At 46.0% G+C, this 144,179-nt stretch overlaps 1 protein-coding gene across 2 annotated transcripts; it reads right to left on the reverse strand.

Annotated features, from left to right (window-relative positions):
* Positions 1 to 12,333: 12,333 nt before the first annotated feature.
* On the reverse strand, positions 12,334 to 94,651 carry LOC141129564 (vomeronasal type-2 receptor 116-like). 2 transcript variants are annotated; one of them, XM_073617661.1, is made up of 4 exons: positions 93,914 to 94,651; positions 57,264 to 57,485; positions 39,333 to 39,456; positions 12,334 to 14,056 (listed from the first exon to the last, which is right to left on the reverse strand). In XM_073617661.1, the coding sequence occupies exons 1-4, from the start codon at positions 94,649 to 94,651 to the stop codon at positions 13,167 to 13,169; spliced, it is 1,974 nt and encodes a 657-aa protein (XP_073473762.1). In that variant the 3' UTR covers positions 12,334 to 13,166. The 2 variants fall into 2 exon arrangements, 1 of the variants encoding a protein (XP_073473762.1); XR_012241843.1 differs by lacking the exons at positions 12,334 to 14,056; positions 57,264 to 57,485; positions 93,914 to 94,651 and adding an exon at positions 42,861 to 42,947 and having other exon boundaries at positions 39,346 to 39,456.
* Positions 94,652 to 144,179: the final 49,528 nt, after the last annotated feature.

The raw sequence follows: 144,179 nt of genomic DNA on the forward strand, positions 1-144,179 counted from the left end.
GGCTCAACAAAAAGCTTGTATGGCAGGTTATCAGGGATGTTGGCAGATTTGTGGTTGGGAAGTGGGGAGGCTGGTCATCAGGCATTTAGAGTTGGAAGTGGATACTTGGAGGAACATGCGGGGTGGCAAGGCACGTCTCCATGCTGTGGGAAATAATATGTGGGCCATGGGGTTGCAGGATGGCATCCAGAGAGAGTTTAGGGTTTGGAGAGGAACTCAAGGATAAGGTTTTCCCCTTGGGTGCTGTGGCGGGTGTTGGTCTTTGTGGGTGAAGGAAGAAACCTCAGATAAGGAGAGTTTGGGACCCATTGATGGTATGGGTCCTGATGGTGGTATTCCAGTTAACGGTGGTTTAGCTGGAATTTGGTTAACGGGTGCACTGCGGACAGTTGGTTGTCTCTGAGCCAGTATCTCAGCTAGAGGCCTATTATCATATATAAAAGGTACCGCAGTGCATTTACTAAACAGATGGTATGTGGAGTGCCTGCAAAGACCAATGAGAATATCAGATTTTTTTTTATGGTTATGTTAATTTAAATCTATTGGTTAATAAAAAGACTGCTATGGCCAAAATTTAATCCAACTTGGTGTGGTCTCTATTAATGGGTAATGGTTTTGGGGGTTGGAGTAGGGGGTTGGTCAGGCAGTATGGGAAGGAAAGTACATCTGTTATACAATGGTCATGTGACCCACAGGAGAAGTGCAACCAAACAAGCTCTCCCTGTACTTCTCCTTCAAGCTTTGTCTTTGATACGTCTGACCAGGAGATCTTAGAGCTTGCTCACAAACCTCCTTACATGGTCCTTATTAGTAAGACCCTCCAGTGAAAAGTGCATTTAACCCCTTGGTTGTGGTAATTCGGATGTTTAACTTCACACAAATCAACGTACCTGTGCATCTCTAATTTGACGCTAAATACTGTGGTTATTGCAGCAGCTAGCTGCCATAACCCTGGTATTTCCAGGAGTGACGTGCATTTCTCTGTCAGATAAAAGTGGTCTCAGTGGTGGATTCGCCGTGAGATCACTTTTATCAGTGATGGGAGAGGGTCCCTCACATGTGTAGTTTGAACATCTTTTTCATAGGCGGGCACTACCAACGTATGCATTTGCTTCTGCGCTCAAACTCGGAATGCTAGTTAGTCTCCGCCTCTACTGAGATGACCGGTAGTGGCAGAGACAAGCGTGTCCGGTCCCCTCACTGCCTGGATGCCGAGTGAGGGAAAAATGGCCACAGCTCGGCTCCATAGCATTGGAGGGCAGAAGCAACATCAGACGTCCTCTCCGCCCAATGCTCTTAAAGGGGAATTTTTTAAAATGACATTTAATTTTTAAGTAAGAGTGTGGTGCTGCGGTAATCCTCTCACTATGTGTAAAAAGATCTCACTGTGTGTGTTGTGACACAATAACCATTAGTGACTATAGAATACAAATAATAAATATAACATAACGTGATATAGTAGCCTCTAAACAAATTACTAATAGCAGTGTTGGCTGAAGATGATAGCCAGGCGCATATAATACAAGTGTATACAAAAGTGACTAGTGCTCATAAGAACATATAATAAGTGACAATATCACCCTTATGTAAAAAAATGGTAAAATCCAAAAATAGCATAGCAGTCTCTGACTGAACTTATATGCACCTAATACCACTAAACACGCAGCAAACGGGTGTATAAATAAACGTGAATAGTGCTCATACATACGTAATATATGTGACGGTTTGTATAAGACCGTGTACTATTAAAACCAATATAGTCCACTGTTGAACGTGCATAAAACAGTGATCCAACAAATAATAATCAGCATAAAGTCCAAAAAATAGTGTATAAAAGTGATCCGCTTGATGCCGCTATACGTGACTAAATATAGTAGTGATAGTTTTTCTTCATGCAGCATGGCACACAATGGTGGGCAGTGGCCCCTTACCTGGGGGTAATGGGGTACTCGCGTTTAGCCAATTTTAGGCATGGCAGCCTTTAGTTGGTAAGATCATGGAATCAACCAGCAGTGGGGGCGGTAGTGGTATAGTCCTATCCTGGCTTGTCTCCTCTATGGACGGATGTCTCTTCAAGTAGTGTTCCGGGGTCACCAAGATAGAAACCAAAAGGAAGATCCCACAATGGTGTAATATTGTTTGGCAAAGATTCGAATTTTATTAAAATACACAAATACTCACATTAAAAACAAAATTACTAGGGGGCGTGGCCTGCAACGGAGCTGAATGGCCACTTGATTCCAGAGCTCCGGTACTCCAGCGGACACAGCGGCTGAAAACGGCACAAATAAATTTCTCTTCCCCTGGCTGGCGATCCGATCCGGGCATACCAGGAGGGTATGATGGGCAAACGGAAAGGCACATCCAAGCCACAACGGCTGATGGAATATTTCACACAGCCGCAGCATGGAGGTAGGCAAAATGGCGCCGGCCATTCACCTGCATTGACACACAAAAACAAGCCCGCTCCACACACCACCACCTCATCCCCTAACCATAATGAGACCTACAGTAGCCAGCAATTCCTCCCTTCCTCCTCACCATCAGGGAGCCCAGCCAAAGCTAAATTAAAGCTGGATGGAGGTGGATGCAGCCCTGCAATGAGCCCTGTAACAGATTCAGGGGATGACACCAGGGAGCTCCCTGATTCCATTACTGCCTTCCCCACTATGAACCAACCTGTACTGGACACTGTTCTAAAAGGTATGTTGGTGTCTTTAAGAAGCATTCTACAAGCAGATATGATGAATTGTATACATAGATTTAGTGGGGAGCTAAATGCAGTAGAGGCCCGAGTAGAGCATGTTGAAAGCAAGATGGGGGATTATGCCTCCACCATAAATGATTTGGTAGATGCTAATGAAGAAAGAGAAGAGGAATCTGTTTGGATTAAAAACAAAATCGCAGATATTGAGGACAGGTCCAGACGGAATAACCTCAAGATTAGGGGGATCCCTGAATCAGTGCAAACATCAGAACTGCGGTCATATGCAATAGATTTATTTACTGCTCTTCTACCAGACCTCTCTGCAATAGACATTACTATTGATAGAATACACCGCCTACCAAAACCATCATATCTCCCGGATGCTGTCCCTAGGGATGTGATTCTGCGCCTACATTTCTTTCATGTTAAAGAACAGCTAATGCAAACAATGCGCAAACAGGAAAACATTCCTCCCCGCTTCCAACAACTGCAATTCTATGCTGACTTGTCTCAGCATACACTGCAAAAAAGACGGAATCTGAACACTATTACAAAAGTGCTCAGGAACCACAAAATACCCTATAGATGGGCTTACCCTACTAAAATCACAGTCACCAAACAGGATAAAATGTTCGTTGTGGATTCCCTGGATAAAGGTATTTCCTTACTAAAAGCATGGAAAATTCTTCCTGATTCCGGAGACGAAGGAAGTCCCATAACCAACCGACGATCATCTATCCCTGACTGGAAAACAGTAACGCAAAGGAACGCCAAGTCGCATAAATAACATCCCTTGAGATTCCGGAGTGAACTCCTGTCCATTTTGAAAATGCCGGAGTAGCCGTTAGGCTAGAACTCATACCCCAAGTTACTTGAGCAGCAATTAGCTGCACACGGGTGACTCCCATTAAATTCCATAAGAAGGAAATTTCCCTTATGGATTATTCTGAAGTTTATGGAAAGTTGCACTGTTGCTTTACTTGTTATGATATATGTGTTTGGTTATTCTTTTTTTGTTTTTTTTTCTGTCTATGGAGTATTACAGCTATCTATTAAGCATCCAGCTCATCGTAACAAAGTCTCTTCAACTCACTAAAACTCTCCAGTACAAAAGACGGCACGACACAGCTCGCACCAGGACCACAGTGAGTACTTGTCCCATGAGGGGGAAAACGCATATATTGCAACTTCCACAAAAGGGAGCTCTTATCTTCCTTAAATTTTGAGCACAGGTCACAAACACCATACCCAAAAAAACAAACCCATGGCTATCCAATTTATATCCATCAACGCTAAAGGGCTTAACCACCCGGCAAAGAGAAAATCCCTTTGGAAAGAAGCACTGACAAATAAATCTGATATATTATGCGCCCAAGAAACGCATTTCCGTGGTACGTCCGCCCCAGTATGTCAAAACAAGAACTTTCCACACATTTTTTTTGCTAATGCCGATTCGAAATCCAAAGGAGTAATGACTGCCATAAGAGACACTGTAGCGTTTGTATTACATACGAAGCATATTGATCCACAAGGGCGATACTTGGTGTTGGTATGTGATATCAACCAGGTAACTTACACTATAGTAAACGTATATGGCCCAAACAAACATTAGGTTTGTTTTTTTCACAAACTTATACACAAAATTAATACCATCAAAAAGGGGTTTTTGATACTATGTGGGGACTTCAATATAATCCCTGATCCATCTATAGATACAACGAGGAAGGCGAAACGGGCAATGGCATCTCTTCAAGATTTTATACATAAAGAGAACTTATACGATGTGTGACGGTGTCTCCATGCTAAAGAAAGAGATTTCACATTCTTCTCCGCCCCACACCATACATATACCAGAATCGATCTTTTTTTGGTAGACCAACATACCTTGACCAAGTCGGTTTCTTCGACCATCAACATTACGTGGTCAGATCACGCCTCTATTACCTTATCCATAAAAGACGCTTCTATAGTCAATACTACTCCAGTATGGAGAGCTAACTCTTTTCTCTTGCAACAACCAGAGTCCAAACAATTTATTGAAGACCATTTGCTAGAATTTTTTACTATTAATGAACCTTCTGTTCAGAACCACTTTACTCTGTGGAATGCTCACAAGGCATTTATTAGGGGGATATTCATAAAATTGGGGGCCAGGGCGAGGAGGCAGCGGCAAAAGAAGCTACAGATTATTACAGATGAAATTTATAGTTTAGAATCCAAAAATAAACAAGAATCTTCTCCCACATTATCCAAAAGACTAAACCAGTTGAGATATGATCTCAGACTCCTCTTACTAGAGGAATTTGAGAAAAACACAAAACGACTTAAAATGAATTATTATGCACATGGAAATAGGGCAGGAAAGTTGTTAGCGCAACAACTTAAGGGACATAGAAGTAAAACTAAAATTCCATATATCTTACACCCTATGAACAAAACCAAAATGCAACATCCACAAGATATAGCGGACGCCTTTAGCAATTATTATGGTGCCCTCTATAACCTTAAAGATGATGCAACCACATTCCAACCAACTACCGTGATGATAAATGATTTTTTAGAACAAATCACATTACCAACACTGTCTCAACAGGAAAAGGAGTATTTAAGTGCACCATTTACCATCGAAGAAATCCACAAAACTATTGATTCACTCCTCGCTAACAAATCCCCAGGCCCAGATGGTTTTATAGGGGAATACTATCAAGCATTTAAATCCCTATTATCTCCCCATCTAAACAAAGTTTTCAATGCTGCGGTTGCCTCCTCCTCCTTCCCACCAGAAATGCTAAATGCATTAATAGTGACTTTGCCCAAGCCAGGGAAAAACCCGGACACTCCAGCAAACTTTCGGCCTATATCATTATTAAATACTGATTTAAAAATGTAAGCCAAAATCATAGCTAACCGCCTAATAGACATTCTGCCCCACTTAATCCATTCGGATCAGACTGGGTTCACTAGAGGACGTCAGACCTCCGATGTTACCAGGAGGTTGACAAACATTATTCACACTGCTGTGATCCAGCGAAGGCCTTCTCTGATTCTAGCGTTGGACGCAGAGAAGGCCTTTGATAGAGTACATTGGGGATACTTAGAATTGGTTCTGGGGAGGTTTGGGTTCTCTGGATCCATCTTGAAGGCAATAATGACATTATATTCGAAACCCTCAGCCCGCATGTATACCTCTGGAGTACTCTCTAAGCCGTTCAATATAACTAACGGTACCTGCCAGTGTTGTCCTCTTTCCCCACTAATTTTCAATCTAATTCTTAAACACCAATCCATAACAGGCTTCCTAACCCATAAATCAGAACATGTCATTAGCTTATTCGCAGATGACATTATCTTAATGCTTACAAATCCGACAATTTCCCTGGCTTCGGTACACGACACATTACAAATGTTTACTAAAATTTCTTACTATAAGGTAAATGAGAACAAATCTTATATATTAGGTATTGGCATAGAGCCACAATTGAAAAAGGTACTCAGTTCACGGTTTCCATATACATGGTGCAGGGAGGGGGTGAATTATCTAGGAATCACTTTAACCGCATCTCCGGACGACCTTTTTAGGGCCAACTATATTCCCTTTCTCAGCTTCTTACCGTCGAGACTTCAAAATTTAGCTAAATCGGAACTTTTATGGTCAGGACGCCTCGCTGCTTTTAAAATGGTAGTTTTACCTCAATTAATATACCTGTTTAGATCACTTCCTATCCCGGTTCCCAATTCCTACTTTTCCAAACTCCAGTCTTTGCTTAACGGATTTCTATGGAAAGGGAAAAAAGCAAGATGGGCTTTTAAAAACTCAGTGATGTCCAGAAAAGTGGGGGGAGTGGGTAATATTGTGATTAAGGATTACTACCTCGCATCCATTCTAGTGCAACTAAGATCATGGTTCCCAGAATCACCCAATCCTAGGTGGCAGGAGTTAGAGGAGAACCAAATTCCCAACAAAAATCTTTACGAATATTTAATGATACATCCATTCAACTCTTCCCACACCCAGTCTTTAGCTCCTTCGATGAAAGCATCACTCCGAGCCTGGAATATACTAGTAGAAAAACAATCATTTACTTCCCATGTATCCTCACTACAGATTCCTATCACCAGTTTATCCGGGATTATACCAGACCTTCGCATAAATCACTGGGCAGAACAAGGTATAGTGAATTTAGAAGATCTTAGAATAGGTCACATGATGAAAACATTTAGAGCACTACAAATTGAATACAATCTAGAGCAGTCTGAATACTACAGATACATACAGGTTTGTCATTTTCTGAGAACTAACCCCCCTCTTTCAATACAACTCCCTTGGAGAATAATATTATATCTTACTAAACAAACCACCACTATCAAAGGAATCTCATTATTCTATAATACCTTAAACGACAAGCTGACATTTGTTAAACATCCCCATATCGAGGCTTGGGAACGAGAACTAAAAAAATGCTTCACCCCGGCACAATGGCAAAAGGCACTTCAGACTACATATGCTACCTCCAGGTGTATCAACTTATGGGAATTAACACAAAAGATACTAATGCGTTGGTATTTAACACCATATAGGATCTCTAAGTTTGACCGTAATACCTCCCCAATGTGTTGGAGGAATTGCAATAATATAGGTACCCTATACCATATACTTTGGGACTGTCCAAAAATACATATACTATGGGAAAAGGTATTTGACATACTCGCACAAATAACAAAACATCAGATTCAAGCAACTCCGGGTCTAGCTATTCTCTCTATAGACATAGACTTGCTCCCTAAAACCTATAGGAGGATAGTATCTCATGTTTTACTAAGCACTAGATTAACGATTACTAGACATTGGAAAGCTCAGGAAATCCCCATGATAACAGAAATAATTCTAACCACCAACACACATATTACGTATGAAAAAATGTTTGCATCATTCCAAGGTAAACTCCTTGTATCATGTAACCAATGGAAACCGTGGACTGACTGGTATAAATCAAGGAAAATATAAGAGCTGTTACTGATATATGTACACTTACAAGATGAGCTTTATGTTAATTTCTACAAGCTTAGATTGCTCCATTTATTATTTGGTACAAGTTAATTTTGTTGTTATTTAATTTTGTTTTTATTTTGTTTTCATTTTCATTTAGTGACACTAGACGCAGCACGACTTGCAGGTCGCCTCACCGAGGCGACCTGCACACGACTGCCGGGGCGACTTGCAAGACGACTTCTGTATAGAAGTCTATGCAAGTCGCCCCCAAAGTAGTACAGGAACCTTTCTTCTAAGTCGGAGCGACTTGCGTCGCTCCGATTAGAACGGTTCCATTGTACAGAACGGGAGGCGACTTGTCAGGTGGCTAGGTCGCCTGACAAGTCGCCCCCATGTGAACCGAGCCTTCATGCACATCACAACTGGTCCAAAACTGTAATAATCCATGTAAAATCTGTGCTGATTATCAATCCTTTTTCCAAGCTGGTTGAGCCCCCTCCTTCCAGGGCACAGCATGTACCCAATAGGGGTGTCGGAGGGAGGGGACTCTCTCCATTTATATATATTTATATATACTAATAATAATTACAGGATTTGAAAGTGTCATGAGATTTCTAAATATCTCTAGTATGTCTTACGGTACAAAGGCACATAAGTTTATGTGATGCTAAGTAACATAAGTATCTAGTTGCTACATTGGAAATGTTAGTAATATCCATTACTGTATAGTACTGTTTTTCTTTTCTCAGTACTTTGTTTGTACTTTCTTTTTCTGATAAAAATTAATAAAAAACTATTGCAAATTAAAAACAAAATTACTGGGCGGAGATCCAATGAGCGGCGAGCTCATAACAAATCAAACAAAGAGTGCCTGTCCCGTCCCTACGCGTGACGTCATGACCCACATGACTTCATCAGGGGATCCTCAAGGCTGATACACAGACCAGGAGCCCTCCCCATCTCTTTTTATGGTTATACCACGCCGCTGAGGGCAAAGTTTTTTTCCTGTGGATCCATCCATCTGTACCACAGTCCCTGATGTCCCATTCCAGCTCCCATCTTGGCTTTATGGTGGTCCGGAGCAGCAGGATTTAACAGCCTACTCAGACCCTCTCTAACGGGGGGTCATGGGTTTCTGGTAAGCGGCCAGGCACTCTATTTATGGTGGTGGACCCAAGCACTTATGTTTCCATATAACTGGACCTTCACTGGATTTTTACATCATACTCGGGTGTTCTTATATGGACTATTACTCACAACCTTCTAAAATATTGTTGCACAAAATATTGCAGCCTTTGTTGCTAGTATATTTTTTGCACATGCCCTTCTTTTTTGGATATATGATTATATGCATATTTGAATTTTGTTTAAGGTGATGTCTGACCATCTTTACATTTATATTCACTGTGTTTTGTCAAAAGCGCGAGTCACCAGTTTATTATTGTTCACATTGTGTGTTTGTGTCACATATAGGATTTCGCAGCTTGTTTTTTTTTATAATTTACTTACCTTTTTGATGCGCAGTTATTTTCACATTTCTTTTTGTTCACACTATACCGGGCTGCGGATCGCACAGGAGCGATGTGCGTCCCTGTTCCCCATTTCAGGTACGAATCAGGGACGATTCTATGCCTGAATTCGGCCCTGAAACGTAGCCAAAGACGCACAGCGTTTTTGTGCAGTGCGCTTCGCAGCCACCCCGGAGATATGTGAACCGGCTCCATAGAGAGGCAGTCACATTCTCCTGCTATGTGATATAGATGTGCGGAAACGCACATCTAATTCATATAGGTGTGAACCCGGGCTGAAGTCTTTTTGACCCTACATCTCATATTTAAGAAGTCCTGTCATGCTTTTTTTCTATTACAAGGGATGTTTATATTCCTTGTAGCAGGAATACAAGTGACCCATTTTTTTTTTTAAAAGGATAGTGGAAAAATAAAAAATAAAAAGTAAAATAAAATTACAAAAAATATATTTTTTTAAAGTGTCCCGAGTTTGCGCCCAGAAGCAAACACATACGTTAGTAGCGCCCGCCTATGAAAAAGATGTTCAAACTACACATGTGAGCATTAGAGCGAGAGCAATAATTCTAGCACTAGACCTCCTCTGTAACCCAAAACTGGTAACCTGTAAAAAAAATTAAATGTCACCTATGGAGATTTTTAAGTGCAAAAGTTTTTCGCCATTTCACAAGCGAACGCAATTTTGAAGCGTGACATGTTGGGTATCAATTTAGTCGCGATAACATTACCTTTCACAATATAGAAAATTGTGCTAACTTTACTGTTGTCTTATTTTAAACTCAAAAAAGTGTATTTTTTCCTAAAAAATTGCGCTTGGAAGATACAAATACAGTGTGACATAAAGTATTGCAACGACCGCCAATTTATTCACTAGGGTGTATGAAAAAAAAATCTATAATGTTTGGGATTCTAAGTAATTTTCTAGCAAAAAACAAACAAACAGATTTTATCTTGTAAACAACAAATCTTAAAACGAGGCTCGGGGCTGAAGTGGTTAATGACTTCTTCAGAATAAAACCTCTGATTGATCAATGAGCACCTGGAACCTGTTTCTTGCTTTAGAGATGTTCATATCAGGATCTGGCGAGGTGTGGGGTAGGAGTGTCTCTGCAGAATTGAATGGAAAAGCCAAACTCTCCCTTGTGGCAGAAGTTTTCATAGAATTTTATACAAGGAAAAATACTCCAACCCTGACTGTATGCAGTGACAGGAGATAGTGGGGTGTGCTGAAGGGTCCAATGATGCCAGCTGCCAGGGGATCTATTGTTGTTGGGGGGGATTTATTGTTGCTGCCCCCCAGAAACAATTGACCCGCTAGCCAAATAAGACCCCACCATCTTATATTGCTAGTAAGTCAATTGTTGCTGGGAGGTATCTACTGTTGAGGGAGGGGTCTATTGTTGCTGGCTGCTGGGGGATCTATTGTTGCTGGAGAGATTTTTTTGTTGAGGGATGGGTCTATTGTTGCTAGGGAGAGCTTATTTTGCTGGTGGTCAATTGTTGCTGGGAGCGATGTACTGTTGAGGAAGGGGTCTATTGTTGCTGGCTGCTGGAAGGTCTATTAATGCTGGCTGCTGGGAGATCAATTATTGCTGGGGGGGATTTATTGTTGGGGACAGGTCTTTTGTTGATGGGGGAGATTTTCTGTTGAGGGAGGGGTCTATTATTGATGGGGGGTCTTATGTTGCTGGAGGTAAAATGCTGCTGGGAGCGATCTACTGTTCTGGAGGGGTCCATTGTTGTGGCTGCTGGAAGGGCTATTAATGCTGGTAGCTGGGGTTTCAATTGTTGCTGGGGGGATTTATTATTGAGGTAGGAGTCTATTCCTGCTGGGGGGTCTTATGTTGCAGGTGGTCAAATGTTGCTGGGAGTGATCTACTGTTAAGGAGGGGTTCGTTGTTGCTGGCTGCTGGAAGGTCTATTAATGCTGGCTGCTGGGGGGTCTGTTGTTGTGAGGCGGTATTTTATTACAAGCAGTCTATTGTTGCTGGAGGGGATCTATTATCATTGGGGGTGTCTATATATTGTGGGGGATCTATTTTTGCTTGCGGGGCTATTGTTGCTGGCTGAGATCTATTTTACTGATTTTCTTATTATAATTACCAAATTCTGGTACAGATTACATAGCACCACAAAACAATACTTTGGTTCTGTTTGTTTTTTTTAAAGATGGTACTGGGAGGTGGGTAGGGGGTGGAGACAAGGGATGGTGCTTGGGGGTGGGTAGGGGGTGGAGACAAGGGATGGTGCTTAGAGGTGGGTAGGGGGTGGAGACAAGGGATGGTGCTTAGAGGTGGGTAGGGGGTGGAGACAAGGGATGGTGCTTGGAGGTGGGTAGGGGGTGGAGACAAGGGATGGTGCTTGGTGGTGGGTAAAGGTGGAGACAAGGGATGGTGCTTGGTGGTGGGTAAAGGTGGAGACAAGGGATGGTGCTTGGAGGTGGGTAGGGGGTGGAGACAAGGGATGGTGCTTGGTGGTGGGTAAAGGTGGAGACAAGGGATGGTGCTTGGTGGTGGGTAAAGGTGGAGACAAGGGATGGTGCTTGGAGGTGGGTAGGGGGTGGAGACAAGGGATGGTGCTTGGAGGTGGGTGGGGGGTGGAGACAAGGAATGGTGCTTAGAGGTGGGTAGGGGGTGGAGCCAAGGAATTGTGCTTGGTGGTGGGTAAAGGTGGAGACAAGGGATGGTGCTTGGAGGTGAGTAGGGGGCGGAGACATGGAATGGAGCTTAGAGGTAGGTTGGGGTGGAGACAAGGTATGGTGCTTGGAGGCGGGTAAGGGGTGAAGAAAACTGATGGTGCTTGGACGTGGAGACAAGGGATGGTACTTGGGGGTGGGTAGGGGGTGGAGACAAGGGATGGTGCTTGGAGATGGGTAGGGGTCAGAGACAAGGACTGACTTTGGAGACGGGAGTTCCTGCACATAATCTCTGAGAAAAAAAGCCCTGATTAGATCCTATAACATAAAAGTTCTTTAAAATTAAGTCAACCTATTACTTAAAATGTGAAATTACTGAGAACGTGCTCTCATCAACTTTAACTCGCATTAATAATCATTTTAGAATTCACCAATCAAATTATATTTATTAATATAGACAGATACATCTACATAGATATTTGATCCCACAACTAAAATGGCATCATTATTTATCTTTCTGGAAGGCGGTGGGTGACATCTTCTCTCTCTTGAAGAGCGATGGGTGATGGGTATCTCGGGTATCTGACACTTTAGGTTGTTTTGGATACTTTCTCCCCCTCTGGTGTCTGTGGTTCCTCCTCACTTAGTGACCACACTATTCTCTAATGATATAACGGCTGGTGGGAGGAACCACTACACTCCGCAGGAGACAAGGATTCCAACAAACCCAACATGTCTGATCCCAGCAGTGTGCAGAACAAAAATTAAATCCACCATCCACCTAAGGCCTCATGTAAACTGCTGCTGGTAAACGGACGTTCAGAGACAGTTGGCTGCTTTTTTCAGCTGCCCCTGAACTCATCCAATGTTATCTTATGTGTACATGTACACAGGTTTGTTTAATGTTGTTTGTAGGCAATTGCGTTTATATGCTTTTCTTTAAAGGCAAAAAAATGAGTTCAGATGCCGAAGTTTCTGACGTTTCAGATGCCAAACGCTGCTAAACGTGGTACCCGCATTTAGCCGCGTTTCGCTTATAGGCGTTTTTCATTTTTGGCTATTTTGAAAAAAAAAAAAAAAAGTTTTTTTTTCAAACGCATCTAAACACAAACACGGCATGTAAACGTGGCAAAACTGATGTTTTGAATGTGGGTTTTTATCTGTCAAGTTAAATCGTTCAGGAGAGGTTGTAAAAACGTCCCGTGTACATTAATAATGTTCATTCTCAATACATTAGCAAAATACTACAATTAACAATAATAGAGATAATGCTATAACTACTGGTAACCCAGCGTTGCTCCATACTTATTAGTGGATAAATGTTTTTGTATTCAGGTCAGGTCTGAACAGAATTATGTAACATTTTGGGAAAAATATACAAACAAGAAGTCCAGAATTTGAGGCTATTAAAGCAAAAACCTCCACAGCCACCATGTATTTTCCTCTGGTACTCAGATAGGCCGGGATCATGGCAATCCAGACACTGCAGAACACCAGCATGCTGAAGGTGATGTACTTGGCTTCATTAAAACTGTCCGGTAATGTCCTGGCTAAAAAAGCGATAATGAAACTCACAGCTGCCAGAAGCCCCATATATCCCAGGACAGAGTAGAAGCCAATAACTGAACCCTCATTACACTGAATGATGACCTTCCCCTGATAAGAGTGAGTGTCCCGATCCTGGAAGGGAGGAGAAATAGACAACCAAGTGACACAGATTAAGACTTGAACCAGTGATAAGACACAAATGATAAAAGTGGGTAGTTTGGCTCCCATCCATTTCCTCCAGGGACTCCCAGGTTTGGTGGCTTTAAAAGCAATACACACCATGATACTTTTGGCAAGTAGAGAAGAGACAGCAACTGAGAAGATGACACCAAAAGAGGTGACACGGAGCATGCAGGTCACATCTACTGGATGGCCGAGGAACAAGAAGACACAGAGGAAGCTCAGCATGATGGAGACCAGGAGAAGATAGCTCAGGTTCCGGTTATTAGCTTTAACAATGGGGGTGTCCTGGTAATGTATAAATATCCTCAATATTAAATCAGTCAGAAGACAACAGAGAATGGAGACAGCCGAAAATACTACAACAATGGTATCAGTGTAGGAGAGAAATTCCACCAATTTTGGAACACACCGATCCTTCTTCTCATTTGGCCACTCTTCATCAGGACATTTCATGCAGTTTTTACTGTCTGCAAGAAGAACAATACAAACACAATGAACATCGGGGTCAGAGTTTCAATTAGTACATTTTAGGACTTCACGAAATGAGATTGGCCGTCACTACATCAGGATTGATCGATTTTCACATATACAATATATCCCATAGTCTGTAGACTCTATAACTTTCACACAAATAATATACACTGATGTAGGGTATTTTCACCAAAGAAATGGAACAGAATACATTTTGGTCTAAATATATTAAGAAAGATTTTTTTTTAATTTTTTAACAGAAACATAGTTTCATAGTTAGGTTGCCACCCCTCTGTCCAAATATTCCACGTCCACAGCCACCCCTCTGTCCAAGCATACCACATCCACCACCACCCCTCTGTCCAAGTATACCATGTCCACAGCCACCCCTCTGTCCAAGTATACCATGTCCACAGCCACCCCTCTGTCCAAGTATACCACGTCCACTGCCACCCCTCTGTCCAAGTATACCATGTCCACAGCCTCCCCTCTGTCCAAGTATACCACGTCCACAGTCACCCCTCTGTCCAAGTATACCACATCCACAGCCTCCCCTCTGTCCAAGTATACCATGTCCACAGTCACCCCTCTGTCCAAGTATACCACGTCCACAGCCACCCCTCTGTCCAAGTATACCATGTCCACCGCCACCCCTCTGTCCAAGTATACCCCATCCACAGCCTCCCCTCTGTCCAAGTATACCATGTCCACCGCCACCCCTCTGTCCAAGTATACCCCATCCACAGGTTCCCCTCTGTCCAAGTATACCACGTCCACTGCCACCCCCTGTGCAAGTATACCACGTCCACAGCCTCCCCTCTGTCCAAGTATACCACATCAACAGCCACTCCTCTGTCCAAGTATACCACATCTACAGCCTCCCCTCTGTCCAAGTATTCCACAGCCACCCCTCTGTCCAAGTAAACCACATCCACTGCCACCCCTCTGTCCAAGTATACCACGTCCACTGCCACCTCTCTGTCCAAATATACCATGTCCACAGCCAGCCCTCTGTCCAAGTATACCACAGCCACCCCTCTGTCCAAGTATACCATGTGCACCGCCACCCCTCTGTCCAAGTATACCACGTCCACAGCCTCCCCTCTGTCCAAGTATACCACGTCCACAGCCACCCCTCTGTCCAAGTATACCACGTCCACAGCCAGCCCTCTGTCCAAGTATACCAAGTCCACAGCCACCCCTCTGTCAAAGTATACCACGTCTACAGCCACCCCTCTGTCCAAATATACCACGTTCACAGCCTCCCCTCTGTCCAAGTATATCATGTCTACTGCCACCCCTCTGTCCAAGTATATCACATCTACAGCCACCCCTCTGTCCAAGTATACCACGTCCACTGCCACACCTCTGTCCAATTATACAACATCCACAGCCACCCCTCTGTCCAAGTATACCAAGTCCACAGTCACTCCTCTGTCCAAGTATACCACATCAACAGCCACTCCTCTGTCCAAGTATACCACATCTACAGCCACCCCTCTGTCCAAGTATTCCACAGCCACCTCTCTGTCCAAGTATACCACATCCACTGCCACCCCTCTGTCCAAGTATACCACGTCCACTGCCACCTCTCTGTCCAAATATACCATGTCCAAAGCCAGCCCTCTGTCCAAGTATACCACAGCCACCCCTCTGTCCAAGTATACCATGTCCACCGCCACCCCTCTGTCCAAGTATACCACGTCCACAGCCTCCCCTCTGTCCAAGTATACCACGTCCACAGCCACCCCTCAGCCCAAGTATATCACGTCCACAGCCACCCCTCTGTCCAAGTATATAATGTCTACTGCCACTCCTCTGTCCAAGTATATCACATCTAGAGCCACCCCTCTGTCCAAGTATACCACGTCCACTGCCACTGATCCTGGAAGGGAGGAGAAATAGACAACCAAGTGACACAGATTAAGACTTGAACCACTGATAAGACACAAATGATAAAAGTGGGTAGTTTGGCTCCCATCCATTTCCTCCAGGGACTCCCAGGTTTGGTGGCTTTAAAAGCAATACACACCATGATACTTTTGGCAAGAAGAGAAGAGACGGCAACTGAGAAGATGACACCAAAAGAGAAGACACGGAGCATGCAGGTCACATCTACTGGATGGCCAAGGAACAAGAAGACACAGAGGAAGCTCAGCATGATGACCAGGAGAAGATAGCTCAGGTTCCGGTTATTAGCTTTAACAATGGGGGTGTCCTGGTTATGTATAAATATCCTCAATATTAAACCAGTCAGAAGACAAAAGAGAATGGAGACAGCCGAAAATACTACAACAATGGTATCAGTGTAGGAGAGAAATTCCACCAATTTTGGAACACACCGATCCTTCTTCTCATTTGACCATTCTTCATCAGGACATTTCATGCAGTTTTTACTGTCTGCAAGAAGAACAATACAAACACAATGACCATCGGGGTCAGAGTTTCAATTAGGACATTTTAGGGCCTCACGAAATGAGATTGGCCGTCACTACATCAGGATTGATCGATTTTCACATATACAATATATCCCATAGTCTGTAGACTCTATAACTTTCACACAAATAATATACACTGATGTAGGGTATTTTCACCAAAGAAATGGAACAGAATACATTTTGGCCTAAATATATTAAGAAATATTTTTTTTTTAATTTTTAACAGAAACATAGTTACATAGTTAGGTTGCCACCCCTCTGTCCAAATATTCTACGTCCACAGCCACCCCTCTGTCCAAGCATACCACATCCACCGCCACCCCTCTGTCCAAGTATACCATGTCCACAGCCACCCCTCTGTCCAAGTATACCGTGTCCACAGCTTCCCCTCTGTCCAAGTATACCACGTCCACTGCCACCCCTCTGTCCAAGTATACCACGTCCACTGCCACCCCTCTGTCTAAGTATACCACGTCCACCGCCACTCCTCTGTCCAAGTATACAACATCCACAGCCACTCCTCTGTCCAAGTATACCACGTCCACAGTCACCCCTCTGTCCAAGTATACCACGTCCACAGCCTCCCCTCTGTCCAAGTATACCACGTCCACAGTCACCCCTCTGTCCAAGTATACCATGTTCACCGCCACCCCTCTGTCCAAGTATACCACGTCCACAACCTCCCCTCTGTCCAAGTATACCACGTCCACTGCCACCCCTCTGTCCAAGTATACCACGTACACAGCCTCCCCTCTGTCCAAGTATACAACGTCCACTGCCTCCCCTCTGTCCAAGTATTGCACGTCCACCGCCACCCCTCTGTCCAAGTATACGACATCCACAGCCACCCCTCTGTCCAAGTATACCACGTCCACCGCCACCCCTCTGTCCAAGTATACCATGTCCACAGCCTCCCCTCTGTCCAAGTATAGCACGTCCACTGCCACCCCTCTGTCTAAGTATACCACGTCCAAAGCCACTCCTCTGTCCAAGTATACAACATCCACAGCCACTCCTCTGTCCAAGTATACCATGTCCACCGCCACCCCTCTGTCCAAGTATACCATGTCCACAGCCACCCCTCTGTCCAAGTATACCATGTCCACCGCCACCCCTCTGTACAAGTATACTCCATCCACAGCCTCCCCTCTGTCCAAGTATACCATGTCCACCGCCACCCCTCTGTCCAAGTATACTCTATCCACAGCTTCCCCTCTGTCCAAGTATACCACGTCCACTGCCACCCCCTGTCCAAGTATACCACGTCCACAGCCTCCCCTCTGTCCAAGTATACCACATCAACAGCCACTCCTCTGTCCAAGTATACCACATCTACAGCCACCCCTCTGTCCAAGTATTCAACAGCCACCCCTCTGTCCAAGTATACCACATCCACTGCCACCCCTCTGTCCAAGTATACCACGTCCACTGCCACCTCTCTGTCCAAATATACCATGTCCACAGCCAGCCCTCTGTCCAAGTATACCACAGCCACCCCTCTGTCCAAGTATACCACGTCCACAGCCTCCCCTCTGTCCAAGTATACCACGTCCACAGCCACCCCTCTGTCCAAGTATACCACGTCCACAGCCACCCCTCTGTCAAAGTATACCACGTCTACAGCCACCTCTCTGTCCAAGTATACCATGTTCACAGCCTCCCCTCTGTCCAAGTATATAATGTCTACTGCCACCTCTCTGTCCAAGTATATCACATCTACAGCCACCCCTCTGTCCAAGTATACCACGTCCACTGCCACACTTCTGTCCAAGTATACCACATCCACAGCCACCCCTCTGTCCAAGTATACCAAGTCCACAGCCACCCCTCTGTCCAAGTATACCACATCAACAGCCACTCCTCTGTCCAAGTATACCACATCTACAGCCACCCCTCTGTCCAAGTATACCATGTCCACAGCCAGCCCTCTGTCCAAGTATACCACGTCCACAGCCACCCCTCTGGCCAAGTATATAATGTCTACTGCCACGCCTCTGTCCAAGTATATCACATCTACAGCCACCCCTCTGTCCAAGTATACCACGTCCACTGCCACACCTCTGTCCAAGTATACCACATCCACAGCCACCCCTCTGTCCAAGTATACCAAGTCCACAGACACCTTTCTGTCCAAGTATACCACGTCTACAGCCACCCCTCTGTCCAAGTATTCCACAGCCACCCCTCTGTCCAAGTATACCACATCAACAGCCACTCCTCTGTCCAAATATACCACATCTACAGCCACCCCTCTGTCCAAGTATACCATGTCCACAGCCAGCCCTCTGTCCAAGTATACCACGTCCACAGCCACCCCTCTGGCCAAGTATACCACGTCCACAGCCACCCCTCTGTCCAAGTATATAATGTCTACTGCCACCCCTCTGTCCAAGTATATCACATCTACAGCCACCCTTCTGTCCAAGTATACCACGTCCACTGCCACCCCTCTGTCCAAGTATACCACATCCACAGCCACCCCTCTGTCCAAGTATACCAAGTCCACAGCCACCCCTCTGTCCAAGTATACCACGTCTACAGCCACCCCTCTGTCCAAGTATTCCACAGCCACCCCTCTGTCCAAGTATGCCACATCCACTGCTACCCCTCTGTCCAAGTATACCACGTCCACTGCCACCTCTCTGTCCAAATATACCATGTCCACAGCCAGCCCTCTGTCCAAGTATACCACAGCCACCCCTCTGTCCAAGTATACCATGTCCACCGCCACCCCTCTGTCCAAGTATACCACGTCCACAGCCTCCCCTCTGTCCAAGTATACCACGTCCACAGCCACCCCTCTGTCCAAGTATACCACGTCCACAGCCACCCTTCTGTCCAAGTATACCAAGTCCACAGCCACCCCTCTGTCAAAGTATACCACGTCTACAGCCACCCCTCTGTCCAAGTATACCACGTTCACAGCCTCCCCTCTGTCCAAGTATATAATGTCTACTGCCACCTCTCTGTCCAAGTATATCACATCTACAGCCACCCCTCTGTCCAAGTATACCACGTCCACTGCCACACCTCTGTCCAAGTATACCACATCCACAGCCACCCCTCTGTCCAAGTATACCACATCAACAGCCACTCCTCTGTCCAAGTATACCACATCTACAGCCACCCCTCTGTCCAAGTATACCATGTCCACAGCCAGCCCTCTGTCCAAGTATACCACGTCCACAGCCACCCCTCTGTCCAAGTATACCAAGTCCACAGCCACCTTTCTGTCCAAGTATACCACATCAACAGCCACTCCTCTGTCCAAGTATACCACATCTACAGCCACCCCTCTGTCCAAGTATTCCACAGCCACCCCTCTGTCCAAGTATACCACATCCACTGCCACCCCTCTGCCCAAGTATACCACATACACTGCTACCTCTCTGTCCAAATATATCATGTCCACAGCCAGCCCTCTGTCCAAGTATACCACAGCCACCCCTCTGTCCAAGTATACCATGTCCACCGCCACCCCTCTGTCCAAGTATACCACGTCCACAGCCACCCCTCTGTCCAAGTATACCAAGTCCACAGCCACCCCTCTGTCAAAGTATACCACGTCTACAGCCTCCCCTCTGTCCAAGTATACCACGTTCACAGCCTCCCCTCTGTCCAAGTATATCATGTCTACTGCCACCCCTCTGTCCAAGTATATCACATCTACAGCCACCCCTCTGTCCAAGTATACCACGTCCACTGCCACACCTCTGTCCAAGTATAACACATCCACAGCCACCCCTCTGTCCAAGTATACCAAGTCCACAGCCACCCCTCTGTCCAAGTATACCACGTCTACAGCCACCCCTCTGTCCAAGTATTCCACAGCCACCCCTCTGTCCAAGTATACCACATCCACTGCCACCCCTCTGTCCAAGTATACCACGTCCACTGCCACCTCTCTGTCCAAATATACCATGTCCACAGCCAGCCCTCTGTCCAAATATACCACAGCTACCCCTCTGTCCAAGTATACCATGTCCACCGCCACCCCTCTGTCCAAGTATACCACATTCACAGCCTCCCCTCTGTCCAAGTATACTACGTCCACAGCCACCCCTCTGTCCAAGTATACCACGTCCACAGCCACCCTTCTGTCCAAGTATACCAAGTCCACAGCCACCCCTCTGTCAAAGTATACCACGTCTACAGCCACCCCTCTGTCCAAATATACCACGTTCACAGCCTCCCCTCTGTCCAAGTATATAATGTCTACTGCCACCCCTCTGTCCAAGTATATCACATCTACAGCCACCCCTCTGTCCAAGTATACCACGTCCACTGCCACCCCTCTGTCCAAGTATACCACGTCTACAGCCACCCCTCTGTCCAAATATTCCACGTCTACAGCCACCCCCTGTCCAAGTATACCACGTCCCCTGCCACCCCTCTGTCCAAGTATACCACGTCTACAGCCACCCCTCTGTCCAAGTATACCACATCCACAGCCTCCCCTCTGTCTAAGTATACCACGTCCACAGCCTCCCCTCTGTCCAAGTGTACCATGTCCACAGCCACTCCTCTGTCCAAGTATACCACATCCACCCCTCTGTCCAAATATACCACGTCTACAGCCACCCCCTGTCCAAGTATACCACGTCCCCTGCCACCCCTCTGTCCAAGTATACCACGTCTGCAGCTACCCCTCTGTCCAAGTATACCACGTCCACAGCCTCCCCTCTGTCCAAGTGTACCACATCCACAGCCACTCCTCTGTCCAAGTATACCACATCCACCCCTCTGTCCAAGTATACCACGTCCACAGCCATCCCTCTGTCCAAGTATACCACGTCCACTGCCACCTCTCTATCCAAGGTTTACTTACCTCTTCATAAAAAGAAATCAGGTTTGTCTGTAAACTTCTGTCTTTCATTATCCCATGCTGTCTATGTGGTCTTTTATTAACCACTTCAGCCCCGGAAGGATTTACCCCCTTCCTGACCAGAGCACTTTTTGCCATTTGGCACTGCGTCACTTTAACTGTCAATTGCGCATTCATGCAATGCTGTACCCAAACAAAATTTGCGTCCTTTTCTTCCCACAAATAGAGCTTTCTTTTGATGTTATTTGATCACCTCTGCCTTTTTTTATTTTTTGCGCTATAAACGGAAAAAGACTGAAATTTTTGAAAAAAAATGATATTTTCTACTTTTTGTTATAAAAAAAATCCAATAAATTCAATTTTAGTCATACATTTAGGCCAAAATGTATTCGGCCACATGTCTTTGGTAAAAAAAATGTCAATAAGTGTATATTTATTGGTTTGCACAAAAGTTATAGCGTCTATAAACTAGGGTACATTTTCTGGAATTTACACAGCTTTTAGTTTATGACTGCCTATGTCATTTCTTGAGGTGCTAAAATGGCAGGGTAGTACAAAACCCCCCAAATGACCCCATTTTGGAAAGTAGACACCCCAAGGAAATTGCTGAGAGGCATGTTGAGCCAATTGAATATTTATTTTTTTTTGTCCCAAGTGATTGAATAATGACAAAAAAAAAATTACAAAAAGTTGTCACTAAATGATATATTGCTCACACAGGCCATAGGCATATGGGGAATTGCACCCCAAAATACATTTAGCTGCTTCTTCTGAGTATGGGGATACCACATGTGTGGGACTTTTTGGGAGCCTAGCCGCGTGCGGGGCCCCGAAAACCAATCACTGCCGTCAGGATTTCTAAGGGCGTAATTTTTTTATTTCACTCCTCACTACCTATCACAGTTTTGAAGGCCATAAAATGCCCAGATAGCACAAACCCCCCCCCAAATGACCCCATTTTGGAAAGTAGACACTCCAAGCTATTTGCTGAGAGGCATGTTGAGTCCATGGAATATTTTATTTTTTGACACAAGTTGCGGGAAAGTGACAATTTTTTTTTTTTGCACAAAGTTGTTACTAAATGATATATTGCTCACACAGGCCATGGGCATATGTGGAATTGCACCCCAAAATACATTTAGCTGCTTCTCCTGAGTATGGGGATACCACATTTGTGTGACTTTTTGGGAGCCTAGCCGCGTACGGGGCCCCGAAAACCAAGCACCGCCTTCAGGATTTCTAAGGGCGTAAATTTTTGATTTCACTCCTCACTACCTATCACAGTTTTGAAGGCCATAAAATGCCAAGATGGCACAAACCCCCCCCCCCAAATGACCCCATTTTGGAAAGTAGACACCCCAAGCTATTTGCTGAGAGGCATGTTGAGTCCATGGAATATTTTATATTTTAACACAAGTTGTGAGAAAGTGACATTTGTTTTTTTTTTTTTGCACAAAGTTGTCACTAAATGATATATTGTTCACACAGGCCATGGACATATGTGGAATTACACCCCAAAATACATTCTGCTGCTTCTCCTGAGTATGGGGATACCACATGTGTGGAACTTTTTGGGAGCCTAGGTTCATACGGGGCCCCAAAATCCAATCACCGCCTTCAGGATTTCTAAGGGTGTAAATTTTTGATTTCACTCCTCACTACCTATCACAGTTTTGAAGGCCATAAAATGCCAAGATAGCACAAAATCCCCCCAAATTACCCCATTTTGGAAAGTAGACACCCCAAACTATTTGCTGAGAGGCATGGTGAGTATTTTGCAGGTCTCATTTGTTTTTGAAAATAAAGAAAGACAAGAAAAATTTTTTTTTTTCTTTTTTCAATTTTCAAAAGTTTGTGACAAAAAGTGAGGTCTGCAAAATACTCACTATACCTCTTAGCAAATAGCTTGGGGTGTCTATTTTCCCAAATGGGGTCATTTGGGGGGGGGGGGGGGTTGTGCCATCTGGGCATTCCATGGCCTCCAAAACTGTGATAGGCAGTGAAGAGTGAAATCAAAAATTTACGCCCTTAGAAAGCCTGAAGGCGGGGCTTGGTTTTCGGGGTCCCGTACGCGGCTAGGCTCCCAAAAAGTCTCACACATGTGGTATCCCCGTACTCAGGAGAAGAAACAGAATGTATTTTGGGGTGTAATTTCACATATTCCCATGGCATGTTTGAGCAATATATCATTTAGTGACAACTTTGTGCAAAAAAAAAAAAAAAAAATTGTCTTTTTCCCAAAACTTGTATCACAATATAAAATATTCCATGGACTCGACATGCCTCTCAGCAAATAGCTTGGGGTGTCTACTTTCCAAAATGGGGTCATTTGGGGGGTTTTGAACTGTCCTGGCATTTTATGCACAATATTTAGAAGCTTATGTCACACATCACCCACTCTTCTAACCACTTGAAGACAAAGCCCTTTCTGACACTTTTTGTTTACATGAAAAAATTATTTTTTTTTGCAAGAAGATTATTTTGAACCCCCAAACATTATATATTTTTTAAAAAGCAAATGCCCTACAGATTAAAATGGTGGGTGTTTCATTTTTTTTTTTTTTCACGCGGTATTTGCGCAGCGATTTTTCAAACGCATTTTTTGGGAAAAAACACACTTTTTAATATTTTAATGCACTAAAACACACTATATTGCCCGAATGTTTGATGAAATAAAAAAGATGATCTTAGGCCGAGTACATGGATACCAAACATGACATGCTTTAAAATTGCGCACAAACGTGCAGTGGCGACAAACTAAATACATTTTTAAAAGCCTTTAAAAGCCTTTATAGGTTACCACTTTAGATTTACAGAGGAGGTCTACTGCTAAAATTACTGCCCTCGATCTGACCTTCGTGGTGATACCTCATAGGCATGGTGCAATTGTTTACATTTGACGCCAGACCGACGCTTGCATTTGACGCCAGACCGACGCTTGCATTCGCCTTTGCGCGAGAGCAGGGGGGGACAGGGGTGCTTTTTTTTTTTTTTTTTAGTATTATTTTTTTTAATCTTATTTTTAAACTGTTCCTTTCATTTTTATTTTTTTTTAATCATTTTTATTGTTATCTCAGGGAATGTAAATATCCCCTATGATAGCAATAGGTATTGGGGTCTATTAGACCCTAGATCTCTCCTCTGCCCTCAAAGCATCTGACCACACCAAGATCGGTGTGGTAAAATGCTTTCCCAATTTTCCAATGGCGCTGTTTACATCCGGCGAAATCTAAGTCATGAAATGCTCGTAGCTTCTGGTTTCTTAGGCCATAGAGATGTTTGGAGCCATTCTGGTCTCTGATCAGCTCTATGGTCAGCTGGCTGAATCACCGGCTGCATTCTTGGGGGCTTGTCTTGGGCAGTCTAGAGGCTACTTAGCCGCTAGGATTGCTTTTACATGAAAAGGATTGCTTTTACATGAAAGCCGACCGCTGGCTGAAAAGAATGATACCAAGATGATACCTAAACCTGCAGGCATCATTCTGGTATAACCATTCAAAGTCCAGCAACACACCAGTACGTTGCTGGTCCTTGTTGGGCATATATTGTAAACTTTTTTTTCATGCAGCCTGTGGGCTGAACGAAAAAAAGATATTGATCGGTGGGTATGCCCACCATTAGAATACCTCCCTTCATCCACCCACTTCTAATGATGGGCATACATGCACCGTTTATATATGCCGAAGCATGGGGGCATCCTCCCGCAAAAAGGCAGGAGCAAATCACTCCTCCACGCACTGCTGCCCCCACACTTTGGCATATATGCTGAAGTATGTAACTGTGGTGGTGAAATCACCTCCGACAGCGCTGGAGTCACGGCTTTATGTATCGTGGGAGCAAACGCTGTTGCTGTCAAGATAAATAAATTAGCTGAATGGCATACCTGAAAACAAAAAAATGGTTAAAACACAGTAAACTATAAAAAAATTACATACCTGAAAAGCAAACATGATAAAACATAACAATAAAACATTGCAGAATAGAATACAGTAAAAAAGAGCAGAACAATAGAGAGAAAATAGAGAGAGAGAGAGAACAATAAAACGACAACTATTTTTGTTTTTTTAATTTTATATTGTTTTGTGTATTTTTTTTTTTTTTTACTTTTTCTTTTTTTTTTTACATTTTTTTTTTATAACTGTAATGCCCCGTACACACGGTTGGACTTTGTTCGGACATTCCGACAACAAAATCCTAGGATTTTTTCTGACGGATGTTGGCTCAAACTTGTCTTGCATACACACGGTCACACAAAGTTGTCAGAAAATCCGATCGTTCTGAACGCGGTGACGTAAAACACGTACGTCGGGACTATAAATGGGGCAGTGGCCAATAGCTTTCATCTCTTTATTTATTCTAAACATGCGTGGCACTTTGTCCATCGGATTTGTGTACACACGATCACAATTTCCGACAACGGATTTTGTTGTTGGAAAATTTTATATCCTGCTCTCAAACTTTGTGTGTCGGAAAATCCGATGGAAAATGTGTGATGGAGCCCACACACGGTCGGAATTTCTGACAACAAGGTCCTATCACACATTTTCTGTCGGAAAATCCGACCGTGTGTACGGGGCATAAGTTTGAAAACTGTAACGGTTCCAGGTTTGGGTCTCTCAAAATGCGATGGCATCTTGGGAGACCCTGTGAAAGTGTGTCCTAGTCTGTGCAATGTTGTACCCTATGATAAAACTTAACTAGTGTATGGTAGTGCTCAAAACATTGACCAATGCAAAGACCAGGATTGCCAGGACAGGAGGGACAATAATAGCGGGTGTCACGCCTAAATCCGCGCTTTCTGCAGACACAACATTTTCTTTGGGGGGCTCGTTGGGTAGGGGTACTCTGGAGGACATAAGAAAAATGCCTCTCATGCAGCCGGCTTACTGCATCTGGTTGGGGAAGGTGAGGTGGAGCACCGTCTGGATACAGAAGGGCTCTGACGATCTCTTCCTGGAATTTAAGGAAGGATCCAGTCCGTCCTGAAGCTCTGTATAGCACATGAGCGTACAGCAAAGCCAATTGAAATAAGTATACAGACACTTTTTTGTACCAGCGTCTGGCCTTACGGGCAATTAGGTACGGCGCCAACAACTGGTCGTTGAGGTCCACCCCTCCCATATTTTGGTTATATTCGTGGACACAGAGGGGTTTCTCCACAACACCAGTCGCCGTAGTAATTTGGACCATCGTGTCTGCATGAAGGGAGGTAAGAACGAAAACATTCTTATTGTCCCTCCACTTCATAGCGAGCAAATTATTACACTTCAAGCAGGCTCTCTCCCCCAGCCCAAGACGGAAATCTACAAGCCGCTGGGGAAAGCCCCGGCGATTAGGTCGCATGGTGCCACATGCTCCAATCTGATGATCAAACAAGTGACTAAAAAGTGGCACACTCGTGTAATAATTGTCCACATATAAATGGTACCCCTTTCCGAATAAGGGTGACACCAAGTCCCACACTATCTTGCCAGCGCTTCCTATGTAGTCAGGGCAGTTTGTCAGCTCTACGTGACTATCTTTGCCCTCGTAAACCTTAAAACTACATGTATAGCCTGTGGCCCTGTCACAGAGCTTAAACATCTTGACCCCGTATCTGGCACGCTTGCTGGGAAGGTACTGTTTGAATGACAAGTGGCCAGAAAACTTAATCAGGGACTCATCAATGCAGACAACTTGATGGGGAGTAAACAAGTCTGCAAAACGTTGGTTGAAGTGCTATACGAGGGGCCGAAATTTGTAGAGCCGATCGTATTCAGGGTCTCCACGAGGACGACAGAGTTCATTGTCGTTGAAGTGCATGAACCGCAAAATCTGCTCGTATCGTGCCCTGGCCATGGAGGCAGAAAACACGGGTGCATGGTAAATTGGGTCAGTGGACCAATATGACCGTAACTCACTCTTTTTATTTATGCCCATGAGGAGGGAAAGACCCAGAAAGATCTTAAATTCGGAGACCGTAATTGGTCTCCAATCTCTGGCAAGGGAGGACTGGGGATTAGCGGCGATGTGTTGGCCAGCGTATAAATTGCTTTGGTCCACAATAGATCTATAGAGATCTTCGGTGAAAAACAGTGAATAAAAATCCAGTGGCATAAAATCAACTGTTTCCACCTAAATGCTGGGTTGGCCAGTGAATGGGGGAAGTACGGGTGCTGCAGAAGTGGTGGGTACCCAATTTGGATTGGCGAATGCAGCAGGAAGGGCACTATGGGCACGACGGGCCTGTGTTAGTCTTCTTGGTGGCAGCGGGACCCTACTAGTGCTTGCCACCTCACCAGCTTGAACTGCACTTATGGGACTCACCACGTCACCAAGTGTTACTGCAGTGCTGGATGTACGACCAGGGTGTACTAGGCCGTTGGTGCTTGCCAGTTCACCAGAAGAAATAGCGGCACTAGTACTGCTCTGCTCCATACGAGGGACCTGCAGTTCTTGCACTTCAAGGACAGAAGAAGAAGTTCGGGGTCTGGTACGCCTGACCTTGGCAGGGACCACAACTCCATCGTCAGAGCTATCTGTCATGGAGCCGCTGTCCTCTACAGGATCGTATTCTGAGCCTGAATCTGACAGATGAGTGACTTCCTCTTTATTATCTGTCATGCTCAGAAACGTGTAGGCCTCTTCACTAGTGTACCTTCGATTTGCCATTTTGGGCTCTAAATTTAGGGGTACACTAGTGAGACTCACAGGCAAAAAAGCTCCTGACTGTTAGCGACTGTATCAAAACGCTACCAAAAAACTGTTAGCGATCGCAGGGATCAGGCCTGACTCTGCGAACGCTGCAGTTATGTGTGCTTAGTGTTTTGTAAGTGACAGTTATCGATCGATACTGCACTTGGGTGGGCTGGGCTGGGCCGGGCCGAGGGGCAAAACGCAGGTGCTAGCAGGTATCTGGGCTGATCCTGCTAACACTGCGTTTTTGGGGGGGACCCTAAACTGCTGGGGAGTATAGATCTGATCTGATCAGATATCGATCCGTTCAGATACTATAGCACTAAGGGAGGTGTATGCTGCGTGCGTGGGTTTTAGTGGTACTGGCGCTAACCTGACGCTGCCTGGGGTGACGCAGACCTTATCTGACCCTAAAAACTTAACTTATATCACCGCCGGGCGATCAGGGGGTTAAACCTTTATAAGATAATAAACGGCGGGTGCCCTAAAACTATAATAAACTATAATAAACTATAATAAACTATAATAAACAAGCTAACCAGCGTCACTCGTAACAATTATATGGTGATCACTGGTGAAAGGGTGAACTAGGGGGCAATCAGGGGGTTAAAACCTTTATTAGGTAGTATATGGGGGTCCCTGTAGCTATAAAATACTGACGGCGAACCTAAATATTTACCTCCCTAACTAGCGTCACCTGTGTCACTAATACAGCGATCAGAAAAATGATCGCTTAGTGACACTGGCGATGGGGGGTGATCATGGGGTTAAAACTTTATTAAGGGGGGGTTAGGGGGTACCCCAGACCTAAAGGGGGCTAACCCTAACTGCCCTAACACTTATAACTGTCACAAACTGACACCAATGCAATAATCAGAAAAAAACTGCTTTTGGTGTCAGTGTGACAGGGGGTACAGGGGGGTGATCAGGGGGTACAGGGGGGTGATCAGGGGGTGATGGGGGGTGACAAGTGTGCCTGCGTGTTCTACTGTTAGTGTAGTGTTGGTGCAAACTTACTTGGATGTCTTCTCTCCTCGGCGCCGGAACGAAAAGACCGGCTCGAGGAGATGTGACATCACTTCCTCCACTTCTGTTTACATTACAGAAGCCGAGGAAGCCCGTCATTGGTCAGGAGCGATCGCGAGGGGGGAGCCATGAATGATTGTCCTCCCCCTCACCTTTGATCACCCCTGACCTTAATCCGACCGCCGCAGGCACCGGGGGGGTCCGATCGGACCCCCCACCCGCGGGCAGGCAAGGACGTACCTGTAAGTCCTTTTGCCTGCCCGTGCCATTCTGCTGACGTACATCGCCGTGCGGCGGTCGGCAACTGGTTAAATGCTCCAGTATCTTCTCAACTATAGAAGTTACACTAACAGGTCTATAGTTACTTGGTAAATATAGGCACCACATTCGCTCTGCGCCAATCCAGTGGTACCATTCCCATCATTAATGAGTCCCTAAACATTAGATACAAAGGTTTTGAAATGACAGAGCTCAATTCTTTTAGGATCTGTGGGTGGATGCCATCAGGTCCAGGTGCTTTATCCACCTTTATTCCGTCTAAATATCTCCGGACCAGATCACTTTTGAGCCATTGTGGATCATTTGGGGCTGTGTCACTACCACCCCCATTATGGACATGAACTCCCCCATACTCCTTTGTATACACAGAGCTGAAGAAAGTATTTAATAAATTAGCCTTCTCTTTGTCCCCAGTCACCCACTCTAGATTATTTTGTAAAGGGCCTACACAAACAAAGAGAAATGTGTCTGAGTAATTGTCATTCAAAGTGTGAGAGCGCTGAAAGCTGAAAATTGGCCTGGACAGGAAGGGGGTGAAGTGTCCGTTATTGAAGGGGTTAAACACATCAGAAACAGACATTACAGCACACAGAAACAATGACAATAATCTAGAAGATATCTGTGTCGTCTTATTAATGACATGAGCTCCAGCACTTATATATACACTATATTACCAAAAGTATTGGGACGCCTGCCTTTATACACACATGACCTTTAAAGGTTTCCCAGTCTTAGTCCGTAGGGTTCAATATTGAGTTGGCCCTCCCTTTGCAGCTTCAACTCTTTTGGGAAGGCTGTCCATAAGGTTTAGAAGGGTATATATGGGAATGTTTGACCATTCTTCCAGAAGTGCATTTGTGAGGTCAGGCACTGATGTTGGATGAGAAGTCCTGGTTCACAGTCTCTGCTCTAATTCATCCCAAAAGTGTTCTATGGGGTTGAGGTCAGGACTCTGTGCAGGACAGTCAAGTTCCTCCACCCCAAACTCTCTCATCCATGTCTTTATGGACCTTGTTTGTGCTCTGGTGCGCAGTCATGTTGGAATAGGAAGGGGCCGTCCCCAAACTCTTCCCACAAAGTTGGGAGCATAAAATTGTCCAAAATGTCTTGGTATGCTGACGTCTTAAGAGTTCCCTTCTAAGAAACCAAGCCCAACCCCTGAAAAACAACCCCACACCATAACCCCCTCCACCAAATGATTTGGACCAGTGCACAAAGCAAGATGGACCTGATCATGGACCCCACCCCCCCATCGTTCCAGCACACCATACCCCCCTCTGGTCATCGGCTTACTTACCCCGTGCAGGTCAGGCTCTCCACCATGTTTGAATCCATCCGCAACGGCTTCCCCACACCATCTCTTCCATGCCCCCCTCCATCTTCTCCTCCTGGCCATCGGGTCTTTGGAATATTAATTCACTAATGTCTCACAACTGGGTGGGCTCGGGGTGCAGTGCACCCTTTTGTGCAGCCAATTAGAGCCTCAGGCTCTAATCATGTGCTTCTTAAAAAAAAAAAAAAAAAAAACATTGAAATTTATGCGATCAAGCGCCCTGCATGTAAATTAGGGGGCGCACGCATGGACAGGGGGGAGCGGTGCCTGTGTGCCCCCTATGGACGGGCTGCTACTGTACAATCTGCGTATTGGAAAGTCAAAAGAAAGTGAAATCAGTGATAGTTGAAAGTTATTTATATGTGAAATAATAGATTTTGATGCTGTCAGAAAAAAATGAGGAGAAGTTGAGGGATCAACACGTATCTTTCTGTACTTATTTTTTTTAATGTGATTCGCACAAAGTGTTGAAAGACTAAAATGGTAAATAAAATAAAAACGTTTTGTACATGTGGATAATATCAGATTTCCTGGTTCCCCACTGCTAGGATGCTGAGCACTAAATGTAATACCCCCCGGGGGGGGAACTGAAGTAGTAAACTGCCGCACTTTCTACTTAGATATGTGGAATAAAGTGCTAAAGTGCTTTATATTATTATTACATCAATAAACCTGTCCATAAATCCATATACTATATATACAATAACAAAAACTCATCACTATCCAAAAATCTGTCCAAATAATTCATCAATGTGGAGTCAAAGAAAAGGCACTTCGTCAATGTGAAATCAAACAAGAAAAATGATATACAGTATCTCACAAAACTAAGTACACCCCTCACATTTGTGTAAATCTTTTCTTCTATCTTTTCATGTGACAACACTGAAGAAATGACACTTGTCTACAATGTAAAGTAGTGAGTGTACAGCTTGTATAACAGTGTAAATTTGCTGTCCCCTCAAAATAACTCAACACACAGCCATTAATGTCTAAACCGCTGGCAACAAAAGTGAGTACACCCCTAAGTGAAAATGTCCAAATTGGGCCCAATTAGCCATTTTCCCTCCCCGGTGTCATGTGACTCGTTAGTGTTACAAGGTCTCAGGTATGAATGGGGAGCAGGTGTGTTAAATTTGGTGTTATCGCTCTCACTCTCTCATACTGGTCACTGGAAGTACAACATGGCACCTCATGGCAAAGAACTCTCTGAGGATCTGAAAAAAGAATTGTTGCTCTACATAAAGATGGCCTAGGCTATAAGAAGATTGCCAAGACCCTGAAACTGAGCTGCAGCACGGTGTCAAAGACCATACAGAGGTTTAACAGGACAGGTTCCACCCAGAACAGGCCTCGCCATGGTCCACCAAAGAAGTTGAGTGCACGTGCTCAGCATCATATCCAGAGGTTGTCTTTGGGAAATAGACATATGAGTGCTGCCAGCATTGCTGCAGAGGTTGTAGGGGTGGGGGGTCAGCCTGTCAGTGCTCAGACTATACGCCACACACTGCATCAAATTAGTCTGCATGACTGTTGTCCCAGAAGGAAGCCTCTTCTAAAGATGATGCACAAGAAAGCCTGCAAAAGGTTTGCTGAAGACAAGCAGACTAAGGACATAGATTACTGGAACCATGTCCTGTGGTCTGATGAGACCAAGATAAACTTATTTGGTTCAGATGGTGACAAGCGTATGTGGCGGCAACAAGGTGAGGAGTACAAAGACAAGTGTGTCTTGTCTACAGTCAAGCATGGTGGTGGGAGTGTCTTGGTCTGGGGCTGCATGAGTGCTGCCGGCACTGGGGAGCTACAGATCATTGAGGGAACCATGAATGCCAACATGTACTGTGACCTACTGAAGCAGAGCATGATCCCCTCCCTTCAGAGACTGGGCCGCAGGGCAGTATTCCAACATAACGACCCCAAACACACCTCCAAGATGACCACTGCCTTGCTAAAGAATGTGAGGGTAAAGGTGATGGACTGGCCAAGCATGTCTCCAGACCTAAACCCTATTGATCATCTGTGGGACATCCTCAAATGTAAGGTGGAGGAGCACGAGGTCTCTAACATCCACCAGCTCTGTGATGTCACCATGGAGGAGTGGAAGAGGACTCCAGTGGAAACCTGTGAAGTTCTGGTGACCTCCATGCCCAAGAGGGTTAAGGCAGTGCTGGAAAATAATGGTGGCCACACAAAATATTGACATTTTGGGACCAATTTGGACATTTTCACTTAGGGGTGTACTGACTTTTGTTGCCAGTGGTTTAGACATTAATGGCTGTGTGTTGAGTTATTTTGAGGGGACAGCAAATTTACACTGTTATACAAGCTGTACACTCACTACTTTACATTGTAGCAAAGTGTCATTTCTTCAGTGTTGTCACATGAAAAGATAGAAGAAATATTTACAAAAATGTGAGGGGTGTGCTCACTTTTGTGAGATACCGTATGTGCAGTCCATGCTTTTAAAAATAAAGCATGGTGTCAGTGAAAAAGTGCATAAAAGTTCATCAGCATAAGGTGTATGTGAGGTTCCCCCAATATTAAGCTATAAAATGCTCCATGCAAATCACTGCGACACCCAGCGTGCAGATTCCCACCAGAGGGCGCACTCACCTGCCGGGGTGGACCTCCTGGGCTTATGCTGAGGTGGGTCAACAAGGCTTTGGAATAGATGTATGTTCACCCAATGTTTTTTTTTTTTGCTATTTTTTGTTATTCTCATTTTAATTTTTATTTAATTTTTTTTTCAGTTTTATTATATTCCTTTTCATTTTTATTTTATTTTTACGTTTGTTTTTCATATTTATTTTTATTTTCAATTTCATTTAAAGTGGATGTAAACTAGACATGTGCAGAATGAAAAAATGTGTTTTGTTTAATTTCTCTTCGTTTAGTTAAATTTGTTTAATTCATTTTCGGAATTCGTTTTCAAATCGATTCGAAAAAATTTCAAATTCGATAAGTTTTCGAATTCAAAAAGTTTTCAAATAGTTTTCTAATTTCCAAAAAGAAAAGAATATACAATAAAGGAATAGAATATTCTATTCCTTTAATTTCTATTTTATTCTCTTTGGAAATTGGAAAACGATTTGAATTTAGGTCTGTTTAGGCAGGGTTGCTCTTAAATTTACCTATCCTGGGGACATCTGGCTGCTAGGCTGTCTGAGGGACTTTCCAAAAGCAAGAGAGCAGCGTAGGGTTGGGACTGCGGCTTGCAATTCAACCAGAAGTGGCGGTTCTGCCATCCAAGGAACCTGTCGTTGTCGGAGGTAGAGGGTAAGCTGTTGCCACTAAGGGTCCATCCACCTTATTACCGGAGACCACAGTGAGTAGGTAAAGCAAGTACGAGAGCAATATTCTCACCAACCGGGGACGGTGAAGAATTGGGAAACTTCGGCAAGGTGTTAAGCCAGGGACCCAGCCAGCGGAGGTGACGCTTGGAGAGCAGTCTTGTGTGCCAAGTCAGGGACCAAGCAGGCCAGTTGGGTGACGCTTGAGGAGTGTCTGTGAGTGCCAAGCTAGGGACCCAGCAGGGACGTGGGGGTGACGATTGAGGAAGATACTGAGTGAGAAGGTTGGAAGAGCTCAGGAGATCCAGTGGCAGTGGATCAGCAAGTCTAGTGAAAGAGACTGGGAGCTCAGTTGAGTGAAGATCTACAAGAGGAGATTGTAGAGGAATTAAAGAAGCTTGTTACAACTTGTGTTAGAAACTGATACAAGACCGTTGCCATAGGAGACAGCGATCCTACACATGCAGTTGTGGTGTCTGGCTGGGTGCCTTTCACTGCATGGCTGTCTACCTATAGAAGACTCAGAGTCTGCCAATTAACATTGCAACCACTTAAGGATGTCCTGGCCCTTGGGTGGTTTAAAGTGGCATCAAAATGGACAGAGGGGTAGACAAGGAGCAGCAGAATGGACAGGGGGCAGCAAAATGAACAAGGGGGCAGCAGAATAAACAGGGGGCCAGCCAAATGGACAAAGGAGCAGTGGGAGGGACAGGGGGCAGCAGAATGTACAAGGGGCAGAGGGGTGGACAGGGAGGTAGCAGGATGGAAAAGGGGGCAGCAGAATGGACAAGGGGGCAGAGGGGTAGACAGGGAGGCAGCAGGATGGACAGGAGGGCAGCAGAATGGACAAGGGGACAAAAGGGTGGATAGGTAGGCAGCTGGATGGACAGGGGAAGCAGAATGGACAAGGGGCAGAGGGGTGGACATGGAGGCAGCAGGAGGGACAGTGAGGCATCAGAATGGACAAGGTGGCAGAGGGGTGGACAGGGGCAGCAGAATAGAAAAGGGGGCAGAGGGGTGGACATGGAAGCAGGGGAATGGACAAGGGGCAGAGGTATGGACAGGTAGGCAGCGGAAGGGACAGGAGGCAGCAGAAAAGACAAGGGGCAGAGGAGTGGACGAGGCAGCAGAATGGACAAGGGGCAGAGGGATGGACAGGAAGGCAGAGGGAGGGACAGGGGGCACAGAATGGACAAAGGGGCAGTGGGAGGGACAGGGGGCACAGAATGGACAAAGGGGCAGAGGGGTGGACAGGAAGGCAGACTGAGGGACAGGGGGCACCAGAATGGACAAAGGGGCAGAGGGGTGGACACTGAGGCAACGGAATGGACAGAGGGCATCGGGGTGCACAGGGGGACATCGGGATGGACAGGAGGCAGCGGGATTGACATGGGGTAGCGGGCTGGACAGGGGGGCAGCAAGGTAGACTTGAGGGGGCAGTGGGGTGAACTGGGGGGTGGGCAGCGGGATGGACAGAGGGCAGTAGTCAGGTGGACAGTGGGGTGTGCAGTGAGGTAACAGTGGTGGACTGCATACAGTCATGTCCATAAATATTGGGACATTGACACAATTCTAATCTTTTTGGCTCTATACACCAGCACAATGGATTTGAAATGAAACTAACAAGATGTGCTTTAACTGCAGACGTTCAGCTTTAATTTGAGGGTATTTACATCCAAATCAGGTGAACAGTGTAGGAATTACAACAGTTTGTATATGTGCCTCCCACTTTTTAAGGGACCAAAAGTAATGGGACAGATTAACAATTATCCATCAAACTTTCACTTTTTAATACTTGGTTGCAAATCCTTTGCAGTCAATTACAGCCTGAAGTCTGGACCGCATAGACATCACCAGACGCTGGGTTTCATCCCTGGTGATGCTCTGCCAGGCCTCTACTGCAACTGTCTTCAGTTCCTGCTTGTTCTTGGGGCATTTTCCCTTCAGCTTTGTCTTCAGCAAGTGAAATGCATGCTCAATCGGATTCAGGTCAGGTGATTGACTTGGCCATTGCATAACATTCCACTTCTTTCCCTTAAAAAATTATTTTGTTGCTTTCGCAGTATGCTTCGGGTCATTGTCCATCTGCACTGTGAAGCTCCGTCCAATGAGTTCTGAAGCATTTTGCTGAATATGTGCGATAATATTGCCTGAAACACTTCAGAATTCATCCTGCTGCTTTTGTCAGCAATCACATCATCAATAAATACAAGAGAACCAGTTCCATTGGCAGCCATACATGCCCACACCATGACACTACCACCACCATGCTTCACTGATGAGGTGGTATGCTTTGGATCATGAGCAGTTCCTTTCCTTCTCCATACTCTTCTCTTCCCATCACTCTGGTACAAGTTGATCTTGGTCTCATCTGTCCATAGGATGTTGTTCCAGAACTGTGAAGGCTTTTTTAGATGTTGTTTGGCAAACTCTAATCTGGCCTTCCTGTTTTTTTAGGCTCACTGACGGTTTACATCTTGTGGTGGACCCTCTGTATTCACTCTGGTGAAGTCTTCTCTTGATTGTTGACTTTGACACACATACACCTACCTCCTGGAGAGTGTTCTTGATCTGGCCAACTGTTGTGAAGGGTGTTTTCTTCACCAGGGAAAGAATTCTTCGGTCATCCACCACAGTTGTTTTCCGTGGTCTTCCGGGTCTTTTGGTGTTGCTGAGCTCACCGGTGCATTCTTTATTTTAAGAATGTTCCAAACAGTTGATTTGGCCACACCTAATGTTTTTGCTATCTCTCTGATGGGTTTGTTTTGTTTTTTCAGCCTAATGATGGCTTGCTTCACTGACAGTGACAGCTCTTTGGATCTCATATCGAGAGTTGACAGCAACAGATTCCAAATGCAAATAGCACACTTGAAATGAACTCTGGACCTTTTATCTGCTCCTTGTAAATGGGATAATGAGGGAATAACACACACCTGGCCATGGAACAGCTGAGCAGCCAATTGTCCCATTACTTTTGGTCCCTTAAAAAGTAGGAGGCACATATAGAAACTGTTGTAATTCCTACACCGTTCACCTGATTTGGATGTAAATACCCTCAAATTAAAGCTGAAAGTCTGCAGTTAAAGCACATCTTGTTCGTTTCATTTCAAATCCATTGTGGTAGTGTATAGAGCCAAAAAGATTAGAATTGTGTCAATGTCCCAATATTTATGGACCTGACAGTAAGTGTCTCCTGCTGTCCTGTTCTGTAGGCTGTGAGGAGCTCCCATGTGTAACAAGCAGTGAGTGATCGGCTGCACCCGATGTTCCTTCTACTGGGCTCCTGTGAAGCTGGACAATCCTGTCACCAAGGAGACACACAGACAGGGAGAAGAGGGGTCCTTTAGCTGCTGGTGGTCTGTCCTGAGGGGTGCCTGCTGTTTTGTGGCCCTTAAAGCCTTGATGTGTGTAGCGCACTACTCCCTTGGGAGCTGCTGTGTGTTCAGGCCTTTCTGTTAACTGCTTCCGTTCTTCCACCCCTGCACAAATTCACAACCGGTAAACAGCCCAATAACTTTTAGAAAGAACTTTTATTCACTTACTTGTAGTATGTTACATGTTGGTTATGGAAATATGAGCTGCCTCTTACTTCTTCTTTCCTGATAATAGTCAATGTCCTTTCCTATGGTGAACTTACCAATGTCCCTCTGAAAGACACTGTGGGTTTGGATATTCAAAAGCTCCAGGCCACCACTGCCCTAATCTCTGACTTCTGTAATCTTCCTGGTGTCAGTTCAGGAAAGTACCGGATGAATAAGCACTGCTGGGTTGCACTCCCTTGCTCTCTCCCATCGGCGGTCCATGATTGCCACAGAAGGTCGATCCCAGTTTAGTACGTCCTCTTTGCAGCTACTTCCCAGTCCACGCGATCGGATACCTCCCAGGCTGAGATGCCCAGTCCACTCTCCAGATAACATAGTTGCTGTACTTGTTGTGGGCTATCCAGCACTGAGGTCTCTGAACCCTCAGGCCTTCAAGTCCCCTCCTGCTATCCAGCGCTGGGGTCTCTGAACCCTCAGGCCTTCAAGCCTGCGGCTCCTCTCCTCACATCATGGCTACTCCTCTCTCCCTCTCCGCATGGCACGTTCCACTCCCCAGAGGGGAGAACTCCCAAGTTGCACCAGCCACTACATGCTGTCTTCTTCTCCTCCCAGACTCCCAGACTTCCCCCGGAGCATGTGACCTCAGTTTAAGTAATGTAACCGCCCCTGCCCAACCAAATTAATGACTGGACCAAGACGGCCTCCACAAACTGCCCATCACTCTGACCTCAAATCCAGCCCTCCTTCTAGAACATGATCCCTGAAGGATAGGGGGACTCACTTGAACTAGAGTGCAGGTGATCACACCCCCCTCTATTCTGTCACTCCTCCACACCCAAAAAAACAACAAAACCTGAAATGTAAGGTCTTGGCCAAATTTACCTAACATCTACCTGTCTAAACCCTATTTAGCACCCACCTAAATGGGGTGGGTGCTACATGTGTAAACTCGGAATGTCAGTGAGGGGGACAGAAACCAGCAGAAGTAAATAGAGAAGAGTGTGTGGTCACTGGAATGGGGACAGAGATGAGGAGAAGACACATGGGTGACACTGGGGACACCTCACTGGCAAGTATGCTGTCTGAATAATGTCATTAATCCCGGAGAGGTGGCAACCCTACCGGCATGTCCTATTCTTATTACAAACAATGTTTACATTCCTTCTAATAGGAATAAATGTGATCAAAAAATAATTAAAGGCAAAGTGTCAAAATATAAAAATAAAATAAATAATAAAAAAATAAATTTAAAGTGCCCCCATCCCTGCCTGCCTCGCACGCAGAAGCAAACGCGTACGTAAGTGGCACCCGCATATGTAAACGTCATTCAACCACACATGTGGGTTATCACCTCAAACATTAGAGTGAGAGCAATAATTCTAACACTAGATCTCCTCTGTAACTCTAAATGGGTAATCTGTAAAAAAAAAATTAAAACTTCGCCTATGGAGATTTTTAGGTACCGAAGTTTGCGCCATTCCATGATTGTGCGTAATATCAAAGTGTAGCATGTTGGGTATCTATTTACTAGTCGTAACATCATCTTTTACAATATACAAAAAAATTGGGCTAACTTTACTGTTTTTTTTTTTGTTTTTTAATTCATGAGACCTAAAAGCATTTGAAAAACTGCTGCGCAAATACAGTGTGACACAAAAAGTTGCAATGACCACCATTATATTCCCTAAGGTCTCTACTAAAAAAAATACATAAAATGTTTGGGAGTTTTAAGTAATTTTCTAGGAAAAAAAAAAATGATGATTTTTACATGTAGGAGAGGAGTGCCGGAATCGGTCTATAAAAGGATAAAACATGGAGGTGACAGAGATGTACAGGACTTCATAAAGACAAATACAAACCTTACCAGAAATGTTGGAGATCTCTCCTTCTGGACATGAGACACACTCATAGCAACATTTATGAATTGAAGATCCAAACTTTTTTCTGGTGCCGGGAATACAGGGATCCGAACATCGAGATACTGTGACCTGAAAATCAGATATTATTATTATTATTATTATATATTAAAGATCCATCATATTTCATGAGGCTTTTCAAAAGTGTTACAAATGAGGTTTGACTTTTCCTTCACCATGGGTTCAAGTTGAATTCTTCAGGTTTGATATCCAATCAGGCGGGGGGTCAGCAATAGGGTTGCCACTTTTTCTTCAAGCCAAGCGGCGCACAACAAAAACATTTTTTTTAGCATACCCTATAGGATTTAACAGACCTGGGACACATTTGGGAGCTCCAAAGAGAATAGTAATGTGGCGTGCATAGTGCCTCCTCACCCTCCTATCAGGCCCAGTTCTAAACCACATTCCTATTTGAATATTATGTCCGGGTTTCAGGCGGACTAAAACCCGGACACATGATTCAAAACCTGAACTGTCCGGGTGAATCCTGGACAGTTGGCAACCCTAGTCAGCAACCTGTTGATCACAGACAGGTGACTGGAGGTCTGGGCTTGCTTATCCGCCATTCCAGAACATACAGATACAATACAGAGGGACTCCTTGTAAAGTTGGATGTGTAGTAGGGAGGAAGAGCCGCATAATCCGATGTCTCCTCTGTAGTACCGGTTCCTGTCCCATACGGAGTGATACCAACTGCACTCCACCTCTAATCCCGGCTAGTGGTCTCCAGAGTGGTGCCAGCAGCAGGAGGAAGAGATCTTCAGGTCAATGTGAAGCAATACACCGAGCACATTAGTATAGGGCTGCTGTCACAGTGGTGTGCTACAGCTTACCCACACCGTGGGTGCAGTGCAGTGTATCTGCAGCTTTCCTGCAGGTTTGCTGCACTTATCCATAGACTTCTATTGTATCCCGCGGGTTCGCTGCACTTAGCCATAGACTTCTATTATATCCTGTGGGTTTGCTGCACTTTCTGAATGCAGGAGATTTGATACGCTTTCAGAAAGTGCCCCACACCTACAGGATATAATAGAAGTCTATGGCAAAGTGCAGCTAACCCAGGAAAGTTGCAGATGCACTGCGCTGTACCTGTGGTTCAGGTAAACTGCAGCACATCAGTGTGAAAGCAGCCTTATAGGGGGCTCAGAACAGTAAGGGTTCATTTACATTTGTAGTTTGGGGGGTGGTGAAACCTTATAGTTAAGATGTGTTTTTTCCACCCCAACCACGCCCCCTTTAGCTGCAGTAGGGTTTTATCACCCCCCTAACTTTACGTGTCAATGAACCCTAATGCTGTGTACACACGACCGGACTTTCGACGGACTGAATCACTTCAGACTTTTTGACGGACTTTCGACGGAATTCCGATGGACTTCCGTCTAATCGGACTTGCCTACACACGATCACACCAAAGTCCAATGGATTCATACGTGATGACGTACACCGGACTAAAATAGGGAAGTTCATAGCCAATAGCCAGTAGCCAATAGCTGCCCTAGCATCGACTTTCGTCCTTCGGATTAGCATACAGACGAAAGGATTTTTCGACCGGACTCGAGTCCATTGGAAAGATTTGAAACATGTTCCAAATCTAAAGTCCGTCTGATTTTCAACAGAAAAAGTCAGCTGAAGGTCCGATGAAGCCCACACATGGTCGGATTGTCCACTCCACTCCTAAACCAGCTATACGACTTAAACTATAGAGCCTTCCAAAAACAACTTCACCAAATACTCCACCAACTGCGAGTTTCTGGACTATCCAGATCAAGGTGATCATTTTGGCCAAACTCATATACCTATTTTGTACAGTAGTATTGCCAGTTTCCCAAGCTTTTTTTTACTCCATACAAGGAGAGATCACTAAATTCATATGGCATAAAAAGCCACCTAGATGCGCTCACTACATATTAGTAAGACACCATAACCAGGGCGGGGTAGGGATTCCCTACATCCGTACCTACTACTATGCCTCTATCTTGGACCAATTATACTACTGGTGGTACCCATCCTCCAACAAAACTTGGTCAACTATGGAATCCCCACATCCCACAACTTACAATCTGCTGGACACCCTTCTCCTCACCACTGCGGGTTCCCAGTTACCTACAACACCCTCCTCCCCATCATCTAGAGCATCATTACTGGCTTGGAAGAAATACACACAGAACACACCACCCAACCAACCCTCACATGCCCACCCCATCCCTCTTTGATCACTAGCAGGTTATTTCTTAGGATCCAGGACTGGCACATGTATGGAATTAACTCCCTACTAGATCTCAAGTCTCAACAGCCCTTAAATACCTTCAATGGCCTCCAAAACTAATTTCATCTCCCAGACTCTGAAGCATATACGCATGTAAGGATCAGCCACTTCCTTAAAGCTTCTAAACTCCCCCATGTAGTCTCAATCCCCGAAACACTATACAGACTCTACTCCCAGCCCACATACCCAAAACATGGAATATCCACAATTTATACAGCTTTAAATGACCAGAGACCCTACTGCCAACTTAATACCTTATCAAAATGGGAAGCAGAATTTAATCTCAGTACAACCCCTACCATGTAGCAGAAGGCCTTCAAATACACATTTGCAGCATCCCATTGCTTCAATCATTGGGAAACCTATCAAAAAACCCTCACAGGTGGTACCTAACACCAGAACTCTCCCCCTACTTGCTGGAGGACCTGTGTGAATATTAGGTACTATTGCACATCTTCTTTAGTTTTGCAGATCCCATAGCTCCTTCTGGAGACAAATCTTTTCCTTAATTTCCTCTATATCACAGATCTCTTGAGCACCCACCCCATCGTTAGCCTTAAGCTGGATACACACCTATAGATTATCTGCAGATTTTCTATGGTTAGATGGAAAAAGTGGGAGATTCCTCCATCCACACAGTTTAGCGAACATGGAGAAATCTGTTGCATTTTTTCCAACTAACCATAGAAAATCTGCAGATAATCTATAGGTGTATGGCCAGCTTTACTCCACTTGAGTATAGAAAATTTTCCTCCCAAGTCATGAGTGATAATAATACATCTCCTACTTGCAGCAAAAGTAAATATTACTAGACACTAGAGAACTACAGAACCCCCCTCCCTGGCGTCTACACTTGCAGACCCCAATCTCCAATGTGAGATGGAGAGAATAGTAGTTAGGAAAAATGTAAAAAAATGGTCTTCTTGGCTATCACATTCTAGATGTACTGTACAAGTATAATTGTTCCGCTCTCAAAACACTGACTATGTGTGGTTCTAAACGGACAGCTAAACACTTGTCAGAGACTCCAGTAAACGGAAGCCCAATGCTTGATTTGTCTACCGAAGTAATCCAACTTTATTTTAGTTCTTAGTTTTTAATTTTTAAGTTTTTTTGTTAAACTGCAATACAATACAATAACAAGAAATCAGTACACATAGAATAACTAATCTAGCATAAATGACAGATGACACAACAGAAAGACATTTACAGGTGATGATGTCTCAAGCCCCTTGGGAGAGAAACAGACATGCTGCATCCATGTAGAATGACATCTAAAACGGCTGAAGAACTTCCTGAACCAAAGGTCACATCTTGTATGAGAAATTTACATGACTGAAGATAAAGTTGCTAGAGACTTTGGCCACTAGATGGCAGTGGTAAACTACACATTCTATATAAGTAATTATAACTTAATTAGCCTGCAAGGCAGCACAATAATGTTCTTCTTGAATGTTCCTTGTTAAAATGTACTTCACAGGATCAATATTCTGGTACTCCCGTTCCCCCCCTACTTCCTTCCCGCCCCTATCCTATCCCAACCCCCCTCCTCTGGAGCCTCCCTCACCAATATCTTTGCCTGTAAACATATTACACTGACCTGTTTTGAATTTACTTATCTTGACAATATTCTAAGTATGTTTTATTAATAATTCTTTGTTATGCTCCAGTTGGAACATCTGCCAAGATTTACCAATGGAAAATGTGCCAAGCACTTTACGATATCTTTCTTTGTTTCTCCACATAATTTTGTTTCTTTTCCAAATTTTTTTCAGTGTGCCACTGTTATACTGGTAACTTTAACCTGTTGGCTTTATCTTGCCCATTGTGTAACACCGTTTTAGGTCTGATACCGCTTAAAGAGGAAGTAAACCCTGATGGGTTTACTTCCTCTTTGTTTCCCTGAAAAGGTGAAGCATAATGGCCTACTATGCATCGCATAGTAGGCCATTATGTGTCACTTACCTGACACAGGAGCCTGCGATGTCACCGCTGTCCCCTCTGGTATGGAGCATCCATCTTCTTTCTGGGTATCGTGGCTCCGACGCAATGATTGGCCGGAGCCGCGATGACGTCACTCCCGTGCATGCACACTGGAGCCACCACTAACGGCATATCGCCGTTAGCAGCATCGCGCTCAGTGCGCCTGCGCGCCGCGGTGCCTGTCTTTTTGCAAATATCTCCTAAACCGTGTAGGTTTAGGAGATATTTCTTGGACCTACAGGTAAGCCTTAATCTAGGCTTACCTATAGGTCAAAATGGTCTGTAAGGGTTTACAACCAATTTAACCCTATCCGTGTGCGACAACAGAAAGCGTAATCCCTATACCCCCCTCCTTACTGACTACCAGCCACAATGTCTATCACTTTCACATCCATCAATGTGAAAGGCTTGAACTCCCACTTTAAACAAAATGTTGGGAAGCACTAGCTCAAACCTCTGATGTATTATGTGTGCAAGAAACTATTTTTTCCCTCCCACAAGCCCCCTTCTTGTTCCCAACAAAGAGTTTCCACAATGCTATTTTGCCAACTCCACAAAGAAAAAAACTGGGCTTATGCTTGTTATGGGTTATGCCTGTGCTGGGGTTATGGTTATACGCTCCTCAGTCTCCTTCCAGCCGTTTCACACCGAAATAGACCCTGACGGCAGATTCGTAATCCTGAATGCCGCTATTAACAACCACACAATGACTATTGCTAACATTTACTCTCCCAACACCAACCAGAAATCTTTATACAAAACTGTGACAGACCTAGCCGGGAAAGAGACTTTTGGAAGGGACTGTATGCTAGCCTCTTGCCGATCGATCGGGGGCCCTTGCATTTGGGGGAACGGTGCTCTTTGTGAGCTGTATGCCTGGGAACCCTTGAGGTGGTATTACTGTGGATTTGGGTCCTGGTCCCCCAGGACACACAGACTCTGGGGACCGTGGATTTACCATATTGGAATAGTGGCTGATTCATAATGCTGGAACAGATACTGTTAGGAGATGCTGATGTAAATACCAACACCTGTCTGTCTATTGTCTGCTAAAATGTGTATTGTAAATAAGTCTACTATGGGATCTAAGAGTCATTAGATCCCATGGTTATTTGTGTTAATTAACTCTGCTATTGTGTGAAGAAGAGTCTATGTTGATTGTGATAATGTTGATTGGATTTTCTGAACTACAAGACGGCCAGTCTGGCCTAACTGTCATGTCTGAGTCATCTAAGCTGTCTAAAGGGATAAGTTAATTAGCTCATGTTAATTAGGTTACAGCTGTATTGTTAGAGTAATATGAGCAGGAGGTCTGCACCTCCACTTTTAGTGTATAAAAGCCTGTATTTTGCAATAAAGGATATTCCTGTTTGAACTTACATACAGCCTGCCTTGCGTTTGTTCTGAGCTATCACAACTGGACTAGAATGGCACAGAGCTGTAGTTCTAGTCCCGGAGCATCGGATGACCGAACCATCAGATGTTGGAAACCTGATACAATAGCTGCAGAGGAGTGTCGGGAGAGTGGAACCGAGCGAGCAAGGGGCTCGTTACATTGGTTGGCAGCCATGGGATTTGCTCTCCAGTTACTGGGACACTCCAAACCAGCCTGCAGGAGAGCCACGCTGAAAGACTTACTTGAGAGCTGTAGAGGGAATGGTGGGATCGTGCTTCCTTGCCGTGAACACATCCAAACCATCACCCGGATCCGAGGTAGCAGGATAGCAGGAGAGGAGAGATACCAGCCACCATGGATGAGGAATTCAGAAGGAGGTTGCGAGAGAAGGAGATACAGCACAGAGAACCAGTATCAGAGCAGGTCCTGCTAGGATGGTTTGATTCTATCCGCTGTGAACTCTGGAAGGAAGCGCTAGCCCGTGAGCAGCGACACCAGGGAAAAGTTCTCCCCTCCATCCAATAAGATACTGGTCGCAGTATGAAGTGCGAATGCTGTTTTAGGGGGAACAGCCGAACCAGGAGTGGACAGCCGAGTTAAGCAGCCTGATCCGGGCAGAAATGCGGTTGGACGAGAGCTACAGAGCCCTCCAGTGGTATGTAGCCCAAGTGTGCCCATGGACAGCGGATGACAGCCCCACGGAAGGCTTTGACTACGATGGCCTGGGATTGTTATACTGGAGGCTGTCCAGGGACCCTGACTTTGGAAGTGATCGGGAGTGGCGTTTGGAGGAAATAATGGAGCACAGAGAGTGGAGATTGAATGTCTCAGAAGTGCACTGGGCACTGGAAGATTTGGAGTTTCTGGCTGTTCAGGAATGGGAGTTGGAGATCGCCTACAAACAGCTGTTAGACTCTGCTCAGCAGCATGGTGGTGCTCCCTTTGCCTGGGACTATCATGAAATACCAGTTGACAACTCTGAAATCCTGGCTGAAGATTTGACAATGTGGCAGAGTAATGGTGTGCTTTGCCAACCTGCACCTGCAGCTATGGAGGCGGAGGTCTTATGGCAGATGCAGCAAGTGCTGACTGACCTTGATGAACCTGTTTCTGCATTGGATGATCTTGGATGGAGGAATGTGCCTGTCCAGCAGAATGCCAGAGAATTGGCAGTGGAAAATCTGAAGATTGCTGTCCCCAAACCTGAAGTGCTGACAACAGGGCAGAGCTCTGCTAACCTCTGCCCAGCACTGATAGCATCTTCTGGGTTCCACGGAGAGGAGGTGGTGAACCTTTATCCCCAGACACCAGTTGCAGAGACAGGGGATTTGATAGACTTTTCTGCTGAGGAAGAACAACCTGGTGAGCCTCCAGCAGAAGAGGAGCTGTTATTAGGGCCAAACTTCACTATGCTCTGCCCAGCACCAACATAAGTATCTGTGAAGTCACAAGGAACTTCCCCAGCTGAAGCGCTGGCAACCGGACAGAGGGTCCAAGATCTCTGCCCTACACCTGCGGCCGTTCCAGAGGCTCAGGGTGAGAAGGAGGTGGTCACTTCCCAGCAGCAGATCAGGATACAGGGGGAAAAGGGGGAGGAGGTGTTCGTCGTCCCTCCCCAACAGTTAGCCGGAGCAGATGGTGTGGGGTTTCCAGCAGAAGGGCTGGCAACAGGGCCGAGTACTGCTGGACTCTGCCCTCAACTAACAGAGGATGGATGTCCTGTGAAGGTGGATGGGACTTCAGTCTCCACCTGTATACCTCAGGATGATGGGCAGTCGACCCAGATCCCCAACAGCATGACGGAGTGAGCCCAGACACCCTGTCTTCTCTCCAGCAGCAGAAAGGACTCCAGGGAGAAGGGCCAGTCCAGGCCTCTCCCCAGCGCAGATATGTTCTCTGAGAGAGGCAGAGGTTGGCTGGGTGAGTAATGCTTTGTTTGGAACAATTTGTTTGGGGTACTGTGTGGGTACAGGCATTAGAGGACTGGAACTACTGACTAACTTCGGAGTCAACCCGTCTGGGGTCTCCTCCTGTGTTAGTCTCCTGCTGAAAGGGGAGAAATGAGACAGACCTAGCCGGGAAAGAGACTTTTGGAAGGGACTGTATGCTAGCCTCTTGCCGATCGATCGGGGGCACTTGCATTTGGGGGAACGGTGCTCTTTGTGAGCTGTATGCCTGGGGACCCTTGAGGTGGTATTACTGTGGATTTGGGTCCAGGTCCCCCAGGACACACAGACTCTGGGGACCGTGGATTTGCCATATCGGAATAGTGGCTGATTCATAATGCTGGGACAGATACTGTTAGGAGATGCTGATGTAAATTCCAACACCTGTCTGTCTATTGTCTGCTAAAATGTGTATTGTAAATAAGTCTACTATGGGATCTAAGAGTCATTAGATCCCCATGGTTATTTGTGTTAATTAACTCTGCTATTGTGTGAAGAAGAGTCTATGTTGATTGTGATAATGTTGATTGGATTTTCTGAACTACAAGACGGCCAGTCTGGCCTAACGGTCATGTCTGAGTCATCTAGGCTGTCTAAAGGGATTAGTTAATTAGCTCATGTTAATTAGGTTAATTAGGTTACAGCTGTATTGTTAGAGTAATATGAGCAGGAGGTCTGCACCTCCACTTTTAGTGTATAAAAGCCTGTATTTTGTAATAAAAGAATTTCCTGTTTGAACTTACATACAGCCTGCCTGGTGTTTGTTCTGAGCTATCAAAACTGGACTAGAACGGCACAGAGCTGTAGTTCTAGTCCCGGAGCATCGGATGACGAACCATCAGATGTTGCAATCTGATTCAATAGCTGCAGAGGAGTGTCGGGAGAGTGGAACCGAGCGAGCAAGGGGCTCGTTACAAAAACCATTATGAAAAAACTGGAACCTTTTAGACAAGGCCCCTGATTATTTGTGGTGACTGCAACCAAATTTCAGACCCCTTGCTAGATACCTCAAATCCTTGTAAACAATCTACCTCTCTCTCTTCTTTGATCCACTCGGAGGACTTGTATGATCCTTGGAGGTGCCTCCATGATACAGAAAAGGATTACACTTTCTACTCTCACGCACAGACTGTATACTCCCTGATAGATCTCTTTTTGACTGACAAGCATACTCTACAATTGGTCCAAGATACTAAAATTGGCATTATTACATGGTCTGACCATGCACCAATCTTAATGAAGCTGTTCCCAGCACCTACAGTCAAAAATACCACAATCTGGAAGCTTAATGCCTCTCTTATTTCACACCCACAATATCAAAAACAGATCTTATCGAAATTGGAGCATTGTGTTACATCCAGTGCTGGGTCTATAAACAACCCCACTACATTATGGAACTCCCACAAGGCCTACATTAGGGTTCTGCTTATTAAGTTGGGGGCCCATGAGAAAAGATACTGCAACTGCACTGCAACCACCAACAAACTTTTAGAGCGTATACGCATTCTCAAACAAGCCGACAAACCCCAACCCTCCTCCCTGCTTAATTCTGAACTGTGCATAGCTAGACAAGCTCTCTGTAACCACTTACTTGACAACTTTGACTTCCACCTTAAATGCCTCTGCCTGCGATATTACTCACAACACAACAAACCAAGAGAATATCTGGCCAAACAACTTAAATCCCTTACCTCACTGACCACCTTGGTGCCCGACTCACCAACACCAAAGACATTGCTGATCAAGTCATCTCTTTCTATTCCAAATTGTATAATCTAACCAGCTCCAACTCCACCCCACCACCCTCTTCTGCCGACATAGACCAATTTCTGCAAGACATACACCTACCCTCACTATCACAGGACCAATTACACTCCCTCTCAGCCCCATTCTCCCTATCAGAAATTGAAACCACTAAACAAAGCTCCAGGCCCTGATGGGTTCAGCAACAAACAATATAAAACCTTCTCTAAGCTCCTCATTCCACACCTGTGTCACTCATTCAATTTCATTGCTAATACAAGCTCCATCCCTGCAGAATCTCTACAAGCCACTATTGCTACCATACCAAAACCAAGTAAACCGACTAATGATCCTGCCAGCTACAGGCCCATCTCCCTACTAAATACTGATACTAAGCTATATGCCAAAGTCCTAGCCACACGACTTTCAAATATTATCCCACAACTAGTGCACATCGATCAGGTGGGTTTTGTTGCTGCCAGACAAGCATTAGATGGCACACATAGATTTATTGATCTGCTATAATGGATGGAGCATCACCAAACGCCTTCTCTGCTCATCTCTCTCGATGCAGACAAGGCGTTTGATAGAATGCGGTTTGGGAGCGGTCCGGCAGAAATTTGGCTTCTCTGGGACCATTCTGCAAGCCATACTCTCCCTTTACTCATCCCCCAGTGCTAGAGTTATGACTTCAGGTCTACTCACAGACCCCTTCCTCATCTCTAATGGGACAGGCCAAGGGTGCCCATTCTCACCCTTGATAATCGCCCTTGTTATGGAACCCCTAGCCCAAGCTATCTGAGACAATCCACTTATATCGGGCATCACAATTGGTGATAACACACATAAAATCGGCCTCTATGCCGACAATGTCATCATATCCCTGACTGAACCTCTTAAATCACTCCCCAAACTGCATCATATTTTAGACCTATTTAGTAAGGCCTCCCTATATAAAATACACTTTTTGAAGATCTAGCATGCTAGGCATAGGACTTGACCAACACACCAAAAATGATATAGCTGCTCGCACATCCTTCTCATGGACCCCTAACTCTATACTTACATATTTGGGTATCCAATTGATCACCCCCTCCTCCCAACTATTGTCTCTCAACTTCAATAATCTTGTATCTAAACTGCAGAAAGCAGTGCAAGATCTTCAACACACTCAAGCTTCATGGGCAGGTAAAATCTCCCTTGCCAAAATGTATCTACTTTAATATGTCTTATATACGTTCCAAACTATACCGATACCCTTTCTTCAAAAACAACTACTGAAACTCCAATCCATCATAACCATCTTCATCTGGGACGGAAAACACCCCATCTTAAATTCAACACCCTATGCACACCTGTCTTCTCTGGAGGGATGGGTGCACCAAACATTCTAGCATATTATGATGCAACTATTCTTGACCAAGCCAAGGTCTGGTAGAACCTCATGCAACAAACCACCTGGTTCCAGATAGAAAAAACAGCACTGGCCTCCCATCCCAAACAGATCCTCAGTGCACTCCTTCTACAGCACCAAGGGACTCGCATATGCTTTGACGCCATCTTTGCCACCATTAAGGCATAGAAAGCCACTCTTCAAAGCACTAAAGGCATCCCACACCATTTGCTCTCAAACATACCTTTGGAGGCACTTCATATTCTGACACCTGACATCATCTTCTCTGAATGGACCAGCACAGGCATTTCTACTATTAGAAACATACAAGGGCTCCTCGCTCAAGCCCTTTCAACAACTACAATCTACCTGGCACATTGTATCTAAAGACTTCTTTAAATACCTCAGGATATGCTCAGTCCTATCTAAGGTAGAATGGTAGGAAACCCTAACACTCTGGCCCATAATAAAATTCTTCAGGGGCGTGTCCAAGATGGTGCAAGGAGAGGACGTGTAGCATCGGAGCGCCCGGAGACCGGTTTCCTCTCCTTCTGTTCTCGGGTGCAGAGTGCACTGAACATACCGGACTGTGTTCCCCCCAGCCTCGGAAACAACAGCCTGCCACCCAACGCACAGCCCTGGTAGCTGCTGCTGCGAGTAAGGCCCGAGCTGCAGGCTCGCCTGATAAGCCTGCCCACATGGCTGCACAAACTGAGGAGACGGTCAGCGCCTCTGCCACGGTGGCTGAGTTTACGGTAGTGATGCAGGCGATCACCAATCTGACAGACAAGATTGATCACATTCAGACAAATGTGGAATTCATCCGTAAGGATTTCGACTCCTTTCACGGCCGAGTGTCTGAGGTGGAACAGAGGGTGTTGCAGACTGAAGACACGGTACGTGACCATGCTGCTGATTTACATACCCTAAAGACTAAGGGTCTTTGATCACCAGTACCTGTACTCATTGAATTTGATGTACTGTCATTTTAAAATAAATGCTTTCCGGGTTTTTTTGACCTACACCATATGGAGTCCCTCCATTTTTTCTCATTTTTATCCCGGTCCGATTGAGTCCATTTTGTATACACCAACAACTTCCAGATGGCTCCCTCACAAGGTGGAAGTTTCATACTATGGTGGCGAGTAACCAGGATCCAAGGTTCTTCCGGTCGGACCACCACGGATGAGGAGTGTAACCATCCCTCACAGAGTGACCGTTCTCCTGCCAAATTGTAACCCTGTGGCACTTGGCCCGCACAAGCTCGATTGACCCACTACCATATGGTAAGTGGGTCCACCACATGCAGTAAGAGTACCCATCTTATTCCTTCTACAGAGGATTGCTTCATATTTACAACTGCACAGTTATTTGCACATTATTTGTGTAGTCCTTGTACAATTGAAGATTGGCTATCAAGCATGGGATGGACTCAACTTTTCAATTTTCATAAATTTTTTAGTCTTCTTTAGTGAATATTGAACTTTATATTTTGTTCACTTAGTCTTTATCATTATTATTTTATTGGACATCATAGTTCATTGAATTTTCTTGTAGCGCTACATTGTATTTTTTTACTTCGTTTGGACTTTTTTAAAACATATACGGAGGAGTTGCTTCCGACATTTAGGGCTGTGCTCCTGAAGGCCATGGAGGATGAATCTCTTCCCCTCTCCATGTCGGAGACAGTTGTGGTGGTCCTTCTAAAACCTGGGAAAACCCCTGATCAGTGTTCCTCATACCGGCCTATTTCCCTCCTTAATGTGGATGCAAAAATTTTGGCAAAGTTTCTGGCTGGTCGACTGAACACTGTAATCACCGCTCTGGTACACACAGACCAATCCGGATTCATGCCGAGTAGGGGAACAGACATTAATATCCGAAGTCTTCTTACCCATCTATCGAGGGTGGACGGGGATGGTTCGGGGGTGGTGGCCTCTCTGGATGCTGAAAAGGCCTTCGATTCAGTGGAGTGGCATTACCTCTGGGCCATCCTACATAAGTTTGGGTTTGGTCCCCGATTCATTAAATGGATTCAGTTAATTTACCATAACCCTAAGGCCGGGATTCGTACTAACTCTCTATCACCCTCCTTACCCCTGACCCAAGGTATCAGACAGGGTTGCCCGCTCTCCCTGGGCCTATTTTTACTGGCAATGGAGGCTCTGGCGGTCCGTGTTAGGCTTGCCTCATCGGTAGAAGGCATTCCGGTGGAAAGTGGTGGTTGACAAGATATCTCTGTACACAGATGATACCCTCTTGTATTTAAAGGACATCTCTTCTCTACCTGCAACTCTACAAATATTTGAGACCTTTGGATAATTTGCAGGTATAAGAATCAATTGGGGTAAATCAATCCTGTTTCTGCTGCATGCCTCAAACCCCCTTCCCCAGTCTGATACTCCATTAGCTTGGGTTACTGAATTCAAATATTTGGGGGTGGTGGTGCAAGCCCCTTTGTCCTCATACTTTGACCAAAACCTACTGCCGCTGCTAAGGGCCTTCTCCCAGAAATGCATGGCCTGAAGGTCTCTCCCTTTCACTCCCGTGGAGAGAGTGAGTTTAGTAAAGATGGTATATTTACCTAAGTTCCCCAAATTTTTTTTGTAACTCTCCTCTGCTACCCCCAGCTTCCTTTCTTGATAAATTTAATGGCATTATATCTTCCTTCATGTGGAATGGGAGACCTCCAGGTCTCGCTATTTCCACGCTACAGTTGCCTCTCACACGGGGAGGTCTGTCATTGCCTAATTTTCTTAATTCTTAAGCCAGTGTTTTGCTGGCTCATATAAGCACTCCAATTGCTCTCATAAATCGCTGGATTATTGTCAGCTCTGTTTCCTGTGTTCCTGTGTTTCTTACTCCTGTTTGATTACCTGTTACCGGCCTGGCTTACCCTGACCTGCTCTGGCTTCTCTCCTGGTTCTAAACCCAGCTTGTTTCACCGACCTGCTCGTCTGTTCCAGATTGACTTGCTGTGTTTGACCCGGCTTGATCACAACTATACCTCCTGCCTCTGCTTCTGACTGCCTTCCTGTGTTTGACCCCCGGCCTGGCTTCTGCTTTTCCACCTGTTAAGATCTGCCAGAACTTCCAGGGAATCATTGGCTGTGACCACCTTCTCTGCTCCTGGGTGTCCACTCCTGGAACCATCAGACAGCTTCACCTACACTCCACCCATCAAGCCTGTATGGTAGAGCGGCCAGACAGAAGCCACTACTCAGTAAAAGGGACATGACAGCTAAAAGGCACCTGAATGACTCTCAGACCATGAGAAACACAATTCTCTGGTCTGATGAAACAAAGATTGAACTCTTTGGCCTGAATGGCAAGCGTGTCTAGAGGAAACCAGGCACCGCTCATCACCTGGCCAATAACATCCTCACAGTGAAGCATGGTGGTGGCAGCTTTATGCTGTGGGGATGTTTTTCAGTGGCAGGAACTGGGAGACAAGTCAGGATTGAGGGAAAGATGAATGCAGCAATGTACAGAGACTTCCTTGATGAAAACCTGCTACAGATGCTACTAATGCATTTAAACTAATCTGAAATAATGAATCAAAATTTTTGACTAAATTCAAATTCAAATAGTTTTTCAAATTGAATTTGAACAGTATTCTAATCAAATCGAATTGAAATAGTTTTCAAATCAAATTAGAGTTTCTAATGAAAAGGAAATAGAATAAAAAATACAGGAATAGAATAGAAAAGAACATAATACAATAGAAAAGAATAGAAAATAAAATAATAAAATATAATAGAGTAAAACAGAACAGAATAGAAAATAAAAGAATAATAATTAGAATATAACAAAAAAGGGATACAATATAAAATAAAAATAGAGTAAAACAGAACAAAATAAAATAGAAAAAAATGAATAAAATAGAATAAAGGAATGAACTAGAATAAAAAATAGAATAAAACACATTACAATAGTAAGAATATAACCATCTTCTGAAATTCAAATTTCGAAACAGAATAGAAAATAATAGAATAAAATAGAAAAGAAAAGAATAGGATAGAAAAAAAATTGAATAAAATGGAATATAAAGAATATAACAATCTTCCAAAATTCAAATTTTCAAATAAAATAAATTTGATTTTGAATGGAATTCAATTTGAATGGAATTCGAAAAATTTGAATCGATTAGAATTTGAATAAACAAAATTAATTCTGAAAATTAATTTGTAAATTAAACAAATTTAACTAAACAGATTTATGTAAAAAACGTTTTAAAACAAAACAAATTTTTCCGATCTGCACATGTTGAATGCTCAGTGCTTTCTGTGAAATGTTCTACTATAATAAATAATATGAAACTAAATCACAAATCCATTCCCCGCAACAGAAAGAGTCTCTCTGAACCCACTACCACTATGTCTGGGAAATGGTAGTCATTACGGTGTCCGTTTATGAAATAGAAAAAAGTTGTGATCCTCGGGATCAGGGCTGATCTCTGGTGTGTACCGGTTTATGTAGCTGAGATGAGGAGAACATGTTCTCGGTCACCACAGTACATGACCGTTCTGTCAGTAACGGATAGTTTATGCTAGTGAGATCCGATGATCCGAAGATCCGATGATCTGATGATCCGATGATCTGATGATCCGATGATCCGATGATCCGAAGATCCGATGATCCGATGATCCGATGATCCGATGATCCGATGATCCGATGATCCGAAGATCCAATGATCCGATGATCTGATGATCTGATGATGCGATGACCCGATGATCCGATGATCCGATGATCCGAAGATCCAATGATCCGATGATCTGATGATCTCACTGGCCGTTAATCTGAAATATCTCCGTCCCAGATTCTCCAGCTCAGAGGAGAGAAGTTTGTGCAATTAGAGGAAGAAGACTTCTTCTGGACCATGGACACTAGAGATTAGAACATGATGATCCCAATTGTATGCATTCCATAATAGAACCAAAGTGTCACTTCAAAATATACAAGATATGTAATATACTCTCACCGGACACTTTATTAGGTCCACCTTACTAGTAGCACATTGAGCCTCCTTTTGCCTTCATTCTTGGTGGCATAGACACAACAAGGTGTTGGAAACATTCCTCAGAGATTCTGGTCCATGGTGACATGATAACACCACACAGTTGCTGCAGATTTGTCAGTTGCACATCCATGATGCCAATCGCCCGTTCTACCACATCCCAAAGGTGCTCTTATGGGTGAGATGAGGTGAGTGTGGAGGCCATTGGAGGACAGTGACCTCATTGTCCAGTGGTGAGATGATTGGAGCTTTGTGACATGGTGCATTATCCTGCTGGAAGGAGCCATCAGAAGATGGGGACACTGTAGTCATAAAGGGATGGACATGGTCAGCAACAATACTCAGGTAGGCCGTGGCATTTAAACCATGCTCAGTTGGTACTAAGGGGCCCAAAGTCTACCAAGAAAATATCCCCCACACCATTACACCTCCAACCGGAACCATTGATACAAGGCAGGATGGATCCATGCACCAAATTCTGACCCCACCATCTGAATGTCGCAGCTGAAATCCAGACTCATCAGACCAGGCAACATTTTTCCAATCATCTATTGTCCAATTCTGATGAGCCTGTGCCAATTGTAGCCTAATGTTCCTGTTCTTAGCTGACAGGAGTGGCACCTGGTGAGGTCTTCTGCTGCTGTGGTCCATCTCTTTCAAGGTTGGATGTGTTGTGCATTCAGTGATGGTATTCTGCATACCTTGGGTGTAACGAGTGGTTATTTGAGTTACTGTTGCCTTTCTATCATCTGGAACCAGTCTGCCTATTCTCCTCTGACCTCTGACATCAACAAGGCATTTTCTCCACACAACTGCCGTTCACTGGATATTTTCTCTTTTTCCCACCATTCTCTGTAATCCTGAGAGATGATTGTGTGTGAAAATCCCAGAAATACTCAGACCAGCCCATCTGGCACCAACAACCATGCCACGTTCACTGCCATTCACTGGATATTTTCTCTTTTTTTGGACCATTCTCTGTAAACCCAAGAGATTGTTGTGCATGAAAATCCCAGTAGATCAGCAGTTTTTGAAATACTCAGACCAGCCCATCTGGCACCAACAACCATGCCACGTTCACTGCCATTCACTGGATATTTTCTCTTTTTTTGGACCATTCTCTGTAAACCCAAGAGATTGTTGTGCATGAAAATCCCAGTAGATCAGCAGTTTTTGAAATACTCAGACCAGCCCATCTGGCACTAACAACCATGCCACATTGAAAGTCACTTAAATCCCCTTTCTTCCCCATTCTGATGCTCGGTTTGAACTTCAGCAAGTCGTCTTCACCAAGTTTAGGTGCCTAAATGCATTGAGTTGCTGCCATGTGATTGGCTGTTTGTGTTACCAAGCAATTGAACAGGTGTACTTAATAAAGTGGCCGGTGGGTGTATATTATGTATAATGTCCAACAATATACAATTCTTTTATTTGATATCCAGTATATTGTGTTCATTCATTTGTCACACTTTTCTATACCGTGTACTGCAATACAAATAGTGATTTTGTTCAGTTGGATGTATTTATGGGTTCCCGATAGTTATCAATAGAGTCACTTATATAAAAATAAATGTTTCTGCTTTCTTACATAGGATGATACCCGAGGTTACCATTTTAGAAGGTAGTATACTTTGCCAGTTCCCCACTATTTCTAAGTTCATAAACTTATTTGTCTCCAAAAATGACCCCATTCATGAACAGGTACATTGGCTAGTATCGGTGTAAAAAAGGGAGAAAGGCTGGTGCCATGGAAGTTGGATAAAACATGCAGGTTTAAAAAGTCAATGCATTTCAGCCATCAGACCCTAATCATGATTAAGTCCTGATGTCAGAAACGCGTTGGCATTTTAGACTGTTGTTCACCTGCATTAATAAAACAATGTTTTAGCAGACTTCCATGGCACCAGCCTTCCTCCCTTTTTTGCAGGGATTGTACATGGAGGTTTGCAGAGATTTCCCAGGCTGTGTGCCGTGTTCTTGAGGCTCACCAGGCATTACACAGGAGGTAGTAACTCGGATGTACCTGTTCCATTGACTGGTATATCTTAAAATAAGACTAGAAATTCCTTATGAATCCAAAATATGAACATCCTCAGCAAATGATATGAAGAGAAAACAATCCAGTGATTCCTTACTTTGCCTTTTTTCCAGTAGATGGGGTCACTCATATTGATATATGTTTCAGGGATGTAATCTGGGTGTTCTATAACGGATATTGTTCTAGTCCAACTAAATGAAGAATTAACAAAATACCAGTTCTGTAAAATAAGATCGGATGGAACTTCTCTTCTCTCGTTAAAGTAGATATAACCACTGTATGGGTTCCGGTAATAAACATGTCTCACATATTTGTGCAGCTTTCCATAGAAGACATAAAGACACAGTTATACACAGTATATACAGATATAAGATAACAAAAAAAGACAGTCACTTCCAGCACTAAGGGGTTTTCTAAAGTGAAGGACAACAGGGACATCGGTAGCTCAGGACTGGGTGGATGCCGCCTTCCTCAGATGGGGTGATCCGATATATATATATATACACACACACAACATTCCAGTGAGTCTGATTAGTACAGATCAGACTGGATTTCTCGGTCACCCTGTGCCCCTATTAGAGACACAGGGTGACTTAGACATAGGAGGTGCATGGGGAGCTGAACAAAGGTTTTCCCAAATTAGCCGGCTCCCGTTTAACCACTTCAATACCGGCACTTATACACCTTCCTGCCCAGAACAATTTTCACCTTTCAGCGCTGTCCCAGTTTGAATGACAATTGCGCGGTCATCCAACACTGTACCCAAACTAAATTTTTATCATTTTGTTCCCACAAATAGAGATTTCTTTCAGTGGTATTTGATCACCTCTGTGGGTTTTATTTTTTGCTAAACAAATAAATAAAGACTGAAAATTTTGAAAAAAATAAAAGTTTTGCTTTTGTTTCTATTAAAAAATGTTGTAAATAAGTAAGTTTTCTCTTTCACAGATAGGCACTGATAAGGGGGCACTGACAGGCACTGATAAGGCGGCACCGATGAGGTGGCACCAATGAGCGGGCACTGACGGGCACTGATGATGGGCACTGGTATGCGGCACTGATGGGCACTGGTAGGCAGCACTGATGGGCACTGGTAGGCAGCACTGATGGGTGGCACTGATATGCAGCACTGATGGGCACTCATGGGTGGCACTGGGTGGCACTGGTGGGCACTGATGGGTACTGATAGGCAACACTGATGGGAACTGAAAGAATGCAAAGATGTGTTCTTATGGGTGGCACTGATGGGCAATGATAGGCAGCACTGCTGGGCACTGATGGGCACTGATACGTGACACTGATGGGCACTGATACGCGGCACTGATAGGCATCCCTGGTGGCACTGGCAGTGGTAGGCATTGTGAATGGTCACTGATTGGCAGCTGCCTGGGCATTGATTGGCAGCTGCCTGGGCACAGATTAGTATTTCCCTGGGGGTCTAGGGGGCATACTTGGTGGTCCAGTGTGGATGGCTTCCCTGGTGGTCCTGGGTAGGATCTGAGGGGGGGCTGTGCTAATAAACAATCAGCACAGACCCCCCTGTCAGGAGAGCAGCCGATCGGCTCTCCTCTACTCATGTCTGTCAAACGCGAGTGAGGAAAAGCCGATCACCGGCTCTTCCTATTTACATTGTCATCAGCCGTGATTGGACACGGATGATCACATGGTAAAGAGTCTCCATAGAGACTCTTTACCTAGATCGGTGTTGCGGGGTGTCAGACTGACACCCCGCAACAACAATCTCCGTGATGCGCGTCCCCGGGGGTGCGCAGTGGCTTAATATCCTGCGGATATCATGTGACTCCCAGTCAGGATATTGAAACCACTTTGCCACCATCATTCTGCTATATGGCGGGCGGCAAGTGGTTAATCTATGATTTCTGAGGAACAGATACTGTTGTACTGTAAATAAGCTAAGTTTGTTATGTATTATTTGATATTCTTATGTATAATATGTCTGGAACATAATTGTTTGGATAACAGTGAAAGGTCCCATGACACACATGGGGTGTAGCTATAATGATTGTATAATGTTGTATCATCATTATTTTTCTTATATAAACGAGTGACAAATAAAAGCTTATCAGACTTACTCTGAGCAAACTACAGCACTGTATCTGTGTCATTGTTTCTGAAGAGTATTTCTCCAGGGTCCCTGTCAGTGATAAGACTAGGAGTGACGTCAGACCCCGGTCTATAATAATTTAACCCTTACACCAATGACATTAAATAATAAAATTCATAAAAAGTGGGTACTCACAAACAGCAACTGGGGCTGTTTCGGGGGTGCACCCCCTTCCTCAGAGCTGTGCCCCCGAAATGCGTTAGATTATACCCTGTAATGGTATATGGCACATGTCTCCTACTGTGTGTTTTTATGGCACAATCCAGTTGCTGTTTGTGAGTACCCACTTTTTATGAATTCTATTATTAAATGTCATTGGTGATGCACTAGGTGTGTATATATATATATATATACAGATATAAGAGTTCTGAAATTAAAGGTTGTGTAAAAAAAAATACAAAAAAGTGATAGAGTCGGATTCAAGTTACTAGGAGGTCATTCTATAAATATAAATTAGAATGACTGAATCAGAAGAATCCCATCCATCCAAGAGAAACAGAAGTATCTGGCAGCTGCACATGGAATACATGACCCATTTCTGCCATGGCATCATGACCTATAGGAGATTACATTGTCATACTTCCACATAACGAGCCCGTGGCTCTCCATTATACCCTTTCATATTCTCACGACTCGGAGTCTGTGGGTCGTTCTTAACCACATCCTGCCCGGCCTATAGCACAATGACGGCCGGGCGGTGGTTTCATTATCCTGACTTGGCGTCATATGCCATCCAGCAGGATAAGCCACTCACACATGCCACTGAGGGCACACAGCGCGGTGATCGGTGGTGCGGTGTGTGGCTCTGACATACTGGATTTCCGATCTTGGTAGAGCCTATGATGTAGGCTCTTTACCATGTGATCAGCTGTGTCCAATCACAGCTGGTCACATCGTAACCAGGAAGTGCCGGTTATCGACTTTTCCTCTATTCACGCTGACAAGGCCGGTGACAAGGCCGGTGACAAGGCCGGTGACAAGGCCAGTGACAAGGCCGTTGACAAGGCCGATGACAAGGCCGGTGACAAGGCCAGTGACAAGGCCGGTGACAAGGCCGGTGACAAGGCCGGTGACAAGGCCGATGACAAGGCCAGTGACAAGGCCAGTGACAAGGCCGGTGACAAGGCCGATGACAAGGCCGGTGACAAGCCCAGTGACAAGGCCGGTGACAAGGCCGGTGACAAGGCCGATGACAAGGCCAGTAACAAGGCCGGTGACAAGGCCGATGACAAGGCCGGTGACAAGGCCAGTGACAAGGCCGGTGACAAGGCCGATGACAAGGCCGGTGACAAGGCCAGTGACAAGGCCAGTGACAAGGCCGGTGACAAGGCCGGTGACAAGGCCGATGACAAGGCCGATGACAAGGCCGGTGACAAGGCCGATGACAAGGCCGGTGACAAGGCCAGTGACAAGGCCGCTGACAAGGCCGGTGACAAGGCCAGTGACAAGGCCGATGACAAGGCCGGTGACAAGGCCAGTGACAAGGCCAGTGACAAGGCCGCTGACAAGGCCGGTGACAAGGCCGGTGACAAGGCCGGTGACAAGGTCGGTGACAAGGCCGGTGAGTGTATATTCACCTTTTTAACAATCTGGATAGGTATTATTACTTTGTATTAGTAAAATAATAAATTGACACATTTTAACCCTAACATCATGTTGTATTCTTCCTTAAAATGCCACATATAAGTCAATTCAATTCAAGTGAAGCTGCCCGATTTCAAAGTTGGACTCGGTGTGAAGGGGGGCTCACTCTAAGGAAATGCAGCGGCTGTATGAACACAGCCACAGCCACAGGTCCTAATTTGCCAGGTGTGCAGGCATGGGTGAGTTGTCCTGAATGTTTGGGGCCATATACCTGTACCCTCACCTCTGTTATATAAGTACCTGCACCTGTGCCCATAGAGTTCCTGCATACCCGTAGAGGAGCATAGGATGCCTGCACACAGCTCCAGGTGGCTCCAATCACATACTGTGCCTTGAAAAAGTATTCATACCCCTTGAAAGTTTCCACATTTTGTCATGTTACAACCAAAAATGTAAATGTATTTTATTGGGATTTTATGTGATAGACCAACACAAAATGGCACATAATTGTGAAGTGGAAGGAAAATGATAAATTTTATTTATTTATTTTAAATGGTTTTCATATTTTTTTTTACAAATAAATATGTGAAAAGTGTGGGGGGGGGGGCATTTGTATTCAGCCCCCTTTACTCTGATACCCCTAACTAAAATCTAGTGGAACCAATTGCCTTCAGAAGTCACCTAATTAGTAAACAGAGTCCACCTGTGTTATTTAATCTCAGTATAAATACAGCTGTTCTGTGAAGCCATCAGAGGTGTGTTAGAGAACCTTCGTAAACAAACAGCATCATGAAGGCCAAGGAACACACCAGACAGGTCAGGGATAAAGTTATTGAGACGTTTAAAGCAGGGTTAGGTTATAAAAATATATCCCAAGCTTTGAACATCTCATGGAGCTCTGTTCAATCCATCATCTGAAAATGGAAAGAGTATGGCACAACTGCAAACCTACCAAGACATGGCCGTCCACCTAAACTGACCAGCCGGGCAAGGAGATCATTCATCAGAGAAGAGCCAAGAGGTCCATGGTAACTCTGGAGGAGCTACAGAGATCCACAGCTCAGGTGGGAGAATCTGTCCACAGGACAACTATTAGTCGTGTTCTCCACAAATCTGACCTTTATGGAAGAGTGACAAGAAGAAAGACATTGGTGAAAGGAAGTCATAAGAAGTCCTGTTTGTAGTTTGTGAGAAGCCATGTGGAGGGGTTGGGGGGGGGGGCAGTCAACCAAGCTATGCTATCTCACAGCCCTGACTGTGTTAAATGGTGTTTTTAAACTTTAACTTTTGATAAAATCATCGGGATTTACACTACGAGTACCCATCTCTTTTCTCCATGATGATAACCTGTGGTTTACCACGGAGGAGGTAACTACTGCAACTTAATCCATTGGGAGGGGCACAAGGATCTGGATACCCCATGAGGACTACCACTACACTCACTGCATGCGATTTACCCTTGCAGGGGTGCAGGGATCTGGTGAGTGGGGAACTGAAGGGGATCACAGAAGTCACCTAAATTGCTATAAAGGCCCGAGTCACTTTTGGACAAGTCACTTGATACCTTGCCATTTATCACTACTAAAGACTGAACTTATAATCAATTATTCATTTCTAATTGTTTTATACATCTTTTCACAGAAAAACTCCTTTTAACAGAATGTGTTAATGCACTTATTTTTGTTCACTAATGATTGGGATACAATTAATTCATGCTGCACTTTTATGATATAGTTGTTGAGATGAATTGTTGAGGATGATATCTGGCTATAATTGCTGATTGGGTGAGAACACTCACCATCACACTAAGCACATCCACTTCCACACTGCAGGCCGACACACCAGTTTGCAATTAGCACAACTAATAGGGCTTTATTTGAATAAACTCGTCTTAAGCACAGGGTGAGAACACCCGATATGACATTTATTTTATCTGTGATTAACCACACTATCCACCACTCACTACTCATTATTAAAAGAGTGATTTACTGTGGAGGATTACCCTTCAGGTGACAGCAGTGTCTTTTCAACTATTTATTGCAAATTCACCTGGGAAGAGCAACCCATTGCGGAGGAGCACTCTTCAGGTGACGGGCAGCGCCACCCACCCCTATATTCATATAATTTTTACTATGTGGAAGAAGGTGCTCTGATCAGATGAGACCAAAATTGAACTTTTTGACCTAAAAGCAAACCGCTATGTGTGGAGGAAAACTAACATTGCCCATCACCCTGAAAACACCATCCCCACCGTGAAACATGGTGGTGGCAGATCATGTGGTGGGGATGCTTTTCTTTAGCAGGGACAGGGAAGCTGGTCAGAGTTGATGGAGAGATGGATGGAGCCAAATAAAGAAGAATCTTAGAAGAAAACCTGAGGCTCGGGCAGAGGCTCACCTTCCAGCAGGACAACAACCCTAAACATACAGCCAGAGCTACAATAACATGGTCTAGATCAAAGCATATTCATGTGTTAGAATGGCCCAGTCAAAGTCCAGACCTAAATTCAATTGAAAATCTGTGGCAAGACTTGAAAATTGCTGTTCACAGATGCTCTCCATCCAATATTTTGCAAAGAAGAATGGGCAAAAATGTCCCTCTCTGGATGTGCAAAGCTGGTAGAGACATCCCCAAAAAGACTTGCAGCTGTAATTGCAGAGAAAGGGGGTTCTACAAAGTATTGACTCGGGGGGGCACCATACAAATGCCCCCCACACTTTTCACATATTTATTTGCATCATTTTCCTTCTGCTTTACAATTATGTGCCACTTTGTGTTGGTCTATGTGACAGACCCAGCTGGGACAGAGGCTTTTGGAGAGGACTGAATGCTAGCCTCTTGCCTACTGATTATAGGCTCTGGATGTTAAGGGAACAATACTCTTTGCAAGGTGTATGCCTGCGAACCTTTGGAGTCAAGTCCATGTCCCCCCAAAACACACAGACTCTGGGAACCCTGTATATGCCATATTATAAATAGTGACTGCTTCATAATGTTGGGACTCAAAGAAGATGCTGATGTCTTCAACTCCAGCCACCTGTCTGTCTGTTGTCTGTTATAATGTGTTTATTGTAAATAAGGCTAGTGTGGGATCTAAGAGTCTTTCACTCATTGTTGTTTGTGTTAATTAACTCTTCTATTGTGTGAAGGAGTTCTGTGTTGATTATTTAAGGTAATGTGTATTGTAGTTAGGGAGCTAGGAGACAACAAGGCTAGGACCTGAAAGGTCATATCTCGGAGTCACCTAGTCTGGAAATGATTAGTTAATTAGCTCATGTTAATTTATGTTTCTGGTTAGAGGTGTATTGTTAGCATAATATGAGCAGGAGGGGGAACCTCCTCTTCAACTGTATATAAGTCTGTATTCTTATTCTAATAAACAGTTCATGTTCAGCAACCAAACAAGTATTGCCTTGTTTGTTGTTGGGAGCGGTTGGAATATCTGATATCTACAGTCAGGTCCATAAATATTGGGACATCAACACAATTCTAATCTTTTTGGCTCTATACACCACCACAATGGATTTGAAATGAAATGAACAAGATGTGCTTTAACTGCAGACTTTCATCTTTAATTTGAGGGTATTTACATCCAAATCAGGTGAACGGTGTAGGAATTACAACAGATTGTATATGTGCTTCCCACTTTTTAAGGGACCAAAAGTAATGGGACAATTGGCTGCTCAGTTGTTCCATGCCCAGGTGTGTGTTATTCCCTCATTATCCCATTTACAAGGAGCAGATACAAGGTCCAGAGTTCATTTCAAGTGTGCTATTTGCACTTGGAATCTGTTGCTGTCAACTCTCGATATGAGATCCAAAGAGCTGTCACTATCAGTGAAGCAAGCCATCATTAGGCTGAAAAAACAAAACAAACCCATCAGAGAGATAGCAAAAACATTAGGTATGGCCAAATCAACTGTTTGGAACATCCTTAAAAAGAAAGAACGCACCGGTGAGCTCAGCAACACCAAAAGACCCAGAAGACCACAGAAAACAACTGTGGTGGATGACCGAAGAATTCTTTCGCTGGTGAAGAAAACACCCTTCACAACAGTTGGCCAGATCAAGAACACTCTCCAGGAGGTAGGTGTATGTGTGTCAAAGTCATCAATCAAGAGAAGACTTCACCAGAATGAATACAGAGGGTTCACCACAAGATGTAAACCATTGGTGAGCCTCGAAAACAAGAAGGCCAGATTAGAGTTTGCCAAACAACATCTAAAAAAGCCTTCACAGTTCTGGAACAACATCCTATGGATGAGACCAAGATCAACTTGTACCAGAGTGATGGGAAGAGAAAAGTATGGTGAAGGAAAGGAACTACTCATGATCCAAAGCATACCACCTCATCAGTGAAGCATGGTGGTGGTAGTGTCATGGCATGGGCATGTATGGCTGCTAGGGATGAGCCGAACACCCCCCCCGGTTCGGTTCGCACCAGAACCTGCGAACGGACCGAAAGTTCGCACGAACGTTAGAACCCCATTGACGTCTATGGGACTCGAACGTTCGAAATCAAAAGTGCTCATTTTAAAGGCTAATTTGCATGGTATTGTCCTAAAAAGGGTTTGGGGACCCGGGTCCTACCCCAGGGGACATGTATCAATGCAAAAAAAACTTTTAAAAACGGCCGTTTTTTCGGGAGCAGTGATTTTAATGATGCTTAAAGTAAAAAAAAAAAAAAGTGAAATATTCCTTTAAATATCGTACCTGAGGGGTGTCTATAGTATGCCTGTAAAGTGACGCGTGTTTAACGTGTTTAGAACAGTCCCTGCACCAAATGTCATTTTTAAAGGAAAAAATCTCATTTAAAACTGCTTGCGGGTTTAATGTAATGTCGGGTCCTGGCAATATGGATAAAAATCAATGAGACAAACGGCATGGGTACCCCCCAGTCCATTACCAGGCCCTTTGGGTCTTGTATGGATATTAAGGGGAACCCCGCACCCAAATTAAAATAAGGAAAGGTGTGGGGCCACCAGGCCCTATATACTCTGAACAGCAGTATACAGGCTGTAGGTTTGTTGTTAAGTAGAATCTCTTTGTAATTTTGAACGGGTACATTTTTAACGTGTTTAGCTCCAGTCAAAAAATCTTTTTTAAGCTTTTTGGAAAACATAGGGAAGGGTTATCACCCCTGTGACATTTGTTTTGCTGCCTTTCCTCCTCTTCAGAAGATTTCACCTCACTTTTTGTCCCAATGGATTGGAAAGCATCAGTGGAAAGGAGAAATGTTTTTCCCATATTAACTCTTACAGGAGAGAATTTCCCTTCCTAGGGGTAGATTTCACTTCCTGTTGTCTCCTTCCGTTTGCAAGTAGGAGTCGTTTGTAAGTTAGTTGTTTGAAAGTAGGATCCTGCCCTATATACTCAGCAGAAATTTGGGCCTTAGGTGTTGCTGTGGCCACAACACTGTAAGCCCTCACAGGGCTCTGCTGTGAAATATTAAATCAAGAATTGTAATTACATGCCCCTGTTGAACAGGAGCTGAAAAATTAGGCCTTAGGCACTGGTGCTGGTGCCACAACACTGCAACCCCTCACAGACACTCTAGTTGGAATGCAGGAACGAGCCCTGCTGCAAAGTATTGCATCAAAAATTGTAATTACACGCCCCTGTTAAACAAGGGCTGAAAAATTGGGCCTTAGGCACTGGTGCCGGTGCCACAACACTGCAACCCCTCACAGACACTCTAGTTGGAATGCAGGAACGAGCCCTGCTGCAAAGTATTGCATCAAAAATTGTAATTACACGCCCCTGTTAAACAAGGGCTGAAAAATTGGGCCTTAGGCACTGGTGCTGGTGCCACAACACTGCAACCCCTCACAGACACTCTAGTTGGAATGCAGGAACGAGCCCTGCTGCAAAGTATTACATCAAAAATCGTAATTACACGCCCCTGTTAAACAGGGGCTGAAAAATTGTGCCTTAGGCACTGGTGGTGGCACCCAGAACCAAAAATGTTCTTACAAGCTATCAGCGTGATGATTGAGGAGGAAGAGGATAATTACTCAGGGATAGTCACTCAGCATCAGCATAGGCAGTCTTTGAAGGGATCTGAGATTTCAAAAAAAAATATTCGGTTACATCAGCATCAGGTGCTTGGTAGCTGGTGGTGATCCAAGACTCATTCATTTTTATGAAGGTCAGTCGATCGAACGAGTCAGTGGACAGACGCACCCTGTGATCGGTTACCACGCCTCCAGCAGCACTGAATGTGCGTTCCGAAAGAACGCTGGATGCAGGACAGGCCAGTAGCTCAATTGCATACTGTGCAAGCTCTGGCCAGTGATCCATCCTCAAGACCCAGTAACCCAGAGGATTTTCGGTGGGAAAGGTGTCCAAGTCTGATCTTGCCCCTAGGTATTCCTGCACCATGTAAAACAGACGCTGGCGATGGTTGCTGGAACCGATCATACCTTGGGGCTGCGGACCAAAAAATTGTCTGAACGCATCGGTCAGACGGCCACCTTCTCCACCGCTCCTTCTTTGACTGACCGAAGCCTCAGCAACACGTTGTCCAGAAACAGGAGTTTGTAACCTCCCAGTCTCTGGGAACGCGTTGCACAGACCTTTCTGCAAGGCCTCCCGAAGATGTTTCATCCTCTGCTCCCTCTGCGATGGCAAGATAAGGTCCGCAACCTTACCCTTGTAACGAGGATCAAGGAGGGTTGCCAGCCAGTATTGGTCCTTCTCCTTGATACCACGAATACGAGGATCCTTACGCAGGCTTTGCAGGATCAGGGAGGCCATGCAGCGTAGGTTTGCTGAGGCATTCGGTCCGGAGTCCTCTGGGTCACTAAGGACGACATGGTCCGCAGCCACCTCCTCCCAGCCACGTACAAGTCCATGTGTTTCTTGGGACTGATCCCTTAAAGACTGCTGCTGATGCTGAGTGCCAGGCTCCACCTCCATACTGACACAATCTTCCTCCTCCTCCTCCTCCTCTTCCTCCTCGTCCTCTTCCTGTGTGATCGGCGGGCACGCAGGAACACTGTCTGGATAAAGGGGGCCTTGAGAGCTAAGGAAGTCCTCCTCTTCCTGCCTCTGTTCTGCCTCAAGTGCCCTGTCCATTATTCCACGCAGCGTGTGCTCCAACAGGTGGACAAGGGGGACAGTGTCACTGATGCATGCACTGTCACTGCTCACCATCCTCGTGGCCTCCTCAAATGGTGACAGGACAGTGCATGCATCCCTGATCATGGCCCACTGGCGTGGGGAAAAAAAACCAAGCTCCCCTGACCCTGTCCTGGTGCCATAGTCGCACAGGTACTCATTGATGGCCCTCTGCTGCGTGTGCAGCCGCTGCAGCATGGCCAACGTTGAGTTCCACCTGGTGGGCATGTCACAGATTAGGCGGTTCTTGGGCAGGTTAAACTCCTTTTGGAGGTCCGTCAGCCGAGCACTGGCATTATATGACCGGCGGAAATGCACACAGACTTTCCTGGCCTGCCTCAGGACATCCTGTAAGCCTGGGTACCTGCCCAAGAACCGCTGCACCACCAAGTTAAGGACGTGAGCCAAACAGGGCACATGGGTCATTTGTCCCTGTCGGAGGGCAGAGAGGAGGTTGGTGCCATTGTCGCAAACCACCATTCCTGCCTTAAGTTGGCGTGGCGTCAACCACCTCTGAACCTGCCCCTGCAGAGCTGACAGAACTTCTCCCCCAGTGTGGCTCCTGTCCCCCAAGCACACCAGCTCAAGCACCGCATGGCATCTTTTGGCCTGCATACTTGTGTAGCCCCTTGAACGGCTACGGAGCACCACTAGTTCCGAGGACAAAGCACAGGAAGAGGCCATGGAGGAAGAAGAAGAGGAGGGGGTGAAGGAGAGGTGTGTCACAATCATTAGTAGTGGCATTTTGGAGGCGTGGTGGCGGAACAACCTCCAACATTACTGCACCTTGTCCTGCATCCTTCCCAGCTGCCAGCAGAGTCACCCAATGCGCCGTGAAACTTAGGTAACGTCCCTGTCCATGCCTGCTGGACCATGAGTCAGCGGTAATATGCACCTTACCGCTGACCGCCCTGTCCAGCGAGGCATGGACATTGCCTTCCACATGCTGGTAGAGAGCCGGAATCGCCTTCCATGAGAAAAAGTGGCGTTTGGGTACCTGCCACTGAGGAACCGCACATTCCACAAACTCACGGAAGGGGGCAGAGTCTACCAACTGAAAAGGCAGCAGTTGAAGTGCTAGCAATTTTGCCAAGCTAGCATTCAACCGCTAGGCATGTGGATGGCTGGGAGCAAACTTCTTTCGGCGGTGCAGCAGCTGGGGCAGGGAAATTTGCCTGGTACAATCTGACGTCGGTGTACCAAAATCAGATTGCCCACAAGTACGTGGCTGTGACACACCTAATTCTACACTAGCATTCCTCTCAGTGCAGGTCTCAGAGAGGACTGAAGGTCTAGTGGGGTTGGAAATCTCAGCTGATGAGGAGCAAGCAGAGGTCCTCTTTGTTCTTTGGTGTGGGTCTTTTAGATACGCTTGCCAAGGAACTGCATGGCAGGTCAACATATGTCTGGTCAAGCATGTGGTACCCAAGCGGGAGATGTTTTGGCCACGCGAGATACGCTTGAGACATATGTTGCAAATAGCAGCGGTGCGATCTGATGCACTCGTCTCAAAAAAGGCCCACACCAAAGAACTTTTTGAATAACGCGCAGAGACTGCAGCGCCCTGCACATGTGGAGCTTTGGGGTGTGATGCAGTCAATGTGCTGCCCTTAGGCTGGCCCCTGGAGGGCATCCTGCCTCGTTGGTGATGTGCCGCCTCCTCCTCCTCCTCCTCCTCCTCTCTCCTCTCAGGCACCCACGTTGAGTCAGTGACCTCATCATCCCCTCCCTCCTCATCACTGGAGCAAACCTGGCAGTATGCTGCAGCAGGGGGAGCATGACTGCCAGATTGCTGTCCTTCTTGGGCACCCCCTCTGTCCGTGCTCGTGTTACTGCCTTCATCGAGCTCAGTATCATCATCAGAGCCTTCCAAACGCTGGGCATCCTCCTGGAGCATGTACCCAACACTGTTATCAAACAGTTCGAGGGACTCCTCAGGAGGACATGGTGGGGCTAGGGAAGGAGTCACTGATGACATTGAGCCAAGGGAAGAGGCCGCTGCTTTGCCAGACAAAGTACCCTGAGCATGGGTGAGAGAGGATGAGGAGGATGAGGACGGCTTGGTCATCCACTCGACCAAGTCTTCCGCATGTTGCGGCTCAACATGGCCAGCTGCCGAAAAAAAGGCCAAGCGTGTCCCATGGCCACATGCTGATGAGGATGCACCGTCTCCACGACCAGCACTAGACACAGAGCCTGCTTGCCCTCTCTTATTGGCTTGTGACTGTCTGCCTCTCCTTCTTGGCCTTCCAGACATACTAATTGCCTGTAGCTGCACTAAGCTGGGATATATATATATATATATATATATATATATATATATATATATATATATGTACTGATACTGCAGCTAGCAAAATCAACTGCCTGCCTGTAGTATGAGAACACCACCAACCTTCTACAGGTAACTTTAGCTGAACACTGTGAGGTGGACGCACCCCACTAACTTGTAGGTTTAGCAGAACACTGTGAGCAGGACGCACTGCACTAACTGTAAATAGTCTAGCTGCCTGACTGTGGTACTAATAGGATCAAAAGAACACCAGCAATTTTCTTCAGGTAGCTGTATTTACTGTAACAAGACAAGCCTGCCTGTCAGTAAGAAGATAACAGAAACGGATCTAGCTGAACACTGTGAGCAGGACGCACCCCACTAGCTTGTAGGTTTAGCTGAACACTGTGAGGTGGACGCACCCCACTAACTTGTAGGTTTAGCTGAACACTGTGAGCAGGACGCACCCCACTAACTTGTAGGTTTAGCAGAACACTGTGAGCAGGACGCACTGCACTAACTGTAAATAGTCTAGCTGCCTGACTGTGGTACTAATAGGATCAAAAGAACACCAGCAATTTTCTTCAGGTAGCTGTATTTACTGTAACAAGACAAGCCTGCCTGTCAGTAAGAAGATAACAGAAACGGATCTAGCTGAACACTGTGAGCAGGACGCACCCCACTAGCTTGTAGGTTTAGCTGAACACTGTGAGGTGGACGCACCCCACTAACTTGTAGGTTTAGCTGAACACTGTGAGGTGGACGCACCCCACTAACTTGTAGGTTTAGCTGAACACTGTGAGCAGGACGCACCCCACTAACTTGTAGGTTTAGCTGAACACTGTGAGCAGGACGCACTGCACTAACTGTAAAGAGTCTAGCTGCCTGACTGTGGTACTAATAGGATCAAAAGAACATCAGTAATTTTCTTCAAAATACTGTAACAAGACAAGCCTGCCTGTCAGTAGGAATATAACAGGAATGGATCTAGCTGAACACTGTGAGCAGGACGCACTGCACTAAATGTAAATAGTCTAGAAGATAACAGGAACGGATCTAGCTAAACTGAATACAGTGTATATATATATATATGCAACACCTGGGATGCATATATATACACAATACACTTTAAGTGCAGCTAACTGACTGACTGTCCTGCCTAATCTAGCTAACTCAAATGAAATGACACTGTCTCTCTCTCTCTCTAAGCACACCGGAACACACTGCACAGGGCCGCCGTGCAGGCGGCCTTATATAGTGTGGGGCGTGTACTAAATCCCCTGAGCCATAATTGGCCAAAGCCTCCTTTGGCTTTAGCCAATTACGGCTCTCTGTACACATGGTGCCGTGATTGGCCAAGCATGCGGGTCATAGTGCATGCTTGGCCAATCATCAGCAAGCAATGCACTGCAATGCCGCAGTGAATTATGGGCCGTGACGCGCCACACGAATTTGGCGCGAACGGCCCATATCGTTCGCAATTCGGCGAACGATCGAACAGCCGATGTTCGAGTCGAACATGGGTTCGACTCGAACACGAAGCTCATCCCTAATGGCTGCCAATGGAACTGAAAATGTGTGAATGAAGCAGCGCTAGCGACAATGAATCAAATAATAAATATTTGTGCTACCCAGTTGCTGGAAAAAGTATATTGTGTACTAACAAAGTTGAAATAATAGGTGCTGGTAAATAATTCTAAATAAATACCATCCGCTGGGCTACTACATAGGGCTCTTAACAACAGCCTCACTGGAAAGCAAACAGCAGCTCTTCACCCTGTACTGTCAGTCAATCACCATGGATGTTATAAAGTGATGCCTCTGATGTACATACAGATATGAAATGGCTGATGTTCATAACAGATAGGTCATGTACTTGCAGATGTCGACTCCAAAAAATAAAGAGAAAGGCAATATGGGGAAGTATTGCGGAGCTAAAAAATCACTTGCGCAACAAAGCGCTACTCACAGAATCCTTGGTTGCAATCAGGCATGTCAGAAAACTTCCGCGATCGCCGCTTACAGCGTGCGTACCACGGAAACAGGAAGAAGCGTCACTGGTTAGACGTGAGCCGGATGTTTCATCGACGTGTTTCGCCCCTCCCCCAGGGCGTCATCAAAGGACTTAACATCCAACCCACGGAAGAGATGTTGTTGTATGTGACACTGAGCCCCAATATCTCATTCACACACAGAGCTTTAGCAGGAACTTTAACAGAAAATTCATAAGGAACTTCTCTACAGTGATAGCTCCAATTACACAGCTGACAAAGAAAAGGACGCCCTTTGTTGTGGTCACCTGAGGTACAGAAGGTGTTTAGTAAACCAAAGACTCTTTTCACTTCCAGACTTCTACTTGTACATTCTGATCCTGAACTACCTTTCATCATGGAAGTTGATGCTTCGGATTCTGCTAAGGGTGCTTTACTTAAAAATCGAAGAAAAGATGCAGCTTCATCCTTTTGTTTGTTTTTCTCATTTAATGTCTTCAGCTGAAAGGAATTATGACATTGGGAAAAAGGAGCTGCTGGCATTTATGGAAGCTTTTTCTGTGTAGAGGCATCCGCTGGAATGGACTAATCATCCTGTACCTCTTCTCACTGATCATAACAATTTAGAATCAATTAGTTCTGCCAAGAGATTGTCTACTAGACAAGCACATCAGTCACTATTCTTTACCAGGTTAAGTTTTTATCATCTCTTACTGACCTGGGTCATAGAATGGAGATTAGCGGAGAAGTCCATAGTTTCAGAAACTGCAGGAACAGGAACGGTACATTCAGTTATTGAACTGGGCAAAATGGACGGGTGGAAAACATAGTTGGCAAAGAATGGAGTCTGATTGATGGCAGAATGCAAAGAGTTGTTGTACGAGAACTCAGCAACAGGTAAAAGAGAGACCCAGTCATCCAGAGAGAAGGCGGAGAAGCAGCGGAGATATTGCTCCAAATTCTGATTGGTTCTCTCAGTTTGGCCATTCGTCTGGGGGTGGTAAGCTGAAGAGAATGCCAATTCAATTTCAAGGGAGCCACAAAGAGCCTTCCAAAACCTGGAGGTAAACTGGACACCTCGATCGGAGACAATATTTGCTGGGACCCCATTCAGCCTTACGATTTCTTTAATGAATATCTTTGCCGTCTCCATGGCTGAGGGTGTACCCCTCATAGGAAGGAAATGTGCCATCTTGGACAGTCTGTCCACTATGACAAAGATGGTAGAAAAATGTTTTGATGGGGGGAGTTCAACGATGAAATCCATTGAAATCATTCTCCACGGTCTCTCAGGAATGTGTAAGGGTTTTAATAGGCTCCAAGCTCTTGTCCGGCTGCTTTTACTTCGGGCACGGATATTTCATGAATCCACGTAGTTTTTGCAATCATTGACCAGTTGTGGCCACCAGAAAGTATGATGTACCAGCTCGGCCGTCTTCAGGGTCTCAAAATGTCCAGCCAGCTTATGGTCATGGCAAATCTTGCCCTTGCGCCAAAACAATTCGTCCTTCATGTTGATTTCAAAAGACTGGGACATTACCATAGAGGCCTGTCTTATCCTAGAGATAAGATCCCCTTAGAGGAGCAAAAAATTTCCAGCAGGAAGGATAGTATCCGGGGGTAAAGTCTTTTCAGAGTCATGAAACATGCGTGAAAGTGCATCTGGCTTGATGTTTTTAGAACCAGGTCTGTAAGTAATGTGAAATTGAAATCGGGAAAAGAAAAGTGCCCATCTAGCTTGTTGTGGTCTTAGTCTCTTGGCGGATCTCAAGTATTCCAGATTTTTGTGGTCGGGGTAAATTAGAATGGGATGTGCAGCACCCTCCAGTAGATAACACCACTCCTCCAGAGCCGCCTTGATGTCTAGAAGTTCCCGGTCCCACACATCATAGTTCCTTTCAGACATAGAAAGTTTGCGTGAGAAGAAGGCTACATGGTAGAGGAGAGCTTTGGCACCTTGTCGTTGGGAGAACACCGTTCCTACTGCAATTTCTGAGGCATTGACCTCCAAAAAGAATGGCAGAGCAGGATTAGGGTGTTTCAAAATGGAGGCCGAGGTAAACAGTTCTTTAAGTTTCTCAAAAGCCGACTGCGCCTTAGGAGTCCAGCAGAATCGGGTTTCTTGCCTGGTCAGCTCAGTAATAGGAGGAATGATTGTAGAAAAGTCTTTGATGAACTTCTGATAAAAGTTGGAAAAACCAATAAAGCTCTGAACCCCCTTTTTATCTGTGGGTGCAGGCCAGTTCAGGATAGCAGACACCTTTTGAGGGTCCATTTTGATGCCCTCGGCTGAAATAATTAGGCCTAAAAATTGAATACATTGGAGTTCTTTTTTCGGGTTTAGCATACAATCCATGTTGCCTGAGCCGAGTTAGGACATTCCGAACATGCCTGCGATGGTCGGTTAGTGAAGAAGAGAAAATGAGAATGTCATCAAGGTAAACTATAACATACAGGTCCAAGTAATCATGGAAGATATCATTGACGAAGTGTTGAAATGTCGCTGGTGCATTGCATAGACCGAAGGGCATAATGAGATACTCAAAATGCCCAAAGCGAGCACAGAAAGCGGTCTTCCATTCATCCCCTTCTTGGATTCGGATTAAATTATAAGCTCCGCAAAGATCCAATTTCGTGAAGATAGTTGCGGTTCCCAGCTTTTGAAAAAGTTCAGGTACAAGAGGTAGCGTGTAATGGTTTTTAATCGTTATTTTGTTCAACTCCCGGTAATCAATGCACGGACGTAAGAAATGGTCTTTCTTTTCCACAAAGAAAATGTTGGCACCGGCCAGGGAGGTGGACGGTCAGATGAACTCCTTCTCCAGATTCTCATCAATATAGCCCTTCAGAGTGTCTAACTCCTGCTCAGTTAACGGGAAGATTCTTCCAAACGGCACTTCTGTTCCAGGCAAAAGTTCTATTGGGCAGACATTCGGCCTGTGTGGGGGAAGAGTCTCTGCTCCCTTCTTGCTAAATACATCCAAGAAGTCCTGGTATGGTTCGGGAATAGACTGACGTAGTTCCGTGTCTGAATCTAAGCACAGGAGTTTAGAAGTTTTACTGATTGTTCCCCGTAGGCAATGCTGCTGGCAGTACTCAGAAAGGAACTAATTTTTTCCATGGCCCAGTTAATGCTGGGATTATGGGCTTGTAGCCAAGGCATTCCCAGGATGATAGAGAAGAGAGGAGAGGAGATAGCATCCAGGCAAAGAAGTTCTTGATGATGAGAACCCATGGTGGCCAGTAAAGGGACAGTCTCCCGTATGACAGAACCAGAACTAAGGGTGGAGCCATCCGCAAGATGTACAGCAAGGCCTTGGGCTTTGGGTTGGAGTGGAATGCCATGGTTGGCTGCCTAGACCAGGTCAACAAAGCAGCTGCGTGCTCCGGAGTCAATGAAGACTGATACTGGGATAATCCTTCCTGGAAGCTGCAATGTGATGGAGAGAGCAAGGTGAGTACTGGGTTTAGGCACGACAGTTGCACACATAAGAGAGGTAAGAGGAGACTTAGGCATATTGTTGGGGCAGGCTCTTACGTAATGCCCAGATTCCCCGCAATACAGGCACAAGTTGTGGGCACATCTGCGCAACTTCTCTTCAGGAGAGAGAGAAGGGCAAAGTAGGCCAAGCTGCATGGGTTCAGGTGCATCTAGGATTGGGGCAGTTGATGTAGAAGGAGGCCAACTGGTGGAACCGGGAACCTTGGGGAGCATCCATGTGGGGCAGAAGACATTAGTAGACCTCTCGGTGCATCGCTCCCTCAGGCGACAATCAATTTGGATTGAAAGGTTGATGAGTTCATCCAGGGACTGAGGTACTCCGACCCGTGCCAGCTCATCCTTAAGTGGGTCAGATAACCCCATCCGAAACTGGTGATGCAAGGCAGGGTCATTCCAGTCTGTGTCGGAGCTCCAGCGTCTGAACTCAACCGCATAGTCTTCAGCTGTCCTGCCGCCTTGTTGAAGGGAATGCAATGTGGCTTCGACAGTCACAGTCAGTTGGGGGTCCTTGTAAAGCTGGGACATGGCCAAAAAGAAAGTGTTGAGACTATCCAGGGATCCTGACTTTTTCTCCAGGAGGTGGAGGGCCCAGGTTTGAGGCTCACCGGACAACAGGGAGATGACAAAGCCCACCTTGGTTTCCTCCAGGGAGAAGGTGCGGGGTTGCAGAGCGAAAAAGAGTTCACAGGCATTTCGGAAAGCACGGTATTTGCTACGTACTCCGGTAAACCTTTCGGGTATGAGTACTCTGGGCTCTGGAGGGAGCATCACTACTGAGGGTGTAGGTGGTAATCTGGCAGAAGAAGCCCCCTGGGGATTGGTGGGTGAGGACAGAGCCTGGACTTGTTCCTCCAATCTTGAATAGCCTTCCTGAAGACTCTTCACCGCTTGGGTAAGGCCTGCTAGATGTCTGCAGAGTTCCACCATGGGGGTGGCCCCCTGCCGGACTCGGACATGGCTGCCTGATACTATCAGACTTCTACGTACCTGACCGGCGAGTCCACTTGGGCAGAGGGTGGTCTCTCTTACGTGTCTGACTCGCGGCCCCTGGTAGAGTAAACAGGAGGCACGGGAGTGTGGAGTGGTATAAGAGCCTGGTAGTGGGATCCCGATGCTGACAGGCAGGCAGTCTTTCAACAGCAAGGGTGTAGGCTGGATCACAGACAAGCAGGTGCTGAGCAGGAGCAACAGGCGGGCAACAAGGTACAGAGGAGCAGGCAGAAGCAGGGTCAAATAAGCCAAAGGTCAGGTGCGGGCGGAAGTCAGAGGATTCCAAGAAAAAGGTCGGGTTGTCAGGAGATCCAGAACACAGATACGGCAACAGGAACAAGGTACAGAAGAGCTGTTGATCAGGCAGCACCGAGCAGAGTGTGCAGCTAACCTAAATAGGCAGATTGGCGGCAAATGTGGCGCACGTGCACGCACCGCCACGCGCGCGCGCACCCCCACGTGTCTGCACCCCCGCGCGCCCACACACCAGCACCCACAGGATGATGCAAACCAGTGTCCATAGGAACGCGCACACTAACGAGCATGCGTCCGAACACCAGCGTGCACACCAGTGCCCACAGGGGAGCGCACACCAGTGCGCATAGGAACGCGCGCGCCAGCGTGCACCGGCGCACACCAGGGCGAGCAACACCATGTCCACCAAGGTAACCTCTGACAGTACCACAAGTCATTATTGAATCTCAAAGGTATGAAAGGTATTAAAATCACCCACTTCTCAACCATCTTTCTAAGGACGTGAGTGGGGCTTAGGCACTCTTGTGGGGACAAGTGGAACTGCACTCGTTAATGCTTGAACTTCAGGCTGGGAGCTGTGGTCATGGGACAATCCACATTAAGGCAGGTCTCCCGGACTGAGAAGCAAGCTGCAATCACACCATTAGCTCCTTGCTCTCTGTGCTAACTCCATTACACTGATGACACTTGTACACTTCAGACACTCTTATGTATAGAGGACGCCACTTACCAGGTGTGCAGCATTTTGAGGCAAGTATCACTAAACCTGTACCAGTCCCCACCAATGCAGCAATTCATGTCACCTCTCTCCCAGTGACCCACCCCATGGTTGCCATGGGATACAGGTAATTCTCCCTCTCCTTTTCCAATCAAAGTACTTGCTCTTATTCTCTCTTCTTCCTGCTGGGTCCCTATGCACTGGTGTTTCGTCCACAGACTTTGTATAGAAGTAACATGTGCGGAAAAACTGGTCTTTGAGTGTTGGTGGCACCTTCACACCGTAACTCTATAGAGCAAGGGTCTCAAACTGGCAACCCTCCAGCTGTTGCGGAACTACAAGTCCCATGAGGCATTGCAAGGCTGACAGGTACAGGAATGACTCCCACAGGCAGAGGCGTGATGGGACTTGTAGTTCTGCAACAGCTGGAGGGCAGCCAGTTTGAGATCCCTGCTATAGACGTACTCTTGATGGAAGCAAGAATTGGCCTTGCTGTCAAAAATTTAAATGATATGCCCCTGTCAAACAGGTGCGGAAAAATTGGTCTTTGGGTGTTAATTGTGCCCATGAAACCTACACCAAAAAAATTCTTCCAGATGAAATCAACACCCACACGCATACTAGGCAGCCTAGAGGTCCAGAGATTCCACATCCCAAAAACACTTCAGTGAGATTGGCATCAGGGGCTTCATAGATGCTGGTAATCAAGGCATGATACATGTTGATAAATGTCATATGGTCCACGGAGTCTGTGGACAGACGCATTCTTTTATCAGTAACAAAATCTCCAGCAGCACTGAATGCCCATTTGGAAAGCACGCTGGATATAGGGCAGCCCAGTAGCTTAATTTCATACAGGACAAGTTCTGGCCAGTGGTCTATTCTCATGACCAGTAACCCAGTAAATCGTCAACTGGGAAGCTCTCCATCTCTGTTTCCGCCCCTGGACAATTGTCCACCATTTGATGCAGACACTGCCAATGGGATGTGGAAGCTGACACCCCTGGGTGGCGAGGACTAAAAAAATAGTAAAATGCATCACATAGGCATCCACCTTTTCCACCACTTCTCTCTTGACCAACAAAAGCCTCAAGCTATGTTTTCTACGACACTGTAACCTACCAGCAGGGCCGTCTTTAATACTGACTGGACCCTGGGCAAACATTTTTCTGGCACCCCCATACAATTTAGCTGTCTACGCCAACATCCCAAAAGACAAACAAGCCCATAGACTTATGTCAAAAAACTTTAATACTGTAAACATAAAGAATTGGTCCACACTCACTAATTGGTTGCTAGAGGTTACTGCATGTCCTTAATGCTCACCGATTGGTTGTTAGAGGTTACTGCACATCCTTACTGGTCACTGATTGGTTTCTGAAAGTTTTTTAGCGTTTTTATCCATTTTTATCCTTTTATCATCCATTTATTTACAACACATACCTGTTGAAAAATAATAAGTACCATACTTACCCACCAAAAACATGTCAGCAGACACAAGCTAGGTACCAAACTTACACACACACAGGAACATGACCACAGACAAAGAGTCAGTACCATACTGACACCAGGAACATGTCTACAGATAAGGAGTCAGTACCATACTGACACCAGGAACATGTCCACAGATTAGGAGTCAGTACCATACTGACACCAGGAACATGTCCACAGATAAGGAGTCAGTACCATACTGACATCAGGAACATGTCCACAGATAAAGAGTCAGTACCATACTGACACCAGGAACATGTCCACAAAGAGTCAGTACCATACTGACATCAGGAACATGTCCACAGACAAAGAGTCAGTATCATAATGACACCAGGAACATTTCCACAGACAAAGAGTCAGTACCATACTGACACCAGGAACATGTCCACAGACAAAGAGTCCGTACCATATTGACACCAGGAACATGTCACAGATTACAGACTTAACAATAACATGCAATGCCAAGCCGCAGCTAACAAGGCCAGCAGACTACTCTCATACAGATAAAAGGGCATCCTTTCCAGAGGTAGGTCAAGTATTCTACACTTTTACAAAACACTGGTTCATGATCATCTGGATGATGCAGCTTAGTTTTGGTCACAAATCATCAGGAACGACGACTTGAACTAGAAAGAGTTTAGTGAAGCGCAACAAAATGAATAAGGGTGACGGAGGACCTCAGCTATGAGGATCGATTATATAGTTTACAATTGTTCACTCTGAAGAAGAGGCACTTCTTATATAATGTACAAATATATCAAAGATGATATATATATATATATATATATATATATATATATATATATATATATATAACACTCACTGGCCACTTTATTAGGTACAGCTGTTCAATGGCTTGGTAACACAAATTGCTAATCAGCCAATCACATGGATTTAGGCATCTAGATGTGGTAAAGACGACTTGTCAAAGTTCAAACCGAGCATCAGAATGGTTGTCTTCTGCTTTCCGTACTGTGGTTCTCTATGATGTACACCAATTTGCACAATTGAACTAAATGACTAAACCACTAGCCGACCAGCTGCCGTCATTATACAGCGGCAGGTCAGCTATCTCCCGCAAATCACTGTAGCTGTACGTCGGCCCTTTGAACAGCTGTAGTGGTGGATAGGAATGAGCCGAACACCCCCCTGTTCGATTCACACCAGAACATGCGAACAGGAAAAAAGTTTGTTCGAACACGCAAACACCGTTAAAGTCTAAGAGACACGAACATGAATAATCAAAAGTGCTAATTTTTAAGGCTTATATGCAAGTTATTGTCATAAAAAGTGTTTGGGACCTGGGTCCTGCCCCAGGGGACATGGATCAATGCAAAAAAAGGTTTTAAAAACGGCCGTTTTTTCAGGAGCAGGGATTTTAATAATGCTTAAAGTCAAACAATAAAAGTGTAATATCCCTTTAAATTTCATACCTGGGGGGTGTCTATAGTATGCCTGTAAAGGGGCGCATGTTTCCCGTGATTAGAACAATCTGACAGCAAAATGACATTTCAAAGGAAAAAAGTCATTTAAAACTACTCACGGCTATTAATGAATTGCCGGTCCGTCAATACACATAGAAGTTCATTGATAAAAACGGAATGGGAATTCCCCACAGGGGAACCCCGAACCAAAATTTAAAGAAAAAATGACGTGGGGGTCCCCCTAAATTCCATACCAGACCCTTCAGGTCTGGTATGGATTTTAAGGGGAACCCCGGCCAAAATTAAAAAAAAAAAATGACGCGGGGTCCATCTAAATTCCATAGCAGACCCTTCAGGTCTGGTATGGATTTAAAGGGGAACCCCGCGCCAACAAAAAAAAAACGGCGTGGGGTCCCCCAAAAATCCATACCAGACCCTTATCCGAGCACGCAACCTGGCAGGCTGCAGGAAAAGAGGGGGGGACGAGAGAGCCCCCCCTCCTGAACCGTACCAGGCCACATGCCCTCAACATTGGGAGGATGCTTTGGGGTAGCCCCCCAAAACACCTTGTCCCCATGTTGATGAGGACAAGGGCCTCATCCCCACAACCCTAGCCGGTGGTTGTGGGGGTCTGCGGGCGGGGGGCTTATCGGAATCTGGAAGCCCCCTTTAACAAGGGGACCCTCAGATCCCGGCCACCCCTGTGTGTGTATTGTCGGACCTGCAATGCAATAGCCGCAGGTAGTTTTAAATGGCTTTTTTCCTTTGAAATGTCATTTTGCTGTAAGACTGTTCTAAACACGGGAAACATGCGCCCCTTTACAGGCATACTATAGACACCCCCCAGCTACGAAATTTAAAGGGATATTACACTTTTATTGTTTGACTTTAAGCATTATTAAAATCACTGCTCCTGAAAAAACGGCCGTTTTTAAAACTTTTTTTTGCATTGATCCATGTCCCCTGGGGCAGGACCCGGGTCCCCAAACACTTTTTATGACAATAACTTGCATATAAGCCTTTAAAATGAGCACTTTTGATTTCTGCCATAGACTTTTAAAGGGTGTTCCGCGGCATTCGAATTTGCCGCGAACACCCCAAATTGTTCGCTGTTCAGCGAACTTGTGAACAGCCAATGTTCGAGTCGAACATGTGTTCGACTCGAACTCAAAGCTCATCCCTAGTGGTGGGGGCACCCGAACAGGGATGTGTGTGTGTAAACACACACATCCCATTCTGTCAGGAGAGGAGAGACAGATCGTCTCCCTCACTAGCTAGGAGCAGCGATCTGGCTCCTCCTCTAGTCAGTCACATCCCCATATAGGTTAGAAACACCTCCCAGGAAACACATTTAACCCCTTGATTGCCCCTTAGTGTTAACCCTTTCCCTGCCAGTGACTTTTACACAGTAATCAGTGCATTTTTATAGCACTGATCGCTGCATAAATGTCAATGGTTCAAAACATGTGTCAAAAGTGTCTGATCTGTCCGCCGCAATGTCGCAGTCCTGCTAAAAATCGCAGATCGCCACAGTTACTGTTAAAAAATATATATATAATAATAAAAATGCCATATATATATATTCCCTTTTTGGGGGGGGGGGGATAGTTATTATAGCAAAAATTAAAAAACATTGCTTTTTTTTTTAAATTGTCACTCTTTTTTTGTTAATAGCACAAAAAATAAAAACCACAGAGGTGATCAAATAACACAAAAAAAGCTCTATTTGTGGGGAAAAAAAGGACATCAATTTTGTTTGGGTACAGCACCACACGGTCGCTCAATTGTCAAAGTGACGCAGTGCCGTATCGCAAAAAATGGCCTGGTCATTAAGGGGGCAAATCCTTCCAGGGCTGAAGTGGTTAAAGATGATAGGGTTGTCATCAGCCCAGACATTTTAGCTCATAAGGGGGTGTCTTGGACGGTCGATAAACCATTTACCTCTACCATAGATCGAATTCTAGGAAGCCTACAGTGCCTTGCAAAAGTATTCACCCCCTTGGCATTTTTTGTGTTTTGTTGCCCCACAACCTGGAATTAACATGGATTGTTTGAGGATTTGTGTAGCCAAGGGTTTGCTAATATAAGGTATTACAGTTGTTATTGTTGCAAATGAGTTTGGCTCCCTCTAGTGTCTTCTTAATGCTGTTAGGACTTTCTTTTAATTCCTGAGAAGGAACGCAGCAAAGCATTGTGGGAGATGTAGTTTGGAGGAGAAAGTGACTCTGTTAGCTAGATCAGCCCTGAACTACAATACAGAGAATGCAAAGCGAGCAGCACTGCATGCTGGGGGCAGTAATAAAAGGATATGCGCGGCCATCTTTCAGCCCCTCTGGATTCCATTCAATACCTTTTAGCAGGAGGTCTGTGTGTGTGTGTGTGACCATGAGTGAGAGACTGCGGCCTATAAGGTGCGGAGCAGGATCGCCAGCCTCTGAGGTACCGTATTTTTTACTCCATAAGATGCACCTGACCATAAGACGCACCTGACCATAAGACGCACCTAGGTTTTAGAGGAGGAAAACAAGAAAAAAATATTCTGAACAAAATGGTGTACCAAAATATTTACCAGTGCCCATGAAATGCATCCTGACCTGTGCCAAAGAAATACAGACTTACCAGTGCCAATAAAATGCAGCCTGACCTGTGCCATTATTGCAGCCTGACCTGTGCCATTATTGCAGCCCGACCTGTGCCATTATTGAAGCCCGACCTGTGCCAATATTGCAGCCTGACCTATGCCATTATTGCAGCCCGACCTGTGCCATTATTGCAGCCCGATCTGTGCCATTATTGCAGCCTTACCATTGCCATAGCTGTTTTCAATCTCGACAAGCCAGGAGATCGCCCGGCGCTTGTGGGCGCTTGGGATGTCTTTCCTCCGCTCTCCTGCCTTTCTTCCTGTGTACTAACGTGGCATCGGCAGCGGGGGACGTTGCCGGCAGCGGAGGGGGGGGGCGGTGCCGGCGTCTGCTGTGGGGGGGCGGTGCCTGATGTACATTCGTACCATAAGACGCAGAGACATTTTCGCCCATATTTTTGGTACTTCAGAGTACAGCCCCGTCAGCTTAGGAAGCAGATTGGTATGCAGTACCAGAACATCCAGAAGTTTCCTGTACTTCAGACATCTGAAGTAGCGGTATAGTGCGGCAGCACCATCTTTTCATCAGACTGAGACATCAGGAGGGGAGTCCGGATGGAGCCTCACAGCCTCTGAGCCTATTGTGGTGAGAGGGCACCTGCCCATTTCAGTAAAGTTCACTGTTTACTGAGTGAGTTATTTGACATACTGCTGGTGAGACTTGTAGTTCCACGGATGTGAATCTACTTCACAGGACACATACAGCTGAACTCTGGGGTTTGTTGTTCCCTGCGCTGTAAGGTCAGTACTGTATTACACTCACACATAAGGAGGAAGTTACAAGTGCCATATTTCTTCAGCTAAGCAATTACCACCGTACCATTTATTCTGTAGTTTAAACTACAGGCTAGCTGAAGATATCCGGAGTCAAGGAACTTTTATCATCTTCTGCAAAGCGTTGCTGTTCTATTTGTAGCTTGATCTTTGAAGTACAACCTAGAGGGAGCCATTGAGTACATTTTAAATATTGCATTGTATTATTGAATGTAAGTAGGGATGAGCCGAACACCCCCCCGGTTCGGTTCGCACCAGAACCTGTGAACGGACCGAAAATTCGCATGAACGTTAGAACCCCACTGACGTCTATGGAACTCGAACGTTCGAAATCAAAAGTGCTAATTTTAAAGGCTAATTTGTTTGGTATTGTCCTAAAAAGGGTTTGGGGACCCGGGTCCTGCCCCAGGGGACATGTATCAATGCAAAAAAAACTTTTAAAAACTGACTTTTTTTCAGGAGCAGTGATTATAATGATGCTTAAAGTTTAAAAAAATATTCCTTTAAATATCGTACCTGGGGGGTGTCTATAGTATGCCTGTAAAGTGGCGCATGTTTCCCGTGCTTAGAACAGTCCCTGCACAAAATGTAATTTTTAAAGGAAAAAAAGTAATTTAAAATTGCTTGCGGCTTTAATGTAATGTCGGGTCCTGGCAATATGGATTAAAATCAGTGAGACAAACGGCATGGGTACCCCCCAGTCCATTACCAGGCCCTTTGGGTCTCGTATGGATATCAAGGGGAACCCCGCAAGCAAATTTAAAAAAGAAAAGGTGTGGGGCCCCCAGGCCCTATATATTCTGAACAGCAGTATACAGGCGGTGCAAACAAGACAGGGACTGTAGGTTTGTTGTTAAGTAGAATCTGTTTGTAATTCTGAACTGGTACATTTTTAACGTGTTTAGCTCCAGCCAAATAATCTATTTTAAGCTTTTTGGAAAACATAGGGAAGGGTTATCACCCCTGTGACATTTGTTTTGCTGTCTGTGCTCCTCTTCAGAAAATTTCACCTCACTTTTTGTCCCAATGACAAATGTTTTTTGAAAATTTGTGTTTTTTTGTGAAACAAGGATTGGTGATAAAGCATCAGTGGAAAGGAGAAAAGTTTTTCCCATATTAACTCTTACAGGAGAGAATTTCCCTTCCTAGGGGTAGATTTCATCTCACTTCCTGTTGTCTCCTTCCGTTTGCAAGTAGGAGTCATTTGTAAGTTGGATGTTTGAAAGTAGGGGCCTGCCGTATATACTCAGCAGAAATTTGGGCCTTAGGTGTTGTTGTGGAACACTGTAAGCCCTCACAGGGCCCTGCTGTGAAATATTAGATCAACAATTGTAATTACATGCCCCTGTTGAACAGGGGCAGAAAAATTGGGCCTTTGGTGGTGGTAGTGCTAGTGCCACAACATTGTAAGTCCTCACTCGCTCTTGGTGGGCGCAGAAACTGGCCCTGCTGTGAAATATTAGATCAAGAATTGTAATTACATGCCCCTGTTAAAGAGGGGCTGAAAAATTGTGCCTTAGGCACTGGTGCTGGTGCCACAACACTGCAACCCCTCACAGATACTCTAGTTGGAACGCAGAAACGAGCCCTGCTGCAAAGTATTGCATCAAAAATTGTAATTACATGCCCCTGTTAAATAAGGGCTGAAAAATTGGGCCTTAGGCACTGGTGGCGGCGCCCAGAACCAAAAATGTTCTTACAAGCTATCAGCGTGATCATTGAGGAGGAAGAGGATAATTACTCAGGATAGTCACTAAGCATCAGCATAGGCAGTCTTTGAAGGGATCTGACATTTCAAAAAAAATTATTCGGTTACATCAGCATCAGTGCTTGATAGCTGGTGGTGATCCAAGACTGATTCATTTTTATGAAGGTCAGTCGATCGACGGAGTCGGGGGACAGACGCACCCTGTGATTGGTTACAAAGCCTCCAGCAGCACTGAATGTGCATTCTGAAAGAACGCTGCAGGACAGGCCAGTAGCTCAATTGCATACTGTGCAAGCTCTGGCCAGTGATCCATCCTCAAGACCCAGTAACCCAGAGGATTTTCGGTGGGAAAGTTGTCCAAGTCAGATCTTGCCCCTAGGTATTCCTGCACCATGTAAAACAGACGCTGGCGATGGTTGCTGGAACCGATCATACCTTGGGGCTGCGGACCAAAAAATTGTCTGAACGCATCGGTCCGACGGCCACCTTCTCCACCGCTCTTCCTTTGACTGACCGAAGCCTCAGCAACACGTTGTCCAGAAACAGGAGTTTTTAACCTCCCAGTCTCTGGGAACGCGTTGCACAGACCTTTCTGCAAGGCCTCCCGAAGATGTTTCATCCTCTGCGCCCTCTGCGATGGCAAGATAAGGTTCGCAACCTTACCCTTATAACGTGGATCAAGGAGGGTTGCCAGCCAGTATTGGTCCTTCTCCTTGATACCACAAATACGAGGATCCTTACGCAGGCTTTGCAGGATCATGGAGGCCATGCAGCGTAGGTTTGCTGAGGCATTCGGTCCGGAGTCCTCTGGGTCACTAAGGACGACATGGTCTGCATCCACCTCCTCCCAGTCCATGTGTTTCTTGGGACTGATCCCTTAAAGACTGCTGCTGATGCTGAGTGCCAGGCTCCACCTCCATACTGACACAATTCTCCTCCTCTTCCTCATCCTTGTCCTCTTCCTGTGTGATCGGCGGGCACGCAGGAACACTGTCTGGATACAGGGGGCCTTGAGAGCTAAGGAAGTCCTCCTCTTCCTGCCTCTGTTCTGCCTCAAGTGCCCTGTCCATTATTCCACACAGCGTGTGCTCCAACAGTTGGACAAGGGGGGCAGTGTCACTGATGCATGCACTGTCACTGCTCACCATCCTCGTGGCCTCCTCAAATAGTGACAGGACAGTGCATGCATACCTGATCATGGCCCACTGGCGTGGGGAAAAAAAAACAAGCTCCCCTGACCCAATCCTGGTGCCATAGTCGCACAGGTACTCATTGATGGCCCCCTGCTGCGTGTGCAGCCACTGAAGCATGGCCAACGTTGAGTTCCACTTGGTGGGCATGTCACAGATTAGGCGGTTCTTGGGCTGGTTAAACTCCTTTTGGAGGTCTGCCAGCCGAGCACTGGCATTACATGACTGGCAGAAATGCACACAGACTTTCCTTGCCTGCCTCAGGACATCCTGTAAGCCCGGGTACCTGCCCAAGAACTGCTGCACCACCAAGTTAAGGACGTCAGCTAAACATGGCACATGGGTCATTTGTCCCTGTCGGAGGGCAGAGAGGAGGTTGGTGCCATTGTCGCAAAGCACCATTCCTGCCTTAAGTTGGCATGGAGTCAACCACCTCTGAACCTGCCCCTGCAGAGCTGACAGAACTTCTCCCCCAGTGTGGCTCCTGTCCCCCAAGCACACCAGCTCAAGCACCGCATGGCATCTTTTGGCCTGCATACTTGTGTAGCCCCTTGAACGGCTACGGAGCACCACTAGTTCCGAGGACAAAGCACAGGAAGAGGCCATGGAGGAAGAAGAAGAGGAGGGGGTGAAGGAGAGGTGTGTCACAATCATTAGTAGTGGCATTTTGGAGGCGTGGTGGCGGAACAACCTCCAACATTACTGCACCTTGTCCTGCATCCTTCCCAGCTGCCAGCAGAGTCACCCAATGCGCGGTGAAACTTAGGTAACGTCCCTGTCCATACCTGCTGGACCATGAGTCAGCGGTAATATGCACCTTACCGCTGACCGCCCGCTCTGTCCATCGAGGCCAAGACATTGCCTTCCACATGCCGGTAGAGAGCCGGAATCGCCTTCCGTGACAAAAAGTGGCGTTTGGGTACCTGCCACTGAGGAACTGCACATTCCACAAACTCACGAAAGGGGGCAGAGTCTACCAACTGAAAAGGCAGCAGTTAAAGTGCTAGCAATTTTGCAAAGCTAGCATTCAACCGCTGGGCATGTGGATGGCTGGGAGCAAACTTCTTTCGGCGGTGCAGCAGCTGGGGCAGGGAAATTTGCCTGGTACAATCTGACGTCAGTGTACCGAAAGCAGATTGCCCACAAGTACTTGGCTGTGACACACCTAATTCTACACCTTCATTCCTCTCAGTGCAGGTCTCAGAGAGGACTAAAGGTATAGTGGGGTTGGAGATCTCAGCTGATGAGGAGCAAGTAGAGGTCCTCTTTGTTCTTTGGTGTGGGTCTTTTAGATACGCTTGCCAACAAACTGCATGGCAGGTCAACATATGTCTGGTCAAGCATGTGGTGCCCAAGCGGGTGATGTTTTGGCCACGCGAGATACGCTTGAGACAAATGTTGCAAATAGCAGCGGTGCGATCTGATGCACTCATCTCAAAAAAGGCCCACACCAAAGAACTTTTGGAATAATGCACAGAGACAGCAGCACCCTGCACATGCGGAGCTTTGGGGTGTGATGCAGTCAGTGTGCTGCTCTTAGGCTGGCCCCTGGAGGGCATCCTGCCTCATTGGTGATGTGCCTCCTCCTCCTCCTCTCTCCTATAAGGCACCCATTTTGAGTTAGTGACCTAATCATCCCCTCCCTCCTCATCACTGGAGCAAACCTGGCAGTATGCTGCAGCAGGGGGAGCATGACTGCCAGATTGCTGTCCTTCTTGGGCACCCCCTCTGTCCGTGCTCACATTACTGCGTTCATCTAGCTCAGTATCATCATCAGAGCCTTCTAAACGCTGGGCATCCTCCTGGAGCATGTACCCAACACTGTGGTCAAACAGTTCGAGGGACTCCTCAGGAGAACATGGTGGGGCTAGGGAAGGAGTCACTGATGCCATTGAGCCGGGGGAAGAGGCCACAATGGCAGCTGCTTTGCCAGATAAAGTACCCTGAGCATGGGTGAGAGAGGATGAGGAGGATGAGGACAGCTTGGTCATCCACTCGACCAAGTCTTCCACATGTTGCTGCTCAACACGGCCAGCTGCCGAAAAAAAGGCCAAGCGTGTCCCACGGCCACGTGCTGATGAGGATGCACCGTCTCCACGACCATCACTGTTGTCTCTAGGCACAGAGCCTGCTTGCCCTCTTTTATTGGCTTGTGACTGTCTGCCTCTCCTTGTTGGCCTTCCAGACATACTAATGGCCTGTAGCTGCACTAAGCTGGGATATATATATATATATATATATATATATATATATATATATATGTGTGTATATATATACTGATACTGCAGCTAGCAAAATCAACTGCCTGCCTGTAGTATGAGAACACCACCAACCTTCTACAGGTATCTTTAGCTGAACACTGTGCAGAGCTTGCAAAAAACTAACTTGTAGCTTATTTAGCTGCCTGCGGTAGTGATAGGATCAGGAAAACACCACCAACCTTTGACAGGTAGCTTTAGGTGAACAATGTGTAGAGCTCGCAAAAAACTAACTTGTAGCTTATTTAGCTGCCTGCGGTAGTGATAGGATCAGGAAAACACCACCAACCTTCTACAGGTAGCTTTAGCTGAACACTGTGCAGAGGTCGCACTACACTAACTTGTAGCTTTAGCTGAACACTGTGCAGAGGTCGCACTACACTAAGTTGTAGTTTTATCTGCACACTGTGAGGAGGACACACTACACTAACTTGTAGCTTTAGTTGAACACTGTGCAGAGGTCGCACTACACTAACTTGTAGTTTTAGCTGAACACTGTTCAGAGGACACACTACACTAACTTGTAGCTTTAGCTGAACACTGTGCAGAGGTTGCATTACACTAACTTGTAGTTTTAGCTGAACACTGTGAGGAGGACGCACTACCCTAACTTGTAGGTTTAGCTGAACACTGTGCAGAGGTCACACTAAACTAACTTGTAGCTTTAGCTGAACACTGTGAGGAGGACGCACTACCCTAACTTGTAGCTTTAGCTGAACACTGTGCAGAGGTCACACTACACTAACTTGTAGTTTTAGCTGAACACTGTGAGGAGGACGCACTACACTAACTTTTAGCTTTAGCTGAGCACTGTGAAGAGGTTGCACTACACTAACTTATAGTTTTAGCTGAATACTGTGAGAAGGTCGCACTACACTAACTTGTAGCTTTAGCTGAAAACTGTGCAGAGGTCACACTACACTAACTTGTAGTTATAGCTGAACACTGTGCAGAGGTCACACTAAACTAACTTGTAGCTTTAACTGAACACTGTGAGGAGGACGCACTACACTAACTCTAAATGGTCTAGCTGCCTGGCTGTGGTACTAATACGATCAAAAGAACACCAGAGATTTTCTTCAGGTAGCTGAAAATACTGTAACAAGACAAGCCTGCCTGCCGTTAGGAAGATAACAGGAATGAATCTAGCTAAACTGAATACAGTGTATATATATATATATACAACACCTGGGATGCATATATGTACACAATACACTGTAAGTGCAGCTAACTCACTGACTGTCCTGCCTAATCTAGCTAACTCAAATGAAATGACACTGTCTCTCTGTCTATCTAAGCACGCTGGAACACACTACACAGGGCCGCCGTGCAGGCGGCCTTATATAGTGTGGGGCGTGTGGGGCGTGTTCTAAACACCCTGGCTTTGGCCAATTACAGCTCTCTCTACTGACGACGCTGTGATTGGCTAAGCATGCGGGTCATAGTGCATGTTTGGCAATCATCAGCCAGCAATGCACTGCGATGCCGCAGTGAATTATGGGCCGTGACGCGCCACATGAATTTGGCGTGAACGGCCCATAACGTTCGCAATTCGGCGAACGATCGAACAGCCGATGTTCGAGTCGAACATAGGTTCGACTCGAACACAAAGGTCATCCCTAAATGTAAGTAATATTATTTTGCAATTTGGTGTGTGTATTGAGGCCTCAGTGGAAAGGTGTTTAATATAGGTATTGCAGAATATTGAACACTTGTCTACATATACTCCCTACGGTGATCATCCAATCCACAGTTTCATATCTAAATTGATTGTTACCAACTGTCATTGATTGTTTGTGTCTATTCACATGGTTCATTGTGTTTATTATTCACTCTAGTAAACTTTCTGGGTGGTTCAGCGACATTGTGTGAGTTTCTCATTGATAACATCCTATTACAGAATGGAACCCAAGGTATCAGAGGTAAGAGAGGATCTGCAGAGTCGGGGTAGCCAGTGGGGTATAGAGTTAATCAGCAGCCCTCATGGAGGTACCGCTACATTTGCATCATTTAATTTACAGAACATGGCCACAACTTTGAAGATGATTTTTTTATACTGTGAAGCAAACAACAAATAGGACAAAATAACAGAAAAAGTCAATGTGTATAACTATTCACCCCCCTAAAGTCAATACATTGTAGAGCCACCTTTTGCGGCTATCACATCTCCAAGTCACTTTGGATAAGTCTCTATAAGCTTGCCACATCTTACCACTGGGATTTTTGCCCATTCCTCCTTGCAAAACTGCTCCAGCTCCTTCAAGTTGGATGAACAGCAATATTAAAGTCTGACCACAGATTTTCTATTGGATTGAAGTCTGGGCTTTGACTAGGCCATTCCAACACATTTACATGTTTCCCCTTAAACCACTCAAGTGTTGCTTTAGCAGTATGTTTGGGGTCATTGTCCTGCTGGAAGGTGAACCTCCATCCTAGCCTCATCACACTAATAGGGCGTATACACGGTCGGACTTTGTTCGGACATTCCGACAACAAAATCCTAGGATTTTTTCCAACGGATGTTGGCTCAAACTTGTCTTGCATACACACGGTCACACAAAGTTGTCAGAAAATCCGATCGTTCTAAACGCGGTGACGTAAAACATGTACGTCGGGACTATAAACGGGGCAGTGGCCAATAGCTTTTATCTCTTTATTTATTCTGAGCATGCGTGGCACTTTGTCCGTCGGATTTGTGTACACACGATCGGAATTTCCGACAACGGATTTTGTTGTCGGAAAATTTTATCTCCTGCTCTCCAACTTTGTGTGTCGGAAAATCCGATGGAAAATGTCCGATGGAGCCCACACACGGTCGGAATTTCCGACAACACGCTCCGATCGGACATTTTCCATCGAAAATCCGACCGTGTGTACGGGGCAATAGAGTGGTACAGGTTTTGCTCAAGAATATCCCTGTATTTAGCACCATCCATCTTTCCCTCAACCCTGACCAGTTTCCCAGTCCCGACTGCTGAAAAAACATCCCCACAGCATGATGCTGCCACCACCATGTTTCACTGTGGGGATGGTGTTCTTTGGGTGATGTGTTGGGTTTGCGCCAGACATCGCCTTTTCTCTGATGGTCAAAAAGTTCAATTTTAGTCTCATCAGACCAGAGCACCTTCCTCCATACATTTTGGGAGTCTCCCACATGCCTTTTCGCAAACTCGAAACGTACCATTTTGTTTTTTGATGAAAGTAATAGCTTTCTTCTGGCCACTCTGCCATAAAGCCCAACACTGTGGAGCGTACGGCTTATTGTGGTCCTATGTACAGATACTCCAGTCTCTGCTGTGGAACTCTGCAGCTCCTCCAGGGTTACCTTAGGTCTCTGTGCTGCCTCTCTGATTAATGCCCTCCTTGCCTGGTCCGTGAGTTTTGGTGTGCGGCCGTCTCTTGGCAGGTTTGCTGTTGTCCCATGTTCTTTCCATTTGGTTATGATAGATTTGATGGTGCTCCTAGGGATCATCAAAGATTTGTTTTTTTTTATATCCTAACCCTGACTTGTACTTCTGAACAACATTGTCCCTTACTTGTTTGGAGAGTTCCTTGGTCTTCATGGCAGTGTTTGGTTAGTGGTGCCTCTTGCTTAGGTGTTGCAGTCTCTGGGGCCTTTCACAAAGGTGTGTCTATGTAATGACAGATCATGTGACACTTAGGTTGCACACAGATGGACATCATTTCACTAATTATGGGACTTCTGAAGGTAATTGGTTGCACCAGAGCTGTTTATGGGCTTCATAACAAAGGGGGTGAATACATACGTAAATGCCAATTATCAAATGTATATATTTTTCTAATTTTACTTCACCAACTTAGACTATTGTGTTCTGATCCATCACATATAATTCAGATTAAAAAACATTGAGCTGTAATGTAACAAAATAGGTAAAAAAACAAGGGGGGGTGAATACTTTTGTGAGGCACTGTATATAATGATAACATTATCCTACTTTGATATCACTCTGTTTCCTCATTTATTTACATGTTGTTGTTTTACAACCTTGCTCTATACGACAGATTTTGTTTACTTATTTGATCTGTTATATGTGAAAAACGTGAATAAAAAACAATTGATTTAAATCTTCTGCCCTTGTTGTTTTAGCTTCGAATAGTAAATCCCTTATACAGCCCACTTCTTGTTTCTTGTCTGGTCATTAGCCTAGTCTTATGACATCATGCACAGCTCTCTCTCTCGTGATAGTTTGCCAGAAAGGGGGAGGGGATGAGTCATAAGAGGTCCAAGGAAAGCTGCAGAGCTGGAGGTGTGCCTCTGTGTGTCTGTGTAAATCCAGGAAGTGAACAGGCAGCAGCTTCAGCTGCCCACAGTTAAAATGGATGCATCCAGACTCAGTGGAGGGAGATTTCTGCAGCATATTTTTTAAGTACAGAATCAGAGTAGATATAAAATAATATGCAAAGTGGTTGGAGGGAAGCTTCAGAATGGCAAAGATGTTTTTATTACAAATTATGTGAGCAGACTGCAGTTACTCTTTGATGTGTCTCTTAACATGGTGTATACAAAGCAATTAGTAAAAAAAAAATAAATATGAATAAAAGACCAAAAATATCCCATCACATTTGTATTTTTCCTGATTGCCCAGACAGTGAGAGAGAGGAGAGAGATGGCTGATCATTCTGATAATTATTATATAATATAGGACAGGGTCAGAGTAATATAAACACTTATTATCCAACTTACTCTGTGCTGGAATCCATTGTGTTCAGATAATTTTTTCATGTAGTACATGTCCTGTAGAGCATAGGCCAGAACATATACAGCCGTGTATGCAAAGGAAGGTATTGGTGTATAAGCAGAAAATATGGATGACACATCTATTAAACCAGCACAAAATTCTGGCAACAAAGAAGACGCTGAAGAAAATATATCATTTTTCTTTTTGTTTGGGGAAAGACAATGAAAAGCATTAATCCAAAGATCTTCCATTATCGGGTCATATAAGCAGTCTGAGACATTGAAACCATCGGGATATATATTGACGTTTATGTACGTTTGTTGTGGCCACAAAAAATAGAAGCTGCAGTTAATTGCTATAGCGTTATCGTTATTCATATTATATAGTTTATTCCATGAAGGTGGGAAAATCAATGTGACCCGATTTAAAATTGAGGATGTATCAGAAGTAAAAAAGAACATTGTGGAAGTTCCACACACTATGACAACTTTAGCTGTTGATTTATCAAGAATCCTCCTTCTCTGAATATCATCATTAAAAACTTCTTGGATTTGAATGATATATTCTGTACAGATCCCGTGTTGGCTCATCATCTTACTCAGCTCTTGGGCCTCCTCATCACCGCTGCCATCACATGCTGCTAATATTCCAACCCAGTTCCACCCAAAATGCTGCAAAAGTTTTATAAGGGCTGTATAATGGGCCCGATCTCCTGGGGTCATACGGAATAAAGTTGGATACATTTTCCCATCACTCAGGCGAGGGTCGTTGACTTGATAACTGATCTGGATAAGATATTGAGAACAATTTTAATGTGATGGCATTATACAGACCAGTGTTCTCATCCGGGGTTCTGCGAGAAGCCTTGGTGGAGCCAGGGGGCGCCAAAATGAAGTTTTCGCCTGGGGTGTCAAAAATCCTTGCACCAGCCCGGCGGGGGCCATCTTTCCCTCACTCTGTATCCAGGCTCAGAGAAAAGTGGACGCGATCGTCTCCGCCGCTACCGATGGCTCCAGAGATGACGGGAGTGCGGCAGGAGGAGGGGCTTCTCTCCGACCACCGATAAAAGAAATCTTGTGGTGAATGTGCCACAGAGACCACTTTTATCTGAAAGTGGACCACCCGCTGAAGAAGAGGATACCGGGGTTATGGCAGCTAGCTGCTGCCATAACAATGATACTCCTCTTCAAACTGCTGAATTATAACGATGGCGGGAGGTCCGTAAGTGGTTAAGAAATGTAAAAATATAATCAACAATTTGGAGGAGTCTCTACCATTTTGGAACGGTTTCTCAGCAGTAAAGTGAGGCCCGGAACGGAAAGGACTGCAAGGAGGGATAGTGTAGGGCCGGGCATGACAGTGTGTCTAAGGGAGACACATATGGAGTTAATGTGGAAAGGAGTAATGGGAGTGGCAAGAAAGGGGAAGGTAAGAAAGAAGTTTTTGCCAAAGGGGAGTGGTTATATTTATAGAGGGGGCGGTGCAAAGGGTCAGTGTGAAGATAAACTTACAGGAGGAGGCAGTTTTTCTCACTGCTCCTCCACGATGGCAGAGATTGAAGCAATACCAGAGTGGCTGCAGAGACAGGCACGGAGCTCATGGAGGACGAGGCAGACAGATCCCCGTCAGGTGAGGTGTCCCATCACGCGCGGAGGTCGCGGCCTCCTGTGTGCTTTTCACCAGGGCCTGCATCTAGACCCATTCGCCTCCCCAGAAGCCGGACAGAGGAGCGATTGCTTCCCCCGGCAAAACAGCATCAGCCACAGCTTTCAGCAGGCCCTGGGTGGTCCACACGCCGCCTGCTTAATCCGGTGGGTGGGGCCACGGGCCAGCATGGCGCCGGTTCCCCACATGGACATCGTGGGTCAGGAAGCAGGGCGGCATCCCCATCCGCACACAGCGATCAGAGGGGGGAGATGATGAGGGACGGAGAGCCGAGCAGGGACACGGAGGTGGTGGAGCGGGAGATCGGGAAGTCGGTGAGGGGGCGGAGCCTACCGGGACGGTGCTCAGTGGGACAAGATGGTGGAGGAAGAACAACACATGACAGCCAGGGCATCGCCAGGTCAGGTCAGTGACGCCGGCCTGGAGAAGGAGGAATTTCGGGGGTGAAGCGGGCCCCACAACTGCCAAGCACCACGGCCTTAGGGATCTCATCTCCTGGGGGGCTTGCTATGCCACCCATCCTGGAACAGGACGAGAGGTCAGAAGGGAAAGCATCAGGGGAGGAGGAACCACTAGTACCAGCGATGGAGAGCAACGCGGCGGCTGTTGGGGGAGCTCCTGGTCAGCCCGGTAAGTCAATGGTTAATTTGTCTTTGTCTGATGCATTGCAGGATGTGTTAGGGGTGGTAGCTGCGGGTACGGTTAGGCCAGCAGTTCCTTTGATACAGTCAGGGGGGGACACGCTGGGCCAGCAGGGGGCAGGGCACAGGCCTGCCAGTGCGGGGTCCGGTACGCAGCTGACAGATTTATTGGAGGGCCTGCGGGCGTTGTTAGGTAGATTTGAGGCAGTGGTTGGAGGAACTGGGGGATCTGGGGTGGAGATGCCCCCGGCAGCTCCGATACCCGTGCAGTCAGGGGTAGGAGTGGTCACCAAGAATGCAGGGGAAAAAGGGGATACAGAGAAGGCGGAGAGGACCAATATGGTCAGGACTGCGGACGCGGCGAGGTGCGAGGTATACCTCTACTTCGAGGGCCTGCTGGGAGCTCATCTAAAACAGGAAGTCCGGGATAAGATTTACAAGGGCGAGTATGTGGAGATTTTTCGCTACTGCCATTGGAAAAAATTAACTTGGACAGGGTGAAACCTGATGATTCCAAGAAGGAGAACGAGGAAAGAAGGAGGTACAGGCTTATACCGTGTACATTTGTTAACTGGCTGCAAGCGTTTGCCATTATGGTGAGCGTTATTGGTGAGAAGAACCCCAAGCATTGCTCGGCTTTGTTCTGTTACATGGACGCTATAGGAGAGGCACATAGGGTGTACGGTGGTACTGCTTGGCTTAGATACGACGAGCAGTTCAGACAGCGGAGAGCGGTCCGCCCGTCTCTGCATTGGGATCATAAAGATATTAGCCTCTGGATGAGGCTTATGTCTTCAGCGAGGGCCCGCCTCAGTTTTTTCAGGGGGAGGCCGAGGGTACACATTCCTCAGGACTGCTAGCCAGAAAGAAGTGGGGAGTATGCTGGCAGTGCAATGAGGGCTCCTGTAAATTTGGAGCAGCATACAAGTTCAAGCACGAGTGCTCTGGGTGAGGGGGAGCCCATACATTGTTCAGGTGTTTTAAGAGAGGGAAGCGTGCCGGCGACTCTGCTCAAAAGAGGGACGACACCGGTGAGGGTGGAAAGAATGCTTCCTTTTCTAAGTAAGTTTCCGGACAGGAAAGCGGCAAAGTTATTGGCTTCGGGGTTTCATGACGGTTTTAAGATCCCGTGTTCGTTGGCGATGGTTCTGCCAAAGGCAAGGAATCTGACATCTGCTTTACAGCATCCGGGGGTGGTGGGGGACAAATTGGGAAGAGAAGTGGCCATGGGGCGCATGGGGGGGCCGTTTGCCAACAAACCCTGGCAGGATTTGGTGGTGTCACCATTGGGGGTGGTGCCCAAGAAGGACCGAACAAGTTCCGCTTGATACACCACTTATCTTTTCCAAAAGGGGGTTCGGTCAATGATGTTATTGACCCGTAAGCGTGCACAGTGTCCTACACTTCTTTTGATTTCATGTGCCATGTTCGAGGCTTTCAACTCGTTTTTGGAGTGCGTGATTAGGGAGGTTTCCGGCTTAGGTTCAGTCATACGTTATTTGGATGACTTTTTGTGTATAGGCCCCCCTGCTTCCTCTGTGTGTGCGATTCTACTTTCCACGTTGCAGCACATTGCAGGCAGGTTTGGTATACCATTGGCCGCAGAAAGAACGGAAGGCCCAACGGCTGAACTTAGCTTTTGGGGATAGTAATAGACTCAATGGCGATGGAGTGCCGCTTGCCCAGAGGTAAGTTGGAGGACTTGCAGAAGGGAATTCGGGAAATCCACGGACTGCAGAAAGTTCAGTTGAGGACTCTGCAGTCGTTGCTGGGTAAGTTGAATTTTGCCTGCAGGATCATCCCCATGGGGCAGGTTTTGCCGACGGCTGTCGGCAGCCACCGCGGGGGTAAAGGCCCCGACTCACTTTATTCGCCTGACGGGGGAACGCAGGGAGGATTTAAAGGTGTGGTATGAGTTTTTAGCCTCATACAATGGCAGGGCGGTGTGGATGTCTGGCCCGGTGAGTAATTTCGATGTAGAGCTGGTTACAGATGCTGCAGGCTCCACGGGCTATGGTGCATTTTTTCCAAGGGCAGTGGAGCGTGGAACCCTGGCCGCAGTCTTGGGAGAGGGCGGGGTTCCTTAAGAATTTAGTGCAACTGGAACTTTTCCAGTGGTGCTGGCTTTGGAACTGTGGGGGGAGGCATGCCAGAATCTAAAGTTCAGAATAAATTGTGACAACATGGGAGTAGTGCAGGTGGTCAATCGCATGTCTGCGTCACACACAACCAGTTATACGGCTTTTGCGGAAACTGGTGTTGAGGTGTTTGAGATTAAATATTTTATTTATGCGGTGCACATCCTGGGCGTCGACAATTCGCTAGCTGACTCCTTGTCTCGATTTCAGTGGGACAAGTTCAGGGAGCTGGCTCCGGGTGCACAAAAGGAAGGAGTTCCTTGCCCGGACTGGATTTGGGAACTGCCCTTGGAGTCACCGCGGGATGGATTCGGCAGTCTAAGTGAGTCCACTTGGTCAGCCTACGCGAAGGTATGGAAAGAATGGTCAGGGTTGGTACAGGAGGCAGGGGCTGGGAAAATGGGGTCTGACGGGCAGTTACTGGTATTGTATTTTGTAGCTAGGAACATTGTTTTTTCGGTCTCTTCCATCGATAAAAAAATGGCGGGCTTATCGTTTCTTTTCAAATTAATGGGAGGGGAGGACTGGAAAAAAGATTTTGGGTGAAGCAGGCCATAAAGGGTTATCGAAAACAGCATATGTGGAAGGATGTGAGACGGCCTGTCACTTTTGCGAACCTGGGGTCCGTATGTGCGATGTTGTGTTCAATATGTAAATCACGGTATGAAGCGCTGCTGTTTACAGTGGTGTTCTTGCTAGCATTTTTGGGGTTTTTTCGGATAGGGGAGTTGGTCAGCCCATCGAAGTGTTTGGCAGTGGGCCTGTTGGGAGCAAGATGTGCAGGTGGAGGTGGATAGAGTGTGTTTGCGGCTGCGCAGGTCAAAAACTGATCACCAGGGTAAGGGTGTGGATGTGTCGCTGTTCGCATTACCAGGGTCTAGGGTGTGCCCTGTTGAGGCAGTGCGTGAATTTCCGAAGATTAGAACAGATGGGGCAGGGCCATTCCTGAGGCATGAGGATGGGTACTACTTGTCAAAGTTTCAGTTCATATCAATTTTTAGGAAATGTCGTAAAGCAGGTGGGTTGGACGGGCAGGGTACACTTCACACTCCTTCCGCATAGGGGCGGCTACAGAAGCTGCCAGATGTGGGTTGGATGAGGCGGCTGTGCGCAGAATTGGAAGATGGGATTCGAGGAGATTTTGGTCTTATATTAGGCCTCATTTGGCCGTGGAATAGATAAAAAAAAAAAAAAAAAAACTATCTTGGATGTTTACAGGAAAAGGAGGGTGCATGTGGGATTCGCATGTTGTGATATGGTTGTGTTAAGTTGACAGGTGTGTTGCTGCCTTTATGTTATTTGTTTGTCGTTTCAGATGGAGGTTCAGTACGCCTTGTCTGGATCATAGGGCACTCCTAGGTGTGTTGGGGGGCCAGGAGAGGAGACGTAAGACCGGATGGCAGGCAATTGGGTATTTTCCAGGAGGGAGGCTTATCGGAGATGGTTGGGGATACCCGGGATGAGGTGGGGTAGAGTGATGGTGGAGGTGGAGAGGTACGTAAGGCTGGATAGACCACCTGATGTGTTAGTGATACATGTGGGTGGGAATGATATGGGGATCCTGGGACCTGATCGCGGATATTAAATCCGATTTCACGCACTTGCGCACTAAATTCCCGGGTACCCTTTTTTGCTGTGGTCTGACATTGTGGCTAGAACGACATGGCGTTGGGCTAGATCTGTGGTGAGCATCAGTAAGACTCGTATCAACAAAGTAGTGGGTAGGTTCGTGGCACAGAATGGGGGTATTGTGATTAGGCACAGAGAGCTTGGAAAAAATTTGGGGCTCTACTTGAGGAGTGATGGAGTTTGTCTCTCTGAAGTGGGGATTGACTTATGGCTATGGGTTTACAGGAAGGGATAGAACAGGCCCTGAGGGTGTGGAGGTGCCCTCAAGGGTAAGGTTGTCACCCTTTCGGGCTGTGGCGGTGTTCTTCTGGTGGTCTTTGACGGTGGCAGTAAACGGAGGGATCAAAAAGGGGTGGGGGGGCTCATCGTTTGTATGTGCCCCTCCGGTGTATTCCTGAACGGTGGATGGAATACTGGAATGGTTGCACTGTGGGAAGGGGTTGTCTCCGAGCGGTCACAGCTGGAGGCCTATCAGTTTGGAAAAGGTCCCACAGTGCATTGGTGTGGTATGTGGTTATACGTGGTTAAAAGGTGGGTCACCGTCAGAGACCATCAGACTGGGGTTAACAGGTTATGTTATTGTTTATTATATTTATATATATATATATATATATATATATATATATATATATATATATATATATATATATATATATATATATATATATATATATATATATATATATATATATATATATATATATATATATATATATATATATATATATATATATAGTGGTTTGGAGTTATTTAGTTGGTTTGTTTTAATAAAATAGGCTGTTATGGCCATTTTACTCCATAAAATATAAGTGTGGTCTCATTATTTGAGGTGGGTAAGGTATGGGTTGGAGTATAAGTGGGTAACAGCGATAAGGATGAAGGGGACATTTAGACTACACTGGTCAAGTGAGGCCTGGAACGGAAAGGACTGCAAGGAGGAATAGTGTAGGGCCGGGCATGACAGTGTGTCTAAGGGAGACACATATGGAGTTAATGTGGAAAGGAGTAATGGGAGTGGCAAGAAAGGGGAAGGTAAGAAAGAAGTTTTTGCCAAAGGGGAGTGGTTATATTTATAGAGGGGGCGGTGCAAAGGGTCAGTGTGAAGATAAACTTACAGGAGAAGGCAGTTTTTCCCACCCTCCCTCCCTAGATATATGTGTGCAATGTGTCCGTGTGTACTTGCTGCTCTGTTTTTAATTTATTGCAGGAAAAGGAAGAAGGTCGTCATGACAGCGGATAGGTGCCCTTCAGGGCTATGGCGGTGTTCTTCTGGTGGTCTTTGACGGTGGCAGTAAACGGAGGGATCAAAAAGGGGTGGGGGGCTCATCGTTTGTATGTGCCCCTCCGGTGTATTCCTGAACGGTGGATGGAATACTGGAATGGTTGCACTGTGGGAAGGGGTTGTCTCCGAGCGGTCACAGCTGGAGGCCTATCAGTTTGGAAAAGGTCCCACAATGCATTGGTGTGGTATGTGGTTATACGTGGTTAAAAGGTGGGTCACCGTCAGAGACCATCAGACTGGGGTTAACAGGTTATGTTATTGTTTATTATATTTATATATATATATATATATATATATTATATATATATAATATATATATATATATATATATATATATAGTGGTTTGGAGTTATTTAGTTGGTTTGTTTTAATAAAATAGGCTGTTATGGCCATTTTACTCCATAAAATATAAGTGTGGTCTCATTATTTGAGGTGGGTAAGGTATGGGTTGGAGTATAAGTGGGTAACAGCGATAAGGATGAAGGGGACATTTAGACTACACTGGTCATGCATAGAAACCTAAATATGAAAAAAATCACACAATCATCAAGGCTGATTTATTAAAAATAACTATAACTAAAGGCAAAAAATGTTTTCCTGGTGCCTCCATGGCAGCATACATGTGATAGTAGCTCCACCTACTTCCGCCCACAGGACCAGTGCATAGATATAAAATGTTAACCCACACAACAGCCCATTCCCTTTGTCCCATTTGTCCTCATGGAACTCACAGCCAGTGTGAAGAGAAGAAGCCCTTACCTGCCACCTTTGGTGGTTTTCTGCTCAGGTTCAGCCTCTCATGTAGCAAACTTCCCTGACCTTGGGATGGAAAATGCTCTGATAAGGCAGGGAGCCCCTTCTGTGGATCTTAGGGAAAATATCATGTGCTTACTAGCCCCGCATGCAGCAGTGCAGCCTACAGTATGTTCCTCAGAAGAGGTCAGCTGTCAGTGTCTGGAGCCTGCCTCCCAGAAGTGAGTGGATTCATGGAACTGTGACACTGCATTTCCAAGATAAGTATGTTTTCTCCATTTGTGGAATTTATCTGTGAATTACCTATAAGTTGTGTGTTACATCTCCTCTTGGATGGGCTGCAGCGTCTTCCAGTATGCATTCTGGTGGCAATTGTGGAAGAGAAAGCTAAATGTCTACATTCAAGGGAATAATGCATTATGGTTAGGGATGAGCATCGAGTTCGAGCCAAACCCATGTTCGACTCGAACATCGGCTGTTCGCCAGTTCGCCGAACAGCGAACAATTTGGGGTGTTCACGGCAAATTCGAAAGCCGCGGAACACCCTTTTAAAGTCTATGGGAGAAATCAAAAGTGCTAATTTTAAAGGCTTATATGCATGGTATTGTCATAAAAAGTGTTTGGGGACCCGGGTCCCGCCCCAGGGGACATGTATCAATGCAAAAAAAAGTTTTAAAAACGGCAGTTTTTTCGAGAGCAGTGATTTTAATAATGCTTAAAGTCAAACAATAAAAGTGTAATATTCATATTACATTACATTAATATAATATTTAAATTTTGTAGCTGGGGGGTGTCTATAGTATGCCTGTAAAGGGGTGCATGTTTCCCATGTTTAGAACAGTCTGACAGCAAAATGACATTTCAAAGGAAAAAAAGTCATTTAAAACTACTCGCGGCTATTAATGAATTGCCGGTCTGACAATGCACATAAAAGTTCATTGATAAAAACGGCATGGGAATTCCCCACAGGGGAACCCCGAACCAAAATAAAAAAAAAAACTGGTGTGGGGGTCTCCCTAAATTCCATACCAGGCCCTTCAGGTCTGGTATGGATTTTAAGGGGAACCCCGCGCCAAAATTAAAAAAAAAATTGGCGTGGGGTCCCCCCAAGAACCCATACTAGACCCTTATCTGAGCATGCAACCTGGCAGGCCGCAGGAAAAGAGGGGGGGATGAGAGAACGCCCCCCCCCTCCTGAACCATACCAGGCCGAATGCCCTCAACATTGGGAGGGTGCTTTGGGATAGCCCACCAAAGCACCTTGTCCCCATGTTGATGAGGACAAGGGCCTCATCCCCACAACCCTTGGCCGGTGGTTGCAGGGGTCTGTGGGTGGAGGGCTTATCGGAATCTGGAAGCCCCCTTTAACAAGGGGACCCCAGATCCCGGCCCCCCATGTGAAATGGTAAGGGGGTACCCCTACCATTTCACAAAAAAAACTGTCAAAAATGTTAAAAATGACAAGAGACAGTTTTTGACAATTCCTTTATTTAAAGTCTTCTTTTTTACATCTTCTTTCTTCTATCTTCCTTCATTTTTTTCCTCCATCTTCTTCCTCCGATCCTCTGCTTCTTTCTCCGGTGTTCTCATCCAGCATCTCCCTCCGCGGCATCTTCTTCTCTTCATCTTCTTCTCCTCATCTTCTTATCTTCATCTTCTTCTCTTCATCTTCTTTTCGGGCTGCTCCGAATCCATGATTGGATGGGAGGCTCCCGCTGTGTGACGCTTCTTTCTTCATCTTTTTCTCTTCATCTTTTTCTCTTCATCTTCTTCTCTTCATCTTCTTGTCTTCATCTTCTTTTCGGGCCACTCTGCATCCATGATGGCATGGAGGGTGGCTCCCGCTCTGTGATGCTTCTCGTCTTCTGACTGTTCTTAAATAACAGAGGGCAGGGCCACCTGGTGACCCCGCCTCCCTCTGACGCACAGGGACTTGACGGGGACTTCCCTGTGGCATTCCCCATGACATCCAGGAGAGGAGAGACCGCACGGAAGTGATGCTCCGTCAGCGCCATCTTGGTACTCCCGTCCGCAATGAGGCTACACTTAGAAGTTGGCAAGCGGACATCTTTTTACACCCACCAAAGTCGGCTTGCTGAGGATGAGTCTACCAAGATGGCGGCGATGAAACGTCTTTTCCGGTTAACACAGATGGCTTGCTGATTCTGATGGAACACCAGTGATTTGGTAAGTCAGAGATACTAATTAATAAAAGCATTTTTGTACATCAATTGCCGCCACTGTGCCATCAAACGCTGCCACTGTGCCCATCAAACGCCGCCACTGTGCCCATCAAACGCCGCCACTGTGCCCATCAAATGCTGCCACTGTGCCCATCAATTGCCGCCACTGTGCCCATCAATTTCCGCCACTGTGCCCATCGATTGCCACCACCGTGCCATTAAACACAGCCACTGTACCATCAATTGCCACCACTGTGCTATCAAACACAAGCCACTGTGCCATCAAACTCCGCCACTGTGCCATCAAACGCCGCCACTGTGCCATCAAATGCCACCACTGTGCCATCAAGCGCCGCCACTGTGCCATCAAATGCAGCCACTGTGCCTATCAATTGCTGCCACTGTGCCATCAAACGCCGCCACTGTGCCCATCAATTGCCGCTACTGTGCCCATCAATTGCCGCCACTGTGCCCATCGATTGCCACCACCGTGCCATTAAACGCAGCCACTGTACCATCAATTGCCACCACTGTGCTATCAAACGCAAGCCACTGTGCCATCAAACTCTGCCACTGTGCCATCAAACGCCGCCACTGTGCCATCAAGCGCCGCCACTGTGGCCATCAATTGTTGCCACTGTGCCATCAAATGCAGCCACTGTGCCTTTCAAACGCCACCACTGTGCCATCAAACGCAGCCACTGTGCCATCAAACGCAGCCACTGTGCCATCAAACGCTGCCACTGTGCCCATCAATTTTTACCACTGTGCCATCAAACGCTGCCACTGTGCCATCAAACACAGCCATTGTGCCATCAAGTGCTGCCACTGTGCCCATCAATTTTCGCCACTGTGCCATCAAATGCAGCCACTCAGCCCATCAATTGCTGCCACTGTGCCATCAAACGCTGCCACTGTGCCCATCAAACGCAGCCACTGTGCCATATCAAATGCTCCCACTGTACAATCAAATGCTGCCCCCGTGCCATATCAATGCTCCCACTGTGCCCCGCCGTGCGCCCGCTGTCTGCCTGGCACTAGGGATGAGCTTCAAGTTCGAGTCGAACCCATGTTCAACTCAAACATCGCCTGTTTGACCGTTCGTCGAATTGCGAACGATATGGGCCGTTCTCGCCAAAATCGAGTGACGTGTCACGGCCCATATTTCACTGCAGCATCTCAGTGCATTGCTGGCTGATGATTGGCCAAGCATGCACTATGGCCCGCATGCTTGGCCAATCACAGCGCCGTCTGAACAGAGAGCCGCAATTGGCCAAAGCCAGGATGGCTTTGGCCAATTATAGCTCAGGGGGTTTAGTACATGCCCCACACTATATAAGGCCACCTGCGTGGCGGCCCTGTGTAGTGTGTTGTGGTGGCAGAGAGACAGAGAGACAGTGTCATTTGATTTAAGTGAGATAGAGTAGGCAGGTTGAGTCAGTTAGCTGCACTTACAGTGTATTGTGTATATATATGCATCCCAGGTGTTGTGTGTGTGTGTGTGTATATATATATATATATATATATATATATATATATATATATATACACACATATACACTGTATTCAGTTTATCTAGATCCATTCCTGTTATTCTCTTCCTAATATACTGACAGGCAGGCTCTTGAAGTATTTACAGTTAGTCTACTGTGTACCCTGCACAGTTACACCTACAGTATAGCTACTTGAACACAAGTGCTTGTGTTCATCTTCTGAGCCTATTAATAGCACAGGCAGGCTCTTGAAGTATTTACAGTTATGCCCTGAACACACGGTCGGACTTTCCGACGGAAAATGTTCGATCAGAGCGTGTTGTCGGAAATTCCGACCGCGTGTGGGCTCCATCGGACTTTTTCCATCGGATTTTCCAACACACAAAGTTTGAGAGCAGTCTATAAAATTTTCCAACAACAAAATCCGGTCGCGTCAATTCCGACCGTGTGTGGCCAATTCCGACGCACAAAGTGCCACGCATGCTCAGAACAAATTCCGAGACGGAACAGCTCGGTCTGGTAAAATTAGTGTTCGGAATGGATATAGCACAGGCTGCAATGTTTTAAATTGTTTAATGCAGCGCACTCTTTTCTTCTTTATAATGCTAGAAGAATGAAGTAGTTTTGCTGCTCACATTCACACAGACTTCTCACAAACTTCTTTCTTTATTATTTATCGTGATTTCATCAATATATTTTGATTTGTCACATCTGACAATTTTTTTTTTGTTTGTATTTTTTTAAAGCCTGATCGTGTCTTTTTTTATTTTATTTTTTTTTACTCCAGAATATTTTTGGGTGTGTTTTGTGTGTCAAGTTACCACAACACCATTTTTTTCTTGTATTATTTAATCTCAAGGAGATTTTTTGGTGTTGGTGTCCCTTGTTAATTTCACATTGTATATTTGAAATGTACCTGCCTCCTCACAAACAAACTGTCCTATTTGAAGGAAAACACACATAGGCAAGTCTAATTGAAACAAAAATTCCTTTATTAAGGGCTCAGAACCAAACAAAGAGGGAGGCAATGCTGGATAAACATCAGGGATTGGCAAAGCCTTTGGCCCCCAGGGCACACATCAATTATTTTACAGCAAAATTGGTGGCCTGAGGAGTCCATATCTAAGGGAGTGCAATCTGGTCCAGAAGTCCAAGAGATCATGAAAGCAGCAGATGACATGTATGTCCCCAGGCTGTGGTCATACAAGAGCCTGCATCTTTTGCCAGACCAGACTGAACCCAGGCCATCACTCTCTGGTCTTCCTTACACGCTTCCTTCCCGGCTGTGGCTCTGGTGTTGGAGGTGTGGCAGGAGGAGGAGTAGGACCTGGAGGAAGAGGAGAACCAGGAGGAGGAGGAGGACCATGGGTGAGCTCACAAATGTGGCTTTCGCATGTGTGTTGGCGCTACAACCCCTTATGTAGAGCTTCTAAAATGACAAACTCACATAAGAGTCGTTGACCCTCCTTCATTTGCAGCATTTTTCATGCTGTTATGGCAGCAAAATCCTCTTCCACACTGTGGGGTGTTCTGAGGGCCTCAGTAGCCTTCCAAAATAGGCCTATTGCAGCCTAATCCAGTGTATGAAAAAGGGACATGGTTTTAGTTTTTTGTTCCTACTTCACAATCATAAATTAGTACTCCAAACTAACATCTATTTAACATCATTAATTGCACAACCAGAAATATTTATAAGAATGCTATACCTGGCTCAAGCTGGGCTCCTCCACATGTTGCTGCCTGGAAGGCCCAGGTTGGATGTCAGAAGCCTCAGCTGGGGGGGAAGGAAGCGTGGAAGGAAGAGTGGAGAGTGCTGGTCTGGGTTCAGTCTGACCTGACAGAAAATGCAGCCTGTCATAGTACCACAGCCTGGCGAAATAAATAAATGTCATCTGCTGCTGATGATCTCTAGGAATCCTGGACCTTCTTGCGCTCCCTTAGATAAGTACTCCTCATGCCACCAATTAGGGCCTTCAAATAGGTGATATCTGCCGTGGGGATCACCAGCTTCACAAATTCAAGCAAATTATCCAGCGCTGCCTTACTCTTGGTTTGGTTCTTATAATCAGGGTGGTTTACCTGCCACAGACAGGGCAGCTCCCTGAACATATCTATGAATATGCAGATAAAATCCTGATTCTTCAAGATATCCATTTTCACTGCAAGACAAAACACAAGACAAACCCTAACGTCAGGGTAAAGTCTTCTAAACCTGTCCAAATACAGGCCCCAATCTAGAAGCAGTATAGGCCCAATTTTAAATCTTAATTTCGTTATCACGATTGGCGCCTCTGATACTCCTTCCTCTGCTCATAGATCATACTTACTAAGCAGGTGTGTTACGCTTTATATACACTGTGCATGAGTGAAACTCCGCCCGCCCCAGGCGTTTTTTCTAGTCTATTCCCCGCTCCTTCTCATTCGGCGCAGTGTGGAAGAGCACATAGCGGAGACAGATCAGGTGTCTGATAATTACACCAACGAGGAGGAGGAGGAGGAAAGCCCGGAGCCTGAAACGTCCCGATCCCGGAGGAGGCAATTTAAGGCATCAAATATGTCCTTTGGGGAGATGTTGGAGATGGTGGACATCATGAAGAGGGCCGACTATGACGGGAAGTATGGACCTTACCCCAACCCCAGTGTCAGAAAGGCCAAGATAATGGCTAAAGTAGTCAAGAGTCTGCACCGGAATTTTGGGGTATGACGATCCAAGTATAAGCTCAGGAAGCGGTGGTTGGACCTCAAATTAAGGGAGCACGAGCAGTACAGAAGGATCAGGACAGTGCTGCAAAAAACTAAGTAGTTGTACCGTGTTCCTTTTCTTTATTTTTATTACGTTCGTGCTGCTCCATGTGCTTTTATTAACTGTTGTACAGTTTAAAATGGCAACTTTCATGTTCATGGGCACATTATTCGTTCGTTCGGCATAGAAAACACAATGTTTTGTCCAGATGCAGTTCTAAACATTTTTTCAGGCATACTTCTGTTAACTAAATTTTGGTGTCTAGATGGGTTTGTAACTAGAATGTAATGCAAACTAGATTCTGTGTAAGGAGAGGACACTCAGCAGCTGTTTACACATCTGGACACAGGAGCACTAGTGTGGGGACAAAAGAACACCCTTTTTATTAGGGGGGCCCACACAGGTACTCCAGTGTATACTATAGGGGTGTCTCCATCTGTGAAGCTTGTACAAAACAGCTAAGTATTCAAGCTTGACAAAGGAAAACAATATTTCTTCATCTTGGAACTCTGCCAAAACAGACAATTGTACCCCACTTTCAAGCAATGTCTCATATTCCTATTCTGTCATCAAATATCTGTGTGCTAAGTATACCTATTTTTTTTTACATAGGGGAGAAAAGACTCAGAGGACACCACTCATCCGAGGAGACAACAGACCCCCACCTCAGGAAGAAGTGGAGATCCCCCAAAGCCAACAGGAGGAGGAGGAGGGAGATGTGGTGGAAATTGTCACCACAACAGGTGAGTGTCTGCGACCACAGGCTCAGGTAAGAGATGGATGCTGGCATATTTATAATACATGGTGTGTTTTGTTTCTATATTTTTAGGTGATCGTGATGTTGTGGATCCAGGTCATTTCACCAGTGAAAGTGTACAGATCCTGATCGGGGAGATCATGGGGTATAATTGGGACTTGGAAAACATCAAGCAAAACATCAATGATGTTCAAAACAAAATTAAGAACATCATTGATGTTTTAGGGAGAGTTTAAAACACCTCAAAATCCCTTACTTTGTTGTGCTTTTTTGGATCTCAAAATTTTTCACATTTTTTGACATATTATAGAAAAGCCCAATTTTGAAGATGCACACAATGTGTCAACATATGCTATGTGCCATCACGGGAGATCAATGTAGGCATTTTGTGGGTGCAACTCCTTCCTCAATAATAAAGTAGCTGAGAGGAAGGAGTTGCACCCCCAAAACATGCCCCTTGATCCCCCATGATGGCAGCTAGCACATGTTGACATTCGGCAATTTGTGTGCATCTTCAAAATTTGGCTTTTCCAGGGGTGACTTCACCCCATCTGAACGCAATATCAAACACAGTTTATAAATACTCATGTCTGATATTGCCTTCAATTTATAACAAAGTTGAACTTTGTAAGTTCCAGATTTGTGCAATGCGTTTCCAGAGCCTGGGAGGTTACAATTTCCTGAACCTCCTGGACAATGTGTTGTTGAGGCTTCGTTCAGTCACAGAAAGAGTGGTGGAGAAGGTGTCTGGCTGACTGATGCCTTCAGGCAATTCTTCAGTCCTCAGCGCCCAGGTCTGATCAGTTCCAGCAACCATCGCCAGTGTCTGAATTACATGGTGCAGGAATATCTAGGGGCAAGACTTGGAGACCTTTCCACCAGAACATTCACTGGGTTACTGGGTCTTGAGGATGGACCACTGGCCAGAGCTTGCTCAATATGCAATTGAGCTACTGGCCTGTCCTGCATCCAGCGTTCTTTCAGAATGCACATTCAGTGCTGCTGGAGGCTTTGTAACCGATCACAGAGTGCGCCTGTCCACAGACTCTGTTGATCGGCTCACGTTCATAACAATGAATCAGTCTTGAATTACCGGCTACCAAGCACCTGATGCTGATGTAACTGATTGATTTTTCTATGGATGTGGGATCCCTTGAAGAATGCATATGCTGATTGACTATCCTATTATGCTGAGTGACTATCCTATTCCTACTCAGTTTTCATGACGATAGCTTCTTAGAATGTTTTCGGTTCAGGGCACCACCACCACTGCCTAAGGCCCAATTTTTCTGCCACAGCGAAGTAAAGAAATTCATATGCAAATATTCATTTACTTTTCTGGGTGGGGTTCGAGGGCAATGCTCTGCTCTCCGAGTCCACCTTTTTTGAAGCCTATTAGAGCCTATGGCTTTAATCAGGTGCTTCAAAAAAACACCCTCGCAACTGTGATTCAGGCGCCCAGCATCTGAAAAGGGTCTAGACGCCTGAATAGGGTGTGGCGACATAGAGAGAGAGAAAGAGAGAGAGGGAGATTTTCCAGAACCACCCCCTGAGCACCTTAACTCTTCCGCACCAGCCACCAGCATAGCTGCCTCGGCTGGATGCGAGGAGAAATTTAGCACCACGCCCGTTCTCCCATTCTCCTGCTGCTGCCCTGCATATCACACCACAACCTGCAGGTAACAGTGCAGTGGACGGTGCCACGCTGGATCACACAGAACGTAGAATGCACCTGCAGCCGCTGCTGACTTTCCTTTCGCTTTATTCAAAAAGCTGCACCCGCTAAGACACTCAGGGCTATGGACCCCACATTCGGTAGCTATAGCCCCAAAAGCCACCCCCTAGCGATGCCACTGGAGGAAGCTATATACTGACAGAAGCACTAAAGCGGGGTGCTAAATGGTTCCATCACACCCTGACTTTGCAAGTCTCCTGACACCTCTGACACCCTGGGTTCAGACATTCTATGAAAGAAAGATAAATGCAGACACAATAACTCAAAGCAGACTGAATAAGCTTTACTTAAAACCTTTGCTGTAAACAGTTTCAGTTAAGATAGAAACAGTATAAATAAATTCAGCGCTGACTAATATATGGACATAGCAAGGTAAATGCAAGCAGGCACTAAGGTCAATTCAAAAAATACCTCAAAAACAATATATTATAGAAAGAGTGCTGCGCAAATAAAAGTCCTTAAATAAACATATAAAAAAAATTTAAAAAATTTATTGGCAGGATAAGAGAACAGGAACCACCAGTGACAATATACAGGCTGAGATAGATATCTGGATGGTGACAAATATCCCTCCACTGGGCTTGGATGGCCCCTCACCTCAGATATTCGACCTGAAACAGGTCACACCGCTTGTATAATTGGATGGATCAATCTGTTAAGTTGGTAATTACTCCTTCACCTCCTTCACCTCCCAGCACTCAGTATAATGGCAGATGATGCATATGAAATAAAAAGGCAAAACATAGTGCTCTCCGTAGCTACTTTATTTTAAATGGTAAAAGGCTAAAAATAGCAAATGTAACACTCACAGAATACCGGCACTCCGATCCGAGTGCCGGCCAGCAGGCTTGTGATCGTGTCTGTCGGATGACCGCGGGTGACGTCATGCGCTCCTAACCCCCGTACGCGTTACGTCCTGTGAACGGGACTTCATCGGCTGGGGCATTCGGTCCGGAGTCCTCTGGGCCACTAAGGAGGACATGATCCGCAGCCACCTCCTCCCAGCCATGGTATCCAGGAGTAGACATCTTATAAGTTCTACATGTTATTTAAGGAAACATTCCCAGCTATGACCTGCAATACATGATACAGATCTTCCTTTTCCCCATTTTGGTTTCAGTATAGTCTTCTCTGTGTTGTGGAAAATTTTATATTAATGTGTTGTCATAAGTCTCCCAGTGTGTGTTCAACCACAGCCCGCTCTAAAGAGCTGACTGCGGCAGATCGACGCTGGCTGAGACCTGTTAGGTAGTGGAAAACTTCCTGGTGTTTAGAGAGAGGTGTTTGCGGAGAGAGGACATGTCCGCCAGCAAAAGGGCCCCTGTGCAATGCACAGAACGATCGTCTGGTGGGGATGCGTTCACTCTGCAAAGACATTATCGGTTTAGAGGTGTTTTGCTCTTGTCACCCCTGGTATGCCTGATCAACATGTTTGGGGTGCCATGACGTACACCTGCAGATAATATCCCATGCACGAGGAACTTTAGTCATCGTCATTTAGTATATTGTATCATGTCCTGTAGTCATTGTTCATTGGTTGTTTTGTGTTCTGTTGTTAAATCCTTATATGGTCACTCACATCCTGTGAGGTCATATCCTGTGAGGCTGAGGTCATACCCTGTGAAGGAAACGATTGGCTGTTGGGGCCAGGGCTTCCTGTTTGTGATTGCTTTTGTGGTCTTTTGAATAAAGGAGGCAGACTGAGAGCTGTAAGGGCAGTCTTGCTGAGATGTGAATGTAAGAAGGATGTGTTGTGATTCTATTTGTAAGCATGAGGCACACACCAGAGGATGAGATACACCAGAGGAGAGACATATGATCAAAAGGTGAGATGGTATTATATCATTAGATGAAATTGTTATTATGATTAGAAACAGGAGATTTGGCTGTGTGCTTTGCGTACAACCAAATTTCGCTAACAGCATGGCGAGCCAGAACGTAGGAGTGAACAGAACCTCCTTCAGAATCGGATCATTAAGATGTGCTGGGGAGGGTCTGCTTCGCAAAAAGAACACATTTTTCGCCTTTTGAAATAATGCTGGAAGTTTGATCGTATGTCTGGTGTGTGCCTGTGTGTGTGTGTGTGTGCGTGTGTGTGTGACTGATGCTGTGTAACAAGTTTGTAATGCATATGAGAAATATAAATGTATGAATTGATATTATTTGCAGCCTGCAATGTGTGTGTGTGTGGCTGAGTAGTTTTGTAAGTAGCTGAACCTGTTTGTAAAGGTGAGTTTAGTGAAGGGGCAGGCATTGTTGATTTTGTATTGAAAGGGGCTAGGCCCTGGGGGAAGGGAACTCTAATGTTCTGAACTGATGTGAACTGAGTTTGAATGTATGTTTCAGCCGTGTAATTGTGGGTTATGTGGCTTGGTTGTTTCATTGGATAGCATGTGTTCCTAAGTTGTGTTTTTTTGTAACTTTAACACTTTTTAAATGTTTGTCTAAGGGTTCATTTATTATCTCAAATGTGTAATTTTGTGGGGAGAAATTTTTGGTTTTGGCAGGAAAATGTTTTTTGTCTGCTACTTCCTTTTGTTCTCTTGTTGTTGTTGTCTACCATGTGACTACGGTCGGCCATTTTCTTTTCCTTTGTGTGTGAACTTTAAAATGTTTATCCATCTTGGTCAGTTTTGGAGGGAAAATGCGCCATTTTGTTGTGGTCTGGCTTTTGTTGTGGTCACCATGTCCATCGGCGGCCATTTTGAAGACCTGTGAGACTTCCTATAGGGGAAGCTCCATTGTGTATTCCTTTGTGTGTGCAAAGCCATGTGCTTTAAGCTACAATCTGGCTTCTAGGCACCATTTTGTGAATTCTATTTTTGTACTGTTTACATACTTTTCAAGGAAACTATTGCGTTTTCTGTATTGAATATTGGTTTTAAGTTGAAATGCCTGTCGCATATCCAAGTGCCCATGCATTGTTGGGACATCACAATAGGAGCTGTTTACACCCTGTGGGGGTCTCTGGTTTCTAGGTAATAACATGGGGGGAGTTCTAACTCTGAGTCAAATATTGTGTTGTATTTGCGACAAGCGTGTATTGTTTAAGTAACTTTGTCTCTTGTCATTTGTTAATGTCGGACATTTTTCTGTAGTCCTGGTTTCATTCACCATTTTTCCGTGGACCGATTTTCGATTGCTGCAACTGTCTTTTTGTTTATGCTGCTTTTAATCTCCAGCGAAATATCTCTGGTTTTGTACTGAATTCCATTTCCAGTAGAATCATTTAGGTTTTTATTCCAGTTGTTTTAAAGAAGTTTATGTTTCTAGTTAAGATTTCTAATGTCTTGATAGAAAAAATATGAAGCTATTTGAGGCTTCCCCTCCCCCTCCCTCTTCCTACTCAGGTGTGCAACAGGAAGTTGGTGGGAGGGGCTTGGCGTCTTTTGACTTGTGTTTGGAAGGACGAAATCATTTTTATTTTTAAATTAAATGAAGGTTTATACTGTAATACAGTTTTGGGTAGAGAGCAAACAGGAGGCATCCAAGTTATTGTTGTAATATCTGGGTACAGACAGAAGCCATAGGTTTGTTTTTGTTTTGAATAGAGGAGGATTTCATGGTGTTTTTGGAGTTGTCGGACAAACACGTTTAGAGGGCTGTATATCGTGAGACTGGTTGGGCCGTGTATAATAGTCGGAATTCCAGTTCGCGATTGTATTAGCATAAACGTGAGGAGTAGTACGCTAACAGCCCCGCTCAGGCCGTGTATAATAATCGGAATGGGGGGGTCGATTATGGTGACAAAGGCGCAAACCATAATCGCTCCGAAAATAAAGCGCAGGGTTCTCTGGATGCAGAGTTCGCCAAAAAAAGCGATTTGAATCGTCATGGGCAATAGGTCGTCCATGCACCCCAGTCAGACAGCTACATAATACATGAAATCTGAGTTCTGAGGAAAAGGCCATTAAACCCCAGAAAGATTGACATAGGTGGTCCAAGGATACTATTTTGGGTATCCCTCTGGAGTTGATGTAGCGTGACTGTGGCTTCAGAAATCTGTAATGTTGAGTGAGTTGATGGATGTGTAGTACACATTTGTGTGATTAAAAATACACAGGCCTGTTTTTGAACTTTGTGTGGCTGGTCCATGCAAAGATTTTGAAATGCTCTCGTGCTTTTCAAATTGTATTCTTTTCCTATCGCTAAAAGAGTGAAGGCAGCATTCCATCTGGTCGTTTTTATTTTTTTTTTCGTTTTTGGGAACTATGAAGTATCTCCCCCACATTTGTATCTAAATGTTTGCCTTTGTTTCATTGTTTGTATGTGGTAACAAGATGTTTGAACCTCCTGTGACAGCCCTCTTGCGTGTCGCGGCTGTTGTATTTTAGGGGAAAAAAAAAACGTGAAAGTAAGATTTACAGAGGGTTTAGTTATTATCAGTTTTGTGGAATGTCAGTGACAATTTACCAATGTACATGTATATTCTATTGTTTACCATTCTTTGAAGGATAGAGTAATAACCTTTGTTTATAAGTATCTTTTCAGGTCCAAAGAGTTTCTGGAAGTGTGTGAACAGGTGTATAAGAAGATAAAAGTATCATAGGCTATTTCACTGTTTTATTCTGCACCTTTCTAAACCCTGCATGTCTTCCTCCAGTTTGTAATGAGGAGGGAAGAAAAGGGGGATGAGAGTGGTGAGAATGACACATTTTCAAACCAACAATACTAACCGCTCTAATTCTAACCAAGTTTGTGCCAAGACTGTCTTTCTTTGATGGAATTTGAATCTGCAAGCTGCAGTCTGGTGAAGGAGGCTCCCATCCCAGATGCTAAGAACCTTTTTGTCACTGGTTCCAGGTATTACACCCCAGATGGTAAGCCACGCTCAGGTTATGCAGTGACCACAGTCCCGATGTCTGGGTTATTGTCATATGAGGTTTGTTTGAAGGTCAACCAAAAACAGAATTGTACTTTCCCCATTAGCTGTCACCTACATTCTCAGCTGATGGGGTGGGTGCAATCACTGTAACATGAACTTCAAAAGGTCCACCACAGGGTTCACGAGTCCATCCCGGACCCTGACACAATAACCAGTTTACATTCTTTCCAACCAGGTGACTGGGCCATTGTAAAGAAGCTTGAGGGATGAGACCACGCCAGCCACTGCAAGAAGCTGATCAACCACAAAAGAGTAGAGGAGTATCTTTGTTCATTTATATTTTTTTGTTTAATAAATTTTGGCAAGGGTAACGATGAAAAGCATAGCTAAGAAAGAGAACAGGACACATGGTCGGGTCTACTAGTGCCCCAGCGGTACATGCTACATGACGTTCATATTGGTGTGAGGAGTTTTGACAGACTAGTAAAATCCAGACACCTGTCAAAAGAACTTAACAGAACATTTATAGAGGGTAAAATTAATTATAATTTTAACAATAGCTCTGGTTCTTGCCAGCTTTGGTATCGGGATAACTAGGTAGCCACAATTGTGCTTCAACTGTAGTTTGGTATTAATGCGGATCTACAGCTTATAAGGTAATTTCCCGTAAGACAAGAGGTTCATGTGTGTTGGTGAAACTCGTCCCAGCATCTTATGTCGTGGCTGATCGTGAGGATCTGATGGCGCGAGAGAAGGTAAGAATGGCAGGGACAGCTGGAAGGGAATTGCTTGTACACAGTGGGGGCTTGAGCTTATGAAACGCTTGAAAAATTTCTCATCCATTGAGGATGAGATGTTTTCATGTAACTGTTGAAGCTACAAGGAAGTTCCCACATTCCAAGGGTTTCTGGGAATTCATAAGTAAAGATTGTTATATCTGGATAAGGGATAGTAGTGACAAAGTTCAGGCCCATATGGATGAGGTTTAGATCCCTACAAGGCAAAGCCAGAGCTATAGATAGTGAAGGTTGGAATCCTTTTTAAGGGTTTGGGAACCGTTGGAGATTTAATTTTTATCTTGCAGCGGATCATAGTGAAGGAAGTAGACGTATATATACTCATGTTGTTTTTGTTTCTATTCCTTCTATATGCCATGATGAGGTGCTCCTGTTGCCTGATTGGACGCGTGACCAGAGCCTGAGCAGATGACCACATCTTCCCTGATGAGATGCCCCGAAGCCCGACCCACGTACAAGACACAGAGGATCCCAGACCGACCGGCGACTACTACAGCTCACCACGTCATCTCCAACAAAGTCTACATGTCAAGCCGTGTTTTACTTTTTATGGACTAAGAAGAAGATCAGGATTCATCGAGGGACACATGGGATCATATGACAAGAGGAGGGACTGTTGTGGAAAATTTTATAATAATGTGTTGTCATAAGTCTCCCAGTGTGTGTTCAACCACAGCCAGCTCTAAAGAGCTGACTGCGGCAGATCGACGCTGGCTGAGACCTGTTAGGTAGTGGAAAACTTCCTGGTGTTTGGAGAGAGGTGTTTGCGGAGAGAGGACATGTCTGGCAGCAAACGGGCCCCTGTGCAATGCACAGAACGATCGTCTGGTGGGGATGCGTTCACTCTGCAAAGACATTATCGGTTTAGAGGTGTTTTGCTCTTGTCACACCTGGTATGCCTGATCAACATGTTTGGGGTGCCATGACGTACACCTGCAGATAATCTCCCATGCACGAGGAACTTTAGTCATCGTCATTTAGTATATTGTATCATGTCCTGTAGTCATTGTTCATTGGTTGTTTTGTGTTCTGTTGTTAAATCCTTATATGGTCACTCACATCCTGTGAGGTCATATCCTGTGAGGTTGAGGTCATACCCTGTGAAGGAAGTGATTGGCTGTTGGGGCCAGGGCTTCCTGTTTGTGATTGCTTTTGTGGTCTTTTGCCCCACCCTATTAGATTGTAAGCTCTTCTGAGCAGGGCCCTCTTAATCCTATTGTATTGTATTGTATTATATTATAACTGTATTGTCTCCCTTTTATATTGTAAAGCGCTGCGTAAACTGTTGGCGCTATATAAATCCTGAATAATAATAATAATAATAATAATAAAGGAGGCAGACTGAGAGCTGTAAGGGCAGTCTTGCTGAGATGTGAATGTAAGAAGGATGTGTTGTGATTCTATTTGTAAGCATGAGGCACACACCAGAGGATGAGATACACCAGAGGAGAGACATATGATCAAAAGGTGAGATGGTATTATATCATTAGATGAAATTGTTATTATGATTAGAAACAGGAGATTTGGCTGTGTGCTTTGCGTACAACCAAATTTCGCTAACACCTGCTTGTTATGGGAAGTGATGATGCCACATATGTACCTAACTTGTAATCTGTGTTATGTACTTCAAATCTCAACTTTGTTCCTTCTTGTTTACTCAATAAAAAGTTTATGCAAAAAAAGAAGCTTCAGGTGCTATAAGCGAGCATTTTCATAGAACTCTTTGGAATATTTGGAGATGCTTTGAAGCACCAAGAAAGCGACATGGGGTATAACTTTTGAAGCAAAGCTAATACAATGTGTGAACAGGGCTGTAAGGAAACCATTTTTTTAACCACTTGACGACCGCCTCACGCCGATTTACGCCGGCAAGGTGGCACGGACAGGCAAAATCATGTACATATACGTGATTTACCTTCCGCGGGTGGGGGGTCCGATCGGACCCCCCCGGTGCCCGAGGCGGTCGTCTTTTGTCCAGCGGCGATCAGAGGTGAGGGGGAGACCATCCGTTCGTGGCCCCCCCCTCGCGATCGCCGCCGGCCAATCACATCATTCTTTTGCTGCTGTATGCTAAACAGCAGCAAAGGAAATTATGTCATCTCTCCTCGGCTCGGTAATTTCCGTTCCGGCCCGAGGAGAGAAGACAGGTATGTGAGTGCACAACACTACACACACACAGTAGAACATGCCAGGCACACAAAACACCCCGATCCCCCCCCCGATCGCCCCCCCGATCGCCCCCCAATCACCCCCCAAACACCCCCCCCCCCCCCCTGTCACAAACTGACACCAGCAGTTTTTTTTTTTTTTTTAATTACTGCATTGGTGTCAGTTTGTGACAGTTACAGTGTTGGGACAGTTAGTATTACCCCCCTGTAGGTCTAGGGTACCCCCCTAACCCCCCCTAATAAAGTTTTAACCCCTTGATCACCCCCCGTCACCAGTGTGGCTAAGCAATCATTTTTCTGATCGCTGTATTTGTGTCGCTGGTGACGCTAGTTAGGGACCTAAATATTTAGGTTCGCCGTCAGCGTTTTATAGCGACAGGGACCCCCATATACTATCTAATAAATGTTTTAACCCCTTGATTGCCCCCTAGTTAACCCTTTCACCAGTGATCACCGTATAACTGTTACGGGTGACGCTGGTTAGTTTGTTTATTTTTTTTAGTGTCAGGGCACCCGCCGTTTATTACCGAATAAAGGTTTAGCCCCCTGATCGCCCGGCGGTGATATGCGTTGCCCCAGGCAGCGTCAGATTAGCGCCAGTACCGCTAACACCCACGCACGCAGCATACACCTCCCTTAGTGGTATAGTATCTGAACGGATCAATATCTCATAGGAACAGATCTATACTAGCGTCCCCAGCAGTTTAGGGTTCCCAAAAACACAGTGTTAGCGGGATCAGCCCAGATACCTGCTAGCACCTGCGTTTTGCCCCTCCACCCGGCCCACCCAAGTGCAGTATCGATCGATCACTGTCACTTACAAAACACTAAACACATAACTGCAGTGTTCGCAGAGTCAGGCCTGATCCCTGCGATCGCTAACATTTTTTTGGTAGCATTTTGGTGAACTGGCAAGCACCAGCCCCAGGCAGCGTCAGGTTAGCGCCAGTAGCGCTAACACCCACGCACGCACCGTACAGCTCCCTTAGTGGTATAGTACCTGATCGGATCAATATCTGATCCGATCAGATCTATACTAGCGTCCCCAGCAGTTTAGGGTTCCCAAAAACGCAGTGTTAGCGGGATCAGCCCAGATACCTGCTAGCACCTGCGTTTTGCCCCTCCGCCCGGCCCAGCCCAGCCCACCAAATGCAGTATCGATCGATCACTGACACCACTAAATGCATAACTGCATCGTTCGCAGAGTCAGGCCTGATCCCTGCGATCGCTAACAGTTTTTTTGGTAGTATTTTGGTGAACTGGCAAGCACCAGCCCCAAGCAGCGTCAGATTAGCGCCAGTACCGCTAACACCCACGCACGCACCGTACACCTCCCTTAGTGGTATAGTATCTGAACGGATCAATATCTGATCCGATCAGATCTATACTAGCGTCCCCAGCAGTTTAGGGTTCCCAAAAACGCAGTGTTAGCGGGATCAGCCCAGATACCTGCTAGCAATTGCGTTTTGCCCCTCCGCCCGGCCCAGCCCACCCAAGTGCAGTATCGATCGATCACTGTCACTTACAAAACACTAAACGCATAACTGCAGTGTTCGCAGAGTCAGGCCTGATCCCTGCGATCGCTAACAGTTTTTTTGGTAGCTTTTTATTGAACTGGCAAGCGCCAGCGGCCTAGTACACCCCGGTCGTAGTCAAACCAGCACTGCAGTAACACTTGGTGACGTGGCGAGTCCCATAAGTGCAGTTCAAGCTGGTGAGGTGGCAAGCACAAGTAGTGTCCCGCTGCCACCAAAAAGACAAACACAGGCCCGTCGTGCCCATAATGCCCTTCCCGCTGCATTCGCCAATCCTAATTGGGAACCCACCACTTCTGCAGCGCCCGTACTTCCCCCATTCACATCCCCAACCAAATGCAGTCCGCTGCATGAGAGGCATTTTCTTTATGTCCTCCCAAGTACCCCTACCCAACGAACCCCCAAAAAAGATGTCGTGTCTGCAGCAAGCGCGGATATAGGCGTGACACCCGCTATTATTGTCCCTCCTGTCCTGACAATCCTGGTCTTTGCATTGGTCATTAGTTGAGTATTAGCGTAGGGTACAGCATTGCACAGACTAGGCACACTTTCACAGGGTCTCCCAAGATCCCATCGCATTTTGAGAGACCCGAACCTGGAACCGGTCACCGTTATAAAAGTTAGTTACAAAAAAAGTGTAAAAAAAAAAAAAAAAATATATAAAATAAAAAAAAATAGTTGTCGTTTTATTGTTCTCTCTCTCTCTATTCTCTCTCTCTTGTTCTGCTCTTTTTTACTGTATTCTATTCTGCAATGTTTTATTGTTATTATGTTTTATCATGTTTGCTTTTCAGGTATGCAATTTTTTATACTTTACCGTTTACTGTGCTTTATTGTTAACCATTTTTTTGTCTTCAGGTACGCCATTCACGACTAGGGATGAGCTTCGTGTTCGAGTCGAACCCATGTTCGACTCGAACATCGGCTGTTCGATCGTTCGTCGAATTGCAAACGATATGGGCCGTTCGTGCCAAATTCGTGTGGCGCGTCACGGCCCATAATTCACTGCGGCATCGCAGTGCATTGCTTGCTGATGATTGGCCAAGCATGCACTATGACCCGCATGCTTGGCCAATCACAGCGCCGCCTTAACAGAGAGCCATAATTGGCCAAAGCCAAGGAGGCTTTGGCCAATTATGGCTCAGGGGATTTAGTACACGCCCCACACTATATAAGGCCGCCTGCACGGCGGCCCTGTGCAGTGTGTTCCGGTGTGCTTAGAGAGAGAGAGCGACAGTGTCATTTCATTTGAGTTAGCTAGATTAGGCAGGACAGTCAGTCAGTTAGCTGCACTTAAAGTGTATTGTGTATATATATGCATCCCAGGTGTTGCATATATATATATACACTGTATTCAGTTTAGCTAGATCCGTTCCTGTTATCTTCTAGACTATTTACATTTAGTGCAGTGCGTCCTGCTCACAGTGTTCAGCTAGATCCGTTCCTGTTATCTTCTTACTGACAGGCAGGCTTGTCTTGTTACAGTATTTTAAAGAAAATTACTGGTGTTCTTTTGATCCTATTAGTACCACAGTCAGGCAGCTAGACTATTTACAGTTAGTGCAGTGCGTCCTGCTCACAGTGTTCTGCTAAACCTACAAGTAAGTGGGGTGCGTCCTGCTCACAGTGTTCTGCTAAACCTACAAGTTAGTGGGGTGCGTCCACCTCACAGTGTTCAGCTAAACCTACAAGCTAGTGGGGTGCGTCCTGCTCACAGTGTTCAGCTAGATCCGTTTCTGTTATCTTCTTACTGACAGGCAGGCTTGTCTTGTTACAGTAAATACAGCTACCTGAAGAAAATTGCTGGTGTCCTTTTGATCCTATTAGTACCACAGTCAGGCAGCTAGACTATTTACAGTTAGTGCAGTGCGTCCTGCTCACAGTGTTCTGCTAAACCTACAAGTTAGTGGGGTGCATCCACCTCACAGTGTTCAGCTAAAGCTACCTGTAGAAGGTTGGTGGTGTTCTCATACTACAGGCAGACAGTTGATTTTGCTAGCTGCAGTATCAGTACATATATATATATATATATATATATATATATATATATATATCCCAGCTTAGTGCAGCTACAGGCCATTAGTATGTCTGGAAGGCCAAGAAGGAGAGGCAGACAGTCACAAGCCAATAAGAGAGGGCAAGCAGGCTCTGTGTCTATTGCTGGTCGTGGAGATGGTGCATCCTCATCAGCACGTGGCCATGGGACACGCTTGGCCTTTTTTTCGGCAGCTGGCCATGTTGAGCCGCAACATGCGGAAGACTTGGTCGAGTGGATGACCAAGCCGTCCTCATCCTCCTCATCCTCTCTCACCCATGCCCAGGGTACTTTGTCTGGCAAAGCAGCGGCCTCTTCCCTCGGCTCAATGTCATCAGTGACTCCTTCCCTAGCCCCACAATGTCCTCCTGAGGAGTCCCTCGAACTGTTTGACCACAGTGTTGGGTACATGCTCCAGGAGGATGCCCAGCGTTTGGAAGGCTCTGATGATGATACTGAGCTCGATGAAGGCAGTAACACGAGCACGGACAGAGGGGGTGCCCAAGAAGGACAGCAATCTGGCAGTCATGCTCCCCCTGCTGCAGCATACTGCCAGGTTTGCTCCAGTGATGAGGAGGGAGGGGATGATGAGGTCACTGACTCAACGTGGGTGCCTGATAGGAGAGAGGAGGAGGAGGAGGAGGAGGCGGCACATCACCAACGAGGCAGGATGCCCTCCAGGGGCCAGCCTAAGGGCAGCACATTGACTGCATCACACCCCAAAGCTCCACATGTGCAGGGCGCTGCAGTCTCTGCGCGTTATTCAAAAAGTTCTTTGGTGTGGGCCTTTTTTGAGACGTGTGCATCAGATCGCACCGCTGCTATTTGCAACATATGTCTCAAGCGTATCTCGCGTGGCCAAAACATCTCCCGCTTGGGTACCACATGCTTGACCAGACATATGTTGACCTGCCATGCAGTTCGTTGGCAAGCGTATCTAAAAGACCCACACCAAAGAACAAAGAGGACCTCTCCTTGCTCCTCATCAGCTGAGATTTCCAACCCCACTAGACCTTCAGTCCTCTCTGAGACCTGCACTGAGAGGAATAAAGGTGTAGAATTAGGTGTGTCACAGCCACGTACTTGTGGGCAATCTGATTTTGGTACACCGACGTCAGATTGTACCAGGCAAATTTCCCCGCCCCAGCTGCTGCACCACCGAAAGAAGTTTGCTCCCAGCCATCCACATGCCCAGCGGTTGAATGCTAGCTTGGCAAAATTGCTAGCACTTCAACTGCTGCCTTTTCAGTTGGTAGACTCTGCCCCCTTCCGTGAGTTTGTGGAATGTGCGGTTCCTCAGTGGCAGGTACCCAAACGCCACTTATTCTCACGGAAGGCGATTCCGGCTCTCTACCAGCATGTGGAAGACAATGTCCATGCCTCGCTGGACAGGGCAGTCAGCGGTAAGGTGCATATTACCGCTGACTCATGGTCCAGCAGGCATGGACAGGGACGTTACCTAAGTTTCACGGCGCATTGGGTGACTCTGCTGGCAGCTGGGAAGGATGCAGGACAAGGTGCAGTAGTGTTGGAGGTTGTTCCGCCACCACGCCTCCAAAATGCTAATGATTGTGACACACCTCTCTCCTCCACCCCCTCCTCTTCTTCTTGCTCCATGGCCTCTTCCTCGGAACCAGCGGTGCTCCGTAGTCGTTCAAGGGGCTACGCAAGTACGCAGGCCAAAAGATGCCATGCGGTGCTTGAGCTGGTGTGCTTGGGGGACAGGAGCCACACTGGGGCAGAGGTTCTGTCAGCTCTGCAGGGGCAGGTTCAGAGGTGGTTGACGCCACGCCAACTTAAGGCAGGAATGGTGGTTTGCGACAATGGCACCAACCTCCTCTCTGCCCTCCGACAGGGACAAATGACCCATGTGCCCTGTTTGGCTCATGTCCTTAACTTAGTGGTGCAGCGGTTCTTGGGCAGGTACCCGGGCTTACAGGATGTCCTGAGGCAGGCCAGGAAAGTCTGTGTGCATTTCCGCCGGTCATATAATGCCAGTGCTCGGCTGACGGACCTCCAAAAGGAGTTTAACCTGCCCAAGAACCGCCTAATCTGTGACATGCCCACCAGGTGGAACTCAACGTTGGCCATGCTGCAGCGGCTGCACACGCAGCAGAGGGTCATCAATGAGTACCTGTGCGACTATGTCACCAGGACAGGGTCAGGGGAGCTTGTTTTTTTTTCCCCACGCCAGTGGGCCATGATCAGGGATGCATGCACTGTCCTGTCACCATTTGAGGAGGCCACGAGGATGGTGAGCAGTGACAGTGCATGCATCAGTGACACTGTCCCCCTTGTCCACCTGTTGGAGCACACGCTGCGTGGAATAATGGACAGGGCACTTGAGGCAGAACAGAGGCAGGAAGAGGAGGACTTCCTTAGCTCTCAAGGCCCCCTTTATCCAGACAGTGTTCCTGCGTGCCCGCCGATCACACAGGAAGAGGAGGAGGAGGAGGAGGAGGAAGATTGTGTCAGTATGGAGGTGGAGCCTGGCACTCAGCATCAGCAGCAGTCTTTAAGGGATCAGTCCCAAGAAACACATGGACTTGTACGTGGCTGGGAGGAGGTGGCTGCGGACCATGTCGTCCTTAGTGACCCAGAGGACTCCGGACCGAATGCCTCAGCAAACCTACGCTGCATGGCCTCCCTGATCCTGCAAAGCCTGCGTAAGGATCCTCGTATTCGTGGTATCAAGGAGAAGGACCAATACTGGCTGGCAACCCTCCTTGATCCACGTTACAAGGGTAAGGTTGCGGACCTTATCTTGCCATCGCAGAGGGAGCAGAGGATGAAACATCTTTGGGAGGCCTTGCAGAAAGGTCTGTGCAACGCGTTCCCAGAGACTGGGAGGTTACAAACTCCTGTTTCTGGACAACATGTTGCTGAGGCTTCGGTCAGTCAGAGAAGGAGCGGTGGAGAAGGTGGCCGTCTGACCGATGCGTTCAGACAATTTTTTGGTCCGCAGCCCCAAGGTATGATCGGTTCCAGCAACCATCGCCAGCGTCTGTTTTACATGGTGCAGGAATACCTAGGGGGCAAGATCTGACTTGGACACTTTTCCCACCAAAAATCCTCTGGGTTTCTGGGTCTTGAGGATGGATCACTGGCCAGAGCTTGCACAGTATGCAATTGAGCTACTGGCCTGTCCTGCATCCAGCGTTCTTTCGGAACGCACATTCAGTGCTGCTGGAGGCGTGGTAACCGATCACAGGGTGCGTATGTCCACTGACTTGGTCGATCGACTGACCTTCATAAAAATGAATCAGTCTTGGATCACCACCAGCTACCAAGCACCTGATGCTGATGTAACCGAATAATTTTTTTTGAAATCTCAGATCCCTTCAAAGACTGCCTATGCTGATGCTGAGTGACTATCCCTGAGTAATTATCCTCTTCCTCCTCAATCATCACGCTGATAGCTTGTAAGAACATTTTTGGTTCTGGGCGCCACCACCAGTGCCTAAGGCACAATTTTTCAGCCCCTGTTTAACAGGGGCGTGTAATTACAATTTTTGATGTAATACTTTGCAGCAGGGCTCGTTCCTGCATTCCAACTAGAGTGTCTGTGAGGGGTTGCAGTGTTGTGGCACCAGCACCAGTGCCTAAGGCCCATTTTTTCTGCCCCCGTTTAACAGGGGCGTGTAATTACAATTTTTGATGCAATACTTTGCAGCAGGGCTCGTTCCTGCGTTCCAACTAGAGTGTCTGTGAGGGGTTGCAGTGTTGTGGCACCAGCACCAGTGCCTAAGGCCCATTTTTTCTGCCCCTGTTTAACAGGGGCGTGTAATTACAATTTTTGATGCAATACTTTGCAGCAGGGCTCGTTCCTGCATTCCAACTAGAGTGTCTGTGAGGGGTTGCAGTGTTGTGGCACCAGCACCAGTGCCTAAGGCCCAATTTTTCAGCCCTTGTTTAACAGGGGCGTGTAATTACAATTTTTGATGCAATACTTTGCAGCAGGGCTCGTTCCTGCATTCCAGCTAGAGTGTCTGTGAGGGGTTGCAGTGTTGTGGCACCAGCACCAGTGCCTAAGGCCTAATTTTTCAGCTCCTGTTCAACAGGGGCATGTAATTACAATTCTTGATCTAATATTTCACAGCAGAGCCCTGTGAGGGCTTACAGTGTTGTGGCTACAGCAACACCTAAGGCCCAAATTTCTGCTGAGTATATAGGGCAGGACCCTACTTTCAAACAACTAACTTACAAACGACTCCTACTTGCAAACGGAAGGAGACAACAGGAAGTGAGATGAAATCTACCCCTAGGAAGGGAAATTCTCTCCTGTAAGAGTTAATATGGGAAAAACATTTCTCCTTTTCACTGATGCTTTCCAATCCATTGGGACAAAAAGTGAGGTGAAATCTTCTGAAGAGGAGGAAAGACAGCAAAACAAATGTCACAGGGGTGATAACCCTTCCCTATGTTTTCCAAAAAGCTTAAAAAAGATTTTTTGGCTGGAGCTAAACACGTTAAAAATGTACCCGTTCAAAATTACAAAGAGATTCTACTTAACAACAAACCTACAGTCCCTGTCTTGTTTGCACCGCCTGTATACTGCTGTTCAGAGTATATAGGGCCTGGTGGCCCCACACCTTTCCTTATTTTAATTTGGGTGCGGGGTTCCCCTTAATATCCATACAAGACCCAAAGGGCCTGGTAATGGACTGGGGGGTACCCATGCCGTTTGTCTCACTGATTTTCATCCATATTGCCAGGACCCGACATTACATTAAACCCGCAAGCAGTTTTAAATGAGATTTTTTCCTTTAAAAATGACATTTGGTGCAGGGACTGTTCTAAACACGGGAAACACGCGTCACTTTACAGGCATACTATAGACACCCCTCAGGTACGATATTTAAAGGAATATTTCACTTTTTTTTTTTTTACTTTAAGCATCATTAAAATCACTGCTCCCGAAAAAACGGCCGTTTTTAAAAGTTTTTTTTGCATTGATACATGTCCCCTGGGGTAGGACCCGGGTCCCCAAACCCTTTTTAGGACAATACCATGCAAATTAGCCTTTAAAATGAGCACTTTTGATTTTGAACGTTCGAGTCCCATAGACGTCAATGGAGTTCTAACGTTCGTGCGAACTTTCGGTCCGATCGCAGGTTCTGGTGCGAACCGAACCGGGGGGTGTTCGGCTCATCCCTATCAGCAACACGTTGTCCAAAAACAGGAGTTTGTAACCTCCCAGTCTCTGGGAATGCGTTGCTCAGACCTTTCTGCAAGGCCTCCCGAAGATGTTTCATCCTCTGCTCCCTCTGCAATGGAAAGATAAACTCAACAACATTACCATTGTAATGTGGATCAAGGAGGGTTGCCAACCAGTAACGATCCCTCTCCTTGATACCACAAATATGAGGATCCTTCCGCAGGCTTTGCAGGATCAGGGAGGCCATGCAGCGTAGGTTTGCTGAGGCATTCGGTCCAGAGTCCTCTGGGTCACTAAGGATGACATGATCTGCAGCCACCTTCCCTCAGCCACATACAAGTCCATGGGTTTCTTGGGACTGTAAATGATCCCTTAAAGACTGCTACTGATGCTGAGTGCCAGGCTCCACCTCCATACTGACACAATCCTCCTCCTCCTCCTCTTCCTGTGGGATTGGCAGGCACGCAGGAACACTGTCTGGCTAAAGGGGGCCTTGAGAGCTAAGGAAGTCCTCCTCTTCCTGCCTCTGTTCTGCCTCAAGTGCCCTGTCCATTATTCCACGCAGCGTGTGCTCCAACAGGTGGACAAGGGGGACAGTGTAACTGATGCATGCCCTGTCACTGCTCACCATCCTCGTGGCCTCCTCAAATGGTGACAGGACAGTCCATGCATCCCAGATCATGGCCCACTGTCGTGGGAAAAAAAACAAGCTCCCGTGACCCTGTCCTGGTGCCATAGTCGCACAGGTACTCATTGATGGCCCTCTGCTGCGTGTGCAGCTGCTGTAACATGGCCAACGTTGAGTTCCACCTGGTGGGCATGTCACAGATTAGGCGGTTCTTGGGCAGGTTAAATTCCTTTTGGAGGTCAGCCAGCCGAGTACTGGCATTATATGACCGGCGGAAATGCACACAGACTTTCCTGGCCTGCCTCAGGACATCCTGTAAGCCCGGGTACCTGCCCAAGAACCGCTGCGCCACCAAGTTAAGGACGTGAGCCAAACAGGGCACATGGGTCAGTTGTCCCTGTCAGAGGGCGGAGAGGAGGTTGGTGCCATTGTCGCAAATCACCATTCCTAGCTTAAGCTGATGTGGCATCAACCACCTCTGAGCCTGCCCCTGCAGAGCTGACAAAATCTCTGCCCCAGTGTGGCTCCTGTCTCCCAAGCACACCAGCTCAAGCACTGCATGGCATCTTTTGGCCTGCGTACTTTCATAGCCCCTTGAACGCCTACGGAGCACCGCTGGTTCCAAGGACAAAGCACAGGAAGAGGCCATGGAGGAAAAAGAAGAGGAGGGGGTAGAGGAGAGAGGTGTGTCAGAATCACCAGTAGAAGCATTTTGGAGGGGTGGTGGCGGAACAACCTCCAACTCTCCTGCACCTTGTCCTGCATCCTTCCCAGCTGCCAGCAGAGTCACCCAATGCACCGTGAAAGATAGATAATATCCCTGTCTGTGCCTGCTGAACCATGAGTCAGTGGTAATATACACCTTACCTCTGACCGCCCTGTCCAGCAAGGCCAAGACATTGCCTTCCACATAGAGAGCCAGAATCACCTTCCGTGAGAAAAAGTGGTGTTTGGGTACCTGCCACTGAGGAAGCGCACATTCCACAAACTCATGGAAGGGGGCAGAGTCCACCAACTGAAAAGGTAGCAGTTGAAGTGCTAGAAATTTTGCCAAGTTAGCTTTCAACCGCTGGGCATGTGGATGGCTGGAAGCAAACTTCTTTCAGTGGTGCAGTAGCTGGGGCAGGGAAATTTGCAGGGTACAATCTGACATCGGTGTACTGATAGCAGATTGCCCGCAAGTACTTGGCTGTAACACACCTAATTCTACACCTTCATTCCTCTCAGTGCAGGTCTCAGAGAGGACTGAAGGTATAGTGGGGTTGGAGATCCCAGCTGATGAGGAACAAGGAGAGGTCCTCTTTGTCCTTTGGTGTGGGTCTTTTAGGTAAATTTGCAAATGAACTGCATGGAAGGTCAACATATGTCTGGTCAAGCATGTGGTGCCCAAGTGGAAGATGTTTTGGCCACGCGTGATACACTTGAGACATATGTTGCAAGAAGCAGCGGTGTGATCTGATGCACTCGTCTCAAAAAAGGTCCACACCAAAGAACTTTTGGAATAACGCGCAGAGACAGCAGCGCCCTGCATATGTGGAGCTCTGTGGTGTGATGCAGTCAGTGTGCTGCTCTTAAGCTGGCCCATGGAGGGCATTCTGCCTCCAGGGTGATGTGCCTCCTCCTCCTCTCTCTTATGAGGCACCCACGTGGAGTCAGTGACCTCATCATTAGGGATGAGCTTCGAGTTCGAGTTGAACTCATGTTCGACTCGAACATTGGCTGTTCGCCTGTTTGCCGAACAGTGAACAATTTGGGGTGATCGCGGCAAATTCGAAAACCGCGGAACACCCTTTAAAAGTCTATGGGAGAAAACAAAAGTGCTAATTTTAAAGGCTTATATGCAAGTTATTGTCATAAAAAGTGTTTGGGGACCCGGGTCCTGCTCCAGGGGACATGGATCAATGCAAAAAAAAGTTTAAAAAATGGCCGTTTTTTCGGGAGCAGTGATTTTAATAATGCTTAAAGTCAAACAATAAAAGTGTAAAATTCCTTTAAATTTCGTACCTAGGGGGTGTCTATAGTATGCCTGTAAAGGGGCGCATGTTTCCCGTGTTTAGAACAGTCTGACAGCAAAATGACATTTCAAAGGAAAAAAAGTCATTTAAAACTACCCTCGGCTATTAATGCATTGCTGGTCCGACAATACACATAAAAGTTCATTGATAAAAACGGCATGGGAATTCCCCACAGGGGAACCCCGAACCAAAATTTTTAAAAAAATGACGTGGGGGTCCCCCTAAATTCCATACCAGGCTCTTCTGGTCTGGTATGGATATTAAGGAGAACCCTGGCCAAAATTTTAAAAAAAAATGGCGTGGGGTCCCCCTCAAAATCTATACCAGATCCTTTAGGTCTGGTATGGATTTTAAGGGGAACCCCGTGCCAATTTTTTTTTTTAAATGGCGTGGGGTCCCCCCAAAAATCCATACTAGACCCTTATCCGAGCACGCAACCTGGCAGGCCACAGGAAAAGAGGGGGGACGAGAGATCGCCCCCCCCTCCTGAACCGTTCCAGGCCCCATGCCCTCAACATTGGGAGGGTGCTTTGGGGTAGCCCCCAAAACACCTTGTCCCCATGTTGATGGGGACAAGGGATTCATCCCCACAACCCTTGCCCGGTGGTTGTGGGGGTCTGCGGGCGGGGGGCTTATCGGAATTTGGAAGCCCCCTTTAACAAGGGGACCCCCAGATCCCAGCCCTCCCCCCTGTGTGAAATGGTAAGGGGGTACTTACCCCTACCATTTTACAAAAAAACCTGTCAAAAATGTTAAAAATGACAAGAGACAGTTTTTGACAATTCCTTTATTTAAATGCTCCTTCTTTCTTCTATCTTCTTTCTTCTATCTTCTATCTTCCTTCGGTTTCACCCTCCATCTTCTTCTTCTGGTTCTTTTGGTTCTTCCTCCGGTGTTCTCGTCCTGCATCTTCATCCGCGACGTCTTCTTCCCTTCTTCTCTTCGGGCCGCTCTGCATCCATGATGGCATGGAGGGAGGCTCCCGCTGTGTGACGCTTCTCCTCTTCTGATGGTTCTCAAATAATGGGGGGGTCGACCCCGCCCCCTCTGACGCATGGGGACTTGACGGGGACTTGCCTGTGGCATTCCCCGTGACGTCAGAGGGGGGCAGGGTCACCCGTTACGTAACCCCGCACCCTTCTGACGTCACGGGGAATGCCACAGGGAAGTCCCGTCAAGTCTCCGTGTGTCAGAGGGAGGCAGGGTCACCGGGTGGCTCCGCCCCCCGTTATTTAAGAACTGTCAGAAGAGGAGAAGCATCACACGGCGGGAGCCTCCCTTCATGCAATCATGGATGCAGAGCGGCCTAAGGAGAAGAAGGGAAGAAGACGCCGCGGATGAAGATGCAGGACGAGAACACCGGAGGAAGAACAAGAAGAACCAGAAGAAGAAGATGAAGGAAGAAAGAGAAGAAGATAGAAGATAGAAGATAGAAGATAGAAGATAGAAGAAGCATTTAAATAAAGGAATTATCAAAAACTGTCTCTTGTCATTTTACACTTTTGACAGTTTTTTTGTGAAATGATAGGGGTACATTTGTATCCCCTAACCATTTCACACAGGGGGAGGGCCGGGATCTGGGGGTACCCTTGGTAAAGGGGGCTTCAAGATTCCGATAAGCCCCCTGCCCGCAGACCCCCCACAACCACCGGGCTACCCCAAAGCACCCTCCCAATGTTGAGGGCATGTGGCCTGGTACGGTTCAGGAGGGGGCCGCTCTCTCGCCCCCCCCTCTTTTCCTGTGGCCTGCCAGGTTGCATGCTCAGATAAGGGTCTGGTATGGATTTTTGGGGAGACCCCACTCCACCACTTCATTTTTTTTTTAATTTTGGCACGGGGTTCCCCTTAAAATCCATACCAGTATAGATTTTGAGGGGGACCCACGCCATTTTTTTTTTTTGGCCGGGGTTCCCCTTAATATCCATACCAGACCTGAAGGGCCTGGTATGGAATTGAGGGGGACCCCCCACGTCATCTTTTTTTTTTTAGATTCAGGGTTCCCCTGTGGGGAATTCCCGTGCCGTTTTTATCAATGAACTTTTATGTGTATTGTCGGACCAGCAATTCATTAATAGCCGCGAGTAGTTTTAAATGACTTTTTTTCCTTTGAAATGTCATTTTGCTGTCAGACTGTTCTAAACACGGGAAACATGCGCCCCTTTACAGACATACTATAGACACCCCCAGGTACGAAATTTAAAGGAATTTTACACTTTTATTGTTTGACTTTAAGCATTATTAAAATCACTGCTCCCGAAAAAATGGCCATTTTTAAAACTTTTTTTTGCATTGATCCATGTCCCCTGGGGCAGGACCCAGGTCCCCAAACACTTTTTATGACAATAACTTGCATATAAGCCTTTAAAATTAGCACTTTTGATTATTCATGTTCGTGTCCCATAGACTTTAATGGTGTTTGCGTGTTTGAACAAATTTTTTGTCTGTTCGCAAGTTCTGGTGCGAACCGAACAGGGGGGTGTTCAGCTCATCCCTACTCATCATTCCCTCCCACCTCATCACTGGAGCAAACCTGGCAGTATGCTGCAGCAGGTGGAAAATGACTGCCAGATTGCTGTCCTTCTTAGGCACCCCCCTCTGTCTGGGCTCACGTTACTGCCTTCCTCTAGCTGAGTACCATCATCAGAGCCTTCAAAACGCTGAGCATCTTCCTGGAGCATGTACCCAACACTGTGGTCAAACAGTTTGGGGGACTCCTCAGGAGGACATGGTGGGGCTAGGGAAGGAGTGACTGATTCCACTGAGCCAAGGGAGGAGGCCACGTTGGCAGCTGCTTTGCCAGACAAAGTACCCTGAGCCAGGGTGAGAGAGAATGAGGAGGATGAGGACGGCTTGGTCATCCACTTGACCAGGTCTTCCGCATGTTGTGGCTCAACACGGCCAGCTGCCAAAAAAAGGCCAAGCGTGTCCCACAGCCACGTGCTGATGAGGATGCACCATGTCCACGAACAGCACTGTTGCCTCTAGACACAGAGCCTGCTTGCCCTCTTTTATTGGCTTGTGACTGTCTGCCTCTCCTTGTTGGCCTTCCAGACATACTAATGACCTGCATTGAGATGTAGCTGCACAAAGCTGGGATGTGTATATATATATATATATATATATATATATATATATATATATATATATATATATATATATATATACTGATACTGCAGCTAGCAGAATCAACTGCCTGCCTGTAGTATTATTAGTATGAGAACACCACCAATTTTCTACAGGTAGCTTTAGGTGCACACTGTGCAGAGGACACACTACACTAACTGTAAATACTGTAGCTGCCTGCCTGTGATACTAATAGGATCAGAAGAACACCAGCAATTTTCTTCTGGTAGCTGTAAATGCTGTAAAAACACCTGCCTGCCTGTCAGTAGGAAGAGAATAACAGGAATGGATCTAGCTAAACTGAATACAGTGTTTATTTATATATATATATATATATATATATATATATATATATATATATATATATATATATATATATATATATATATATATATATGATATATATATATACACAATACAATGTAGGTGCAGCTAACTGACTCGCCTGCCTATCTAACTTAAAGCAAATGACACTGTCTCTCTATCTCTCTCAACGCTGGAACACACTACACAGGGCCAACGTACAGGCGGCCTTATATAGTGTAGAGCATGCACTAAACCCCCTGAGCCACCCTGGCTTTGGTCAATTACAGCTCTCTGTACAGACGGCGCTGTGAGTGTCCAAGCATGCGGGTCATAGTGCATGCTTGGCCAATCATCAGCCAGCAATGCACTGCGATGCCGCAGTGAATTATGGGCCATGATGCGCCACACAAATTTGGCACGAACGGCCCATATCATTCGCAATTCGGCGAATGGCCGAACAGACGATGTTTGAGTCGAACATGGGTTTGACTCGAACTCGAAGCTCATCCCTATTCAACCAAATTGACCTATCTAACAGTATGCATTAAAAACAAGGGTTTAGTTTGCACACATTTGCAAATACATGTGTAAGGTGCAGAGCTACTTCATGGCACCCCAGTATTATCTGCAGTCCTATAACTATACACTTTTGAGAGCCTCCTCAGTGGAAGCACATGCATAATAATGGATATGTAGAGGGCATGTGAGCCAGAGAGAGCCCGCCCCTCCTTAAAGGCACAGGCACACACTGGACACCCAGCATATAGCACTATGGCAACAAAGTTGTCCAGTGCATCCCCTCACCAGTATTCTAACACCAGTATTCTAACAGTACAAATAAATGGACACTGCCCCCACCTATAACTGGCCTTTCCAGCAAAGGGATGGAAGGGTGATGCATATCATGCAAAACCAAAGAAATGTCAAATCTCAACTTACTGACCAGCCTGCAACCAACCACATTATCTTGTTTAACAGTATTTATAAAAAACAGGGTTTAGTTTGCACACGTTTTCAAATACTTGCATAAGCTGCAGAGCCACTTCATTGTACCCCAGTATTTTCTGAAGCCCTAACTCAAAAGTTAGAGAGCCTCCACAGTGGAAGCACATGCATTCTAATGGATAGATAGGGCACAAGGTGAGCCTGGAGGGAGCTCACCCCTCCTAAAGGCACAGGGGTGCACTGGACACCCAGCTTACAGCACCTTGGCACCAAAGGTGTCCAGTGCGTCCCCTCATCAGTATTCCACCAGTAAAAAATGAATGGCTACTGCTCCTACCTTTAACTGGCCTTTGCAGCACTTGCCATTGTTAGACAGGCTAATTCGGTTGGTTGCAGGCTGGTCAGTAAGTTCAGCTGGGAACTTTTATTGTTTCAGGAACCATGAATCAGATGCAGACAGAAAATGCAGTAAAATCACACCTTTTAATAAAATGGTAAAAACTGTACAGACTATTAAACGTAGTGAAAACATAGTCAGAGTTTGGAAGCCAAAGCAGATAGTCAGAACAAGCCAGTAAATCAGGAAGCCAGAAATCAGCATAGTCTGAGGCAGCAGAAAGGATCAGGAACCAGAAGGGATGTCAGCCAGGCAAGTCTTCAACAGGAACACAGCAGAGAATCTCAGATATGTTTCACCAAGGCAAAGGCATGGAAGGAATGAACCATAAATAGCCAGAAGGGGCAGGCTGTGGGCTGGACTGATGAGCAGGAAATGATCACCAGGTGAGCCACTGTGGAATGACTGCTGGAAATGAACCGACAGCTGAGCACTGAGAATGGAGGGCTGAGAGCCCAGTCCTGACAGTACCCCCTCCTCAATGACCACTCCCCCTCGGAGGACCACAAGGTTTGAGGGGAAAGCGTCAATGGAAAGCACCGAGGAGGACATGAGCATGTACATCTAAGGAAGAGAACCAAGGGCGTTCCTCCGGACTGTATTGAATGCGTCCAAGGAACCTACGGGAGTCAATAAACAATTTTATCTCATACTCTTTATGGTTCTCAACCTGCACCGGGCGAGGATGTGGTACCGAGGTGGTGAAGCGGTTGCACACCAAAGGTTTTAATAAGGAGACATGAAATACATCCGAAATACGCATGTTAGAAGGAAGTTCTAATGAGTAAGCCACTGGGTTGATCCTATGGAGAATAAGGAAAGGTCCAATAAACCATGGTGCCAGTTTCAGTGAGAGAACACAGAGTGGGAGGCTACGAGATGACAGCCAGACCCTCGCCCCAGCATGGTAGGAAGGCGCAGTAGGCATCTGCAGTCAGCATGGAGTCTATACCTATCACTGGCACATTGCAAGGACTCTTGGACTGGCACCCAAGTGGAACAAAGACCACGGATATGCTCCTCCAATGCAGGAATGCTCTGAGGAACAAGAAACATGGATGCTTGGAAACAATAATTCCCCATAAATTAAGACAATCGAGAAGCAGTATTGACGGCACTATTGTGAGCAAACTCTACCCAAGGTAAGAGGTCTGACCAGTTGTTATGGTGGTCAGAGATATAGCAGCATAGAAACTGCTCCAAGGCCTGGTTGGCTCGTACTGTGGCCCCATTGGACTGCAGGTGATACACAGAGAAGGAAAGCTGAATTCCCAACTGTGCACAAAAGGCTCGCCAAAACCTGGAGACAAACTGGCTACCCCTGATGACCCCCTGATGATAACCTTGAGTAGCTCATGTAACTGAAAGATCTATTGAGCAAAAATGGATGCCAGTTCTTTAATGTGGGTAACTTCTTAAGCGGAATACAATGTGACATTTTCGAGAATGGGTCAACTGCCAGAAGAATCACTGTGTTGCCCTGCGAGTTGGGTAACTTCACAATAAAGTCCATAGACATATGGGTCCAAGGCCTCTCTCCATTGGATACGGGTTGTGGGAGGCCCACTGGAAGGTGTTGTGGTGTCTTACTCTGAGCACACACAGAACAAGCGGCTACAAAGACAATTACATCAGTGTGGAGACTAGGCCACCAAAATTGTTGAGAAATAATCCAAATGAGTTGATTATTCCCTGGGTGGCCAGCTGCCTTGGGAGAATGGTAAGTCTGAAGCAAAGCAGTGTGGAGATTCTCAGGTTTCTCAGGAGGAGAATGGATCTGAGCAGCAAGAGCAGCAAGAATTCTGTCACCCAAAGGTGAAGTGAGACTAGTACGAACAGTATCCAGAATATGATTGGGAGGTATCACATGAACATTAACCGGCTTCATCTTGGAAGGAAAACTGTTGTGACAATGCGTCAGCCCTTACATTCCTAGTACTGGGTAAGAATGAGACTATGTAATGGAAGCTTGACAGAAAAAGAGCCCATTGCGCCCTTCTGGGAGATAAGCATTTTACCTCAGACAAGAATGTGAGATTCTTATGGGTCAAGGCTTCTGTAGAATTGCAGATAGTTTATCTGGGTCCATCGAAAAACCGGCAGTGGAAATGACATAACCCAAAAATGTAACCTGTTTCCCATGGAACTCACACATAGTTACATAGTTAGTCAGGTTGAAAAAAGACACAAGTCCATCCAGTCCAACCATAAAAAAAAAAAAAAAAAAAAACGTACAATCCAATATACCCAATACTATACCCACAGTTGATCCAGAGGAAGGCAAAAAACCCCAGCAGAGCATGCTCCAATTTGCTACAGCAGGGGAAAAAATTCCTTCCTGATTCCAGAGAGGCAATCGGATTTTCCCTGGATCAACTTTACCTATAATTGTCAGTACCCAGTTATATTATGTACATTTAGGAAAATATCCAGGCCTTTCTTAAAGCAATCTACTGAGCTGGCCAGAACCACCTCTGGAGGGAGTCTATTCCACATTTTCACAGCTCTTACTGTGAAGAAACCTTTCTGTATTTGGAGATGAAATCTCTTTTCCTCCAGTCGTAAAGAGTGCCCCCTTGTCCTCTGTGTTGACCGTAAAGTGAATAACTTAACACCAAGTTCACTATATGGACCCCTTATATATTTAAACATGTTGATCATATCCCCCCTTATTCTCCTCTTCTCAAGAGTGAACAAATTCAGTTCCTCTAATCTTTCCTCATAGCTGAGCTCCCCCATGCCTCTTATCAGTTTGGTTGCCCTTCTCTGCACTTTCTCCAGTTCCCCGATATCCTTTTTGAGAACTGGTGTCCAAAACTGAACTGCATATTCCAGATGAGGTCTTACTAATGATTTGAACAGGGGCAAAATGATATCTCTCTCTCTGGAGTCCATACCTCTCTTAATACAAGAAAGAACTTTGCTCGCTTTGGAAACCGCAGCTTGGCATTGCATGCTAAATCACTGTCCACTTCTCCAATTCACAATACAGGTTATCATCTCTCAGTCTCTAGCACATGGGAGACATCTGTGTGGTGGCTCTCTAGGGATTTAGAATATATGAGAATATCGTCAAGATAAACCACCTCACATTGCTACAACATATGTTGGTGGAGATCGTTGATGATTTCCTGAAAAATTGCAGGAGTGTTGCAAAAACCAAAAGGCATTATGAGGTATTTGTAAAGTCCTATCCTGGTATTAAATGCAGTTTTCCAATCACCGCCCTCCTTGATCCTCACAAAATTGTATGCCTCTCTCAGATCGAGCTTTGGGAAAACCATTGTGATGAGGTGGACAGAATGGTGGACAGTAATGGTTCGGACAAAATGGCGGACAGTACTGGTTTGGACAGAATTCCGGACAGTGATGAGGGGACAGAAAGGCGGACAGTGATGAGGAGGACAGAAAAGACAGACAGTGATGGTGTGACAGGAAGTAAGAGGGAATGCAGAGCTTCGTTCTGTGAGTGTACAGCTTGTTCTCCTCCTCACGTTGGTTGCTGGCTGGGATGCTGCCACTCGGGTAGGTTTCTAAAGCTGGAAGGGCAATGATAGCGGGGAACAGAGTAGAAGTATGCTATGAGGGCGGAGAGATAGTGGACAGTGATTGTGGGGGCATAGATTATGGACAGAGATGGAAGGGACAGAAGGTGGGCAGTGATGAGGGGGACAGAATGGCGGACAGTAATGGTGGGGAACAGAATGGCGGACAGTGATGGGGGTGACAGAATGGCAGATAGTGATGGTGGGGACAGAATGGTGGACAGTGATGGTGGGGGGCAGAATGGCGGACAGTGATGATGGGGGACAGAAAAGCAGGCAGTGATGGTGGGGAACAGAAATGCAGACAGTGATGGTGGGGGACAGAATGGCATTCAGTGATGAGGCCGAATGACAGACAGCGATGGTGAGGGACAGAATGGTGGACAGTGATGGTGGGGAAAGAATGGTGGACAGTGATGGTGGGGGACAGAATGGCGGACAGTGATGGCGGGGGACAGAATAGCAGGCAGTGATGGTGGGGGACAGAATGACGGAGAGTGAAGAGGGGGACAGAATGGCGGACAGTGATGGTGGGGGACAGAATGGCGGACAGTGATGGCGGGGGACAGAATGGCATTCAGTGATGGTGGGGGACAGAATGGCATTCAGTGATGGTGGGGGACAGAATGGCGGACAGTGATGCTGGGGGACAGAATGGCGGACAGTGGTGGTGGGGGACAGAATGGCGGACAGTGATGGTGAGGGACAGAATGGCGGACAGTGATGGTGGGGACAGAATGGTGGACAATGGGGATGGGCCGAACACCTTGCATCTGTTTGCATTATCTCGAACAGGCAAAAAGTTCTACTGAACATGCAAACTCTATTAAAGTCTATGGGACACAAACATGAAAAATCAAGTGTTAATTTTAAAGGCTTATATGCACGTTATGGCCATAAAAAGTGTATGGGGACTCGGGTACTGCCTTGGGGGACATGTATCAATGCAAAAAAAAACATTTTTAAAACGATAGTTTTTAAAGGAGCAGTGATTTTAATGATATTTAAAATGAAACAATAAAAGTGAAATATTTCTTTAACTATCATGCCTGGGGGGTCCCCTTAGTCTGCCTGTAATGTGGCATATCTGTTTAATGTATAGAACATGCAGAAGCAATAATTACATTTCTAAAGGAAAAAATGTCATTTAAACTTACTTACGGCTGTAATGTATTGCCGACTCCTGGCAATACAGATTAAAAAAAATGAAAAAAATGGTGTAGGGTCCCCCCCAGTCAATACCAGGCCCTTCGTATCTAGTTTGGATTATAAGGGGAACCCCACGCCACAAATAAAAAATAAATTGGCGTAGGGTCCCCCCAAAATTAATAACAGACCCTTATACAAGCATGAAGCCCGGCAGGTCAGGATGGGGGGGACAAGCAAGCGCCCCCCCCTCTGTGTCAGGGCTGGGCTCAGCCCTTCCTTCTCTTAGCTGGCCACTCAGCTGTCGGCTAATTGCCAGCTCCCATCTCTCTCCACAGTTACTCAGCTGCTGATGATCCTGCTCGTCAGTCCTCCCTACTTAAGCCATCCAGTCCAGAGGAGCTATGCCTTCGCCTTGATCAACATCACAAGACACTATCTCCTGTGTTTCTGTTTAAAGATTGGCTTTGCTGACATCCCTTCTGGCTCCAGATCCTGCTTGCTGTTCCACTATTTTGATCCCTGACTTCTGGCTTGGATGACTATCCGTTCTGGTTACTGAACTTTTTTATGTTTTTGACTATGTTTGTTCTTTTTACTTTTATTATTAAACAAGTGTGATTTAACTGTACTTCTGTCTCAGTCTGAATTCATGGTTTCTGACACTTTGGAACCATATCATGCCACACACCCAAAGCACCTTGTCCCCATGTTGATTTTGACAAAGGCCTCTTCCCGACAACCCTGGGCTGCGAGTGGGGGGCTTATCAGAATCTGGAAACCCCCTTTGAAAAGGGGTCACATAGACCCCACCCCCCCATATGAATGGATATCGGGTACATCATGCCCCTACCCATTCACCAAAAAAATGTCAAAAAGTAAAAACCACAAGAGACAGTTTTCGACAAATTCCTTTATTAAAAAAAAAATAAATAAATAAATAAAAAGTGTCCCGTAATGTAAATCCACAATCACACCGCCTGATGGACCCGAAAAATAGCAAAAATGGAAACCGCTCCTCCTCTGTTTCAGGCTACCCGCCGTATGCGCTTTCTTCAGTTTGGCAGCTCTTATATAGACAAGGGCGGGGCCATCCAGTTACGTTACTGGGTGGTTCCGCCCTTGCCAATATTAGAGCTGAATGGTGGACAGTGATGAGGATAGAATTGCGGACAGTGATGAGGGGGAGAGAATGGCAGACAGTGATGATTGTGACAGACTGGCGGACAGTGATGGTGGGGAAAGAATGGTCTACAGTGATGAGGGGGACAGAATGGTGGAGAGTGATGAGGGGGACAGAATGGTGGACAGTGATAGAGGGGGGGACAGAATGGTGGACAGTGATGAGGGGGGATGAATGGCAGACAGTGATGGTGGGGTAGGAATGATGGACTGTGATGGTGTGGACAGAATGGCGGACAGTGATGGTTGGACAGAATGACAGACAGTGATGGTGGGGACAGAATGGCGGACAGTGATGGTGTGGAAAGAATGGTGGACAGTGATGGTTGGACAGAATGACAGACAGTGATGGTGGGGACAGAATGGCGGACAGTGATGGTGTGGACAGAATGGCGGACAGTGATGGTTGGACAGAATGACAGACAGTGATGGTGGGGAGAGAATGGTGGACAGTGACGGTAGGGACAGAATGGCAGACAGTGATGAAGGGGACAGAATGGCAGACAGTGATGAGGGGGACAGAATGGCAGACAGTTATGGTTGGACAGACTGACGGACAGTGATGAGGGGGGAAGAATGGCAGACAGTGATGGTCGGGACAGATTGGAAGACAGTGATTACGTGGACAGAATGGCAGACAGTGATGGTGGTGGACAGAATAATGGACAGTGATGGTGGTGGATAGAATGGTGGACAGTGATTGTTGGACAGAATGGCGGACAGTGATGAAGGGGACAGAAAGGCAAACAGTTATGGTTGGACAGACAGGCAGACAGTGATGGTGGACAGTGATGGTTGGGACACAATGACGGACAGTGATGGTGGTGGACAGAATGGCAGACAGTGATGGTGGTGGACAGAATAATGGACAGTGATGGTGGTGGATAGAATGGTGGACAGTGATGGTTGGACAGAATGACAGACAGTGATGATTGGACAGAATGACAGACAGTGATGGTGGGGACAGAATGGCGGACAGTGATGGTGTGGACAGAATGGCGGACAGTGATGGTTGGACAGAATGACAGACAGTGATGGTGGGGACAGAATGGCAGACAGTGATGGTGTGGACAGAATGGTGGACAGTGACGGTAGGGACACAATGACGGACAGTGATGGTGGGGACAGAATGGCAGACAGTGATGGTGTGGACAGAATGGTGGACAGTGATGGTTGGACAGAATGACAGACAGTGATGGTGGGGACAGAATGGTGGACAGTGACGGTAGGGACACAATGACGGACAGTGATGGTGGTTGACAGAATGGCAGACAGTGATGGTGGTGGACAGAATAATGGACAGTGATGGTGGTGGATAGAATGGTGGACAGTGATTGTTGGACAGAATGGCGGACAGTGATGAAGGGGACAGAAAGGCAGACAGTTATGGTTGGACAGACAGGCAGACAGTGATGAGGGGGGAAGAATGGCAGACAGTGATGGTGGGAACAGAATGGCAGACAGTGACAGTGAGGCAGAATGACAAGAGAATGGTAAGAGGTTAGAGAAAGTGATGACACTGGAGGTGTATAACAAATGCACATGAGAACTGATGTCTCTGCAAGTGAAATCTGCACATTTTCCCATCAGTTTTCGTGCATGTACAGTGGGAACGATCCTTTAAAGCTGAACTAAACCCTCCTATCCTTTTCAGCCAAGGAAGCTGCCATCTTAGCCTCTGTTTAATCTGCCATGGTGCTGCACATGTGATCAGCTACTGTATGACACCAGCCATTTGATAGTTTGACAGTTTGGTTAGAGCATAAGCGAATGTGACAGTTAGCATTCCCGGCATGCCGAGAATGTAACTGCTTTTTGAAACCGTTAAAAATCGATGGATTTAGTCCTTACAGCCCCTGATGGTTGAGCCAATATTCTGGGCATTAGATCCCAAACACCAGAGGACATCTCTAAGTACTAGGGATGAGCCGAACACCCCCCGGTTCGGTTCGCAGCAGAACATGCGAACAGGCAAAAATGAATACCGTTAAAGTCTATGGGACATGAACATGAAAAACCAAAAGTGCTCATTTTAAATGCTTATATGCAAGTTATTGCCATAAAAAGTGTTTGGGGACCCGGGTGCTGCCCCAGGGGACATGTATCAATGCAAAAACAAGTTTTAAAAATGGACGTTTTTTCAGCAGTGATTTTCATAATGCTTAAAGTAAAAAGAATAAAAATGAAATATTCCTTGAAGTATTGTGCCTGTGGGGTCCCCTTAGTCTGCCTGTAAAATGCCACATCTTTCCCATGTTCATAACAGCACCACAGCAAAATTACATTTCTAAAGACAAAAATGTCAATTAAAACTGCTTGCAGCTGTAATGTATTGCCGGATCCCAGCAATATAGATTAAAGACATTGAAAAAAAATCGGCATGGGGGTCCCCCCAAAAATCCATACCAGACCCTTTCTGAGCACGCAACCTGGCAGGAAAAGGGGGTGACGAGCAAACGCCTCCACCCCCTGAACCGTACCAGGCCACATGCCCTTAACATGGGGAGGGTGCTTTGGGGTCCGCCATGTTGATAGGGACAAGGGCCTCATTGTCACAAGGGCCACATACCTGATGTGAGACCGAAGTAGTGGCGAGGCCTCCCTTGCACCTCAGGTCCTTGAAGCCTCTGGAGATGGAGACAGAGACTTGGTGGACACTGACTGGCATGGGTGCCAGGGGTGCAGAGCACCGTGCAAGCCTTAGTCCGAGATCTGAGCCAAGGCCAAGTCCAGTCGGGCAACAAAGTATAAAAGGGTTAATCAGAAAAAGAATGGTCGAGATCCAAGCCAGGGTCAGTTCCAATCTGGCAGCTGAGTACAAAAGGGGCAAAGAAGTAGAAGGGTCAAGGTACAAATCTGAGGTCAATGGCAAGCAGCAATCAAGAGTAGTCAAATAGGTTTCCAGGTCCCAGCAAGTTCAGACAGATCACACACTTGCACAGGAACAAGGGGGGCTGAAGATAATCCAGCAATTTGGCAGTGTCCGGGCTGGGCTTATATAGGGAAGTTTGAGGTCATAACCCCTCCAATGTACCAGAAATTGGTGTCCGCGGCCCCTTCAACGGCAGTCCAGGATGGCCTACACCTCGTACTCCTCAATCCCTTTAATCATAGAGGGAGGCGGATGATGGGCCCCACGTTCCCCAAGGGGGTTCGGGGCCACGGGCTTCAGGAGTGAGGCAAGGAAGACAGGGTGGATCTGGTTAGTTGAGGGCAGTTTGAGTTTGTAGACAACAGGGTTGAATCGGGACAGGACAGGGAAGGGTCCAATGAACTTAGGGCCCAATTTCTTGGAGGGACAGGCCAACTTCAAACACCTGGTAGACAGCCAAACCTTGTCTCCCGGTTGAAGACATCCAGGAAGTCTCTGTAAACCTGGGGGAGAAGAGTGTTGTCATCTGTGGAAAGGGGTTGAACCGTCAAATCATGTCCAGCCAAAGATATTCC

This window comes from Aquarana catesbeiana, linkage group LG02 (assembly GCF_042186555.1).
Source record: "Aquarana catesbeiana isolate 2022-GZ linkage group LG02, ASM4218655v1, whole genome shotgun sequence".
Lineage (NCBI taxonomy): Eukaryota > Metazoa > Chordata > Amphibia > Anura > Ranidae > Aquarana > Aquarana catesbeiana.

What these genes read in the sequence shown, in the direction of transcription:
- LOC141129564 (XM_073617661.1), bottom strand. Translation starts at nt 94,651, where the DNA reads ATGTATCCAACTTTATTCCGTATGACCCCAGGAGATCGGGCCCATTAT. An exon ending in ACAATGGATTCCAGCACAGA is followed by an intron (nt 57,486 to 93,913) that starts GTAAGTTGGATA and finishes TTCTATGGAAAG; the next exon opens with CTGCACAAATATGTGAGACA. An exon ending in TCTACTGGAAAAAAGGCAAA is followed by an intron (nt 39,457 to 57,263) that starts GTAAGGAATCAC and finishes TCTGATTTTCAG; the next exon opens with GTCACAGTATCTCGATGTTC.